This window comes from Orbicella faveolata, unplaced genomic scaffold, assembly GCF_042242905.1.
Source record: "Orbicella faveolata isolate gen_17 unplaced genomic scaffold, um_ofav_v1 contig_3, whole genome shotgun sequence".
Taxonomy (NCBI): domain Eukaryota; kingdom Metazoa; phylum Cnidaria; class Anthozoa; order Scleractinia; family Merulinidae; genus Orbicella; species Orbicella faveolata.
The window spans coordinates 22,166,510-22,307,077 of NW_028301558.1; the positions used below are offsets into that span (position 1 = coordinate 22,166,510).

The 140,568-nt window shown below is 39.4% G+C and overlaps 17 protein-coding genes and 1 long non-coding RNA gene across 21 annotated transcripts in view; 13 read left to right on the top strand and 5 right to left on the bottom strand.

Moving 5' to 3' along the window:
• Positions 1-1,168: 1,168 nt before the first annotated feature.
• On the top strand, positions 1,169-24,598 carry LOC110068316 (protein broad-minded-like). Its single transcript, XM_089297931.1, has 37 exons — positions 1,169-1,396; positions 2,228-2,374; positions 3,077-3,134; positions 3,426-3,563; positions 3,986-4,063; positions 4,998-5,123; positions 5,619-5,697; positions 6,694-6,797; positions 7,037-7,098; positions 7,553-7,700; positions 7,922-7,978; positions 8,364-8,457; positions 8,652-8,795; positions 8,970-9,059; positions 9,652-9,737; positions 10,124-10,171; positions 10,737-10,876; positions 11,471-11,663; positions 12,430-12,506; positions 12,765-12,903; positions 13,462-13,549; positions 14,691-14,809; positions 15,502-15,648; positions 16,341-16,429; positions 16,980-17,090; positions 17,289-17,400; positions 17,544-17,646; positions 18,043-18,094; positions 18,523-18,599; positions 19,212-19,295; positions 19,385-19,576; positions 20,118-20,272; positions 21,033-21,116; positions 21,715-21,771; positions 22,245-22,346; positions 22,953-23,039; positions 23,717-24,598. Exons 1-37 carry the CDS (start codon positions 1,242-1,244, stop codon positions 23,828-23,830), a joined length of 3,936 nt encoding a protein of 1,311 aa, XP_089154057.1. The 5' UTR covers positions 1,169-1,241; the 3' UTR covers positions 23,831-24,598.
• A 3,396-nt stretch (positions 24,599-27,994) lies between these two features.
• On the top strand, positions 27,995-31,977 carry LOC110068297 (protein phosphatase 1 regulatory subunit 3B-B-like). The gene has a single exon (XM_020775676.2). It carries the CDS (start codon positions 28,154-28,156, stop codon positions 28,991-28,993), a length of 840 nt encoding a protein of 279 aa, XP_020631335.2. The 5' UTR covers positions 27,995-28,153; the 3' UTR covers positions 28,994-31,977.
• Positions 31,978-32,737: 760 nt separating this feature from the next.
• LOC110068299 (glycogen-binding subunit 76A-like) lies at positions 32,738-34,566 on the top strand. The gene has a single exon (XM_020775678.2). It carries the CDS (start codon positions 33,326-33,328, stop codon positions 33,929-33,931), a length of 606 nt encoding a protein of 201 aa, XP_020631337.1. The 5' UTR covers positions 32,738-33,325; the 3' UTR covers positions 33,932-34,566.
• Positions 34,567-36,939: 2,373 nt separating this feature from the next.
• Positions 36,940-38,951, top strand: LOC110068298 (protein phosphatase 1 regulatory subunit 3C-like). The gene is made up of 2 exons (XM_089297428.1): positions 36,940-37,059; positions 37,335-38,951. The coding sequence occupies exon 2, from the start codon at positions 37,420-37,422 to the stop codon at positions 38,023-38,025; it is 606 nt and encodes a 201-aa protein (XP_089153554.1). The 5' UTR covers positions 36,940-37,059; positions 37,335-37,419; the 3' UTR covers positions 38,026-38,951.
• A 1,197-nt stretch (positions 38,952-40,148) lies between these two features.
• Positions 40,149-41,975, top strand: LOC149106884 (protein phosphatase 1 regulatory subunit 3C-like). Its single transcript, XM_089297427.1, has one exon. It carries the CDS (start codon positions 40,933-40,935, stop codon positions 41,788-41,790), a length of 858 nt encoding a protein of 285 aa, XP_089153553.1. The 5' UTR covers positions 40,149-40,932; the 3' UTR covers positions 41,791-41,975.
• A 2,950-nt stretch (positions 41,976-44,925) lies between these two features.
• On the top strand, positions 44,926-48,781 carry LOC110068315 (protein phosphatase 1 regulatory subunit 3B-like). Its single transcript, XM_089297430.1, has 2 exons — positions 44,926-48,308; positions 48,565-48,781. The coding sequence occupies exon 1, from the start codon at positions 47,258-47,260 to the stop codon at positions 47,843-47,845; it is 588 nt and encodes a 195-aa protein (XP_089153556.1). The 5' UTR covers positions 44,926-47,257; the 3' UTR covers positions 47,846-48,308; positions 48,565-48,781.
• A 1,988-nt stretch (positions 48,782-50,769) lies between these two features.
• Positions 50,770-52,154, top strand: LOC110068300 (protein phosphatase 1 regulatory subunit 3D-like). Its single transcript, XM_020775680.2, has one exon. The coding sequence runs from the start codon at positions 50,883-50,885 to the stop codon at positions 51,414-51,416; it is 534 nt and encodes a 177-aa protein (XP_020631339.1). The 5' UTR covers positions 50,770-50,882; the 3' UTR covers positions 51,417-52,154.
• An 11,748-nt stretch (positions 52,155-63,902) lies between these two features.
• LOC110068256 (putative G protein-coupled receptor No18) lies at positions 63,903-65,702 on the bottom strand. Its single transcript, XM_020775637.2, has one exon. It carries the CDS (start codon positions 65,498-65,500, stop codon positions 64,319-64,321), a length of 1,182 nt encoding a protein of 393 aa, XP_020631296.1. The 5' UTR covers positions 65,501-65,702; the 3' UTR covers positions 63,903-64,318.
• A 2,907-nt stretch (positions 65,703-68,609) lies between these two features.
• Positions 68,610-71,076, top strand: LOC149106885 (uncharacterized). The gene has a single exon (XM_089298590.1). The coding sequence runs from the start codon at positions 69,374-69,376 to the stop codon at positions 70,529-70,531; it is 1,158 nt and encodes a 385-aa protein (XP_089154716.1). The 5' UTR covers positions 68,610-69,373; the 3' UTR covers positions 70,532-71,076.
• Positions 71,077-74,444: 3,368 nt separating this feature from the next.
• Positions 74,445-80,327, top strand: LOC110068327 (uncharacterized protein KIAA1143 homolog). 2 transcript variants are annotated; one of them, XM_020775703.2, is made up of 3 exons: positions 74,445-74,735; positions 78,231-78,470; positions 79,069-80,327. In XM_020775703.2, the coding sequence occupies exons 1-2, from the start codon at positions 74,486-74,488 to the stop codon at positions 78,440-78,442; spliced, it is 462 nt and encodes a 153-aa protein (XP_020631362.1). In that variant the 5' UTR covers positions 74,445-74,485; the 3' UTR covers positions 78,443-78,470; positions 79,069-80,327. The 2 variants fall into 2 exon arrangements, with proteins under 2 accessions (XP_020631362.1, XP_089154350.1); XM_089298224.1 differs by lacking the exon at positions 79,069-80,327 and having other exon boundaries at positions 78,231-79,035.
• On the bottom strand, positions 79,518-82,494 carry LOC149106886 (uncharacterized). The gene has a single exon (XM_089298223.1). It carries the CDS (start codon positions 82,003-82,005, stop codon positions 81,010-81,012), a length of 996 nt encoding a protein of 331 aa, XP_089154349.1. The 5' UTR covers positions 82,006-82,494; the 3' UTR covers positions 79,518-81,009.
• A 2,453-nt stretch (positions 82,495-84,947) lies between these two features.
• LOC110068330 (galanin receptor type 1-like) lies at positions 84,948-87,698 on the bottom strand. The gene has a single exon (XM_020775704.2). It carries the CDS (start codon positions 87,279-87,281, stop codon positions 86,112-86,114), a length of 1,170 nt encoding a protein of 389 aa, XP_020631363.1. The 5' UTR covers positions 87,282-87,698; the 3' UTR covers positions 84,948-86,111.
• A 5,947-nt stretch (positions 87,699-93,645) lies between these two features.
• LOC110068264 (mitochondrial inner membrane m-AAA protease component AFG3L2-like) lies at positions 93,646-107,151 on the top strand. Its single transcript, XM_020775642.2, has 18 exons — positions 93,646-94,018; positions 94,213-94,312; positions 94,981-95,028; positions 96,105-96,358; positions 96,825-96,890; positions 97,056-97,183; positions 97,562-97,655; positions 98,699-98,769; positions 98,893-98,995; positions 100,150-100,444; positions 101,050-101,179; positions 101,947-102,044; positions 102,462-102,572; positions 102,878-102,993; positions 103,436-103,516; positions 103,860-103,979; positions 105,811-106,005; positions 106,636-107,151. The coding sequence occupies exons 1-18, from the start codon at positions 93,938-93,940 to the stop codon at positions 106,846-106,848; spliced, it is 2,304 nt and encodes a 767-aa protein (XP_020631301.2). The 5' UTR covers positions 93,646-93,937; the 3' UTR covers positions 106,849-107,151.
• Positions 107,152-107,547: 396 nt separating this feature from the next.
• LOC110068265 (ubiquitin carboxyl-terminal hydrolase 10-like) lies at positions 107,548-119,974 on the bottom strand. Of its 2 annotated transcripts, none has more exons than XM_089297456.1 (16): positions 119,817-119,974; positions 119,608-119,697; positions 119,395-119,449; positions 117,803-118,091; positions 116,703-117,526; positions 116,266-116,357; positions 115,398-115,501; positions 115,252-115,295; positions 115,048-115,157; positions 114,379-114,478; positions 113,871-114,007; positions 113,322-113,447; positions 112,072-112,158; positions 111,549-111,690; positions 111,188-111,253; positions 107,548-110,655 (listed from the first exon to the last, which is right to left on the bottom strand). In XM_089297456.1, the coding sequence occupies exons 1-16, from the start codon at positions 119,832-119,834 to the stop codon at positions 110,468-110,470; spliced, it is 2,472 nt and encodes an 823-aa protein (XP_089153582.1). In that variant the 5' UTR covers positions 119,835-119,974; the 3' UTR covers positions 107,548-110,467. The 2 variants fall into 2 exon arrangements, with proteins under 2 accessions (XP_089153582.1, XP_089153583.1); XM_089297457.1 differs by having other exon boundaries at positions 115,048-115,151; positions 115,249-115,295.
• Positions 119,975-122,709: 2,735 nt separating this feature from the next.
• LOC149106887 (microfibril-associated glycoprotein 4-like) lies at positions 122,710-126,800 on the top strand. 2 transcript variants are annotated; one of them, XM_089298632.1, is made up of 5 exons: positions 122,710-122,848; positions 123,936-124,192; positions 124,541-124,655; positions 124,772-125,152; positions 126,474-126,800. In XM_089298632.1, exons 2-5 carry the CDS (start codon positions 123,986-123,988, stop codon positions 126,752-126,754), a joined length of 984 nt encoding a protein of 327 aa, XP_089154758.1. In that variant the 5' UTR covers positions 122,710-122,848; positions 123,936-123,985; the 3' UTR covers positions 126,755-126,800. The 2 variants fall into 2 exon arrangements, with proteins under 2 accessions (XP_089154758.1, XP_089154757.1); XM_089298631.1 differs by having other exon boundaries at positions 122,711-122,915.
• Positions 126,801-128,654: 1,854 nt separating this feature from the next.
• Positions 128,655-129,331, bottom strand: LOC149106888 (zinc finger MYM-type protein 1-like). Its single transcript, XM_089298444.1, has one exon. The coding sequence runs from the start codon at positions 129,256-129,258 to the stop codon at positions 128,674-128,676; it is 585 nt and encodes a 194-aa protein (XP_089154570.1). The 5' UTR covers positions 129,259-129,331; the 3' UTR covers positions 128,655-128,673.
• Positions 129,332-132,702: 3,371 nt separating this feature from the next.
• LOC149106889 (microfibril-associated glycoprotein 4-like) overlaps positions 132,703-140,568 on the top strand; it is an 11,406-nt gene continuing 3,540 nt past the window's right edge. Inside the window, exons 1-2 of the mRNA XM_089298636.1 lie at positions 132,703-132,980; positions 133,220-133,334. Coding sequence (XP_089154762.1) covers positions 132,774-132,980; positions 133,220-133,334 — 322 coding nt within the window. The 5' untranslated portion in view covers positions 132,703-132,773. The remainder of the gene's footprint in view (positions 132,981-133,219; positions 133,335-140,568) is intronic.
• Positions 138,854-139,898, top strand: LOC149106890 (uncharacterized). Its single transcript, XR_016209983.1, has 2 exons — positions 138,854-139,528; positions 139,631-139,898. It is a non-coding gene; the product is annotated as an uncharacterized LOC149106890 (long non-coding RNA).

Here is a 140,568-nt window from a genome sequence, read left to right on the forward strand (position 1 = left end):
CGTGATTTATCAGTTTGTCACAGATCAATTATTTGCTTCAGGATTGCTAGCCTGCAGAAAGGGCGGATTAGTGGGTCAATGGACAAAACGCGATACACAAACACGGAGCGCGACCACGATCATAGCCTGCAGAGCAGGCGAGATTTTTTCGAGCGAGCGCTCACATCGTAAAAAGTTTAGCCGCCATCTTGAATTTTTCATGCAATGGAAGACTGGGGAGAGAAAGAAAGTTTTACCAAGGGGGTGAATGATAGACAAGAGGAAGGATAGGGGAGGGGTGGAGTCTTCTCATTTTCCCCCTCCCCCATCCCCCACCGTCTAACATGGCGGTCTAAAAAGGCGGTCGCAAGGTTGTAACGCTAACTCGCCCCAATAAGACGCCTGCACTGCAGGCTACCACGATCACGACGCCCAGGTCGAAGCTTGCCGCACATGGTCAAGAGCTCATTTTCCAATTCTAAATTCTTCTGTCATATGTTTTTTTTGCTCAATACCCCAAAAGGTACCGAAAACGGCCTCCGCTGCGGACCTGTCGAGGCTGAGATCTCTAAAAGATACAACCGCTAAAAAGTACGACAAGCAGCCCCGTCCTTTCTATATGAGACTCCTCCGGTGTGTATGCCCCGCCGGCTTATCGGCCTGCGCTGCTGGCTACACGGTTGCAGGTACAACTCCTATACTTCGAGTGTTAAAACTGCTCTCGCTCACTTTTAATCGCCGGACAAAAACCAGGCAAACAAACAAACTAACTAACAACATCATCAACAACAGTGACAACAGCAGCGAAAAGCGTCAAATAGGTTACAAACTATTTTTGCTAAAAACTCGGCTGCATATTGTCCGATCGACGGCTCACGTTCACGAGGGTCAGGACGATGGGAGACGAAAATGGGTACGACCTAAGCATTCTTACTCTCGTAAACACCATTTGTGCGCAATGCTTGTCTGTTCCTGTATATCTTCTCAGAGTACCGAGGCTAAATTTAGCATCAGGTCTGATTGTTTAGAGGAGTTAACTCCAGACAAAGATTACAAGGTTTGCAACGATTAATTTAAAACCAAAATCTAGCTTACTTTTGGGCAAGTGGGGAGATGATTGTGCTAAGAGATCACGTGATCCAAAACATTGTTCTGCCGCGTGCAAATTTCCGGGTTGACAGAGGAGGGTCTGGGTAAGAAGGTTTTCCTTATCAACCAAAATGGCGGCGAAGTAACAAGTTTCTAGCGACGGAGTTGTAAACATGGAAAGAAAGGATTCCGAAAATCGTGACAACTTCTTTGCTAGTTTAAATCAGCTTATGTTAAGTTTAGAGCCTGCCATAAAGGAAGCTGGGTCGGTGTCGGCGGCCGAAGATATTTTAACACACCTAGAGGCAACAGACGAAAATTTTCACAGGTTTGGAAACAGGGTGTTCTGTTGGTGTCATTGCATCGAGCTCAGCAGACTCTGTTCTGAAATCTGTTTGCGCTTGATTAACCGAAAAGAGGTCTATTATAGTATACTTTATGCGGAGATATGCTATAGATATTTAGCAAAGCTTGCTACATGTACAAGAAAACCTACTGTGTCTACTAGACCACTGTACATGTATATGCTATCCGTGCAGTAAGCTCAATATTATTATTGTAAGTTTTTTTATCGAAATAATATTCCCCCCTAGCTACAAGTAGTAACTTTTTACTGTTGATTTTTTTCTTTTTCCAAGTTAATATTTTTTTCAAGAACAGATTTTTACCTCTAGTCTTGCCTTCTCGTATTTACCACCCCAAACTGTTTCACCAAAACTGTGGGCCTGGCGTCTTGGTCCCCTCTGTAACTCCGCCACTGGGGATGACATGATACAGACTGATCAGTTCTCTTTTCGAGGTGGACAATGTTTTTTTTTTAAATCCTAATGTTGTACTTGAGGGGGAATTGATTTTATATTAGTTACAGGAGTAGCTGATTGATTAAAATTGGGTTTCTGTAATTCAACTTATACAAACACAGAACTTGCTGAGCCGTTGAAGTAATGATGGCATGGGCAAAGAGAATTTACATGCCACAGCATTTCTCATTCTCCGAAACTTCCACTCATGTTTCTATGACTCGATAAAAACACAGAACACGTTTTCTATTTCTTAAATAATTACAAGTGACAGTTCTTGTGTTATAAAATATTTGTACCCTTGACAAAGAAGAAGCTTTTACATGTAGCTTTTTGTTCTGACTCTATTTGTTCACTAGATATGACTTTGTGCGTCAGCTTAGGAGTCGTATTGACACCACTCTTACACCTTTAATTGACAAAAAGTTGGAGCGACTGACTGGAAGGGAAGGAGACAGGAACAACTCAATGTCTGTTATAACAGACGAGATTATAGCTTCACCTGAGTAAGTTTAAACATAGTTACAAATACATGTATACTGTGGTATAAAGATTTAACTTAGACAGAAGGTAAATGTACCCCTGGTAACTTGAGTTTCACGCACTAAGCGATCATCAGACTAGTTGTTTCACACAAACAGCTAGTGAGATGATGATCCCTTAGAGCGTGAAACTCAAGTTACATTTACCTTCTGTCTTTATATCTTTATATTTTGCTCTGCATATTTTTTGTATTGAGCACTCTTAGGATAGGTGAAATAATTCATTCATTGTTGATCCATGTATATTTTGGTATATTGTTTGTTTAGTTTTGTTTTGTATTTTTTCCTTTGTCTTAGATTCGTTGTTATGATATGAAAGGGTAACTGGCCTAGTAGAATTTAGAAGCAATGGAGTGGTGCTAGTCCATCTCAGGGTTGCTCGCAGTCCAGTAGTGTTTTAATTAATTCATTAGTAAGGACTAAGCCTTTATAACACCTGGCTGAAGAGAGGCACTGTGAAAATAAAAGTAAAGAACACAACATGCAAGAATACAACACACCAGAACCTGGCCCAAGCCAAGAATAGAATCTGGACCGTTCATCATTCAATCATTCCAAAAAAAAAAAAAAGAAAAAGAAAAAGAAAATGGAGTAATAGATTTACTGCATGTTCATATCTTCAAGTATACAGTAACCTGTTCTCATCATGCCAAACTTAACTTACAGATTTGTCACCCTTCAGCAGTCAATTTTGGCTGATACAAAGGATGCAGTAAATGCTCTGGTAAGATAATACCTGTACCATCAATCTAAAATAACCATGGACGTCAACATTTATACTGTAGGTGTACAGGGCAGTTAGGAAAGGCTACAATGACTTAAAAGTTTGTTTATAAAGTTGCACTGCCTTTATAAAGTGGTTCAATTCCTATTTTGTTTAGAAACATTTTTTTTTTTGGTACTGTCACTGTAAATGTTTTAGGGCACTTAAGTTAAGAATATAAGAATATAAATTTTACTCAAATTATAGGTACTTATAGAATGATAGTAATCTAAACAGATCATTAATTTTCAGATCCAGAGTTTTTCCCAGAACCCTCGCCTTCGTACATCTGACTATGAGCTCACAGAAAACAGGGGTCGACTGCATCCTTTCAGATTGTCACTGGATTCAAGTGATGAGGATTCTTCTATGTCTTCTTCTTTTGGACAGGTATCTTTCATATGTCCAGTACTCTATTATTAACCTAATGCCGTCCAAAAGTTGATTGTTAGAAGCCTCCAAGTATTATCAACTAATATTATCACAGGAATTTATTCCAAAGTAAATAAGGGAATTGAATTCACAGCCAAATGCATGCTCATGAATAGGGTGACCCCCACAAGCATACATAATGTAAAAAGTGATGAGACCACACAAATTAACTCTGATTGCCAACTGCAAGAAAGGTCAGAGTATTTATCAGATGCAAGATCCTGGGTTAGGACCTCCTTAACAAAAATATATTTTTCGTAGAGTACATTCATAACACTGTTCGTATTTCTTTGGGCCCAGATGTTATTTTTGATCACTTTCCTTGCTTGGTTCATATTATGTATAATCAATAATTGTAATTGGTTTTTATGTTGTTTTAGACTGGATATATGTTTAATATGTCACCTGAGAAATTCAGCGAGATCGCAGAAAATCTGGATCCAGTTAAACCACTGCATGTAGGTTGAATTCAATTTAATAATATCCTCTCTCTCTCTCTCTCTCTTTTTTTTTTTTGGATTGTTTGAAGTTAAGAAAAGAACCTCTTTAATTTTATTTAACATGGGACATGGAGCACTCTTATACATGTTAATGTCCCTTTGGTTATTGCTTTTTTCCCACGAACACTGTACCAGGCTGGAATTTTTGAAGGTCAGGAACTACTCTACTTGTAGCTGTTAAAAAGTACATTATTTAGAAAGTCATAAAAATATAATTATTGATATGTTGTTTAAATATTCAATAGATGACATTTTAACTGATCAATGCCATTACAAGTACACTACATACATATGATGTGTTCCTCTTCTTCCCTTTTTTTGATGTCAAGTTTTACTTTACGTGTATATACTGGGTGACTAACAGCACTTATAGTGTACATAGCTAAACATGATTCAGGACTATCACTACTCTTCTGGATTGGGTACATGTACCAAATGTTCTTTTCAGAATTTTTGTACATGTACACCAGGGTAGAGAGGTACTAGTGAATTTACTAGTGACCTAGTAGATTGGTTTACCCTATATGCAGCACATAGGTCAGACTGCTACTTAACCCAGACCCAGACTCTAACTCTAATACTCATTGACTACACATTAAGCCACTTGGTCTCTTTTTGGGGGACCCACACCATTTTCAAAGTTATTTATAACTGACCTAACAAAACAAGTTATAGACGAACAATACAAACAAAGTCCCTCACCCTAAGAACAAATGAGGTCTGCAGATTTGCCAAAAATGAAAACAAAACTGCAGGTCTGAATCAACTGCTATGTTTTACTAATTACCAGTGAATCAATAGCAGAAGGTGGTCTGCCCTTGTCCTAAATAGGCAGAACATGCCTTACTTCCATTTTTCATTTATTAACATTGATATCCTTTTGTTGCCACAGGTTCGGATAAATGCTCTCAACACCCTGTATCAGTTTCCTCTCTCTGATGAACTTACCAGCAAGAATTCAGATGGAATAAGGAAAGGACTGTTAGCTGCACTGGCTGATGAAGATGAACAGCTGGCAGTATGTTCAAATTTATGTTTTCCAGATAAAATACTTGGCATCTTCTTCTGAAGTTTTCTTTGATGAACACAAAAGTACATACATGTATTGTGTTGTTTCAGAAAATATCCATATCCCCCAGGGGAGGTTTATTTATCTGAGCTCCCACCCCAGTACAGTGTCCTTGTGCACAGGGGAGGTTTCCATGGAGACTTTCTAGAAAGTGCTCATTTCTTTATTATCACCACTTGACAAAGTTCTTGTTCGCGCAGCTGTACAGTTGTTTCATATCCTTTGATTTGGCCATGGCAAATCTCAGAATTGTGAGGTACATTGTATGTACTGTTTGAGCTACTTTTACTTTCAGTCTGGGGACAATTAACCCCACCAAAAAATCGTGGAAAAAACTGTTTTATGCAAATATTATTTCACGTGCTGGGTAGATGAAATCTGTACTTGAACACTGGAATATTAAGTAATTGTAACTTGTTGTAATCATTGTTTCTTTTACTGTAGGAAAAGAGTCTCAAGTTTCATGCTCGAATGTTCATGGCATCTTCTGCTCATGTGACAAAAGAGATCTACACATGCTTAGGTGAGCATTAAACTGGTCAGTAGACATTAGCAGCCATAACATAATCGTGGCTCTTACTTATGTAGAAAACACAGTTGGCCTAAAACAATAGAGAACAAAAGGACAAAATCTGATGAGTGTGAGTAATCCTGGTGTAAGATGGCCAAAACGGTCGACGTAGTTACGACAGATACGAGTGTACGATTTACAAGTTTATTGACAAAAATAGCGGAGACAATAACAAAATAAACGGGAACGACTAACACAAGGGTTATTGAGAATATAGCATTCGAACTAAAACAGTGCTTGACTTGAGAACTTGAGTATAGCTCAGAATAAACCAACTGAATCAACTGAATTTGCTGAACAAATGGTTGCCAATTTATAACAGATTTGAGGAAACTGTAGGAATAACTCTAAATAAAATAAGGCTAGGGAGTGTATTTGTTACCCACGAATACAGGATTTACCTAAGGGAACTAGGAGGTAACTTCTCCTACACAACAGGATTTAGCTAAGAGAAGTGTGTGGGAAAGAATCACCAACGCATACCAAAATAAGGTGTGTAAGGAAACCAAACTAATGTAGGAAAATAACCCAAATAGTAAGAAGAAGAATAACACAACACTAATTAAAAAGTTTGAAAATTAGAACTGAAAATGAACTAAAGTGACCTTGTCACACTGGCATCAGCACAGTCTCTGCAGCTGGTGCACAGAAAACCAATTTTTGAGCTTGCCACTCCAGCAAGCTCTAACTACAGGGTGGTAACTTACGTTTGAGTAATACTGTTTGATGTACTAGATAGCCCGTATTGAATTTAAATTTCAAAAAAAATTCCCAAGGAGACTTTTCTTGTCTATTGGTCAATTGACAGTCAAAGTGACAAATCCACTAGGCCCAGGCTACTGAACAGGACTTTCTTTGCACACAGAGTGCTCTGAAGCCTTGATTTCTATCTTAACAGGAGGCAATGACCTAATTATGTGCATATCTTTTTGTTGTTTCCTCTTTTAGCTGAGCACCTTGTCTCATGCTTCAGTGATGCTAACTGCCACCGTATAAACATTGAAAATGGCCTGGATGTATCTACCAGAAATAATCAAAGATTACTGAAGCGGGTTAGTGCTTTATGACTGTGAAATGGTTTTTCTTGTCAGACAGCAGCATGAAATAACAGTTATGAATAATTTTTCATGTAAATTCTAACACATGCAATATTTAGCATAAATTTTGTTCAATTTATAGTTGTCATATTGGGATAATACTAAATCATTATGCTCACATTTTTACCGTACCTTTTTTTTAAAATTTCTATTAGTGTTAATAATGAATGGTTCATTATTTTTCACTTCCACAGTTCAGGCTCCTGAATGAATTTCAACATGAAGTTTCCTACTTCTGGATCAGATATCCTGAATGGTATGTTAAACTCATGTTTAGTAATTATGAAAATTAGACTGATTGAAGCACACAATGTACATTGGGTATTACAATAAGGTTGGTATTATTAATAATAAATTACATGTATATACTATTAATTACATAATATCACGGGTGGCAAATTACTCCTTAACTTTTGGCACAGAATTTACATGTTAATTTATTATTTCACATGTGAAGTTATAAAATTGCCATGGCAAAATTAGGTGCAAAATTTCTTGGTACGATATTGCAAACGTATTTGTCCCCCGTGATATTGCATGGTAATCAAATGATATCTAAAATTAAGAAATAATTTCACTTGCATTACTACTAGAGTGAGTAGTAATTTTGCAAGCAGTATGGCTGTTCACTGGGATAGTAGATTACTCCTCCAGTGAGTGGTAATCTTGCTACATAGCTAGGGACTGGATGTAATTGTTTCTTCTTTTAGGTTTCTTGAGACTGTTCTGGCGAGTACTTTCAATCTGTTCTCCACCAAGTCTGATCCAGAGTTTGAATCATCTGAGCTGCAGTTCATGATGCCACTACACTTCCTTGCTCTGATTGACCCGAGAGCTACCTGGTTTAAAAAGTGGATGGTAAGTTCAAACAATTCCTGCTTGCTGCAGATAGAAGCTGAGGTACTGAGAACCCCACATGATGCCTCAAAATTTCGTATTTACATGGTCTGATAGTACAGTTTATGGAAAACAGCCAAGAGCATCCCACTTACCCCAACACAAACGATGTATCTTACATGACATAACTTAACTGTTGTTACTGTGTTATTAACCACTCATCATGATCATTTATTTTATAGCATGGTAATTACAGTAGAACTGTCGCAATTAAAGAACTCAAGAAGCATCCTTCTTTGGTAAGATTATTAAATTATCAAATATCTATATTTTAATATGTAGATCTCAGTTATTTATGAGAGAGTTGATCTGCTCTTTATCGCCAAGTTATTCAGACGAAAATTTAGGTTCTAACAAAAAACAACAACAATGGAAAATGAATTTAAATGATCAATATGTTTTCTATTTAATTACAATATAGCTGCATCGACTAAATGAGTGAGTAAGTGACAGATGGACGGACAGACGGACGGACTGACTGACTGACCGACTGGCAGAATTGGACAGAGAGATGGACAGATTGGTGGATTGACTGTCTGACCAACGGACTGGTCAACTAACTGAATGACCAACCAATGATTGATTGATTGTATTTTTTGTGTTTTTTTCCTAATGTACATTTAGTTGGCAGATGCCATCAGCCAATGTATTGACTTTTCCAGAACTTGTAAAACCCTACAGTCCTTGGAAATGTTGCAACTTAACGAAGAACAAAGAGGTAATCAGACAGTCAAAAGGAAAGAGTATCATAGTTTCTCATCATGATTCTTTCTTTGAAATAATTTTCTTGCACTTCCCTGGTTCTGGCCTCCTTTCTTTCAATATCCAGCGGTCGACGGAGAAGTTATGTGTTGACACTGACATGCAAAAACAGTTCTGATAATATGTGAATCATTGTTTGTTTGTTTGTAGATGATGATGGTAATGATGGGCTGTTTTATACTTCACAAGACCTGGAATATATCTACTTTGTTCACTCTTTGTGCCTGTTGGGGAGAGTACTTTTGTACAGCGGTGGCAGAGCACTGTTTCCTGTGTTATTACCAGAAAGAGAAGGTAGGTTTACTTGTAGAAGAATTAATGTACTATATAGTCTTGCCAAGTTCTTCTTTGCTGAACTCTGATTTTACCAGTTAGGATATATTTTTGTGGATGACTTGGACTGAATAGGTTAAGTGGAAACAGTTGCATGTTTGTGATAATAATTGAATTGATGGTTTTGCGTTTCAGAAATGGTGACAATTTCCAGCCTCCTTGTTTCATTGATTAGAATCATGTGTACAGCTCTGCCTGGTGCAAGTGCTAAGCTTGTCTTAGATGGTAAGATCATGAACCTGCAATCCCCAGACTGTCTCAATGTCAGGCTTACTGATAATAGTAACCTGCCGGCCACCTTGGTTCCTTTTAACACTCTTTGAATAATTTTGTGAGTTCCAACTGGAGAGTGACTTTTCTGGTTCAACTCACATGCTTCTACATTCCAGTAGTATGCTTTTTGTGATGTTAAATGTCATATCACTTGTGTTTCCTCCCATATGTTCTGTGACAGATGTAACTTGTAGTCTTGCATTTGCATGTTCGTGTTTGTAGATTTGACAGATTTGAAAGGACTTAATACATAGTGTGGTGTATATAAGTTAATTATTCTGTTGATTGTCCGCTTATTGACAATAAAAACTAGCCAATGAGCACATGAGAATTTCTGCAGTTATCGTAAAATGTATTGTGGCTATTCATTCCCCCTCTCCTTTTTATACTCGTGAACCCCCCCCCCCCTCTCACTTCAAGCCACCGTTTGAGTACATATAGATCCTGTCATTGTGTTAAACGGTTTTTAATTTAGAACGTTGGGTATTGAAAATTATGGCACAGCAGTGAGCATTTTATGTTGTCTCTTGTTGCACATCATCAGTTCAGTTTCATCCTGGATACTTGGTTTGTGATGTGCTAAAGAATATTGCTTCCTGCACCAACTCCAGCAAAGAATGTCTCTGTAAGGTAAGTACGACTACACTCATTATACCACGTGATCAAGATTGTCATGTTACTTTCTTAACTGTCCACTCCCCCTGTGGGGCTCTTCTGGGCCAATATAAACAAACGCTAAAAGAAATGTTTTAAATAAACATAACATTGAAAACCTCATCTGGCTGGCAGGAGGCAGACCAGTTGAATATTTTCAAACGTGGCTGAGGTTTTTTACTCGGGTCTGCCTTGAAACAACTCCAGCTGGTGGTAAAAAATGGGACGTAAAACCCGCTACTGGATTTGAAGTCCGCAGCTCTAATCACTCGGTCACGCTTCCTTCAACATTGGATTCGAGACCAAAGATGACAGTACACAGTCTGAGTTAAAAATTTGATTATGTTTGTTTCTCGTCCCAGGATGTGATAACCACCAGTCTTCTGTCTCCCGTCCAGTCTTGGCTTGATGTAAGTACACTGTGGTCAAAAAATAATGAACGATCTTTTGTTTTACCAATACCTTCTCACTAAATATATTTCCCATTATTTCTGTACTTGTTTGATTTATTTATTTATCTATCTCTTTCTTCCCTCACTCTCTTCCCTCCTTTCCTCCGCTAAAACGCTGTTAATACGCTTGACATGGGCGCAGGTTACCTCCCACCGGGCAAGTTGTCTTTCAACTAAGTAAATAAAGCAAACGAAGGCTTGCCCAGGGCAAGCAAAATTTTAGACCTGCTTGTCCGAAGGGCAAGTTAGAATTCAAGTTTTTTCGAACCCAGGTTAATCAGCCAAGTATAGCAAAGTGTACAAGTTCTTACGAGCATACCGCCAGGTAAAACGTTATGTGCAGCACATTTTCGTAGGAAAATGGCTGGCTTAGCCAAATTTTGACCAACCTGGGTAGAGTTCGAGAGGATAAGTTTGCTTAATTAAGGAGCCCAAAGAATAAGTGGATTAAGAGAACGACTGAGAGATACTTGCTCTATTGTGTTTTTGTGATAACTTTCTGACGTTGTATTTTTCATTTCAGGGTATGGACAGCTGTGACACACCGGGTGCTGAGAACACGCTTCTCTTGGTAGCTGATGTTTTAGCCACACTGGCTGTTACAGAAACAGGACAAAGACAGCTGTTATATGGAGAAACACAGGACAGATGGCAGAGAAGCAGGTATTGCAGTGCCTGTGCGATCCGTTGCCAGGATTCCTAGCTTTAAGCTTCGAAAATGGACTCTGGTTTGAACCTAAGAGCATCAGTAGATCGTCTGGTGTGATCATCTGGTTGAGAGTAATCTTGAAAAGATCTGTCAGAAGTGGCAACTTGCAGCCTTGTACAGCTGTTTCGACCTTCTTCGATCTCACTAACACAATGCTTAATGCTCACACCATTTCCTCAGTATTTCGTGGTATTACTATGTTACAGCAGGCTTACGTAGCATAACGTACCGTTGTTTAACGTAATGGAAATATCGTATGTTTTCGAATTAACATTTGGTCTCTGAACTGAAGAGTTGTAAATAAGGCCCCTGAGGCCCTTATTCGAGGTATTATAAACTTTTCATCTAATAAAACACCCGTTGTCAACAAATAACAGGGCTCAGATAATACAAAATTGCTTCAATGCAAGTTTGAGGACGTTTATGACACAAATGTGTTATAAACACCCTACCAAAAGTCCACGGAACCAAACCTTTAGTAATAATCCATGTTGACTAGTTTCTAAAGAGCACTGATGTTGTTATATTTTTGTTGCTCTGATATTCAGGTTTTCCCCAGCTCACACGATAGCGCAGTTCGCCAAGAAAGCTTTATCTGACAGACTTCCAGGCGGAACACCTTCCAAAGCGGTTATTTCTGGCTTCTTGTTCGTTTGCCGACAACTTTACAACACATGTGATGGACTCATGGTACTGAATCACTATGAACTGCATCAACATATCGCCAACGCCTGGATTAAGGTGAGTAGCTACACTGATCATCATCTCCTTGATATCCTTGATATCTTTAGCATTTCAAAATCTGAGTCGTGGTCGCACACATGCGTTAAAAACAATTCGAAGAGCCTAGATTAATTTTGATTCCCGCATTTTTTAACGCTAAAACACTTGGTGCTGTAAATGTTATTATTCATTTGTTGTAAGACATCCTGCCTTGTTATATTTGGTTGGTCTATAGTGCATTCTTCTGTTCTTGTACTCGATCTACTGAGTGTGTATCCCTTGTGAGCCTGTCCCCTCATAATCAACTAGCTGTGGAGTCACGTAGCTTACTGCGCATGCATTATGATGATACCTTTGCTTATATAAATACGCTGAAAAGTAGCTCTAATATGATTGGCCACCTCTCGACACTACACTAGTGTCTTGAAATCGTTTCACAGAAATGGTCGGAGAAGAAGAAATTGGTAACACTGTAAAGTTTCAATGCTCTTGTTGACTGATGAAAACGTGGATCATTTGTAAATCGCTGAATTGTAGAGTTCCTTTGCCTTGATTCAATAGATCATAAAATGTGACAAATTAGAACTCCGGCCATCAGTGACCACACAATCCTGTTGTATATTCATGACTATTTTCTGGAATTGATGGGCATTATCAAACAGCAGAAGCACGGCAACAGGGAATCTATTTGTCAATATGAATCAAGTGAAGAAATTTTCTAGTTCACTTGTGCACAGCTGTATGTTCATAATTACTTATTATATACTGCCTTTTGTTTCACCAGGTACTCGAAACAGCCTCTGCTGATACAGAACTAGCGTCCGATGAAACGCCACCAGAATTCATTCAGGACGAGGAACTGTAAGTATTTACACTGTGTTATCTGTTGTTGCTTTTGTTTTCAGTCTTGGCCTGACATGGAAAGTGTTCAAAATAGATAATTTAAAGTAGAGTAAGAGTATGGCGCTTGTCGCTGAATTTTGTAATCAGGGTAAGGCTTTGTCTTTAGACTTTCTTATCACTACTCTTACGTGAACGATCGCTACAGAAAAATAAAAAAAATGAAGCAAGGGACGTGATGGTGATGCATTGATATGTACGTTTTCTTGATCTTTTTAGGCTTGTCTGGGAGAGTTCATTGATCGATAACCTGTTAAATTTTGCTGGCACTCCAAAGGGACTGCTGCTTCTGCAGCAGACTGGAAAAATGAATGAATGCGTGGCTTATATGAATGAGAGATATATCAAGAAACTACAGGTGCAGAAAAAGTTTTTACTTTAACAACGTATAAGAAACGTTTCGTCGGAAAAGTGCGGACAGGAAATTACACTTTGACAAGTTTTCCCAATTTGGGGTATGTGAAAGGCCAGGGAAGTCGGGGTATCTTGACTCACACCACAACATGAACGGAACAAATGATATACTTGTTTTTTGGTTAACGTCTCCTCTGGTAATGCTTGGTGTTCTCCCATAATATTGTTCCTAACTTCATTCCAAGGGTTTAGAAAAGGGATGCAGTGTTCTAAAGAAGGTATGTCAAAGAGGTACCTTTTTCAATAAAAGGTATTCGAAAGGGTTACTTTTTCTGTCGAAATGGTGTACAAAAGGGTAAGGGGTTGAACCTCGTGGCGGAGCCTCCCCGTATAAAACATTCTAGGGTAGCTCCCCCCCCCCCACCCCCGGGGGTTGCTGGGGCAGTTTTCATGTCTCTATTCAATGTTTTTCCAAGTTAAACATCGTCTCTAGTTTCCGTCGTTTTTCACCGTTGTGTATAGAGTATCGATACTAGAAACTGAACGGAAGGTTTTGTTCTAGGTGAGCAAGTGCGAGAAGTTTGGTTATGGAGTGATGGTAACACAGATCGCAGCTACTGCTCCGGGTATGGTTGCACTGGAAAACAGAGGTAAAGAGTGTATTGTAATAGTATGTACTCGGCACAATGGAACGTACATCCTGAGCTCCACATCTGCGTGCAGTTACTTTAAAAGCTATACTCATTTAGGTCGGTAGGGAGGTAAACTTTGTTTTAACACGCTTGCTACATCAGCCATACCATGGGAGAAAGAAAACTGATTTCCACGAGGGGCGTGTGGTTTGGTGGGCCTTGTGGTAGTTAAGATACAAGTCACATTTTTCAACTTTTTACATATCCCAGAACTTCACTGGCAGATATTCACTATGGCTTTAAGCATGTGTGAAACGATGTCGCTTGAGGGAGTCCGCTGAGATTATGGTTCTTAGCAGACTTTCTAAAGCGTTTCGTGTCTTTTGAGAAAAATGACCAATCAGATTCACTGCGTGGATCATTGCAGAGCTGCGTCATGAGCATGGAATTTTTCGGGTTGAATCTTAGACTTGTCTTAAGCCGGGAAAGAATTAAGCTCTCCCAGCGGAAAGGAAAACAGATAATACACCAATCTTTTTAGAAACGTGACAAATTTATGTAGAGTGTTTTTGTCTTTCAATTTACCACTTCAAGACATAACTGCTGTAAAGAAAGTTAACGCGATTATGTCTCTCAGTTTCTATCGACCACCGTGAAGCTATTTCACTGTACACAAGTATAACGATGGTTTTAAAAGTGTTAGGGCTATTTATACGAGGAAAATAAGTCGCAGCTTACACAATCCGCGGCTTACATAACACACGAAGTTACCGTATAAACGGTACATTTTAACAAGTTCACGTCTTACACAAGCCGCGGATAACATTAGCCGCGGCTTGTGTAAGACGAGGGTTTTGAGCTCGGCTTATGTAAGACACGAAACCACTCGTATAAATGGAATCGCGGCTTGTTTGCGGTTTACGTAATACGGGAACTCACACTGCGCAAGCTCACGTTTTCCCCGCGCTCGCGCAATTTCGCGATTGCTATGACAACCAACACAAAAGTGAAGCATTAGTCACGAATAAGCTGTGAACCATTCATACTAGCATTTCGCGTTTTATATAAGCCGCGCTCGTATAAATGGTCCAGTTCGCATCTTATATAAGCCGCGGCTTATAAATATACCTATTGTGTCACTGTTCCGGCGTCTCATTAGGGTTTCTCAAGCAACTTGTGCATGACATTTGGACGGTGTTTGAAAGTGGGCAGGACAGGAAGCCTGCTCCTCCCAGAATCAAACACGTGGATAGCATTGACAGCAGAACCTACAACAAGGTTTGGCATTCATATGTACGATAGCCTTCTTCTTTGCCATGTTAGTCAAAACCCTACTTTTATCGAGTCGTACTGTAAATCCAGTGAACCGTAGGGGCAAGTCAAATAAACAACACTCAAAATTTAAGGCGTCTATCTAGCAAACCAGTCTTTGAACTTTGTTTTAACAATAATAATAATAATAATAATAATAATAATAATAATAATAATAATGATGATGATGATGATGATGATGATAATAATAAATAATAATAATAATAATAATAACTTTATTTACATGTCAATGAGATTTAGCATTGCTGCTAATTGGGGACACCTAAAAAGAGTTACAATTATCACGACTATGTACAAATTAAATTTTTAAACATTGTAAGTATTTACAAGATAAAAGCCTATCTCTCAAAATAAAAATACAAAAGAGAATAAAGCTACAAATAAAGTTAACTAAGAATGATAAAATTAAAGTAGTCAAGTTGAACACATATGACATTTGCATCCACTGCTTGCATCAATTAAAATGTTGCATGCGCACGCTCAGAAGAACTAACAGGACAGCAACCAAGCAGTTTAACCGGTTTTTATAGAACAAGATTTACTCGTTTATATGTTATTTGTGTCCCCCAGAGGTGAACTGGATAGTAAGTTCTCTGGTGGTCTAACATTGGTCGTGTTTTCCATCTTTCCTTTCCTAGGCACTCAACAATCTTTTAAGCGTGTTGTCAGCATTTCCTGCTGTATATGAAGTTCTTGCTGACGATTGTCGTCCATCCACATCGAGTTCTGAGGTGGAGGAGACCATCACAAGTCGAGACGCGTTCTGCGCACCTGTCAGTATTATGGTTAGTAAATATATCACATATTAACCAAGCGTAACGGCCGCAGTGGGAGAATACCCGGCTTATTGTGGGCCTTGATGGTACGAATCGAACGCGGCGTGGTTGTTACAGAGAGACCGAAAACTGCGAGGGTTGCAAGTAAACCTGGTTAATAAGAGATTTATTACACGAACTAACGTTTGAAAACGTGCTGTGGAGACTTTAGAAGGTCCAGAACTGAGAAGGTTATAAAGCGTTCCGATAGGTAGATATTAGTTATTGGTCTTCTCAGCTGTGTTAGTCGTGTAATAGGGAGGCAGGTATGGCGGCCTAATGATTAGTGTGTGAGACGCCGGATCGCTCCAGGTTCTGCCGTACTCTTTTTGTTGTGTGCTTGAGACGCGTTCCTCCCACAGTGCTTTTCTCCGGAGGGCTGATGAGAGGTAACCCTGTAGTGGACTAGCGTCCCATTCATGGAAGGGAGGGAAGGAGGGAGGGACTACTACTCCTAGTTGCTTGATTCTGTGCTCAATTCATTCTTCGCCGACGTAACGTCCGAGACTCCAGTTCGAACCGTGAAATTCAGGACTGCTGGTGACGTAGCTCTGCTTCGTTTAGCATCTCGGATTGATTGTTGCTCGGAATCTCAGGCGTCCGAAAGGCGAGGCTGCTGAGACTGTTGTTGTTGTGACTTATCTTTCTTTCTTCTCAAACAGGATTTAGTTGATCGTTTCATCATGATTGACTCGGAAGAGAAGTTCCATTCGCTATTTAACTTTGAACAGTCACATCACTTTGGTCTCAGGTACGCCAACGTAGAATAGACATTTTTGCATTTCGTGTCCACAGCAATAGGGCCTTTGCAGGATCCGGTCACATGGTATGGAATAAATTATGCTGGGACGCAAGTTACACAATGGGACTTTCAAAACAAAGGAAAGTCTGGCTGGGTTGGTACGAGTTGCTTTGTTTTGGAAGTCCCACTATGTAACTTGCGTCCCGGCATAATTAATTCCGTACCGTGTGACCGGATCGTGCAAAGGGCCTAAGATGGCTGCTCGATTGAGGCAAAAGTGTTGGTGATAGTGAGTTAAAGAGCAATTGAAAATATACTGCACAAGGAGAGAAGCTACGTAAGCTTGAATTGTGTTCATGTACTTGTTGAAATGGTAAACAAACGAAATGCACTTGAATTAAGAGGTCACACACTGAGTTAGGTCTTAAAAGGTAATGCCTTCACTCAAATCCAGGTGCTTGACCGCAGCTGTATGTTATGAAACGTTGCGGAGCAAACCATTGCACGGAACTTTCTTAATGTAAAGGGCTGTTATTGATGTCGCTTTTCTTCTCCTCAGAGTGCTAAGTGTCCTGTGTTCATGCCTTGACACATTCCTCTTTCTGGAATGTTGCTATCATTTTCAAGAGCTCCTGCTTCAATCTCAGCTGGACAACAGATTAGACAATGGGTAAGACTTTCAATTAATTTGTGTAAGTAATCGTATTTAGAGGGTTACATGGCACTTTGGTTCACAGTAAGATTGATTCAGGAAGACAATTCTCGTGTACAAGCACGCCACTTTATGTATCATTTCTTTCACAGAAAAAGCTGTAATAGTATAATAACCAGGTTCAAGTTGAATTTGTTTTTTTCTGTGTAATTTCAGAAAGGACTACATCATCGACATGTGTTCTGTGGACAGGAACCACATTTTGGTCAAAACGTATCTTGTTGGGGGCGCATCAGAAAGGATCATTCCTGGCATGACCTTAACTGAGGTAATCAAAAGTGCTCCTTAACTATGCTCCGATGGATAAAGTGATCAGGACTTCAAGTAAAGGGTTCGTTTAGAGAATAGTTTATTCATTGATGACTTGATTCAGTTATAGACTGACTGTTTGTCTGATGTCATTTGTGGTAGGATTTGAATAACCCTTACCCTTGGCCTTTGTTTTCGTCTTATCCGCCTCCTAAAGACTATCTTCCAGTTGAACAAATTTCCAAGATGACAGCATTTGAAGAAGGTCGGTAACTGTAATTTCTTCATGCATGCATCGTTTTCGATGTCTTCTGGAGGCCTAAGTGTACTATTTCAAAACCAACAGTTTTTTTAACATGATTTACGATCGTTGAGATATCCACTAAAACCTATAGACAGCCCATGCAATGTTAGCTTGGCTGTGCAGATGGCCAATCGGATTCCAGAGGAAGGAGTTGTAGAAGAGCAGGATAACTGGCAATTAGAGCGATTTTTTGATGATTGTCGTATAACCTAAACCAAGGGTATGACGCTTGGCCAAGCATTCATAGCATGTAATAAAGATAGGAAACATTTCGGGCGTGTTAATGCAAATCTACCGAAGACGACATTTGTTTGATTGGTGTACAGTACTGAAGAACTGTCACTTTGTCTTTTGCAGGTGATACTCTGTTGGAGTTTCTAGAGAGCAGTGAACCAATGTCAGCGGACAGGCAAGCCATCTTGCTACAGCATATATTTATGTTTGATAACCTGTGTCTCGAAATGGACCACTCAATGCTGCCCCCGACCCTACCCTCAACCCGTTCCCCACCACCACCCTCACATGTTCTGTAAGCGAATGTTGTCCGTTAAAACAGAACAGACTTTAGATCTAAGGACAATTGATTTCTAAAGATAAAAGTAATTGTATAAAAATAAATACTACCTGACACGTGAACTAGGTAGATAAGGTAAGTTTGTGTTGTTGTTTTTGTTGTTGTTTTCTTTTGTTTGTCTTTTTCGTCGCTAAATGTCTGAAAAAATAACGAGCGTTTTGGCATTGCTGCCTTCTTGATGGCTCAAATATCTTGATTGATTTTCCCAAAACACTCTAAAGAATAAGATAAGCCTTGCTTGATAAACCTTTTCTGTTACATAGCTTCACTTGGCTTCAGGAATGTCGAAAAATGTTCTGTCAATCGCTGACATCTGGAAAAACCAAAGCAAAAGGAAATGGTTTGTACATTCATAAACCCCTATTCAGGCAAACGAAATACAAGGAGGAAGCAGCGTGGCCGCGTGGTTTAGGGCGCTGGTGCTGTAATCCGGAGGTCCCGGGTTCAAGGCCTCCACCCTGCCACTTTAGCGGGATTTGTTTCTTGGTAGTCCCGAGTTAAAATCCTCGGTCATGCTTTGTAAATAGCCAACTGGTCTGCCTCCTGTCAGCAGGGATTTTTAATTATGTTATGTTTATTTGAAATATTTTTTCCTTTGTTTCAGTGGCATGCCTGTAAACTAGCTAAGCTTAGTGCTTGTATAGCTAAGTGTATGACCACTATAAATAAGATTTACATTACATTTTTACATTTACCAAAATGTGTTTCAACTAATTTTCGTTTTGCTATGTTAAGAAATTTCGGACTCTACAAGATCGAAAATATTGACAGATCTTAGTCCATAAGAGCTCGATGATTGTACTTGGTACGAGTTGTAGAACTGTTTTGCTAAATGTAATCAGACAGAACTGATCAATGACATTCATTTACTTTAACGAAGGGTAGACAAGTTCTTACTAATAAAAAAGAAATCAATTTTCATACTTAAACTTATCGTTTTGCTGTTTGACAGTGTTGAAGTTGTTACTTGAGAAGGTTTGCACAGCATTGACAAATATACCAGAAGAAGCCATATTCCCGCTGATAGACTTTTCAGGTAATTACGCTGAAATTGTTTGTTTCAATTTCAAGACTTCTCTGATTTGAGTTCCAGTAATGCCGTATTTATTCATCCTCATTTGACAGCGAGTGAAAGCAGTCTGAAGACTGTGGAGCTATCAGACATAGAGAACCTGGGCACGAAAGTAGCGGTGCGATACGGTGTTCAGTTGAAGTTGCTCCAGTCCACCACGGACGGAGTGGAAGATTTGACCTACCTCTTGAAATACTCCAAGTTCTTTCTACAGGGACAACAGCGGACCACAGACGTCACGTTACGTATCCTTATAAAATCTATAGCGCCATTTCCGTCAGTATCAGCGAGAGTTTAGGTCACATTTAACACTCTTCTTACCTCGGAAAGGGTTAAATTGGAACTTAGGAGATGAAATTTAGCTATACAGACCGATTTTTGAAAGATGCTCTTTAATAGCGCGCTGAAATCCGGATCTAGCCTGCGTAGCAGACGTTCCCTTTGCATTTACAGGCGGGGAGTTCGAGCAAGCGAGCGAGCAAGGAAGCGCGGTAGGGATGAGCAAAAATTGAGAGAAATTGGGGGGGGGGGGGGCGGGGGTGGGCAAAAAAGGAGGAGAAGGCAGGTTGGAAGGAAATGAATAGTATTTTGCCCCACTCCCTCCCCCAGCTCCTTTTGGCACTCGCTCGCTGTTTGGTTCTCTTCGCGTGCGTTTGGAAATGAAGATGGAGATTAGCCACAGGTTCTAATGATACTTTGACTCTATCATTCCCTAGGACTGGAATAAACTAAACCTTTTTTACCTCACGTCACCTTTCCTTGACCCAGTCCCTCTCCTGATACCAGGTACTCTTAGTGGTGACTATGTCGGCCATGATTGGTTTGTATCGACAGTTTTTCTCATGATGTATGGAGACCCTGATCTGGCCTGGGAATTCCTCTTCAAGTGCTCCAGTCTTGTCAGTTCTGGTTATCTGTGGGTTCGTAGACTACACGCTTCGGTAAGGGAGCATTTTAGAACTGCCATGTAACTCCCTAGCATGGGTGAGCGAGTATACAGTGAACTCGACGGAGACCTTAAAGCGGGTTGTAGAGTAGCTCGCATTGGAGTCATAAACGAAGCCTTCACTTTACAGGCTGCTGATTAATGCAAGAAGTCAGATCTGTCCCAAACGCGTGCGTTACCAAGGGAGGTGAAAAACTAATGCAATCAGTTATCACAAGCTCTTCCACAGATATTGTAGTAAAATAAGCTCTAGCCACAGTCGGTGCCCAAATGGCAACTTGTAAATGGTGGCAAGTGCGAAAAAAGTCGTGTGTATAACCACAATTGGTGTGGATTTGCATCTGAAATCATCTTTGTCTTGGTTAAGCTTGCCTCACAAATAACGGGTTGTTGTCTTAGAGCTCAAAGTTCTTCTGAGCTTATTTTCTGATCCATATTCAAATAAGTGTGGTCTTCGGGCTGGTAAATGCTGTTATCTCCGTTGTCATGGCCCTAGCTCTAGAATGTAAATGGCACATTCCCCTGACTGTCCCCAAAGCTCATCAAGTGAGGCTTCGCTTTTCTAATCAGTGACGGCTACATGCATAACGCAATGTGTTCTTGTGAGACCTCTTGTTATCTGGCTACTCTAAAGAGGACTTCTGTAATTTCCTGATAAGTGTACAATCTGATCAGCCATGCATGACTTCAATTCTGTGCATCACCAGGCTAAAACAGAACCAGAGTGAAATGAATTTCTTTATTGTTTTTCTCAGGTTCATTTACCGGTGTCCCTCACAGTCAGCGGTATTCCTCCACTCTATTCATGCACGTGCCATAATGTGGAGCTGATACTGATGGTTTGTGCCTCAGTTAAACGTGCTTTGTACCATAGTTATTGTTGGATTATTCTAAAAGTCCTAGCGTAAAATGAACCCAGTCAACTTCTGTACCCAGTTTGTACCACTTATCTAGATGAAGTTTATTGTTCAATGTACGGACAAAATCTATCCTGTGACAGAGATACGAGACAAATCTGTCCTGAAGGTTGGTTATATGACCGTTTGTGATACACTGGACCCCATACGACGGGCGATTCATTCCCTATTTCTTTTCCATAACGTAACAAAGGCTGTTGTTCCTTCCCCCCCCCCCCCCTGGATTGAATGTTACGACAACTTAGGTTACCCTACTCGCCTCCCACTCCCTTTCCGCATTTTTGCCAAGTTGTCCTGAAAAAAAATATTGGTGCATGAATTTATTCTCAATGGAGAGAGTCTATTCGAGAAAACTTTTTTTTTTCTCGAAACATGGCGCTTGATCTCGTCCTTACAAAAGATAACTGTTAAACAGAGCCCAAAGAACACATTTTCTTGTCGTTAATTGAACGTTTATTATTATTATTATTATTATTATTATTATTATTTTTATTTTTTTCATTTTTTTTTTTTCGTTTAGGCTGAAGTGCCTCTAGTGTATTCTGCCTTTAGGATGTCTGGCTACACTCCGTCGCAGGTCAGTATAACCTTGTAAACAGCTCACATCAGAGACGACTGAGTATGCAAGCGTGCAACTGCAGATCACATTTTTGGAGAGCAGCTAATGACTGAAATTGTTTTCGAAGAATCTTTGAAAAAATGTAATGCACATGTGAAGACACATGTAAAAGAAGAAACATTGCTGAAGTGGCATATAGCGAGTAAACGCCAGTGGGCTATTTGTGATTTGCTAAATTCGCGCACGCATCGAAATCAGAGGAGCGCCATGAATTTGGAGCGAGTCGAAAGTGACGAAGGCTTTTCTATCGGCACTGAGAGGGGAGGAATGTAACACATGTCAACGATCGAACGACCTATTCATGTCGATCGTGATTTTATTTATTGTTTATTTATTTATTTATTTATTTATTTATTTTATTTATTTATTTATTTATTTATTTATTTGCATGCCATCTTCACAGATTTTTTTCTCTTGATTTGCTCCGTTAGATCTGCCAGCACTGGTTACGACAGTGTTTCTGGAACTATCTGGACTGGGAAGAGATCTGTTTGTACATTTGTACCTGTCTTACAATGGGTATTGACTATCAGGTATGTTTATCAGGTGTGGTGCAATGTTGGTGAGTTTCATATCTTTATCGTAGTAGTTTCAGAGCCGTGAGAGTAGTTTGTTCATGCTACAGACTATATAATACGTGCGTCGTTTCCTTTAAAGGAAAACGCCAGTTTTTAACACGGAGAATCGTTCCACTGTTATTTTTTCGTGCATGCACCATTTGTATTTATAAAGAAGTCAAAATCTTCTATGATACTGTATTACACCAAAACGGCGTGAGGTTTTGAGAGCACTTGAAAATTGTAGAAGGAATTGGAGCATGAATCATTCTTCCCACATTTACCCTTGTTCTCTCACATGCAATGCGCAATACTTGATAATGACTTTAGCTACTTCTCTATCACTTTACTATACTGGCCTTCATGGATCTACACAGTATGGGTCAGTACCCTTCGTACTCTGCTACAGACTAGCGAGATCCTATCCATGGCAACAAGTATTACGGCAAATTAGTGAATGACTAAGGGTACTGGAATGAGCCTCAATTGCCTGGACCTACCGGCACACCCATGAGTTAGCACTTCAGTACCTAATCTTATGTGGCAGTATGATTTTGTCGTACCGTTCCAATCTGTTTGCAGGTGTACTTCTGTATAGCAGTTCTAAGACATTTACAACAGGACATTTTAAGAAAGACGCAACAACAGCAGCTGTTGATCTTCCTAAAGGTGAGTTCTATCTGTTTTGTTTTTCAGCGACTTTCTTCAAAGGTGGCATTTGGTGCAGTTGTCTGGAAGCAGCTGCCTCTAAGGGATTGGGTACGCCGTACCTCACAGAAAGTGTGACTGACAATCATGCGTGCAGCTAATATACTCGTCATCCACCTCCAAATTTAACACATCTACTACTAGCGCATGTGGTGCGGTGGGCCAGCGGCGAGTGGGTTGAACTCCGGGAGAGCAGTCTGGATTCGAACACTGGCCGGGATCATTGCGTTAAAGACAGATGTTTAAATGAGTACCGGCAAATTTAATGGTGGGGGTAGCCTTGCGCTGGACTAGCTCACCAGAATCCCATCCAGGGGGAGTAGAAATACTCCTAGTCACTTAATGCTACAGAAACCTACGATAAGCGTTGGTCTGATGGGCCACTTAGCTTGAACGCAGATTTCACCTATCACTCCTGTTGAAACCCTGAAATTTTCCTGGAGTCTTTGCGATGACTTTAATTGCAAGTGCAGCCGCAAGGAACAATTCTTCACTTGACAAAAGTGTCACTATTTCTTTTCGACACATTTTAACAGCCTGATCTGGTCTTTTTACAGAGAGATTTTAACTGCAAACTTTTGTACCAGAACTAATTGTTAATCTTAACCAAACATTCGTTTTTTTGGTCTTTCCTGTAGGAAAATCCAATCCCCAACTTCAAAGTTGCTGAACAGCTGGATTTCATGCAGGAATTAGAAGTTCGATATCGTCAGACAATCCTGTCTGACCTGCAGAACATCACCAAACCTTAACTTCTGTAATAGAACGAAGGACGCGATTTTCTGATTCTCGCGCGTATCCACGCACACATTTACGCGCACATCCACGCACAAACATCGACAGGCGCACCCATCACATACAACTCGCGAGAGGGTAACTCTGCGCATTGCCTAGGGGCATGTTTATGTGTGGAAAATATGGCCTCTTCCAGCGTGACCTGCAATGGAGGGTGACCCTTCGAACAGGAACTACTTTTCTCCATAAAAAAGGACCTGAGGCCCCTAACAATGACGTGAATATTTATAACGTGTTTAAACAAAATATAACTAAAAAGTGAAGAAATTGGGGGAAATTTACGAAAAGAACTCAGAAATAACCACAATCCAGCTATCGCCAGTGATTATAGAAGGAAACTAGCTTTGACGTTGGTGTTGGTGTTGTTTCAATCTGGGGTGGGTCGACATCCCGATCTAAAAAAACTCTAAACAGCAGTATAATGGTAATGGGTAGGAGATGTACTGTCCAAGGTAGACGATTTTATAACCCTGCAAGGGTATTTATTGTGTTCATAATGCACATTTGTATATAAATATCAATCTTACTGTACACATATCTGTTGATAGCGAGTCTAAGGTTCGATTACGTACTGTTTATAAATGTTGCCATTTAAAATTGTAGTATAAAAATGCCTCCAGGCTTTTAGCCATAGAGCAATTATACAAATTTGAAAACGAAATAAATCGAGTCATATTGCTGCGTAGTGGATATAAAGTTAATAAATGCTGTAACTGCAATTATAACACCGGTTGTTTATCGTGTGGCCTAATACTTGGCGCGCTGGGCTCCGAATCCGCGAGCAGTCGAGTTCAAGCCCTGGCCGAGGTCATTGCCATGTGTTCTTGAACAAGACACTTTACTCTCACAGTACCGTTCTCTCTTCACCCCTGTTCGAGGTGTATAAATATCTAATGCTGGAGTTAACCCTGTGGTGCCTGGCATCTCGAGGATATGCACCTGTCAGCTCGCGAGGCTCTAATTCATCATACAGGTGTAATTGACACCGGTCCTAGCGTCTTTATCGCCATTTATCTGTTCTGATTGAATGCGGAATCACCTAAATTTTCATGATACGTCTCACCGCGCCGCGTCGACAAGAGTAGGAATGCCGCGTCCAGCTCTTACGACCTAAACCTTCGTTTCCTTTTGTCACTACTACATGAATTAAATTTTCATCGTTTCCGACTCCAGCCCGTTCACCCTGCTCTCGATCATAGTTATCTCGAGCTTACTGCTACTTTTCAGCCCTTGCCCCCCTCCCCCCACCCCCCTCCCCACAAAAAAAGATATATCGTTTGTTTAGCCATACGATAAAGGTTATGGCACTCGTTGTACAGGTTAGGGTTCAACCAATCAGAGAAACGAGCGAATTCGGACTTTGACTGTCCTTGTTTACTTCGTGAAACACTTGAAACACTAAGGAAAGCCCTTAGACTTTGATCTGCCCGTGATCAACACGTGCTTTGGCCCAAAAGATATAAACACGCTACCAAAAATATCAATTCTCTCAAGAAATGTATGATAACATGGCATGTTTTCTAAACAACCCTAAATGACATTTCTAAAGAGTTATGTGTGTACAGATGCCAGGGTTTTCGTGTCTGGAGAGTATATGCAGCCCCTCCTTGATGACTAAGGTTGAAAACGTTGGTAGCTTGATGCATTCTTGATAATTATAAACGGTTACAAAACAACACAATTTGCCTGCACTAACAAAGTGAAAAAAGAAGAGTCGATTTGAGCTTTCCAGGTTATTGTTCTTTGTTTGAAGTTTGATGTTTGGTTCGACTTTATTTATTCACTGACAGTATTGAGATCTTTAAAGGGCAGAGTCTACACAAATGGTAACATCAAAAAATGGCAAAAACAAAAACAAAAAAAAACAGGTGTATGAATGTTCGCTGGTTGGGTTTATAAGTATCGCAGTTTACCTCAAAGACTGAGCAATATCTTTATTTGGGCTAAAATGAAAATAAGTTGTTCTTCATTCCGCAGTAACTTGAGTTAGCTGAGTGACAAGGGCTGATGAAGGCTTGGTTGCGCTTTGCTGTAAGGAATTCCAACAACTTCAGGAACTTTTTTCGTCTCTGGCTATGCTCCATAAGGTCCATAAGTTAGTTATTCTGATCACGTACTGGCTTCGGTAATTTTCATTAACCCTCTTGAACTGAGCACCTTTTGGTACGCAGATCATTAATCCCTGTTAATCATAGCACACCCCGTTGTGGGGTATAAAGTCATTAAACTACGCTAGTTTGGCCTTCATTTTGCTTTCGAAACGCTCCATTTCTGAGGTCAAATTCTAAATGTGACTGTGATTTTCGGATTTACCCACGTTTTAACGCCAGTCCATTGCACCATTCTCGCTAAAGCTATTTGATATGATATGTAGTGTTCTTAAAAATGAAACACTGATATTTGATTACACATCCTCGAGTTCTGAGCGCATATTTAATCTAGCTTTCGATTGTTGAATTACAGGATGTAGAATTACCGTGCAAGTGTGCGGTTTGGTTGCGTAAAATAATTTTTCTTTATTTATTTACATTCGTCCCGTGTTTAGTCTGTCAGTAACAATTAAGTGATTACCTAGCTTTCTTTGTATGTCCTTTATTGAACATTCTCCACCATTCGTTTTAATTTGTCTGCTGTTCTTGTTTTATCTAAGACGCAGTCTAACTAGCAGTCTGAAAGGTTATTTTAGGAGATTAATAATCTGATAAATCATTGTAATTTCTGGCATTATATTTGTCGGTTTCGAATCAAAGCAAAAGCACAATTTTTAATTATGGCCCCATTAAGTTTATTTTTTAAGTTCTTCCTCCAGTAAGACTCGAGTGTGCTTTCCCCAATTTTTACGCCAAACTGTGTCAGAAATGATTTCTAAATGTTTACGCTAGACATTACACAACACCGATATCAGGAAGCCTTTATCCGAAGTTGCGGTTAATAAATAGGGCACTTGAAGTGAATCAGGCGTTACAAACATTCAGTTGTTACGGACGATCAAATATCAACTCGTGCCCATGTTCGATATACAAAATTCTAATTACATTTCTCTTCTCTTCTCGATAGAACAGCCTGTTTTACGGGTTTATATGCTATGTTGTGAGCTACTGACTTGAGTTCTTTATACGTATACGCCTAAAAATATTTCAGACTCAATGTTTCAGTATTTGAGATCCGTCAAGAGCGTTTCCGCCTTAAACTGGCTCCCAATGCCCGGACCCTCCTCTCACATACTCAACTTTTAGCAACTTGGTTTCGTGATTGGGAACGTATCAGCTGTTCTAAATGTTGTGTTTTGAATAAAATAGCCCACAGCGCTGAGGTTTTATTTTTTGTTTGTTTGTTTTCCTTCATAGTATCAATTCTCTTATGGGAATTACCAAACAAAAGAATCTCAGACCCAAACTTCTACATTTGTTTTGCTTTGTTTTGTTTTGTTTTTTTCCTTCATAGTATGAAGTCTCTTATGGGAATTACCAAACAAAAGAATCTCAGACCCAAACTTCTATATTTGTTTTGCTTTGTTTTGTTTTGTTTTTTTCCTTCATAGTATGAATTCTCTTATGGGAATCACCGAACGAATCTCAGAAAAGAATCTCAGAAAATTTGCAAGTTTGGAGTAAGTCTAACACAGAGGAATGCGTGACCTATCTAGGGTCACGCATTGGTGAGACTAAAGAAGAAATTGTTTTAGGATTTTTAAAGCTCGTGACTTCCTTTTTTTATCACTTCTGTTTGATTATACTGTTGTGAAAAAATAATTATTGTATTCCTTTAATGAAACCCAGGAGGGTAGCCCGTATCAGGGGAACCGAGGCACTTGCCTGGGTTTCTTTATTTCAGCTCTATACATTGAATAATCAAATGAATATAAAAAAAGGTGTTTGTTTCCTGATTTTGCTTTGGTAATAATTTTTGTCTGACTACAGCCCTGAAACCGAAATACACCCAAGGAGAATAATTTGTTGTTCGACTGTTAGACAACGGGGTGGAAAGCAAAAGAGGAAATTTGCCCGGTATTTGATGTGACATGAAAATTTATGCTTGCTCTCGGTCATGTGATACGCTCTCAGAAGTAGAAATGTCTGCCCTTTTATCCCTGGAACCCTTTTCCTTATTCTTTTTGTTGTTCCTGAAGATGTGCAATCGAGCAACAAATGCAAAACAGTCGCTTTTTAGGAAGTTTCTGTCTTTGAAGTACAATGGGTCAGACATTAAATTATTGAGGGACCAATCAGATCGAGTCAATTTACTGTTCAATGCGTGCGTGATCATTCGCACGTAAACACATGCATGCACTGCGTTCAGCGCTCGTTTTATTTCCACCGCGGGCGCGATGCGGAGTTGAACAAAATCATCTAGCAACGGGAGCGGTGGAAATGAGCAACGGAATTGATTGTGATACCAGCGAAAGTCGCTGTGTCAACATGGTCGATTGGCCCCATCTGAGAAGAGTGAATTCGGTGTTTCCTCCGTTTTCAGAAGACGATGAATTGGATGGCAATGATGGTGAAGACGGCTGCCATTCTATTCTTCGCAAGCATCACTCGCTTCCTGCACCGAGGAAAAAATCCGTGCAGTTTGCGGATGGCTGCGGGAAGCCGCTTGTTTCTGTTTACAGTGATGATGAATATAACATACACGTGGCATTACAAATGACCAAAAGGGAGCTCCAGCGAGCGAAGAAGACATTACATGTATGTTTCGCACAACCGGTGGCTTCGGAAGACTTCAGAGACAAACTAGAGATTCAGACTGTGTGTCTGGAAAACGCTGTGGCTTCGCAAAACTCTATCTGGGGAACGATAAAGGTTAAAAACATTTGCTTTCATAAAAGCGTCTGTGTGAGGTACACATTAGATGCCTGGATTTCATCCACTGATTTGCAAGCGGTTTATGTGCCTGAATCAAACGATGGTGCAACGGACAGATTTTCGTTTGCGCTAACACTTCCAGAATATTTTCTCGCTTCCGGAGGAGTACTGGAGTTTGCAGTTCGCTTTCGGGGTGAAGGTATGGAGTTTTGGGACAATAACAGCAGTCAGAACTATCGCATCGAGTGTCGAGAGGCTCCTGCTTCGAACGGTGGTTTCAATCGAATGGCAAACCTTTTTAACTGTACGCGGTAAACAGATCGAAGCGAACATCGGTATTCTGTTCCAGGACAAAAGTGGAAAGGACAATGGCACATCCATTGTGGGTCTGAAAGTAACACATGCATGGCCTTTTGTAGTAGGTTTTATTTCTCCACTTCGCCATCAACAGGAAAAAGATATAGAAAAAACCAAAGCCTTAACACCAGAAAGAACAGTGTAAATTTTTGGGGTCCAATCTTGAAACTGAAAGATGTTGTGATAATGTGTTCTTATGCAAACCCATCAAGCGAGATAAACATGTCACAAGTCTCATATTGCGTGAGTTAGAGCTCGTCCCTGTGCTCTCTGTTGTGGGTTTATTGTAAGATCATAATATCTGTTTTAAAACATGACATCTGCAAGTGGATCGCATATTTTTTAACCTTTTAAGCTTTTAAATTTCATCTATCAAATGGCTGTGGAATCAGCATTCCAAGGAACATTACCACTTGTTCGACTTGCCATGTTTTATAACTGGCTATAAGAAACATACAAATAATAAGGGTTAAGAGTTCTAAAAAGGTTAATAGCAACATTCATTTTGAGGATTAGCCACCACAGGACTGTAACATTTAGGGTTTATTCAAAAAATATGTTTTTATTCCGCATTTTTCAGCACTTCTGTGCATCATTGAGTGTTACAGATGTAGATAGAAAGAAAATGCATCTTAATCTATATTATGTATGATGATCCTTGAGCAAAGTTTTAATCAGCAAACTTGTCTACCCACATGGCTAAATTTCTCAACTTTGCTGATAAAGCAACAAAAAATTGCTGATGAGTCATTGAAAGTTTACAGAGATGTTATGGCAAGTTTGATGACAAATACACATGTACTGTACATGTGAAGCATAAACCAAGTAATGCCACAGATACTGAGTGGTCTGCGTGTCAGTATGAGGGCATTACAGCAGGGTGACACATGGTCAACAGCCCTTATTTACTTTGTTACTGCACCTATTGCACCGTTTTAACACGTACATACCACATTTTGACACACCATAATGATGTTGTGAGTGACAGGTTCAACCAAAATGCATCTCCTCCTCTCTCCTAGTGCTGGCAAGTGTATAACATGAGCTTTTCTGAACAGTAACTTGTAGTTAACAAGTATTAGTAGTACCTACTTACTGATTATTGTTTAAGGGCTCCTTAGATCAGATTTGCCTTGGATGAGGAAAGTTGTTTTAGGGTTTAGCATTGTGCTTACTGTAAATACAGCGCTACATAGTAGGTATTACAGTCAAATTAAGAGTAAGTTTTTGCCTTAGCTTGGTTTGGATTCTTTGCTTGACATTTCAAAAAATCGCTTAAAAAATATATGGCTGATGAACTCACTCAACCATAATGTAATTACCATAAACCCTGGTGGATAAGCCGTACTTGTAGACAAGCTGCACCCTGAGTTTGGGAACGCAAATTTTGGAAAAAAGGATTTTTAAAGATATCAAAATAAATCAGAAGTGGAGTCTTAAGAAAGATGTGTTACATGTATAAGCTTACATATTTCGTTGATTCATGATTCAATTTACACAATGATCAATGCGTACTCTGGTATAGTGTTATGAAGTTCTTTTTAGTTTGCCATACAGACTTAGTTTCAATGGAAAGCATTAATTTATGCAAATTTATGTCACGCTGTCCAGATGTTCTCCCAGACATTGGCCGCATCCTTAATTTGTTGAGAAAATATTGAGTAAATAGGTGCAGCTTATCTGCCGGCATTTATGGTACATTGAAAAAGAACTGTTGGCTAGACAAGAGCATAGTCGTTTGACTAGATTTCAAACCATGTCTCTATTTTAATCATCATGCACCAGATTTACATTGCTCTTGCATGAATTTTTTCTTTATCATTAAACAGACTGTTCTACACTGTCAATGATGGTTTAGAAACGGAGAAACTTGTCTTAGACCATCATTGTTTTGATGGTTGAATGAGAAGCATTGATACTTTGAACTTCTAAAAGTTAAAGCGAACAATCTGAACCTATTTGGATTAAACACCTTATTGGTATTATTTAATTGAAGCACTTCAGCTCTTTCTACTAATTGTTGCTTTCCATGTTTCATGGTTAAAGTCAAAACCAGTCAAGCATAATTCCTCTCAATAACATCTAATGTAATGAATATGTTAACAAATTTGGTTTCAATCTGCATTGCAATATTGTTGATTACACTGTATGAATGGAGTCATTGAATATTGATTTAAATGATACCTAAGAACTTACTCCAAATTTGCACTGCTAAGCTCTTCTAAAAAGTATATGCAGTATTGTTGTTTTGACTTTCACACTATTTTTATTACAAAAATAGATGTGAGGCATGTTTTTCAACTGAGTTCAAGGGGGTCAAAATGATAAATAGAGAACAGAAACTTGGCAAAAAACTGTTCTTGACCTTTTAAAATCCCTAAACATTCTCACATGGCTGTTGAAAACAGACATTATCCTAATCAACATTTAAATTTTAAGTTTAATTGCACAATGAAAAATTCACCTTGGAATGGAATTAGAATAGTGTTAAATAAAGAATGAAAATCAAAATATGTTTCTATTAAATTATTTTTTATGTGGTTACAATTTTGGAGTTACTCTTGGCTGGTTTTGACCGTAAATCATGTTTGATGTTGGACAATAACATTTTATCATTGGTGGATTATCCACCTTCTTAGTGGTTTTTAGGGCTGAGAGACATGGATTTTAGCTAGAAGTTTAACTGAGCCCAGCTGGTTATGGAGGGGCACTTATGGGAGATGTGTATTTAATTGAGGAAATATATGGTTGTACAGTTATCAGTATAATGCAAAGGAAATCAACAATAGTCAAAATTTTGCATGATTTTATAATGGCAACTGGAAATGCAAAATATGAAAAGATATACAGTAACATGGCATCACAGTGATTTTATTTGGTGTTTTTCAGTGACAAAAACATAAAAATTAAAAGTTAAAAATTAAAAGAAAATAACATTGTTATTTGTTCCAGTTTCTTGAGTGTATAATCCTGGATGACTGGCTTGAAAACACTGAGTATAACTTGCAAATCATTTGGTTTTAATTACTTGATCCCCTGATTCCCATGCGACAATGTTTTTCCGCTTTTTGTTTTTGACTTGTCCTTCATATGTATCCCTAGCTTTCTGATTAGCTCTGTTAATCCAAGCACTCAATAATTATTATTTGCTGGTGGTGCAGGTTGCAATGCATTGTTTCTCCTGAAAGTTGATTGGTTTCTTTTTCTTTTGTGATTCCTGCCTTGAAATATTTTCTTAATAGGGATAGTAAAGACTTCACCTTTCCTTCTGTGTGAAATAGAAATTATGAGCTCTGCTGAACTGAAATAGTGTAGCATCACATCAAGCAAGCATAATTTAGTAAACCCCACTCTTAATTACTACAGGCACATTGTTGCACTTAAATACATATCCTGTGAACACACACATAATTTGAAAGCAGACAAATCTGGCGGTATGCTCAGTCCACTCTGTATGAAGTCCTTGAAGTATATTTTAAGCATATTTATTATAATAATCTGAAAATTAACATACAGTGTACCATCCTCAAGGGACAGAGGTTCTCTACAGACAAATGCTGAAGGTTATGTAAGTAGCTTTCACTTTTGTGCTGTAAATAAACTATTATCACCTTTATTAACCAATGAGTCTATTTTTTCCTCCTGATTTAGATGCCACAGTAAACATGCCATCTAGTAGTCATCTAGAGGGAAGGAAAGGACCGGAAGTGGAACGCATGCGGACACTTCTGCTAAGGTGAATCTTCCATCAACAAAAATTGACATTTTCTTCTCAGATAATTGTTCTCGATCCCGTAAAAGGAAATGATCCGACATTTCATAGACGTCTGAGAGAAACAGATTTGATAACGTGATAACAAAAAGTTAAATCAATATTCCGTTGACTTCTACACTCAAGATATATTTAGAACTTCCAGTTTTTCTTTGCTCGGTCAAATGAGAGTACAACTTATCTTCTCTGCACAGTGAATGTGAATTCTGGACAGTATCGCTTTGTGGTTTTGTGGTTTCTTGGGTTGTTGACGTAAGTGATGGATAGTCTTGACGGGATCCCTCATAAACATGCAAATGACGTCACGCTTTCTGAAAGAGATTCGATTCAGTCATACATGCACTAAGTCACGGACACTGCGGAGGGAGAATGTAAATATGCTAACGTACAGGAGCGGCAGTCAAAAGCCGCCATGACATAATGTAACGATCAACGGGTTGTTCACGCTTAAACTAGTCCTGGATTCCAATAATAACGTTTGCTTTCCTTGTTTGGGGGGAAATGTATCAGTGAAGGTAATGAAAGAACAACAGGAGAATACGGCGAACTCGCCGCTACACTCGCCAACGAGTTTGGATTCGAAACGGCGAGTTCACTTTGCAGACTTTGACGGCCAGGATTTGGTGTCAGTGAAAATGATCACGCCGGCAAACAGCGAGGAGGACCTATCGCTTGATAAAAAGTTGGATATTTTAAGCCATATTTCAACGCCGATTCACCTAAAACGAATGAGTTGTTGCTTCACCCAACCTGCGTCCGAAGAAAAGTTTATTGATCGCGTGATTGAGCGAAAGGTGTGTCTGGAGAACGTTGTTTTCTGTGGCTTTGCGATGGTTGGGACTGTAAAAGTAAAAAACATTGCCTTCGCTAAAGAAGTAACAGCGAGATATACGGTGGACGGATGGCACAGCTATCGTGATGTGTGGGCAGACTATGTGCCGAAGTCATCGGATGGTCAAACCGACAGATTTCAGTTCAGAATTTCGATTCCTCAAGACTTGGATGTTGGGGGAAAGCTTGAGTTCGCCATTCGATATTGTACGGCAGGAAAAGAATACTGGGACAACAATTTTAAGCGAAATTATTGTGCGGAATGTTTTCTTCACACCATCGTCGATAAATAATTTGCCTGACCTTGCTGTGCATATATTAACTGAGTAGTCCACGTCGAGTTCTCCTTGTTGTCATTTTGAGCAACAAACCGTTCAGAGCTATAGGAAGGATTTTGTGTTTGCAAGCAAAGTAGCTAGAGTCTACAACTCCAAATATTATTTGTGCAAAGAGTTGTCAGGTACATATCTACCATAATTTCAGGTCAACATAATTCACCTCTGAAATTAGTCTGTTACCAAGAATACACTTGTTGTATTTCCGTATTCGTTGTCTCAAGACGTTTCTGAAGAGAGACGGAAATTGGCCGTTTCTCTCCGCAAAGTATATAAAGGACGATATTTCCTTAAAATAACTACATTATTTTACGGTATTCACGAACTTTTGAGTTAGTGTTTAATTTATGCTAAAAGCGAACACAAAATCATATTCCCTTAAAGATATCAATCAGTTATTTATATGAAATGTAAATTTATATGTTAGAGAATATTTTTCGAAATTCGTGGTATTAAACATTTAGTTGAAACAAAGAAGATAAGACATATTTTAACAGTGCAATTCAAAGAACTCGGAAATCGCCTTTGTTGTACAGATTAGAAATTTAGAATTGAAAATTAAATAAATATGGACATCACAATCAGTGTCAAAAGCTGTCAAATCTTGAAGAATACACGTGTTCAAATCGTGGCACTCAAAAACAGTAATGTTTTAAAGACTTTGTACTTAAAGTGTGGCCTTTTCTAACACGATTTCCTCTGCCAATAACCTCAGAGATGTTAGTAAACTGCCGCCTACGGACCTGTGTACATGTGCTGGCTTTTTACGGAAGCCCTTTAAGCATTTTTATTATCCCAGGCTCGTTTGTTTTGAAAGTTAGACGATGGTCGCGTGACTTCTTTGCCCCACTGTCTTTTGCGTGACAAATCGTGATCGTAATTATTTTAGCAAATATCGTAAAGGAGCTGTCGAGTTACGCAGTTTTATTATGTGACAATTGATGGAAACTATTAAAAATTCCGCAGTGTCTTTGCCAGCTACAGTGGTTAATAGGGTGAGGAATAATAGGGTAAAGCACAGAAAATAACCGCGCGTAAATGCACAAGGATGCTCCACTCAAGAAGATCAGAAAGGAATTTGGCTAAGCTGTGATTTGCACGAAATTGGATAATAACTGATGCTTCCTTCAGGCGAGAAGACATCTCTTTCTACTAAGGGGAGGGGGGACTGTCCTCGCTTGTAATTTCAATTATAATAACATGATAAAGAAACTCAATGTATAAAACTGCTTCGCAGTGCTAGTAAGTTGCATATAGTATGATTAGTCACCTAATGGTGTCCAAACAGCCAACCACTTGGATGCGTTATCCTAAATTTCATGATTCCATAAAACCATTAAAAACGAATTAAAACCAAAAACAGTGGTAAAAAGTCTTAACAGTTTAGAAGCAACTCCATGAAAGTTTTAAAAATTTTGTTAATTTAACTAAGAAAATTAAGTAAGAAGCCTCCAAATTTGGATGGACAGACAGTCGCCATGGAAACATCGAGTAAATGCTTGAATTTTGAGAGTTCTGGAAGTATATATCTTATACTTAGTTTCATACCTGTGCAACTTATAATTCTGCTGCCACGTAAGTTGCTAGAGAAATTTTCCAGGGAAACCCTGAAATAAAACGTGTTTTTGTTACCTAGGACTAGAGTTAAGATGTCGATTGTATCAACTACTAACGACCTTTTCGTGCATGATTTACTGCATAAGTGATGTTGTACTGTTTACCTTCCAATTTTACGGCTTCAGTCGGAATCATATTTTATTGAATTTCAGGACATCAGATTGTCGCGAAACATTCTGTTTTGTGGTTAAAACAACGTCATTTCAACCAATTATTTAAGGGGGAAGTCACCAGTCAGAGGTGGGATTCACCATCCTCGCGATCGCCGCCCGTACCGCGCCCCTCACGTGAGAAGTCTCCCTTCATGTAATATAATGTATTTAGTCTGCGAACAGGCACGATTTCCGGCGCAGGTAAGATATACGTATAATATTCAAGTACATTTACATTTGAAATGACAGTGAAATTACATGTATGTAAATTCATTAGTTGGTATTGATGTTCTTATGTCAAGACTGAAAGTGATGGGTCAACACAACTGAGCTTTACTTTGCTACAGATGCCTTCTTCACGTTCGACGTTTTAGCGGTGCAAACCACCAAAATTTTACGAGCAAGGGTTTTTAGAATATATATGGAACTTCAGTTTGGTAACTGATGACTTCTGAGAAAAGAATAATACCGAACAGCACGTATTGTTCACCAAACAGGCAACTTGATTAGTTTTTCAGTGTAGACAGTGGTGGTCCAATACAGTTTTAAGGCGGGAAGTTTCGCGCGGGAAAAAAATGTCAATAAAAAATAAACTTGAAAAACAAGGCCTGAAGGCTGTCAGTTTTCTCATCGGCACTCTTTTGATATTACCTTTGATGTTTCCATTTAGAGAGACATCTTCTTCCGGTCAACGACGAAAATAACAGCTAATGCTCACGATGATGTTGCGTCCCAAATCAAACCTTACAACATTCAGATCATTGATTCAATTCCGCTAGATGTCCAACAGTGTCACGCCTGAGTATATTGCAAAGAGTGGTGAACTTGAACTTTAAGCTAGAAAAGGCTTCTAAAAATATTTTGTTCGAGATATTTCACGGTCAGCGCGCGACGCTTGCTCACGCACGATTCAAGGTGTGACGTCACATATTGTCGCTGTTTGAAACTGAATTAAAATTTGCATATATGGACATTGCTTTTTTTCATATAATTTAACTTTTTCTCCACGAAAGTTAACGAATTGTTAGATGCGACTGCTTCGACTATAGCGGGTGTTCACATGAAAGGAAATTAGGTGGAAGCATCGAAGTTCCATTACATTCCTTTCCCGCAGTTGTTTCCATCTCCATGACTTATGACACGTTTTTTTTTTACTGACGTCACTGTTGACCTCCAAACCATGGTTATAAAACCCGATTCATTTCTCGCACGTGCCGCAAAGTGTGCCAATGCCTGTCCGGAGAACATTTGCTTTCCATGATCTGGGGAATGTTGTCTCAATTGTTTTAATAGTGAAAGGAAAGCTTTGGGATAACCGTAAGTAACAATTTTTCAATTTTCTTTTAAAAATCTCGTATTATTGTATTATGATTTTACTGAGCTCTGCTGAAAACTACTTCGGCGAGCTCCCTGGATAAACATTGCTCTGATTGTCAATTCTTATTTCGCTCTGGCTAGTTAAAATTATATAGAAGCCATGAAAAACAGCTGGTTCCCACTTAAAAAAAAAACATCAATTTCTTTTTATGGAGTGTGCTAGCAAGAATGTAAGTCGTTTATTGTGGAAAATTTCGTTCCACCTTCAATCTTAGGTTCCGAAGCTGACGTCATCTGTCCGAATTCGCCCGAACAACAGCATCACCATTAGAGAACTAATCATCCGAGAGTTGCACAGCAATGAAGGCGGACGGACAAGGCTGTGGGCTAACCAGTCCAACCTCCGCGACGAAAAAAGTTTGCTTTGCGGACCTGGTTGGACTCAAGCTTGAATTCGTTAAAATCATTACTCCATGTAGCAGCGATGATAACCTATGCTCCGCGATCGGTGCGAGGAAAAGTCACTGTGATGTCAACGAAAATTTGCCAAGGAGACGGGTAAAATGTCTGTTCCCGTGCTTCGTTCGACCTGCAGAACAAACAGACAATTTTATGAAGCGAGTTTACAACCAGAATGTCTGCTTGGAGAACATTGCGTGCGAAAACTTTGTTGTCACTGGGCTTATTCGAGTGACAAATTTATCTTTCATTAAAGAGGTTACGGTGAGATTCACATTCAACGGCTGGGCAACGTATCGGGACATTTGGGCTGATTATATGTCCTCTTGTACGGATGGAAAAACAGACAAGTTTAGCTTTCGTGTCACTGTACCTCATGACTTTGAAGTAAATCGACACATGGAGTTTGCAATTTGTTATCGCGCTTCCGACCAAGAGTTTTGGGACAATAATGACAGAAAAAATTATCATATTCAGTGTTCAGAAGTCTTTCCTGAACAATTATAGAAACATCGTTACAGAAACAGAACAAACTGAACTGAGGAAAGATGGTAATCTTTGTGCGAGCGAATTTGACCAAACCTCGATGAGTACAATTATTGAAATGATTGTGAAATTTAAAATTTCATTAGTAACTGTTTCCTTTGCCTTGCATTTGCACGAAACCGTAAAAAGGAATGCCAATATCAAGAGAAAATGGAGCAGCCCAGATATAACGAATTTGTCATGATGCCAAACGTCTGTGGGTTGATGTTTTCGCTTTGCGGAGTTACGTGACAAGTCAGTCTATGCGTTTTAAAATAACTGAAGAGAACGCGGACAATTTGGTGGCTTTTTTACATTTTTTTCCCCTGAGCTTCGTTATCTTGGACAGGGTTCCACTATGATTAGTAGAACATGCTTCGTTGAACACAAGGCAATTGAAAACAACATCTAGGAGAAAAATTTGGTGCAACTATCCTCAACAACGACCCTCCGTGTGGAATTGTAAACGTCGAACAACTTGGCTATTATGTAACATCTGTTGCCTCGCTAAAACATTTCCTTAATGTTTTTGTTTAGCAGAAAAAAACTGCTGGCTGAAAAAAATTATCCCGGGGTTTGATCTTCTCAGTTTTTTAAACGAGTATTAAAACCAAACCATAGGTCTTACAGTATGTCGATGACAAGAAGTAGAAACTAAAAACGTTGGTCAGGCAAGACAATGTACTCAAGGATTATAATCACAGATCCGACTCAGAAAACAACTTATGGAAATGCATGTAAATTGTAATCAATGAATTATGTCATTTCGTTTTCTTAAATTTAATAAGTTGGAGCCAAATACTGTGATACTTGGCCTTGCAGACCGAACAGGAAAAACTGCGTAGGCTTGGATAAATAGCCAGTTAATATCTTTTTAGAGTTAAAATAAAAATCCAACTCATTAGCCACTTTTGATTACACTTTATTACACTCCATGAGTCATAAATGTAGAAAACAGGAATATTTGTTATACCGTGAAATTGAGCGCACAACAGCAAAGATCCGGCGGCCAATATAATTAATACAACGTAAAAATTTCTCGCGGTACAAGTGGAATTAGTAGAGAGCTTAAGCATTGATGACGGAGACCCCAGGGACAACGCCTGGTAAAAAAATGAATTTATATTTTACCTTCGAATTTCGCAATTGTCTAGATCTGTTCAGCGTGCCTTAAAGTGGTCTCAGAACTAGCTCAAGCTAAATATGTAACGCCAGCATTCAATTCCAAATGAAACTACAAAAAGTTCGCCACCATCCTTTGCGTTCTCCAAAATACGCAGCACTTAGTCATTTCACGTTGTTGTTTTCCAGAGGAAAGGTACAAAGGTTGCTAACGCACGTGCACAGCCATTGCTCTACACATTAAACCTATTGTTTGGTGCCGTTGCCGTTGTGGTTTGCTTTCTCTATTATATCGATCGTTCCACGTGGTTTCGTCACGAAAAACCATGAAGCGACCAAGCCTTTGATAGCCGAGTCAAAACCGTGTGAGATAGTATCCCTTCCGAAGTGCAATCGACGTCCAATTTTTTCCCAAGAAAGCAATCAATTCGAAATATGAAAAAAATGTCCTCAGACTCATGAAAACGGTGTCGGAATACGTGCGGCAATTGAAACAAAATGAATACACAATAAATACAGTACTAGCAATGTCAACTGACGACTTGTCAGTAAAGGTACAAGAAAAACAAACATGAACCTTCAAATGTAACGAGGGAAAACTAGCAACTTCCCAGAATAACGGCAGCAATGGAGAGACAAGTGATCGCATGCAGAACTACATCAGAAAACAAAGTATTATCAAGAAGACGATGACGTCTCATCGTACACTCTAAAGAACATTTTATTACTGGCTGTAGGCTGATACCACATGCGAAACTATGGTAGGGTCAATTTAACAAAGAAATTCGAAAGCTTTATTAAAGTCAGCTGAGAATGAACGTACTGCTATATCTTTACTTCTGTGCTCTACTGAAGAGATTTTCAGTATCTACATTGATCTGACTCAGTCTCTTCAAATAGCGATCTTACATGTTGTCTCTGGATTATTAGCAGACCCGAGAAGACTGATATAGGAGAATAGGAATACATTGTTGCTATGAACCATCATATTCACACAACTTATATTAAGAAGCATTGAAAGAAATTGCAGCAATCGCAAAAAGGAACTGACATCTTGAATTTATATTGAGCGAGGCTAAATCAAAACGAACATCTCTGAACTCTCAGCTCTTATCAAAGTATCTGGATCAAGTTTAAGTAAGAAATCTTCAGCCAGTTTTTATATTGACACTCACATGTTCTCAAAGATGAGAGTCGATTACACCAACAAAACAACCCGAAAAGATTATCTTTTTTTTTTCAGTCCAAAAATTTCCTACAGTGTTACCGTAATCCTCTGATTTTTATAGTCTGTTTCCCAATAAATTCGCACAAAATCGATCAATCAGTTGCAACTCCTGTCAGTTAATTTTATACAAGGATGTTTCCGTGCATATAAACATTTATACTTTTGATGAGGCGATATGAATTCAGAGACCTTCCAGCAAGGTTTCAAATCCCTTGTTTAACGTTTTTGGAAACCGTTGAAACCGATTGCTGGCATTGTCTGTCGAACAGGGTTTAAATTTTTCTTTGCTTGTTCACCTGCTCCACAGCCCTAGGTGCATACGGAGAACCTTAGAACTGAATAGAGCGGCCTGTATTAAATTGACAATTACTGTCTGTAAGTCACTGAATCTGCTCAATTGTACGAGGAAGCTGAAGACATAGTAACTCAAAGGTAACTCGGAACGCGCTCATATTAATCGACGAAGGGTCCAGATATATTAATCAGGTCAATAGCTGAGTTGTAGCCGTTTATGTGGTGTTGCATTCGTAATCCCTGAAATGTTTGCCTCTCTCGGTTGCAAAGATAGCTGTTCTGTAGCACACTTTTTTTATGTGTATATGTGTGTAGCCTTCGCTCAAGTTCGTCGTTCCGGCAATGACGTCACCAATTTCAATCCGAAGCGACAACAACGTGATACCGGCTTTTACACCACCAGACAAAGAACGAGGCGAACAAGCGTAGGTGTCGAATTTCTAGCTAAGATCTTGACTGACGGACAGACCGACTCACAATGTCAGTGGAAGGATCGTATCAAGCGAAAGCGGATGAATGAAATAAGCAGCACCTCTATGTCCAAGATCAAGAAGAGAGTTTCCTTTGCAGATGCGGCTGGCTTCACGCTCGAATCCGTGAAAACTATTCCCACACGCAGTGGCGAATATAATGCTACCATTTGTACTAGTAGCGTGTGGAACGTCAACAACAACAACAGCAGAAGTTTGCCCAGTCCACGACCGAGAGGAAAGAATTTGTCTCCGTGTTTTACCGAGCCGTGCAAAACAAGCTCTTTCTTCGAGCGTGTTTACAGTCAGAATGTTTGTCTCGAAAGCATTGTATGCGATGACTTTGTTGTTGCTGGAACTATTCGAGTGACAAACATAGGCTTTGCTAAAGAACTGACAGTGAGATTCACACTGGATAACTGGAAGTCCTATCGAGATATTTGGGCGGATTATTTCTCGTCAAGCATGGATGGAAAAACGGATAAGTTCTGGTTTCGTATTGCAGTTCCAGTGGATTCGCCGGTTGATCTAGAAATTAAATTTGCGATTCGTTATTGCATTGGCGGCCGAGAGTTTTGGGACAATAACTTGGATAGAAATTATAAAATACAATTCATTGAAACATGTCAATAATTTCAAGCGAAATGTAAAATATATAGTCATACCGATGCGGCTAAGTGACCTTTTTACGGGCACGATGATAGTGAGACAAATACCGTCTATAGTTTCTTTTTGAAGCAAGGTGTTCTGTGAATATTTTCTTTGTGTTTTACGTTGTTAATGAAATCGTGCATGACAGCACGTCACATCGCTAGCTAGTAACCAGCCTCTTCATTACTGTTTTTCTCGTACGATGTAACTATAGAATTGCGATTTTCACCGACACGTTGTCGGGAGATTAGTCACGGTATTCATAGTCAAATCAAATTGAGAACGAAATTTATTTCCTTTCCTGTTTCTAGTGTCCGAAATACGTATTTGACAGATTAAGAAAACAATTTCACGCAATATTAATGACAAGTATGACATCGATACGATTTTCGCCATTATGTTTACCAGATACGAGGCCCCATTAGGGGGGGGGGGGGGGGGGGAATCTGAATATCCCGTATCCCAATAATTTTTGTCCCAAATATCCCGTATCCCATTAATTCCTGTAGTTTGTATTCTGTCAAAAAAGAAAACTTTGACGTTCGATATCCCACTCTCTCTTTTCTAAATATGCCGTATTCCTATAATTTTTCCCCGAAATATCCCGTATCCCTATAATTTTTTTTCGCAAATATCCCGTATCCCTAAAACCCCTAATGGGACCTCAGATATCTTCCTTTACAAACTACCAAGAAGCTCGGCTTCCGTCGGGCCAGTTTTTCGTGTCCATTATAAACGTTTTCCTGGGAAGTTAATCTTTCAAAAACATCGTCTGAACAACATAAAATAAAGTAATTCAACCAACTTCGAGAGTTATGCAATGCTGTAATAATTCAATATGGTCATGTTTAAAAGAGATATTACGACCGCTACTGCAACTTCCCCAATTGCCATTCAACTGCCTCTGACCAAATACACTGCCTCATTACTATTAACCACGCAACTACCTGTACACTTTCCAGTACTGAGAAGTAATTAACTACACAGTGGTCACTTCAACTTTAACTGTACTATTACCATTGTACCACAACTCTACTACTTGTAATAAGTGGTATAGTGGTCAGCGCTACTGCGTTGTAAAGGTCACGTCAGGGCGTTAGTTGCAGTGGACTTTGTGCCACTGCATGTGGTAGCTGAATATAATGGCAGTGTTAAGGTGACAGTGGAATTATTGCTGCCCGTCGTACATGTATTTGATTTTGGCAGTTATGTAATAATGTGGTATTGGAATTATTGTCGGCTGAGGTAGCTGTAAGGGCAATGTCGGTTAAGAAGTTGATAGTAGGGAAAGAGGAGATATAGCTGTAGTGACACTGACTGGGTTGGTGGAGGTGGAGTAAGTTATGTAGTTAGTTGTATTGGCACCAACTCCATCACTGCCATTACGAATGGAACTACCACTAATCCACTCAGTATCACCAGCGGTGAAGCTCAGCTGGTGATAGTGGAATTGGTGTTATTTCCATTTGTAGCCGTTGACAGTGATGGAGTTGGTGCACGGCAGTAGAATAAGTGGTTGCAGATTTAGTGGCCATGATGCAGCTGGTAAAGGAGCCAGTGATAGTTTTAGTTGCGGAGATGCAGTAGAACTAGTGATACTTGTAGTTGCTCGGGAAGTGGTGCAGAGAGTGGTTGTTGTGAAGTTTAGTTGTAGTTGTAAGGGAAGTAGTACAGTTAGTGGACTTGCCCATAGCTGTAGTTGTCGTGAAATTGTGTAGTTAGTGGTAATGGAATTGGTGATACAGTTTTTGTTTTAGGGGAGATGATGCGGTTGATAGTTGTAGTTGTTGTAGAAGTGGTGGAGTTAGTGGTAGTTAGTGGTAGTGGAATTGCTGGTAGTGGAATTACTCTTTCCAAGTTTAAAACACATATTTTAAAGCATTTTATGGATCAAGACCGTATCAATCATGTATGTACCGTAAATTAGGTTCAATTTTTTGCTTGTCTGTTTGTTGTTGCTGCTCTTCTTTTTAAATGCTTGTTTTTACATAATCTCCACAATGGTTGTAATTTTTAATGTAAACGTGTACTATATATATCTTCATGATTTTTTTTTTTTTTTAAAGTACAATTTTATGAATAGCTGTATTTTATATGTAAATGCTGATCGCCAGTTAATACCAGTGATCCTGTGATTACTGATTGGCCTTTCAGGTTAAATAAAGTCTTTTATTTATTTTATTTGTAGTTGTTGTGGAAGTGGTGCAGTTAGTGGTGGTGGAATTGTGATAGTTGTAGTTGTTGTAGAAGTGGGGAAGTTAGTGGTAGTGGAACTGCTGATAGTTGCAGTCGTGGAAGTGGTGCAGTTAGTGGTGGTGGAATTAACTGGTGGTAGCTGTAGTTGTGGAGATCATGGTGCAGTCATATTAGTTGTAATGGAATTGTGATAGTTGTAGTTGTTGTGGAAGTGGTGCAGTTAGTGGTGGTGGAATTGTGATAGTTGTAGTTGTTGTAGAAGTGGTGAAGTTAGTGTTAGTGGAACTGCTGATAGTTGCAGTTGTTGTGGAAGTGGTGCAGTTAGTGGTGGTGGAATTAACTGGTGATAGCTGTAGTTGTAGAGAAAATCGTGCAGTTATTAGTTGTAATGGAATTGTGATAGTTGTAGTTGTTGTGGACGTGATTTAGTTTAAGTTAGTAGTAATGGAAATGCTGGTGGTTGTAGTTGCTGTAGAAGTGTCACAGTTAGTGGTCGTTTCCGGTTTGGTTCTAGACTGAGAAAAAAGAACTTGTCTCCGTGATTTACCGAATCGTGCAAGTTCTTTCTTCGAGCGTGTTTAAAGTCAAAATGTTTGTCTCGAAAGCATTGTATGAGATGACTTTGTTGTTTTTGGAAGCATTCGAGTGACAAACATAGCCTGGGGTCTCGCTTAAGATGTGATGAGATTCATGCTAGATAACTGGGAGTCCTATTGAGATATTTGGGCGGAATGTTTCTCGTGAAGCATACATGAATGGAAAAACCGATAAGTTCTGGTTTTATATTGGATTTTGCGGTCGATTTAAAAATTAAACTTGCGATTCGTTCTTGCATTGGGGATACTGAATAACTTCAGTTGAATTGAAATTAAAAAATCGATACAGTTATAACATGTCAATAGTGACTTAAGACACCCTAAGAAGGCTTTCCCGGCTTCAGACGAAATGAGTGTCACTGAGTGTCTTTTTTATGGACACGATGATTGTCAGACAAATACCGTCAAGTAATTTCTTTTTGAAGCACGACGCTCTGTGAATATTTTCTTTGTGATTTACGTTGTCAATGAAATAGTGCATGACAGAACGTCATATCGCTAGCTACTAACCAGCCTCTTCACTATTGTTTTCTTCGAACGTTGCGATACTACTACTACTGTTGCTGCTGCTGCGACTTCCCCAATTGCCATTCAACTACCAATGACCAAACAGCTGCCACTGTTTCATTACTGTTATTAACTACACAACTACCTGTGCGTTTTCCAGTAGAAGTAGCTGCGCAATGGTCACTTCAACTTTAATTCATGATTTGCTACTATACTACTTGTAGTAAGAGGTAGTGGATTTAGTGATAGCGCTACTGAGTTGTAAAGGCATTTAGGGCGCTAGTTCCCGTGGAATTAGTGCCTATGCTAATTGAACATAATGGCAGTCAGATGACAATTGAATTGCCATAATGGTGATAGTGGTACATCGACTTGTTCTGGCAGTTATGGAGTAAATGTGGTATAGAGTTGAGGTTGATTGTAGGAGAGGAAGTGATAGTTGTAGTGACAATGTTTGGTTTGGTGGAGTTGGAGTAAGTTATATAGTTAGTTGTATTGGCTGTGGTGGCTCCGTAGTGGAATTAGTGGCAGAAATGGAACAAATGGTTTTTGGTAGTGAAACAAGTGACAGCCCTAGATTTAGTAATTATGAAAATTAATTCAGGATTTTGAGTCCCAACAATATAGAAAGAAGGGCTGAAATGGAATCATGCAAGTTAAGAGTCAGATATTTCGGATCGTGCTGACTTATATATAGCCCGAATGTAGCCAACGGATATTCGAAGATTTGATTGATTTTAGATTGCGGCAACTTTAAGTCTCCGTTCCCTATAACTATTCCACTACCACTACCTCAGTTTAAAACGTCTTTGCAACTATGATCAAATTCAAAACTTGAGCAACTCCTATTACTTCTACAAATAACACAATGACTTTCTAGTTCCACCCCTTTTCCACAGCTGAAACTGTATCAGCTCATTTTACTACTTTCCCATGCAAAAAATTCCTCCAATGCCACTTTCATTAACATCATATATAAACTTCTCTAGCATTTACAACTGCTAGCACTATTTCTGTGTACTAAGTTACCAGTATGTAACTCCACTCTACCAAGGTTTAACAACGGCTGCGGAGACCCGTACGCGTAGAAGGAGAGGACGCGAGAGACGAGTCGGCGTGGGGAGCGAGTCGGGGCCTGGCCCGCTTCGGCTTACCTGTTTGCTTGTACCGCAACGTACGAGAGCCTACACATAGGCCATATCTTGTGTTTTTGTTATTTTTGTTTACTTCCTCTCACTGAAAAAGCATTAAACGGAGTGGAGGGGGTGGGGTGTGGAGGAGAAGGAGGGTATTACATATTCAGGTGCTGAAGTAAGCTGGTAAAAACAGGCAAGGCCGATGACATGGTAACCAAAGCCAATTTCCGTTGTCTGTAGTAGATGCCGTGAAATGGAAATGAGAAGGCTTGAACGTTGGAACCATTCAATTGAACAGTTGCCAATGAAAATGAGATATCGTGAGTCATGTGGCAGTACTTAAAAGTGTGATATGAGTACTTCCTGTTATGCACTTAAAACGTATCAAATGCGCATGTTCGCACACCACGAAATTGAACATATTTCTGACTTTTAAAACGAAATCACAAACATCCTTTCAGAACATTAACCTAATATATATGATAATAACAACTAAACTGATTATTTCTGCGCCTGTTTAAATGCGACTTCAACATCGTTCGTAATAGTGTGCTTCTTTCCTATATTGCAGGATACACTAGATCTATTTCAAAGTGATCTGTTGCGATTAGTGATAAGTGATGAGTGTGATTTGTCAACACAAAGAATTGTTTTGCGACCTTTGCTTCATGAACTGATAACCTCTTGGTTGTTAGTTTTCAGCATTTTAAAATATCTTTGCTGCGTGGCAAGCGAGTCGTGCACCTGAGAGTAACAGACATATTTTAGCTCCTTTCGGGCTTACTAACATGAGTTAGTCGCGACGTTCGTAATTTTTGTACAACTCTCGTTGTGTGTTAGCTATATGGGAGTTATGAGTTCAAAAGGCATTGTATCTCAGTACCAGCCCCAACGTGTTACGCCACGGCGCTGAGTCGGTGGCTCTGTGGGTGAACCCTTCAAAAAGATGTATTGTAAACGCAAAGCTTCACTTTATCCAAAAGTCACTTGACGGATCGTATCAAGCGAAAGCGGATGAATGAAATAAGCAGCACCTGTATGTCTAAGATCAAGAAGAGAGTTTCCTTTGCAGATGCGGCTGGCTTCACGCTCGAATTTGTAAAAATAATTCCACCACACAGTGGAGAAGATTATGTTAACATTTACACCAGTAACTTGTGGAACGTCAACAACAACTACAGCCGAAGTTTGCCAAGTCCACAACCATTAGGGAAGTACTTGTCTCCAAGTTTTACCGAGCCTTATAAAACAAGCTCTTTCTTCGAACGTGTTTACAGTCAGAATGTTTGCCTCGAAAGCATTGTATGCCATTACTCTGTTGTTACTGGAAGTATTCGAGTAACTAACATAGGTTTCGCTAAAGAAGTGATAGTGAGATTCACGCCAGATAACTGGAAGTCCTATCGAGATATTTGGGCGGATTATCTCTCCTCAAGCATGGATGGAAAAACGGATAAGTTCTGGTTTCGTGTTACAGTTCCAATGGATTCTGCCGTCGATCTAGAAATTAAATTTGCGATTCGTTATTGCATTGGCGGTCAAGCGTTTTGGGACAATAACTTGAATAGCAATTATAAAATACAGTGCATTGAATCCAGTTAAGTCAACAATAACTTCGGAGGTGCCGTGGACCACTTCCCCTGCAACTTCGACTATCCTCGATTCATTTCCAATGCAACTGCGAAGTTCACCAATAAAGCCGCTAACTACACTGCTAAAACTTTAACTAACACTATTTATACTATAGAGCTTCAGCTATCACTAATTCTAATACCTGACGAACTGCACCATTTCCCCTACAACTACAACAATCACTAATTCCACTTCATGCACCACTGACTACATATACTACACCACGCTCGACTAAGCTCAATTTGCAACCGGGTGGTCTTTTTGCTGCCTGAAACTGAGAATATCTTTGCTGTCATAGTATAATATGTATGATGTATATTATTTTAGTAGTGATTTAATTTCATCGCGATTTGGGAATCCCTCTAAATTAATGATGTTTACTATTCTTAGGAAATCGTGTGAAGTGACATTAAAACTGACGGGAAAAAGGAGGGTAGGAAATGTTCAATAAATATTCAGCTAATGAAATTTTTAAGGTTGACGAAATGGTGCTGAAGGTTTTTCCAATCGCTATAGAAAGTCAGTTACAAGCTTAACCTCTTTGTTTGATTTTCTCGTGTGTCAAGTAGAAGTGTATCAAAGAGGATGCGCAAGAGAGCTTGAAATTTAGAGGAATGAAATTCAAGAAGAAATTTTGAGCATGAAAATCATGTAGAAGTATAAAAGAATGGTATGACTTTCTTTTATAGACCCAAAAGCTTGAACGGAGATCGCACAAACACCATGTAGAAAAGATTAACCATCACCCGGAGCTTCCATATGTAATGAACTCCTGCCATACTATACAATGACAGTCACTGTTGAACAGCTTGATTATTTCTCAGTGAGCTTGTCTAAATGCCATTTAAACATTGAAATGTAATTAATAAACACTGTCTCTTGTGGAGACATTTTGTGATATCATAAGTGACCAGGTGCCGTTTGTCGGCACAAAGACTTGTTTTGCGACCTTTCTTCCCCCCGGGGGGGGGGGGGGGGGGGACTCCCATATAAAAAGGACTGGGTTGCTCGTCATACCTTTTAGGGGTTAAAAGCGCGGTTTTGGTGCCTGTTAAGGTGCTCAGCCCAAAAGGACCACTGCAGGAGCTTTTGTGCTATCTTTTAAGGTATTGAGCCGAATAATATATGACAGGAGATAAAGTGTTATTTTAGATCTGGTACTTGTTAGGGGTGAAAAACATCTCAAGCCACGCCCACGAAACAGGATCTTGGTACCTCGTAGGGTTTTGTTTTCCAAATTTCCGACAAGTACCCCCGTCCCTTTTATATGGCATTCCTCCGTCCCCGGGCCTTTCCTTTACGAACTGATTGTTAATATAACTTGGTTGTTAATATTATGCATAAATATCTTTGCTTCGTAGTAGGTGAAAAGTGTACCTGAGAACAACAAACATATTTCAGCCTTTCCGGGCTCACTAGCATGAGCGTGATCATTGTAACGTTCGTAATATTGTCCAGCTATCTTTCTGTCGCGTTATTAGTTATAACTTCAAAAGGCATTAGATTAGTACCAGCCCCAACCTGTTATGCCATTGCAGTGAGGGGCTCTGCAGGTGACCCTTCAAAAAAGCAAAGATTTTTTTCATCCAGAGCGTAGTCATGTTTACGTAAAATAGCACCAGAGATCGCTTTTTATGTTGTTAAACGTTGCCTACACTTTTGTTATTTTAGTTAGGGGAAACCCGTTTATTTCTCCCAGCTACAGTATGGAGCAAGTTGATTTGTTTTCCAAGGAGCAGAGGTCAAAGAATACTTCTTATGCCTTCACGTTTACCCTCCGATGAATGTAGAATTTAAGAATGTAGAATGTAGAATTTAAGTTTAACAAAATTTCAGTGTTCATTTCAGCATAATTTCAGACTGATTCGCCTGTTACTTGTATTGTCCAGCTGCCAAAATTCAACGCCAGTAAACTTCGGCTAACTTGAACTTTGGCCGCATCTGTTTCTTCGGTTGCGCGGACCGGATCAGGAATCAACTGTTGAGACAGGCCTGATGAGGTTTTTTTCGACGATACATTCACCGTCACGTAGTTTACTTACAACAGACCTTTAATGGCAAGGAAACAAGGATTATTGACCAAAAGTGAGGTCAAGATGAATAAATATTGGCCTCATTCCTTTTAAGCCGAGGCACAAGCTTGATCCATTAGATTTATTTTGCTACACAAATTGCAAGAACACATTTTCGTGCGGATCCCCGAGCAGGCAAGACTGCTCCATCTTGTTACCATCTTATCCTGTCGAATAGCCAATCACAGTGCAGGATTTTGAAAATCTTGTCCTCGTGCGGAGCCCCCAAAACTCTGTTCCACCTCCATCAACCACTCAGCACCCGCGTTACTCGTAAACTTCCAAATAGTTTTATCAGGGGCTTGGAGGTGAGGTGAGGGATTCAGGACTCAGCCCCATTCCTCGCCCTCGTTGCTTTGTCTTAGTCTAGCAATTAATTCTAGTAATAACCGATTTTCGCAGCAGGAATCGACCGACATCATTTGCTTGACACGATTCGACAAAAATCCATCACCGCACCCTGGCAGGTGCACTTGCCTTTCGTTTGATCATTTACATAATTACATACAGTCTGCTTTTATTTTGATTCAATGCCCAGCTACATTTACTGATGTACGTATACCCGCAAGAGTGGAGTCATTATGGTCGAATCACTTACATGCCTTGCTCCACTTGTTCCACTGGTTTCGATCGTTCGTTCATAATCACGCGACCCTGGCAAACTTACTAGCGCGCCCCTACTCGACGATTTATGTCATGACTCGCGAAAAACGTCATCACTACACTTAAACTTAATTTGCTGATCTATTTTTAACGTTGTTTATGTAAATTACTGTTATCTCTGTGCACGTGCAGGAGACTGTCTGCTCACGTGAACAGTTGTGCATGCTTGCACGTTCGATTGAATGTTGTTTACCGAACCGATCGCTGAACGTTTGAGCTGGATAACATTCCCGCTAGAAGCCCTAAGTGTGAAACATTTCACGGGCTTCTAAATGGGAAAAAAGAAAAGAGTCACCTTTGCCGATTTATTGGGCTTTTCGCTGGTCAATGTGGTAGAAATCTCTCCGAGGAATAGCCTGACAGACATTTGCTTTTCACAAGACCATAAAGCTCCGGCAAAGCCGATCGCAGCTCACCGGCGATACCTAACATGCCTGTTTGAGCAACCAGTCGACAAAGACGATTTTCTTGAAAGAGTCACACGACAGTACATTTGTCTGGAAAGCGTAGTTTGTGATAAAGCTATCATCGGCTTTGTGCGAGTGTTGAACATCGCTTACAAAAAAGAGGTTGTGGTACGATACACCGGGGATGGTTGGGAAACGTTTCGCGAGGAGTCCGCCGAACATCTTTCGATTTCAAGTGATGGGACAATGGATACGTTCTTTTTTCGCATACCATTGCTATCTCTCTTGAAAGAAACGAGCAATGTGGAGTTCGCCATTCGTTACAACGTGAGGGGAAACGTTTACTGGGACAATAACTTCTACAAAAACTATTCGGTACGCCTTGTAAGTGAAGGCTAACTGTTTGGTTCCTGAGTCAGCTGGTTTGTGGGGAGGTAATGATCGCAGGTGATATTTTTTGCTCCCGAGGGTCAGTTGTCTTTACAACGAAAATAAACGGAACGACGAGACCTGTTTCAGAGCTACTATACAGCCTTTTGGAGGAGAAGCACATAAGAAGACTTCACTCAGCCCTTCTTAAACAGTTTTCGATATCAATAGCCATCCAAGATTAAGAAAGCGTATATTCCACAACACTTTATTCCGCTGCAGTGGATATATGATGGCGGCGTTGAATGAAAATAACTAAATAAATATTAAAATCGAAATAATGAATATTCGAGCTTACAACAGCTAATGACCGCTGCCATCTCACAAGACATTGTTTTAAAGTCTTAATTTAACAATCTTCTCGGTGAATAGTGTAACATCAGGATGACAAAGGACGCAGCTACAAAGATCGAAATCTTTACGAATAACCGAGTTTCTCTCCCTAAGATCTAACACGAAATCTTCCGTTCATCTTTACAAAAATTCAGAAAGACAATCAATGAATATGTCCACGACAACAATGTAAATATTTTTTACCGAACATCGCGTGACCTACTAACCTCGCGTGACTGCGTTGTGGGTGCTCCACGTTGCAAATTGTAACGTAAATGAATATAGGTGACAAACGCAACGCCTTGTTAATCGTATTGTGCAATGTTATAATCTAAACCAAAGGTAAAATTAAAACAAAAGTTAAAACAAAAACAAGATGCAAAACAGAAATTTAAATAACAGAAAGCAAAACAAAACCAGAAATGATTGTTGACGCTTCTGTGTTGCGGTACGTTCCTCATCACATGTTAATCTCTGATGTCTGGCAAGTGTTTTTGCTTTGAAACTAGAAACTGGTGTATCGCTCTGTATCAGATGCAGACTACGAGATGCCTCTCTTTTGAATAGTAGTCCGTCGAGTGTGACCGACAAGAACACGCGACGCGCGAGAGGAAAAATTGCCGCACGAATATGAGAAACCGCTTTCTCGCTCGCTCGCGTGAGGCCGTATTCCTCTCACGCTTTCCGTCGCGTCACGCGTGACAGCTGCCAATTGCGGAGGTATATATTCTTATGAGCGTAGTCTTACTTGTTTCTATGTCACGTTCTCGTTCCTTAGTTTCATGTCTTTTTACATCATGTGACTCTGAAATGTGCACGACAAAACTAATCAATGAGGAATCTACGAGGACAGGCCCCATCCATCCCTGTTAAATGCTCTGAAAGAGCCTAAATGGGGAACATGTTCCGAAAAACCTCCTTGCTACCTTTACTAAAGCAATAAAGCGCGTACGCTCTCTCTAGGAGCCCCTTTTATTGAGCTAAACCCACTTACTCAGTGATGTTCTTTCAGTGTTCAATGCCCAAACGTTCTTATGCTTTCAGTGTCAGTGACAAAACACAAATCGTTATTGGCCCCCGCTACCCAATATTGAACTACAGCCCTGATAGCCAGTGAGGGAAACCTCGAATGCGTTGTACTAAGCTGCCAAGCCTCTCATCAAGAGACTGCGATCTGTCTCATCACATCTTGGTGAAGCATACGTAGCCCGCGAGTAGGTTCTAGTGTCTGGGTTTCGCACTCAAGCGCTCCGTATTTGCTTTAGCGCGCGAGCGAGTTTAAGGGCGACGCGAGTGGAGGGGGGGTGGCGGGGGGGGGGGGGGACGGGCTTAGAAACTAGACTCGACTCGACTAAATACTCAACTCAACTCAACTCAACTGGACTCGTTTCGTCTTACATGTATGTCTCTCGTGGGTTCGCCGCTCCCGCCACTGGCTCAAACACGAGAGCCGGTTCCCAGGCTATAGCATACGTTACGCATACACTTGGCCGGAACACGAAATAACGAATTATCCCGCTCAGGGGGATATACCTCCTATCTGCATTTTGCACACCTTCATCTTTCACGTCGTCTGAACTGCGCTCACATCAAGGATTTCGTGAATATTAAAGGTGAGCTAAAGGTAGCATGTGAGGTTGTGCATGTGACACTCTTGACTGGCTTTACTATCCCCTCCGAAACGATAAAAAAGGGGGCGGCAAACTTTATCTTTTTTGAAAATAACATCGCTGGAATGTTCCCTGACTTCATGAGTTTCCTTTGTGTTTCTTAGCTGTGAGTCAAGTAAGAATTAGCGAGTGGTTAGGGCGCCGGAATTCCGGAGGTCGCAGGTTTAAGTCTCGCTCTGACCACTAAGCTGAAGCTGTTTCTCGGTAGACCAACTGCTCGGCCACGCTTGTAAATAGCCAACTGGTATGCCTCCTGCCAGATGGAATTTTTAACCATGATATGTTCATTTGTATTATTTGTTTCATCATTTGGTTTCATTGGCCCTGAAAAGCCCCGTTGGGGGAATGGTCAATTAAAGATATTTTTATTTCTTTATTTAATTCGCGTTTTGGAGCCTCTAATCATCATCATCATCATCATCATTCTTCTAACACCTCACGGTGGTGTGTGAGGCCGCGCTCCAACTCTTTCCACCTTGCACGGTCTTTCGCCATATTTTCAATCTGTGTCCACGAGGTAAAGCCTTGTCTGCGCCATTCACTCTCAACCGTTCAACGCCAGGTTGTCTTGGGTCTACCTCTCCTTCTTCTACCTTCAGGGCTCCATGTTAGACACCTTAGCATTGTTGATATCCTCAAGCCTTAGAACATGGCCTAACCATCTCCAGCGCTTATCTGTAATCATGTCAGAAACAGGCATCATCCCAGCTTTTAAGAATAGATCTTTGTTAGTAATCTTTTCTGGCTAGAAGATTCGAAAAATTTTCCTCGAGCACCTTCTCTGGATTCTGTCCAATCGGCAGGCATCATGTTCAGTCATCTTCCATATTTCTGCGCCATATCGTAGAACAGCTAGGACATTACTCTTGGAGATTTTAAGTTTGGTCTTGTAGCGGTAAGCTGATGAATTCTGAAGTGTAGGAAGTGTAGAAAACAAGATACCCAAGATGGCGGATGCACAGAACACGTTTTATTGATACGAGCATGCGCCCGTAAGAACCGCTGACCACTACAAATTCCATGATGGTTTGAGTTTTACAAAGGCACCTCTGGCAAGGGATAGTCTCCTGCTGATATCCGTCTCTCCTCCGCTGGTTTCCCCATCTCAGAACCAAGGCAGACAAATTTGTCCACATCCTCCAAGGGTGCTCCGTTCATAAAGATTTGATGCTGGGAGTTGCTATTGAGCCTCACGATATTGGTTTTCTTAGTGTTGAATTCTAATCCAGTGAAACATGCAATGGCTTGTAACCTGCTTGATTTCTCCTGCATATAGCCTCTAGTCAAGGGTGAGCTTAATACGACTATCAACGGCCGGACCCAGAGAATCTAGCAGGCAATTGGCGCAGCGATCGTGTCAGAAGAACTAATAAGCTTAGCCATCGTTTTGACTATGACGTCTTCTTCCATTTGGACCCTGATCTCAAAATTTGAAGATTAAGCGCAGAACCCTCTGTTCACCATAAAAGCAAAGAGTATTTGGTAAGACGTTATTCTCGGCCTTGGTCCTGGCAACCAGTCGAAGTTGTCTTCTAATTTTTACAATCCGATATATGCCCTTTGACGATAAACCCTATTCATCGAATTCGTTCATCTTAAAATTGGCCAGGCAAGTATCCTCGGCGTCATTATCATTCTTTAGAATAAACTTTCATTCGTTTCAGCTAGTTAAGATTTTCTCTAAGTTATGTAGTTCCATTTGCTCTTACCGCATGATGCTCTTTTACGAAACTATAGTAGCCGTATAGAGTACCTCACCTCCGTGCACGCCCCCAGTGAGGTGCTGAATAACAAAATAAGGGAATTTAACCAATGACGACCGCGACCCCAAGGACAACGCCTAGTAAAAAATAAACATATGATTTTACCTTCGCATTTCGCAAATGTCTAGATCTGTTCAGAGCGTCTATTGATCTTAGATTTTACTCAAGCTAAATATGTAATGCTAGTCTTCAATGCCAAAGAAACATACAAAAACTTAGCCGTCGTCGTTCGCGTTCCTCAGACTACGCAGAAAGTAGTCATTTCGCGTTGTTGTTTTGCAAAGGACGGCAAAGAAATTAAATGTACCAAGACGTATGACGCACGTGTACAGCTATTGTCCTACTCATTAAACCTTTTGTTTGGTGGCGTTCTCGTTGCCTTTGCCGTCTGATATTGCTTTTGGTACATTTTTACTTTCGCAGAATAAAGAGACAGCATGCAATGCTGTTCGCACAATGCATTTCTCCGTTTAACTCAGGAAAGACCCAAAAACCAGTCTCCACTGTTCGCGAAGTGGAACACAGATGGCCCACGTACCTACAAGTACTTTTCGGCCTTGCCTGTGAACCTTGAGACAGAGACACATATACATGCAGGAAAGCAATAGCACAGGTTTTGTATTTTTGTATTTTTTATTTTTTTTCATATGTAACATACAGGGCAGTGAATTGCAAGTGCGAAAAACAAACTTTCGTTGCTTATCACAATGGGCAATTCCGTCTATGAAATCCGCCTGCAGGGAATCATGGTAGTTGTATTCGTCAACTTGGACAGGATATTGTTTTGATGAATACAACTACCATGATAATCACATCCATCCCTATCTCTCTCTCAAAATTGAAAACACAATTCAAGCAATTTTTTTTTTTAATTTGAATGCGTAACATCAAACGACAAAATGCAACCCCTGCTTGAATACAGACACAGTCCTCTGGCGGTTAGAGCCGGAAGTCCTGCGATAAGTACTGACCCGGTCAGAATTGGACCACCCTATTCAGTCGACACTCTGGACTCGTGATTCCAGTAGACTGATGCAAGGCACTCATGATACCTAAAGTGCAGTGACAAAAAAGGGACGGGCTTTCAACAACGGGTACGGAATACTTAGTCCTGAACCGACTGCAACTTCACCTCGGGACGAAGAAGTAAACAAGCACCAAGTGAAGCGCGCGAAACTCTCCACCCGGATTGGAATCACGTGCATGCCGTTCCGATTTGAAATTGAAAATTTTATTCCCTAATTTTTATTTTGTTGGGATTTTTTTCTCAGACACGAGTTGTTGAATTGTAGACTTGCTCAGTCAAAGGTCAACTGTTATGGTGTACAAGTTTCCAGCACTTTCCAAGACTTAGATTTTGATGGGTCGATAAAACCACTTTTTACTATACAGTTGATGCTACAATCATGGTATCAAAAAAATGCTCAGTAATTGGTGAACACGTTGTGATTTTCGAAAATTTTCAAAACTTTAAGATATGAACCCCATGAACAGATTTTTGAAAAGTTCGCTAAAAGCTGCGTCTTATCTGCTAATCAAAATTTGATAATATAAAAAAATTTCACCTTGCCGCTTTTGAATCATAAGCCCTTAAAGCTAAAATTATGGGTGTTTTTAGCAGGTCATACTCATTTTGGATTTTGCATGCGGAAAATTGCGAGACAATTATAAACCATGCTTGAATACAGACTGTGCGTGCTGTTTCAGCAGAAGCCCCATTGCGCTCTTGGAGGTTTCCCTGGTCGCAGGCCGTTGATGGCCTTGCTCAGCTCTTCCAGGGTTGAGTCGCTCGTCCACGTCCCCTGAGTTTCAATAGCACTGCACTGCTGTGTCAGAGATGTTACACTTGAGTATAGGTCAGAGCTAGGGCAGTGTTCCACTCACCTGTCGATATAATGCCATCATTCGTAAGGGACTTCAGCTGCGCTTTTTTCTTCTGCCCTGCATGTACCGACAACGTTATAAATGTCATGTTAAACACATCATGAGACCCTGCTTGTGTCAACTATGGTTTGCATGGCTTGGCACCAACGCAGCCAGAAATATATTATTACGTTAAAAGAGCTATTTTCAAATCCTACAGGAAAATTGGTAGTCAATCAATAAATTTACTGCTGTAATGAGAGACATGAGAGTTACTAATGAAAGAAGCTACATCATAAGACATCTCCCCCGTGACAGGACTAATGAAGCCCGAGCTAATAAATGTTGCGGTCCTTGACTCGGGTAGATTTTGAAAAAATAAACTGGTCTGCTTATACCTGCTTACATACACACTTGCTTTATTCGTCCCTACTGGGCTTTTTAGAATATTCGTGGCGGATCCATGCAGTTTGCGTAAAAATATTTTCGCGTCCTGTTTACGAAGGAGAATTCTTGGTGGCTCAACCTTTTTTCAGGATCAAGATCAGAATTTATGGTTAAGGTGCCCTCGTCTCGCAAGACAGCGATATTGTACAGGCTTTCAATAAGTATTTAAATTTATCCGTCCACCAAAGTTATTACATAGTTTTTTCTCAACAGTGTTGTTTCTAATTTCTACTTTGAGATAAGCCGCCGTTCTGTCGAAATACTCGGGATATTTCCTTTTTTGCACTTGCAAATGACTATCTTTCAGTATGATCACTGACAGAGTCAGGTCCTTTTTAAATAGTTTATTTCTCGCGAACAAAAATCAAATGCACAACGAAAAGACCTGCCACTGCATATTAATAAACTGCCGTAAACATGACTTATAAGAGTTTTACCACAAGATCAGTTCCTTCGCAAGTAAGAGTTTTTCGTACAAACGAAATCATCACCCCACTGCGAATGACACCCACTGCTTCATGAAAATACTCAAAAATCAGAATACAGTTAATGATCTGCCCATCAAACTTCCATGTCGCTAAGACATGCGCATTGTTGTGACACAGCCACTTACAAAAATTCATTTTACACCTACGTAATCCATCTTAACATCAACTGAAAAAACACGGATGGAGTGTTGATGTTACTGTACAAATGATAAATATTTAAAATTCAATGGAAAAATGGTAAAAGTATAATTTTGTCTCCCTGAATGTGTTTTGGACATCAGCAATGGACTAAATAAGTGATAACTGGCCTTGGCGAAAACAGGTCAATTCCAATGATGTAACAGCATTTAAGAAAAGTAGTATTTCTCTTGGAAAGCAATCATGTTTGTTGTTATTGTCGGTGAAATTTAAAGTCCCAAACAAATGTGTGCTACCATTAACTTCTAAATGGAGTAAAACAATTATTTAAAAAGTGAAGTACCTTTTGCATTCGGCGTAATTTAGCACACGTGCATGATTTTACGTTAATTACAATTAACAGCACCTTTATTGTAATTAACGTACTGTAGGTAAGTTTATTGTAAGAATTGTATTGTAAGTAATTCATTGTAATTATATATTGTAAGTGAGCTTTTTTCAAATGAAAAAAAAAAAGGAAAATTACCAAAAAAAAAGATTTTACTTTTGCACCAGACAACGAAAATGAGGCGATCTAAAAAAAAAAAAACAGACATTTGTCGCTGGCTTGTCATATCTAACAAGTAACAAGCTCACCTCGGGAAAGAAAGTTGACATCAACAAAAGTGTTCAGAATATTTTTCTTTCATAATTAGATAAACCAAGGCAATCGTACCATACATGATTATAAAAAAAATTGTGATTATTTAAGCCTCTAAATTATAGCATTACCGTCCAATAATGACTGTCTCTTTCAGCTGAGCAGAGAAGAAAGGGGACCTTAAAAAGCACAAACGGCTTCTCGTCAACTGTTGACTTAGCTGGCTGCATGGTTCACAATTATTTTAAAAGAAAACAATGAAATAAACGCCAGCGAGAAACAAAAAAAACAAACAAACAAAAAAAAACGATTCGTGTCATTAACATCAACTTTTGCCAACATTAGCTGAGTTTCTGGTATATTACAGAATATTGTTGATTTTTAGAGTATGCGAGAAAATGTTTAGTTGAAAAGAACGATGAAATAAAGCGGAAAAATATGATCCTGATTACGAACTTGAGTCGTGCATGGGTGCAGGTGAATTATCTGTTTTCGATGGAAGCCCATTAGAGGTTTCGTTTCAATCAGCCAATCACTGCATTATCTCTGCTTTCTCTTCATTCTAAAATTAACAATTATCCATGCAAATGTTGTCTAAACTAAAGGGACGAGCGACTTCAGATGGTACATATAACCTAATGGACGTGTAAAATCAACAGCTGAGTACATCGTTTGATTATGAATAAAAATCAAAGATAAATGTGATTCTTTGACTCTTCTAAGAGATAACAATCTATAAAGAAACTTCAGTTTGGAAATTTTGGCTGTTCCGATGACATAAAATCACACCCACATTACATCCAGGTTATCATTCATCACAACCTACTTTACTAAATCCCGGTGTCTTTAAAGACCTTCAAATGTGCACTTAAGGGCAATCCTGGTTCAAGGTTTTTCGGCCTATTAAATTACCAATTACCAAAATAATTTTTATTCTACTACATATTTTTATCACTAGCTCGGATAAGGTGTTTTCTTAAAACCGTAAATAATTTTTCACCTGGTTTTCCAAGCCTTGGTTTCTTTTTTTTTTAAATAGAAATGCAAGATTTCAATGTAATGTATAGAGTTTCAACCTACTTCGATGGCTGGTGATGCATTGTTTAAGAAGTGCACACTAAGAATACCAAACTCAATGACACAATGCAGTTTTAAAAGTCTGTAAATTACCAACGTCAAGTTTGTTAGCATCTCATGTACTTTCGTGCTTTATTCGACTCGTTGTCTCGAATTTGTTTTCAAACGCACGAAAACTGTCATAATTATAAAATGTTTGAGTTTATTAATAAGTAAATTCATGAATATTTTCTCGACGCACATAAAAAGTATTAAGTGAATCTGATTTCGTTGATTTCTATTTCCTAAACTATAAAAATTTGTGGTAGATACACAGAACTGAATATTACTGCATACTAAAGACCAAGCTGAAATCATTCAAATAGTTAGTAGTTGTTTTGGCTATCTTTTGTTCCATTATTAGTCAATAACTATCATTTTTCTTCGTGACGGTGGGGTGTTGTGATAACAGTTTTATAAGAGAGCCATTTTTCCCGCAAAAAGGCAAAAAAAAAAAAAAAAGAACTAAAACTTCGAGAGAAGACAGAAATCGAAAAAAGTAAAGATGTTCGGTCTTTCATTTTTGTAAAAAATGCAAAATTAATTCGAGTAGCTGTATTTTGTTTCAGGTAAAGCAAGCGGAACATTGTTTGAAATGCTGTCGGAGTGTTCCTTTCAACTTTCTGTTTGCGGGTTTTCAGGCGTAAATTGCAATTTACCATGACAAAACTTCAAGCCATGTGTCAAAAATATATTGTATGTGCAAATCTTTAAAGTCTCTTGAAAATCATCAGCGAATGTTTCATCATCCTTTCTATTATTTTTTCTTCCGCTTAGGTTATCACCTACTCGTCAGCAACCAAAACTATATTTCTTCCATATAAAAAATAAACTTGCCATTTAGCAATGCGATATCGTGTACATGTCCTACAATGCCTTAACACTGAGGAGAGTAGAGTTTCCCTATTGAGGAATATAACACTGCCACATTAACCCGTGATATCGGCATACATGTCGAGGGCATGTCCAGTTGAATAAACATCCTTAAATGCAAAAAGTTTCTTGTTGAATTTTACGCCATGTCATACAGCAAATGCGAATAGTGATGAGTCGTTTAATCGACCAGGGCAGTCCATTAGGCCGCCCTCCTTTAAATTAAGCTGTCAAAAATGCTTGGCGATAATTGTTGAAAAACAAATTTTGGGGCCGATAAACGGAATAAACCACTATATTTAGTCCGATTTCCCAGCAAGACCGAAAGGCGAAACTGTAAAATACCCAAGAAATAAATAAAAGATGGATTTTAATAATGGAAATGTCACATGTCACGTCATTTTTACCCATATTTCGGTTGCCGCAAAGTTTGCTTAGAAATCGGACTATTTGGTATAATACTCAATAAAACGGGAACAACGAGATCAGTTTCTTTTTGAAAGAACCGCGTTTCATTTTAGCGAGCTTGAAATTCGCAAAAGGTTCCGCTAACGAAAAAGACGAATTTGTACATTGCAAACATTCAATCTATAACGGGCGATAAAGGCATGTTACCTGCCGCTGCCTAATTTATAAGAAAATGATTAAATGAACTTTTACGTGAAACATTCGATTTACATTCTCCGCTTTATTAACAAACTGCAACTGAACCAACGAAAAGGTAAGGAAATTGATTCAGTTCGCTTCCAGCAAAACTTTGCGGTATCTTTAGGGTGATCCAAGAGAGGCAGGAAACCAATACAGAGAACAATTTCTTTTCGCTGCTGAATTTGAAACTGAAATTAAACTATCATAGGCCCTTGTCAGCATACATGGTTTATATTTAAATGCGTGCAAATAGATAGATCTTCCTACGCGAGCAAAGGGGGCGGATAAATCAAAACAGTTGAACGCCGACAAAACTTTACTAAATCTCTAATCACTGTTTCATGGCCACATACAGTGCCTGGGGATTCATAATCATAAATTGCTGGATGAAAATAATATAGGTACCTTTGCATACGACTGTTTCGTCTTTTGAAATTATATTTGCTTAAACTGTTTGCATAAGATGTAAAATGAGAGGGCAGTGTCACTCGCAAGGCCAGCTGTCCTGTGCAATAATTGAGGCTCTACTATAGGACTTAAGCAAGCATGCTTTTGACGTAAATCACAAAATTAAACTTGTTTGCTTCTTCAACTACGTCTTCCCTTAGATTACAGCTTTGAGTACTTTGACCCAAGGAAGAACAGTTTTTATATTATACCACAACAGCTTGCAAATTCAGCCCGTAAAGTGGGCTCGCGCGCAAACAACCACTTCTTTTGACTCTTTTAAACTCGGGAAAATGTTTACGCTTTAAGTTTGAAGATGTCTTGTGTGACGATGTTTTTGACGAGATAACATTTATTTTAAAAAATTCAAAACAGCAACTTCCTGTACAGGAGTCGAATACATTTGTTGGATTTGCATTTTCGCGTTAAAAGAACACGACCTGACATCTGTTTTATATTTCACATTTATTACTTGTGTTTTGTTATCGCCGTGAATTTTGATAATTCCAGCGGAAAAGAAAACCTCTCTTTCTTTATCTCATCGTTAATGAAAGCACAATGGTTATCTTTTGCTTTAGACTAGCCCGACGAAACTGAAAAAAAAGCGGTTTACTGCCATTTCCTGTGGACAGAAACATAGCTTCTATTGAATCAGCTTTCTACATTGAAACTGACATTATGCTGCTATTTTGGATTCCGTTTCCCAGGTCCACGAGGAGAAGAAATGGAAAGAATAGTCGTCATGCCATAAATAACAGACGAAAACTGAATACAGCGCTTTGTCAGGCAAATAAATATCTCTTCTACGTTGGAAGTTGTCCAATTCCGCCGATTGTCTTTCACAATCTTCGAATTGCGAAAAGCTAGCGTGGTTGTTGACAATAAAAAGGGAAAGCACAACTTTTCCTGTCGAAACAATTCTGCCCTTTTGCAAGGATAATCAGTTGGAACAAACTAGAACTGAATAATTTTTTTTTTTCTCAGAAGGTTTCAATTTAAATTTCTTGTATAATCAAGTTAAATATGCCGAAGTCAGTTTAAAGTGCCGGGGCAATATACTAGTTTCGCACGTTTTCGCGAGGTGGATAACAATAACAATAAATGATTGGATCACGTTGCTAAGATGCCGTTATCGTTCACCCAGGCTACCAGCCTAATATCATTCGACAAAACCTCTTTCCTCAATATCTCGAGGAAATGCGTAATTACGGTTTTACAAGCAAGGGTTTTCGCTGGTTTCTATGTTACAATATGCTCTCATATTCATCGATTTGCAAATGCTAATGAAAAAGTAACCCATTGATTATTCAACAAGCTTAACAAAGATCAAAGAAAATTTACTGTTCAAAGTTTTCTCAGTACACAGGGTTGTTCTCAAAGGGGCAATGGCCATCGGCAAGTAAAAAGGAATCGTTAAATTGAATTTATTTTTTCGCCAATAATTGTATCGGCGTCAGAAAACCTCAAAATTCGCTAATCATATCAACATTACGTCTGGCAAGGCCGCGCTCATTTGACAGTCGAATAAATTGAAGCAATGGCACCACTTGTAATGTACATGTCTTTTTTCTGGCTTAAAAAATATTTTGCCGATACTTAGCGTCAGATGGCACGTAAAAATAGTAGTTCTGAAAATCGTGAACTGTTTTCTCACGGTTGTCTCCTTCGCGAGAGCGCGCCAAAACCGCCTTCACTCGCTCGATAACAGGTGGTTGAGAATAAGGAGAAAATTTTCATCCACGCTTGCTGTATCGATGTTCTTTTCTTCGACGCTGGTGGATTTATCCTTCTCATTCATTATTTATGAATATAGGCTCGAGACAACTTATCCATTAGTTTATTTTTGTTATCCAGTCATCTTCAGGCAAAAAGCACGCGCATCGCCAGAAAGACAAACTTGCTAAACGAACTTTGCATAAAGTTATTTTTTTCCTCAGAATTTGCTATCGTTCCGCCGCTAAACAAACGCTTCGTTTAGCTCTAGCGATTTCTTATATTTCAGTTTATACAGATGTATAAATCAATCAGAATGCACATCTATCCTTAATGTTTTTATTTCAATAAATGGTTTATTTCCTAAGGAATATCAAAATTAACATGTATCGCAGAGTTAAAGAAATGTTCAACGCCAACGCTACAAATTTGCTTGAGAGCTTTTTCGGTTAATGACACTTTTGATGTGTCGCCAAAAGAGATCTAGCCGCATTCATTAAAGCAGTTCAGTAGACAAAACGACAAGGTAAAATTGAAATCTTGTTTAATTTTTGACCGTGGAAGCGCCTGAACAAAAACAGTGATCTGGAGGCAATTTATTTAGAGAGTTAGTGTTACTCGCTATAGTGCTTATTTAAGCGACTCTTTTCGCCGCGCGAAATTCAGTCGAGTAGCTCCTACTAGCTTAGATCCGCTGATATGAATCTTTTCTCTATCGAGAATAACTGTCTAATTATACTGAATCCCCTTCTTCGGATGCCGAGTTCGCTTCTTGGATCACTATTTGTGGAGTTGTACCGTTGTAGTATTTGCTCTGGAAAAATGTCACGACAGAAACGTCTTCGTCTCCCGAGGACGATCTGTGAGTGTAGCTGTCCCGTCCGCAGATTGTGCAGACGCGGATAAAAATGTCCTTGAAAGCGGAACGGAAGTCACTGTTAAAGCTCGAGTAGATGATGGGATTGACAGCCGAGTTCAACAGTGGTAAAACATAAACGAATACGATCGCGACAAATTGTGTTGCGGTGGGATGAATTTTATGCAAGCAGAGATCGCAAAACTGAACGACGAACATTATGATGAAGAACGGAAGCCAACACACGATGAAAGTCCCTATAACAATCGCCAGGGTCTTGGTGGCTTTCAGCTCGCGCACGATCGATTTTCGTCGTTTACGTTCGACCCGTCCGATGCTGATGACGCTGGGCCGTGGATCGGGGCTAAAGTCGGCATCAGATGTTTCAGCAGGCTCCATCGAACTCGCTGATTTCAACTGCTGCAGCTTCTTCGCCTGAGTGAAGGCGACTTTGAAGACCATAGAATAGTTGATGACGAGAATGATTAAAGGCAGGAAAAAGCCTGCGGTTATAGCAAACGTGTAATAGTAACGGTCAGTTTTCTTGCATTCTCCACTAGCGCTTGTGGACGCGTCCGCAGACCAGTTCATGAAGGAGAGAGATGCTAACAGTCCGGAATATCCCCAGACGAACGCAATGGCAGCTATTGCTCTAGCCTTCGTCATGATGCTTCTATAGCTCAAAGGGAAGGTCAGAGCGAGGAACCGGTCGATCGAGATAAGACTGAGGTTTGTTATTGAAGCGCAAGAACACAGCAGGTCCACGAAGACCCAAAATTCGCAGATCGTTTCCCCGAGATCCCAGCACAGCGACTTGAGAGTGTGGTGAATGCGAAACGACATTGAAAGCGCGGCGATAAGGAGATCTGATACTGCCAACGAGATGATGAAGTAGTTGGTAATTGTTCGAAGTCGTCTGTAACGAAGAATCGCGCCGATCACAAGGCAATTTCCGCAGACATCGAGAATCAGAATAAAAATGACGAAACTGGCTTGCGAGATCATGTTAGCCAGGCCGAATGTGGTGTTAGCGCCACCTCCACAACTGGAGCCGTTCATGTCGCCACTGGTTTGTTGTGGACTAATATGCTCTGCACGCTTGTACCTCCGTAGTTATCCTGGTGCGCTTTGTAACAACAATAAGAGACAATGCGTAAAAACACGCGTACGAAATGATTGTTGTCGCCAAGTGACGAAAAAAGCGCGTTGGCAGCGCTCTTAAAGACATGTCGAGGGGTGTGACATCTGCCTTGTGATTTGTCTGTTTTCTGAATGTCTATTAATTAGTCCGTATTTTGAATCTTGTATTCAAATCTTTATTTGGCAAGAAGTCCCTCCCTTCCCAATGAAAAAAGCGAGACCTTCGTTAATGAAAAAAAAAGTGTGTTAAAATGCTTTTGAAGTAGTTCAAATAATATGATTCGCCGCAGCTCAAATTTCGGATAACGAGCCGTCGAATGCTTAAGGTGCCATGTATTTTTGCATTTTTCCCCTAAACTAATGATCTTGTCGCTTGAGATAAAGCCTGACCAAAGTGTGTTGTGTTTATTACCTATCGCAATTTTAAATTAGCGAAGACAATGACAGATATTTGTTTGCGATCTGTTAGTGTGCGGAAGACTTTCAGCGAATAGAGGAACGATTTGTTTTCGTCTAAATCTTTCGCCCCGCTGTCTCTGAGGATGAGATAGGAGGAGGAAGAGGAAATGCGTTACAATTTCCAACATTCAGCGCAGCTTGAAACTGAAATATCGAATTCGCGGAAAACAAAACCACGGAGTTGATAATTGTAAAAACTACTGAAAAATATCAAGACGCGCGTGCTTACATCCTTGTACTGTTAGTTGGTTTTCAAGCTCGCAATCTAAAATTATAACGTGTTTTCTAACTGAGGAAGTTGTCGGCTTGTTGTAATATGTACTGTTTATTTTAATACGAATATGGCGTTTCATTACTAACTATATGTTATTCAAATATCGAGCGGAGAAAAGGGGTCAATATTTAGATTCATCGTCGGATCGTTATTTGCTCGGCACGCCGACCCACAACACAAGCTAACAACACGGGGAAAGCTAGAAAAACTTCCTTGAACCTTTCTTCACTTATTTACATAGTGCCGCGATCTGATTTAATTAATGCTGGACGGCAAAAATTCAGTATACATGGCGGACATTCCGCGATATTGGCTTTCGATCGCAAATAAATATAATCTTGCATATACTTCCTCTATTTCGCAAATAATTTACAATTATTTTTCTGGTCCTCGTAACTACGCTAAAGTTGCGTATTTCAACGAACGAAAATTAACTCAGTCGTTCTTACCTCAGCTAAAAGCTTGCCGTCGATTTCCTAATTTGTTTGTTGTTTTTGTCCCTTTTAAAAGGCGGGTATTTCTGTTTACTTTAGCTGGTATACTGGCATAAACTGGATTAAATATGAGTTGTAAAATTAAAAATGTGGGGATTATTCAATTTTACTCCAATCTGAACGGGGACAGTGTTTAAGAGACTTCTTGAAAGCAAGGACCACGAGACAGTTTTAAATAAGAGGACGATCGCACTGGGTTTTCATATGGGAATTAGGCAAAAAATAGGTCAAGAAAAAGATCAAAATTAAGATTTTTACTCCCATTGGTTATAATTCAGTTAACGACCTTCGCTTCATAAAAAGAGAATTAGGATCAAAATACCTTGATCATATTCGTGTAAATTTAAAAACCACCACGATCATTATTTTCAAAACGCCAGAAACGTGGAAAACAACCTCGCTACTTGCAGCGTCAAGTGAGGACCCCGAGAAATCAGTCGACGGCATGATCACTTCAGTCGACCCAAAACACTTTTTTTCGTTTTTCTCAAGCACGTAATTGCTCCTCGAAATACAACTGAAAAACCACCTGTTTTGCTCGTGTTTTGGGAAATGATTGAAGAACAAATCGACCACTTTGTTTCCAAGTGGGAGGCACGCGCAAATATTCTGCCACACTTTAATTGTGCTGAGAACAACTGGATAATTTTTCACAACCAGTCGGGTGTTTATGCCATCCCCTACAAAATTTCGCGATCAGTCGCCACGTCGCGTGTATGTGTTTATTTCTTCAAGAGCACTGCGACTAGATATCCAGACGGAACAAGAGCTGGCGCCTTTGTTATTAGACACCTGCCAATTTGGGGATGCGGCTTTTTCGGCGGTGAACAGCAAACAACTTCAAATAAAACTCAGAGAAAACATAATTAAGCTCTCTTTGGTGTTCTTAAGGAGCGAAAATTTAACCTTCTTATAATACCTTCCCTTCTAGTCAAAATGTGTGTTTGGATAAATTGTAACATATATGCTTGGTTTCGATTGCATGAGATACGCAGTAGGGATTTGCCGAGAAAATTCACAACCGAATCCTAGAATTGGCCTTAATTATTTCTAGGTTTGCGTGCCGCGCAATATAATCTATACATATTCACGCTGCCTCGCATAGCGGGAAACATGTTATGGTTACGAATTTTACTTCAAACTTCAATGATTTGAAAATTTGTAACAAATAGTGTATCCACACAACTTATGTCAGTGGGAAATAAGTAAATGCTGCGAGTAAAGCAACGATTTTTTGGAAGCAATGTAAGGTTTTCACTAACGGTATAACTCGAAAGCTAAAAAATACATTAGTTAGGAGCACTGGCTGAAAACTTAAAAAAGCGCCACTGAATAAACTGGTTTATTCATCTATAGATTGCAAGGAAGGGCTCCGTGAAACCAGAGACGTAAAGATACTTGTTCTGAAATAAGCCTAGTAAAAAACAAATTTAACCATTTGATTTTAACGGAATAAAAAATACAACGAAGAATGGGCTTACACAATATGTATGCAGTCAGTATAGAAAATGAAACACACAAAATTAACCATACTACAATAAACATACTAAAATAAATGTAAAATTTGACGCGTCTTTAATTTCTTTTGAATCTTTTGCAGAAAATAACCTGTCTCGTTTGTTAAGAGGAAGGTATATGGGAATCAAGTGTTGTCGATTCCAACAACACTGTAGTTCAGTTTTAATTTCTTTAATATTGTGATTTAGAACTCGTCAAAAGAGAGAAGTTAGGATAAGCTGTAGCTATTAGGTCACGGGTTTTTCGTTAAGTTGCGGTAAAACTATTTGCGCGTTTACACGCTCACTCATCAGCTATTTGCAGTTGTATGTACAAGAAATTACCACAAAAAAGTCTTTTCCCTTAGAACTTGGTGCATCAATATACCATAGTTGTGACTAGGGCACATCTTTAGTATTTATGTCAAACAAATCGAGTAAGCACAACGCCATTTATTCAAAACCAACCATAGCAGGTGGTCAGTTGCCTAATAAGACAAGATATACGCATGTGTTTGAGTGTCGCCAAAACAATGCACCGTACAAGACAGAAATAGAGCGGTAAAGTTGTGGATATGACCAACTAACAACTAGAATTCAGTTATACTGTAGTATACTAATGTAAATACTGCAATCTGGTTGGCTGAAAAAAGAAAAAAAGAAAAAGAATCTGATTGGCTGAGCCACGCTATCAGTACGGTGGCCCATAGGGGCAAAACACAACTCAATTTCTCTTCTGAAAAGCAACAATCTTTTAGAGAACACAACAATCTTTTAGAGAACACAACAATCTTTTAGAGAACACAACAATCTTTTCAAGAACACCACAATCTTTTTCAGAACACAACGAAATTTCCTGATACACAACAATCTTTTTTGAAACACAATAAAATTTTCTGATACACAAACGCAAACTAAAACACAACAAAATTAATTGAAACACAACAAAATTTCAAAGTACTGGTAACTAACCCTGATGCTGAAAGCGACCGGAACCTGAGACTTGCTCTGGTCAACGTCACTGAAAGGTGCCATTTTTGTGCCGTTCATGTGGTGGATTTGATCTGAAATGGCTTCTTCAGGTTCAATAAGCTATAATCCAGAGGAGGAAAGCATAATTTCATATTACTTTTCAAGATATACGTATGAAGTCATCACTGATTTTTTAGCTAAGTTTCATGGCATTACGATGTGTGTACGAACATTGAAAAATAGGTTGAAGCAATTGAACTTAAGGAGAAGATTGCCATCTTTTGATATGGATGTTGTACGGGAACAAATCATGAATGAGCTTAGTGGCCCAGGCTGCCAAGGTGGATATAGAAGTATGTGGCATACCCTACGACTAAAAAATATTCAAGTTCCTAGACATGTTGTAGCTGACCTTACGAGGGAAATGGATCTAGAAGGATGTGAGCAGAGAAGGGCAAAAAGCCTTAAAAGAAGAAGTTACTTCTCATCTGGTCCAAACTACACATGGCACGTCGACGGATACGACAAATTAAAACCTTATGGATTTCCAATACATGGGTGTATCGATGACTGGAGCCGAAAAATAGTGTGGCTAGCAGTCACAAAGTCAAACAACCATCCAGAAATTATTGCCAATTTCTATTTGAACTGTGTGGCAGAGCTAGGAGGCTGTCCAGTGAAACTGAGGACTGACTGTGGAACAGAAAATGGCTTGATGGCAGCGAAGCAATGTACATTTCAAGAAGATGCAGAAGAGCACAAGTATGGGTCATCTCCGTCGAACCAAAGGATTGAGGGCTGGTGGGCGTTTTACAGAAGAAACAGGTCTGGTTGGTGGATTAACTTCTTTAAAAGCCTTATGGAACAGGAAATCATTAACCCTGGAGATGAGATTCAAATGGCATGCCTCTGGTTCTGTTTTGCTCAGTTACTTCAAGATGACCTAGACAAAGTTAAACACTGGAACACACATTTAATAAGGGGCTCTAGGCATGACACTATCAGTGGGAGACCGGATGAACTATTCTTTCTCCCAGAACTTCATGGAGGAGTAGATGGTCTACTTCACCCGATATTGGATGACGAGATCCAATCTATGAGGGAGAACCTGACCTATGAAGAGGAGGAGAGCATCTACCAAGGGTACTTTGAATATGTACTGGAAAACACCGAGTTGCAGCTGCCCAACAGTATTGAAGAGGGACTCTCTCTGTATAAAGACCTCCTTGAAATTGCTAACATAGATGATGTTTAATGAAGAAGAAAGAGCTGTGCAATATCAGTAGGGGCAGGTTCATACATAAGTGTTCACTTTGATACAGATCCATTACACCCATGACTGATTTATACCTTGTATTTTCCATTTCAGTACTGTGCAAGTAAAACTTAAAAGGTAGCCATCAGACTCAACGTTAAAATATTTTCATATAATTATTCATCATCAGTGGTTACAAGTACATATCAAAAAGCAGTTGTCTTTTGACAGCAAGTGAAAGTACTCATAGGAACAAAAACGTGATCAGTAAATTTCAACTGGACAATGTCATCAAGATTTAAGTTAATAAACAACTCGGTAATTTGCTTTCTTTCTTTGATTACTAAAGCAATGATATCCACCAATAACGTAAGAACCAAAACAATACCAACACAGGAGCATTCATTACTTATGACCAGGGTTAGAAGGATTGGCAAAACTCTTACCAGCAGTAATAATTTCTTGGGCACACCAAAAAATACAAACAAACAAATAGACTAACCCCCAACAGGGTTTCTCCCCCTCTAACCACCCCCCCCCCCCCAAAAAAAAAGGAAAAGAAAACACCCCATAATTTTGCAGACTGCCTGGTCATAACAAATGAAACACCCCTTACTGTGGAATGAATTGCAACAATATCATTGTGTGATGATTTATGAAAATGTCAACAATCTTAATCCTTTGAGCCCCAGAATCCACATACAAACAATCCTTGCTGATCTCCTGACACTTTCTTCTAAATGGCTCTTTTGTTCTTGTCATTTCTGAAAGTACGGTCGTAAGAACTTCGTTTCTTCAAGGCTTCGTCAAGTATTGCCTCGGCTGAGGCATGTTTCATGACTTTTAGGGGAAGGGACTTGCCTCTCACGGGCTTGAAAACGCCGCACGATAGAGAACCAATCCCGATGGTTATAGTTACAAATTCGTCCATCTTCGCTTTCTTGGACTTGGAATTGAAGGTGGTTTGCGTCTCTTTCGACTTTTGGGATAAAAATTTCTTGAAAGAGGACACTTGAATAGCTGCAGACGAAGATGAACTTACACCGCACTTTGGGCAAAACTTGTGATCTGCTCTTCTCCAACCACCACAACTGTGACAAAACATGGCGGGCAACAGGATAGAGGACAAGTGCAAAGGGTCCTTGTGACCAGAGCTAGTCCCAGGTTCCGGTCGTTTTCAGCATCAGGGTTAGTTACCAGTACTTTGAAATTTTGTTGTGTTTCAATTAATTTTGTTGTGTTTTAGTTTGCGTTTGTGTATCAGAAAATTTTACTGTGTTTCGAAAAAGATTGTTGTGTATCAGGAAATTTCGTTGTGTTCTGAAAAAAATTGTGGTGTTCTCGAAAAGATTGTTGTGTTCTCTAAAAGATTGTTGTGTTCTCCAAAAGATTGTTGTGTTCTCCAAAAGATTGTTGTGTTTCAGAAGAGAAATTGAGTTGTGTTTTGCCCCTATGGGCCACCGTACTATCAGTCTTATATTTAGTGTGCAGTGGCAAGCGGTCACTTACAACACCAAAAATGATATACAAAGTGGCGACGTTTTCTTGTTTCCCGAAGTATCAGGGCAGAGACATTAATAAATAATTCAATTTCCGAGAAGATAAACATTAAGGAAATTCATCGTTACGTAAGATTAAAATCTCACATTCTTTTCAATTGACATATCAATCCGCTTGTGATATCGCGAAATACGTACTACGTACGTATCTACCAAATAAGTAACTGGAAATCACTATCTGATGGAATTTCATTTAGAATTAATGAACTATAATCTCGATTTCTATTAAGTGATAGTTGATTCAGCCTTCGGCGTCATCAACAATCACCTCATAGGAATCTCAAGCTTACCAAACGTAATTGTGAAAGAGAATTTCAAAGGAAAAGTAAATGACTATAGATAAATAATTGGAACTCATTATGATTACCTGAAGGAATTTCAGTAAGAATCGCATAGCTCAGGGAATTTTCGCCCCCTGATTGGTTAAATTTCACTTGTATAATCCAGCAAATATTTTCTTCGCATGCGATTGGTCTACGTGGCCGAATACATACCCCAACTAATAAAACTTCCCCAGTCTCGCGTTGTGAAATGTTAAACTAAGGACATCACCGACACTATATACGCACGGCCGTGGGTAAATAACATGACGTGTCCCGTTTCCCCGGGGGGGGGGGGTGCTCCTTTATTTGGGCTATATAGGTATGTGCGACCCCAAAGGTTATGGTTTTTCAATAGGGTATCGATTTTGGTCATCTAATGGTCTCAAATAGGTTATGGTTTTTTTCACTCTACTCTTGAATTGGGTATGTTTTTTCAGAAGAAGCTACTTTTTCATCATATCAACAAGACCATCATCAAAAGCCCTTGATAAATTATGTTTAGGGCAACTGTGCCAGTCGCAACGGTCATAAATAAGGTGTTGAATTTTTGGTCAGGCCATAAATAGGGTGGGGTAAAAGCGCAGATTTTGGACATAAATAGGGTAAGGGTTTTGGGAAGCGGGAAGCACACCCCCACCCAATTTTTCAGGGAATAGCCCCCTTTGGGCCCTTGACTTTAACTGCAAAGCTAAGATGTTAACCAAAACGTGACTATTTTGACTTTGTCTCTATACATTTTCATTAATTCGATGAAGAGAATATTTCATTGACAATTTAAGGGACCAGGTGAAGCGTTCTCGCTCAGCTGTCGCTCACCTGGTTGTAGCATGTTTTTAACCAGCCCTTTCCCATTGTTTTCCTTCACCGTGCATTGCGAGAACTTTGTAGTCAATCACAAATAAAACATGTTTTAGCGCCCAAGTTGTTGTCGCTATGTGATATAAAGTTGATTCATACCTTAAGCTGTGCTTAAATCGAGCACGCTAAGCATGAACCAGTTTTTTAATAACGTCTATTTGACTTTGAAAATATGCTGAGATATTTGTCCGCGGGCATTAACTGTTCCGGGAAGCGAACAGTTTTCCGTGAGCGAAGCCAGGGCGAAGCTAAAGGAAATGGCTCGCTAGCTTGCGAACGAAGGCCTGAGACGTATTTCCCGCTATTGTCGGAGGCTAAACTGTTGGCTTCTCGGAGCATCTGAGCATATTGTTTAAGTCAAATGGTGGCTATTGTATCTGTGTTTGAACGTATATAGAAAATGAGTACACCAAAGTATCGATAAGTTTTGCACGTTTCGCCTGTCAAAGAAAGCTCTGTCGAAAACAAAACGATGGCTGAAAGCCGACAATATGAAGAAGAAAAAACCGGCAGCAAAAAACCGACTCATTATCGTTGCTGCTCAATTATATTTCAGTTGAAAATTAGACTTAGCACTACAGCAAACTTGTTACCTTACAACTGGGCCTTGTTCTTTAATACTTCTTTGGGTAACTGGTCGTTTCGCCAACGTGTCAGTTTGCCAATGTTAGGGCTGTAGTCGTAATGATGACAGCCGCGTAACAAGTAAAGTCTGGCTTCATTTGACTAATTGAACGAAGCGTATAATTTTCACTAACGCCACTATTTCGCATCTTCCCGTAAGCCTTTGGTTGTTTATCACATTTTTCCAAAACGAAGACAACTTTAAAGGTGATTATGCGAAGAATTTCTCGGAAGAAAACTCGTCTCGCTTTCCTGACATGCTTCATTCTTCACAAGGTAAACAACGCGCCAACGCGAGCCAAATTTTCCCGCCTTCCTTAGACCACGGGTTCGTTCAGAACAAACTGAAACGTACTCATTATGAAGAATCCATTCGCTCTTGTTGGATAAAACGAGGATACGAGGTTATTATTCGGCAATTAATTACAACAGACTCTGCGTTACGAGCCTCGCTTGCTGTTAAAAAAATATATATTTCACCTCGCATCCAACATGAACTACAGAACAAAATGACGGCATTTTGCCGCAGTCTTTGTTGGCAGCGGAAACATTTCCAACGTTAAAGGCCTGGTAACAAGATTATTTTCAATATGGCGGGCAGAAATGTGTCTTACTTGAAGCCAAAAACGCCTTCTTTTATTGCAAAATTCAAGGAAAAGGTTGGGTATCAAGAATCAGCCACAGTTGAAACAAAATTTGAAGAGGGTGAATCGTCTAAACTAGATGATAGAGAGCATGAAGACGAGAAACCCACGGTAGTATTGGGATGTAATGTTAGTGAAGCCGAGGCTGATGCTTTCATAACACGGTTAAAGGCAGAGGAAGACGCAAACGAAGAAGGTAATTTGTTGAAGACTTCTATGTACTTCATCCTTAAAGTTTTGAGACCTTAGTTATCCAGAGTAATTGTCAAGACGTTCTGTGGGATAATTGTACGTTACAGACCCTTAAGTTTAATGATATATTTGGAAGCGCCAGTATCATCTTAGTGAAAGAAGTCAGGCCGGGCCCCCGGTGTAGAGGGTGGGGGGGGGGGGTGAGTGGTGGAGGCGAACTCTCAGATGAAAAGGTCAGGGGTGCCCATCGGAAAATTTGAGTTAAACCCCTACAGGAGACCATTCTGGGCATGGCTCGAGCTTTATTTGACCTGTAAAAGGTGCCGCTTAAAATGGAAAAGGCATGATTTCCAGCCGCTGTCCAGGAAAAGAGCCCCTACCAGTAGACCAGACTCGAGATACTGGCAGAAATTGAGCCAAAAAACAAAAATAAGAACATTCTCATTATCATTGTTTCTTTGAGTGCACCCCAAAAAGATACTTTGACAGCTGAAAATAGTGGCGTTTCGTCATGAACACCCTTAACCAGAATCCTTGATTTATACCCCTAAGTGAGACGACAAGCATCCCCCAACTTTTCATATGGGAGTTCTCCCCACTGGGGGGTGGGAGGGGGGCTGGCTAGACAACTTGGCCGTGCCATCTTCAGAATAACCGTCAAACCTTTTATTAGCAGTGGACCTTTTAAAACCCACTTTCAGTGTTACGTGCATAGGTGACATCTTTCGACATGTCATCTTTCTATGTAACTTGGCCAATGTCAAAAATGTAAGCACAACTGACTTCTTTATGGTGAAATTTGAATTTTACTGATGAAAGATGGATTTATTTGACATCAAAGTAAGGTTAGCAGTATCAAGAAGTCATTCCAGGAGAAATAAATCAACGGTTTTGAATGTTTACACCTTGCAAATATTAAAAGCGGTATTGGCCCAGTTCTACCAGAAGTCAGTATTGAGAGCAGATCAACCACATTAAAATCGTTTGAATTATCTGATAAACCGGGAAACATGCAAAGTCGGCAATATTCTTCAGCCATTTGAGTTCAGTAAGTATTGTTTATTTGTCATTTCTTCTGCTAATAATTGCAAAAATTCCTAGTTTCATAGTTAAATGGTCTTTCAGCCATTTTCATAGCATGTCAAAAGATAGTCGAATGATGTCGCCTATACACATAGCACTGAAAGTGGGTGTAATATCCAGCAATCAGTTGGCCTTGATCCTGGAAATTTACTTATAAGTGGTTGACTCAGATAAAACAAACAAACAAACAAACAGGACCTGGCCCATTGTCAACTTTTGGCTGACAGAAAACCATTCTCAGTATTTTTCTTGGCATGCCATATAACCTGGCCTACCATAAAATCCCATGTTAAAGCCCCCCCCCCCCCAGTTATAAGCTCCCCCCCCCGATATAAGCCCTTCTATTTGCTAACAAAGATATTCCAGATATAAGCCCGTCTAATGTGTAAGTGCGTTCCTTTTGCCCTTCATCATCATCATCATCATCATCTTTATTTAAAAACATGGTAAATACATCAGGCATTAACAATTTAATAGATAAGCTACAACTTATTATGAAAGACTATGTATACAGATTAATCTTCTATAATTTAAAATATTGCTAGCTATTAAAGAAAAGTAAACTAAATTAAAGCCTGTTTTTCATGAATGCTGTGTCGGAATTAATTAACAATCATTGGAAATTAGTCAGAGATGTTGCTTACCTAGCAGTTGAGGGTAGACTGTTTCAGAGGACTGCACCACTATAGCCAAAGCTATTTTTGTCATGGCTAGTACATGGCAAGGGAATAGCAAGCTTATTATCAGAATTGCGCAAATGGTAAGAAGAAATCACATCACTCCACTGAATGAATTTCGAGGACAAATAATTGGGTGCGAGGCCACTTAAGGACTTATAGACCATCTCAACCTTTAGTTTTTGATGTTGAGTTTCTAAATTGTCCCAGCCTAATTCTTTAAATAGTTAGTTGACGTCAGCATCATAACAGTTACCCCAAACAACAGTACAATAGTCGAAGTGCGATTGAACTAACCCGTGATAGATGTTATGTAGAGTTGCAGGAGGAACACAGTGACTTATTCATTTAATAGATCCAATACCAGAAGAGATTTTTTTAGATATAGCATTGATATGATTACTCCATGTTAAATTTTCGTCAATTAATACACCAAGAGACTTGGTAAAATTGACTCTGTTTAATTGTGTACCATTAATTTCCAAGTCTGGGAGAATGGATAGACTGTTCAATTTATGTCTTGATCCAATTAACATAAATTCAGTTTCTGTCATGTTAAGAGTCAATTTATTGGCAATGAACCAATGGTTTATATTTGACAAGTCCTGTTTTAAAGAAGCCTCAATGGAGCAGATGTCGTTGTCAGCATATGTTAGTTTGACGTTTCTTTACAAACATCAAAATTTTTAATCGAAAGTTATAGGCTAATAGGCTAATAGGGTAATAATGCGGTAATAGCGCTAAATGTAATGGTATGTTAGCTTTAATTTGTTTCTCAGATATGTTTTATCTCGTCGTTCTGAAACTTTTTATTCTACTTATATGCCCCCCCCCCCTCCCCTTCCCAGATGTAAGCCCCCCTGTTTATAAGCCCACCCAAAACCAAATGAAGTTATATAAGCCCAGGGCTTTAACATGGGATTTTACAGTATATGCCCGGCCTATATCAATAATGTAAGCACAACAGATTTCTTTACAGTCCAACATGAATTTAACATCAAACTGAGGTTCCAGAAGTAACAAGAAGTCATTCTGTGAGAGATAAATCAAAGTGCTTTCAATGTTTACACCTTGCAAATCAAGTCGTAGTGGCCCAGTTCAGCTGGAAGTCACTTTTTAGGGCTGATCAACTACACTTTATTTGAATTATCCTGTTAATCAGGAAACACGTAAGGTCCACAATCTTCTTCAGCGAATTGAGTTCAGAAGTTATCATTTATTTGTCATTTCTTCCACTAATAATTGGACAACTTGCCAGTTTCATAGTTTAAAAGGGTCCTCCAGCCAGTTACAACAATCTATGTCAAAAGATGACATGTCAAAGATGATCGCTATTCTCTATTATGCTTATAACACTGAATTGCAGGTGTAATTTTGCTATCTGATTGTTGCATATCAACTCAAGAGCACAATTCATAGTAAGGGCATTCAAACCATGAACACTTGACATTTTTTGTATATTTTTTTTGGTGACCATAGAATTGAGGCTTTTGATATAATGTATAAGACTAGCATTTTTACAGTATAAAAATACAAAATACTCTTGTTAACAAGAAGAACCCTTATTCAATAATTAATAGAAAATGTACTAAAATTGTGTTCACACTTTCAGTGACCTCACTGTACCTTAACTGTACCTTAGACTGGGGTTTCTCTCTGAGTATAAAGGTTGAATACTGTTAGTTGAATCTGAAAGTAAAGGGGGGGAAAATCATGTTGTTTTTCTTTGTGTTTAACAGAGGAGAAGAGAAAAGATGCAGGGAGAAAAGACAGCACTGAAGACGCAGGCAAAATTGTTTTTAAGAAGCCATCTAAGAGGAAATCAGATGACAGTGAAAAGGACTTAAATTCTAACGCAGATGATAGAAAGAAATCCAAACCTACAAGTACTATGAAAAGTGTCAAGAATAAGAGCCTGCTATCATTTGATGAAGAAGAGGATGAAGACTAACAAAACTAAAACGCTGTATAGTAAAAAGGTGAAAATTGCTGATGTAGTAACATTTGACAGTAGCTGCACAAAAAGACAGAGACGATATAAGACTTGCCCAGGGCAAGCAAAATTTGAGTGCTACTTGTCCAAAGGGCAAGCTGGATTTCATGTCTTTTTCAAGCCTTTCAATCAAAAATTATTAGTTAATTATTTTTCCGCCCAATCAGCATTTAACAAGTGCATATGGACTGAACAGAATGCTCTCGTGGTAGGTCTAGTTTCTTAATTTGTGTTGGACATTGCCATGACAGAAAGATGTCATTGTCTCACACACAATACTACATCCCGGTTTACGTGATGTTGTTGCAGGATATTTTTCTTATCAAAGTCCTGTTAGCTAACTTCAATCATAAGTTTGACTGTATTATTCATACACAGTAAACAAAGAGTAACAAAACAGTAACAAAGAGCTTTCGAAATGTAACTGCCGACATCACTCATACAATAGCTTGTGCAACTTTTTCGAGCCATTTGGTTCCACCTTACTATATCAAGTAAAAGATCTTTGCATCTTTACAGGTGTAAAAAATGACACATTTCCTCTAAAACAAGAGAGTTTGTCTTTTGTCTTTTGTCCTAAACAGGGTCTTCAAGTATAGGCCATGGTTCTTACTTTGGTGAGATTACACAAGTTTGCCAAAAAATTGGTCGATATCAAGTCAGTAACATGAAGGCCGATATCAAGTCAGTGACTTGACATGGCAGGAAATACGGAAAGTAAAGGAGACTTGGTTAGTTGGTAATACTAGACTGCACTATAGTATACTGTACAAGGCAGGGAAAAGAGAGAGAGCCTGGCATCGAGTTTGGTTTCATCCCTAATGAGGACAAACCAAGTGCTTTTACTCGCCTTGATGTTAGCTACAAAAGAGAGTGTAACAGCTTCTTGCGAGACTAAAAACTAAGTTTCTGGTAGGATGAAAATTTGGAAAACAATTTAGAGGTTTAATTACTTTAAAACATTTAAAATCAATTGTAGCAAATCACGTGATGTGTTTCTGTCAAACCATCCTCAAGCAAACACTCAGCTACATTGCAATCAAGGGTGCTTTCTTTATATAAGTAAATTGTTTAGTGAAAAAGTATTTTAACATAAAAGATTTCATGTTCACAAAGTTAAAAGCCCTGAGCTCGCTATTTTCGATTTTATTCGCCCTCAGGACAGGTTACTTTCGAAAGTTAAAAGCCCTGAGCTTGCGAGTTTTTATTTTGGTCGCCCTTAGGGGCCGTTACTTTCGAAAGACAGTAAAAACCTGGTAAAGAAAGGCACAAATCTCGGTTACAAAATCAAAACACTTAATATTACAAACCGTACATAGAACTGATAGGATCTCAAAGAAAGGAACCAAATCATTGTTGTTCTGTCTTCAACGAAAAAAAAATGAAAGCATTTTAAAAATGAAAGCTCGGCCCAGTCTGTTCACAGACACTCTATTTTGCTTTGAGTTCGTCGAGGTCGTAAGTAAAAGTATTAACCGCAGGAATCTGCATTAAAAGCCCGAACGCAAGGAGGTGCCCCTGGGGAAAGAAAACAATAGAGGGTCTGTGGACTTCTTTTGAGAAACTGAATTCCTCGTTTCTCCAGAAACGGAAAATTCCCATTGGCATTATGGAAATTAACATGCCATCAGCTTATCAAAGATCCATCACGCTCTCGAAGAAAAATAACTCGTAGCAATAGAAATAAACGCTGTGGACAGACTAAGCTTGGCTTTAATCGGGGCTTTTTTAAAAGATTATTTCTACCTTTCCTTCTGGTAAGGTTATTATTTCTTTATAATATTAAGCTGAAAACCTGGTTTACATCATTTTGAAATGAATAAAGTCCCCTTTCATTGTCCGATTTTATTGCAAAAAAAGTCACGCCCTTATGCTTCCACGACGGCACTGGAATCTCATGTAAAAGGAATTTTACAAGTTTGTTGATTAACGTTAGCTTCCGCAAAGAGCTCATGTACAACCGATAAAAGATTGCCACTGAGAAAAACTGCTATTGGCACTGCGTTCACAATGGCGACTAAGATATGCCTCTTCCACTGTCTTCGCCAAACGGCCATGACAGACATATTCTGATAGCGAGTCTCTATCGCAAGAGACGCGCTGTTGAAAAACCACTCAATTAAAAGCGGGACTGAAGTATGAATAGCAAAAGAATGCACCAAGTTTACGAATGAACTGTTCTCGAGATAAGTCCATTGATACAGGTATAAAACACCGTTAACAGATATTATAGCCGCGGACTCGGACAACATGCTCAGAATAGCGATATCAGCCATTAGTCTCTCACGGCGAGGAGTACGAAAACTTCCCCAAGGAGCTGACTTCCTATGCCAAAGCAGATGACAAATGTGATCTATCACAACCATGGTACTACGTTCTATGACCTCTGCAGCGCCGTGAATTATTCCAAGAACAACGATTGAATGCAAACTTCCAAGATCCGCTTGTAAAACTCGAAAAACAACCGCTGACCCATAATATAGCGGTGCCAATAAGACATAGGAATAACCAGGATGAGTAATGTTTCATAACCGCTGAGCGCAAATTCGCGACGCTAGTTTAAGCAAAACTCCTGTTAGAGGCGCAAACAGAGCGATAATAAGTTTACCTTCTTTGCTTCGTTTGATATACGCTGGATAAATAAAATGAGTGAAAATAAGGGTTAGAATGAATGTTAGATAACCTGACGCTGACAATTGGAGGAACAAAAATATTTTCCGTTTTACTAACCGTGTACAGAATTGTTTTGTTAAAATATAGACTTGAAAACCGAAGCTGGCAAGAAAGAGAACGTTTGTTGGAATCTTTTGCAATACGGAAAGTTTGGAGTAAGATATCCCCAGGGCCTGAACCGTTACACGATATCCTGCGTCTAAACAGTAGAAAAGGCAGTAAGAAAGAAACAGCTTCATCTTCAGCCCTTTCAACTGATACATGCGAAAAAGGAGCAGCGCAGTCGCAAAGAACCAGTTGTAGAGAACAATGTAAGCTATTACAGTCGAGAGAGTTCTCATCCACTGCACTCGCTCTGGGATTAATGTCCGGTTTGGCGGAGAAAATTCGCAAAGGTTGACAGTTTTATAACATAGGTAGGAGACCAGCATGTATATTGTGCCTGTAATGATAGCAGACAGCAGTGAAATCAAACCTCCAAAGTACATTGATTTGCAAACTGTGCAGCAAACGGAAGGTCGAAGTCGCTTCCAAGCTGTTCCTCGATCAACTTCCTCACGGTCTGCCGTTGCTTCGTTCTCCACTACTGAACACGCATTTGTAACCCGCACATCAAGACTGCTTGCCGCTAAATAACATGTGTTAGTGATTTCTCTGTCGCTGTATTCCTTGTAAATAAACTCATCAACAGGGTGATGATACCACTCTAGACCCGTGCTCTCTAAAGGGCTGTATCCAAAAGATTCAGCCGTATATTCGGGCTCTTCTGGATTATAATGGTCTGTCACACTTCGCGTAAAACTGAACATAACATGTCCAAGAACCTCGAGAAAAGTACGGCTAGCCATTTCACTTGCTCTTCAAATGAATCCAACAACTGTATTCAGCAGTGATTTAAAGAACGTCAGTAGAGACTGCTGGCAACTGAAATCTCGTCACAGATGGGAAAAATGAAAACACCTCCTTGTTTCGGAGAATTTATTCGTAACCGGACCACCTCGAGCGTATAGGAACCATTAGAAACCAAAATATCTCGTTAAGTAATCGACTTACTGACTGCTAGGGATATATTGTCTTACCTATTTAGAAACTATGTTATCACAATGTTCTTCAGAAATAGATAAGACTGATTTCAGTAAAACTCGACTCGCAAAATAATTCACATCAAGGGCATTTTGAATCTTCACTTCTCTTTCGAGTTTAATTGGGTTTGGTTCCTATTGTTTTGTCGACGTCAAAACCGAAAGGTTTAACTGAAGTTTCTAGCCATTGAAAGCTTTCTGAAAAGTCATCGCACAACAAAGTTATTAGCTGTCAACCAGTCACTGTATTAGCCAATCAGAAATCGAAACAAAAAATCTCGTCATGTTTGAAATGGGAAACAATGTGGATGGTATCCTGTGGATACACTTTGTATTTGTTCAGCTCTGTAAATTTGTGGTTTCTAAGGGCCGATTTACACGGTACGACTTTGACGCATGCGACAAGCTTACGACAGGCCTACGACATGACTTAGGACCATTTACATGCGCACGACATTATCAATTACAAAATTAAATATGCAAAAGTTTGCACCGGGATATACGGAGCGAAAGTTCTAACAAACGGTGAACAAATATTTGAGCTGTCCTGCGCTTTGAAAAAACTCTCTAACGAGATGTTTTTCGCTTTAATCCGTTCAGTACTTTTCGAGAAAAGACTTCATGTGAATCAGTCGACAACAACTTCGTCCGCCATTTTGACGAAAGAAAACTTCTCCTTCGTCCCCTACTCAGTAGAAATTTGTCGCAACACGTGATTTTCTATCGATTTCGGCTACGATTGTCGCAGCGTTTTAAAACATGTTTTAAAATCCTACCACAATTTTTTTGACGTACACAACAGTCGTAAGCGAGTTGTAGGTTTGATTTTTTCGAGACAATTCATGTCGTAGGTCTGTCGTAAACTTGTCGCATGCGACAAAGTCGTACCATGTGAATCGGCCCCGTAACAGAACCATAATCACGGCACTACAAGTCCTGGTTGATCATTTATGATCAAGTTTTTTGTTTTCACCCTTGTTTTAGCGATATTCTTGCAAGATTTTACACAGCACACTCAATAAATGTTTACTCTATTCTGAATGGTGGAGAGCAGTACAATTAACGGTGCTTATTTTAAGGTGGCTCAAAACAGTTTCCAGTGCATAGATTCAGATGGGTCGTTATACCCACTCTTTGTCACTTTAGGAGCTTATAATTCAAAAACGGCACGGTGAAATTTTATTATATCATCAAATTTTGATAAGCATGATAAGACACAACTTTTAGCAAAGTTTGACAAATTTCTGTACATAGGGTTCAGAGCCACCTTAAACTTTCAAAACTTTAAGGTGGCTCTGCACTTTATGACCAGATTTTTTTCAAAATTTGCTAAAAGCTGCGTCTTGTCATACTTATCAAAAGTTGATAATATAAAAAAATTTCACCGCGCCGTTTTTGAGTTATAGCCCCTCAAGCTTTAATTAAGGGTGTTTTCAGCGGGTCACACTGTTGCTATAGTAACCTATTGTATCACAAAAATGATAACAACGTGTTTACCAATGATTGGGCAGTTTTTTGATACCATAATTGTAACATCAAGTGATAAAGAGTGGTTATTATTATATGGAGAAGAGTGTTTTACTGGGAACTAAACCACTCGTAGATTCCATACGCCACTTCATCCGGGACCCGAGTGGCGTATTTTCCGTATGTCACCTTTTTGAGTGTCGTATCGTTCAATGACGTCACGATTCCCGCCTTTTGCTTTTGCTGAAAAATAAAAAGTTTTTTAACTTATGGCTGAGCTAAATTAATGGAAGAAATTTTGTAAGGACTGTCACTTTCCAATGCGCTCACTGGTGGTCGCAATAGGCCATTTTACAGTTTGCGCTTTGTTAGCTGGGGCCCGTTTATCGAAAGCCCCGGAACCTTTTCGGGCCCGAAAAGCCATTTTTAGTTAATCGGTATTTAAAGACAGGCAGGTGTATACAACTGAAAGTTCTTGTATGAAGAGAACCTCTGTTCGTATGAAGAACATGTGAATAAAACAGCGCTGAAGTCATAAAGTTTGAGATTTTGCTACGGCTTTTCGGGTGCGAAAACTTTTCGGGACCTTCGAGAAACGGACCCCTGGCCTATGAAAACAAGCGAGGCTGGAGGTGACCTTGCTTTGATACAGACCTCTCTGCTTTTCTCATTTAAATGTCAATTAATTAGCTTAAGAACAACTTGATTTACACAAGAAAAATAGTGAGGTCTGTATCAAAACAAAGTCACCTGCAGCCTCGCTGCCATTCAAAAGCCAGGTCACTAAGCAGAGAACTGTAAAAGAGTCTATTATTACTGATAACAATTTACAATGCAATGTAGAGTTTCTGGACTGATAATGTAATGGGAAAAAGAATGAAAATGCTTTTTCTTTGTATTGTTTTGCCTTTCGTTTTGTTTTTTCTTTTTTCAGGGTACGAATCTAAAAACTTTACAAAAAACTTTTGAGTGAAGTATCGTTTTGGTACGTTTTGTTTCACGGCTTGAGGTTTGAAAACTTAACGAAGACGACTTCAGTTCGCAGTTTTGTTTTCTCATCTCGATCCAGAAAGTTCAACCTCTTTTATCTGAGATGTTAGTCAACTACTTGGCCATAACATAATTCCCCAATTCGCCCCAAGCAAGTTCAATAAATTATTTAATGTAATATAATAGATCTTTGAAAACTCCGCTGCATGATAAATTAATGCGTCTTTGTGATCAACCATCTCAGTGAAAAGTTTGAAGAATTTAGTTTCGTTTAATTTTGTTCTCCATTTCTAAAAATGACAATCTTTAATTATTTCCACATATATCATATCTAAAATCTTATCCATTATTAATTAAACTATCGTTTAATTAGTTTCCAAGATCCTCTCAGTCATTTCTATGTTTTCAGAAAGTCGTAAATGCCCCTCGGTAGTGCCAGCTTCAGACGATGTGTCTAACCCGTAGAATGCCCGACAAATTGTTTTTCACGGGTGGGGGAATCGCTCTTGCAACTCACTCCCCGTTTTCTTTGCTTAATTGCCATTACTGGCTACAAGTCTGACAGATTAGCTAGGTAATTTTCAGGGAGAATGCACAAGTCGTTAAGCAGAGTTTTAAAGAAGATCAGATCGAGTAAGGTAAAGTAAAAAAAAAGGAGAGTAGTTCATGCTTCTGTGTATAGATATAGCATTATTTTTAAACACAGTAAAATTCCTTTACCTAATTACAATCATACATTGATTTCTAACTAACTACCAACCAAAATTACAGTTATAAAAGGAAGCCGGAAAACTAAATAATAAAAAGTTGCTTTTAGAGGACGCTTTGTATAAAATTTACTCAAACGTCTATTAAAAACGACGATGACGTCACGAGAAAAATAGTCAACAGAGTTCCCTTGAGATGTACAATATCCTACAGGACTTGCATATGATTTATTTCAAAGAAAGCAAGCACTTAAACTAGCTTTAAAGTTATGGCGAACCTTCGAAGCTTAAGTGCGTATTGTTTTCTATTATGTTTATACATGAGTGTGATTAAGTGGCATTACTTATTTATAAGGGTTTTTCTACTTATGTCAAATCAGATGTTAGTTTTGTCAAGTAATTTGTTTTTGTATACAAATTCATTTTTCAAAAAATCGCCTCCAGCCCATAGGAAATGAATTTATCAATTTCCGAGTTTCTGTTTTGGTTAGCACTATTTTTTTCCATGATGGGATAAAAAATGTCTTTTGCCAAAACTCTGATCGTCTCGAAAAGTTACATTTTAAAAATTAGACAGTTACTGTATTGATTCAGAAGGAGTCTTAAAGAACGCGCCTAAAAAATAAATCGATTTTTTTAAAATGAAGATCAAGAATCCATGCAAATCTTTCCGTGCGCGATTGTAGTTTTCCGTTAACCGATAGATGCCTAGCTCAATCGGGAACAAACGCCTTGACTAGATGAGTAATGCCGCCGGGACTGATTTCCTGTAGTATTCCTGCACATTATTCGCATCAGTTGACGGCGGAAGTCGAGCCTAATCATCGAGTATATCACTGGATTTGCAGATGAATTTATAATAGTGCAAACTACGACGGCGAAAAACAAGTTGTTGTAAAATTTTTGGCTGGCAATAGCTGGCCAAGATACAACACACAAGCGAAGAACAGCAAGGGGAAGCATGAACAAAGTAAACACCACAACAACTGGAGTTAAAATTCTCTTAGCGCGTATGTTTTGCACGAGACGAATAGCGTGCTTTCTACTTGTGATGGCGCTGCAGTCATTGAGATTCGCTGCTTCGTTTTCTTTTTCATCGCTTTTCATGGTCTTAATAAATTTACTGCTTTCATTAAGCTTTAGTGATATAGCTAGGAATGTCCAAGATATAACAACAAGTGGAAGTATGTACGACAGCAAAGTGAGACAAGCGACGTAAACTCGCGCTAACACAAGGTCCTTATCCCAAGCAGGCCACACTGGGCCACAGAATGTTCCTCCGCCGGGCACCTTTTGGTAATCAACAATAAAATACAGTGGAAAAGCAAACATCACAAACGACACCATCCATGTACAAGTAGCAACGATCCCAGCTCTCTTTAAGGAAGCCCGCTTCTTCGCATCGTGTAATTTTGGATTTCTGGCCGCTATTTTCCGATATCGCTCTATAGCAGTAATTGCTATAAACCACACGGAAGCACCGTGGAATATCTCGGTAAAAGGTTGAAGATAAAGGCAAACAAACTTGCCAAAAGGCCAGCCAAAGGGAGCTCTCTCCCGTGCAGCCCCCATTGGAAATGTAAACAGCAAATAGCCCAGATCCGCTATCGCCAAGTTTATCAAAAAGAAGTCAGTAATACGAGTTTTCTTTCCCCTGAGTTTTGTTAAGATTACAATCACTAGAAGGTTGCCGATTACTCCGAACAGAGCACACGTGGTATAAATTGATAGTTTTGCCGCTTCAACGGGTACAGAGTCCTCTGCCAAGTTAGCGCTGCTCGTTGTCTCAGAAACGAGTAAAGTTGAAGAAATCTCCAAGGAGTCATTGCTTGGACGGCAAGTTGAGAGATTTTTGATTTCGTTTTTACAGAGAGCCATCGTGAAAATGACTTCTATTTTATAGTGGCTTGTATATTGTGGTGAAGCGAAGACAAAAGAGTTCACGAAGCCAACTTTCCGGGAAAATCCGACGTAATCCCGCAACCAGCCTCCTGCAGCTTAATGGCGAGGTATTACCTTCAATGCTTTTGACAGATGTTCCAGTTTCAAACTACGTTTTTCAAGATGCTCTGCATTTTCACTACATCTGCTGCGAAATGATTCGAAACTTAATTTGAAATCTTTTGTTTAAGTCCACCATCAAGGCGCCATGACGTCACGTGCAAACTCAAAATTTGAATAACTCAGTACTTTCTGGCATTGTCATTAATTTGAAGAATTGAGAGTTTTGTTGCGCAGTTACCACGGCATGTTATGAGCCAGTAGATCGATGTCGCTGTCTCCATCGATGTCATTTTGCGCGAATTATATACTGCTCAGCCTTTGAACTGAATTTACATGATGTTTATACCATGCTGGGTCCAGGTGTATTAGGACGTTTGTCGGCGTGTCGCAAGAACTTGATTAATCGATGCAGCTAGTTCTTTTGAAATTCTAAGCCTTTACCTGTCTAGGAGCGAATGAATGATGACTGACATGTAGTTACCTCAGTGAAATTGTCAACCGTGAAAGGCATGTCGAAAACAAGTCCTATCTAGCTAAGTCTCAAACGCAGAAATGTTCTGATAGTTTATTTGAACTTCTCGGCTGGTTGTTTTCTTGCTTCGGATGCGCTTCTCAAAGGAATATTAAGCATCTTCTGATTATAACTGGAACGGCCCCCTATAGAAGGCTTGTTTTGTATTTCATGTTATCATGCACAGCAGTATGCTCAGAGAATTGACTAATGTCATTTAACCACCGCTGCGCATGAAGTGAGAAAAAAAGAACAAAAAATAAACAAAAACTGTCCCAATATCAGATGTTTCAGTTTAAAAGAGTTTTACCATGTGGTATAGTTGGATGAGATTAAACAATTTTCAGACGCTAAATCTATTTCAAATACAAGGCCAAACTGATTAGTTCCCCTTCTCAAGCGAATCAGAAAACCTTTTTTGAGGTAGTAGATACCGTTGCGGGTATCTACTACCTTAAGAAGGAAAAAATTAATTAGAATTTTGCGGTATTAAATTTTATATTGTATACTAATGCAAGAGACAATGATCTCATAATAATGATCGTTTTTCTACCCGTAGCAGTTAAAAAAAAAAGAACCGAGACACTAAGTAAAGTTTAATGAAGAATTACAAAGCTAGAGGAACCATTGTGATAAATTTGGTATTTAAATTTTTGCCAGCTGTTTTCTTTTTGTTTGGAAAAGAAAACTTTTTTGTTAAGCATGTGTCCATGGCGAACGATGGCTTGAGAAAGTTATCTATTCAAAGCCAGTGAGAAAACTTTCACGATTTATAGCCATGTGAAGCAGGCACATTGACCTCCTTAGATTTGTAGACCGCAAGCAACGTCTCTAGAACTGGAGGTGTTAGGAGAACTTGCACGTATGGCTTAGAAAGTTGTCCGAATCATGGACACTAAAATTTTAATAGGCAGAGTTATTTCACTGATTAACGATCGAGTAAACATGCCGCCTAGTGATGACAATCGCAAATCGACTCGTCATATCAGTATCGAAAACGTATACACTTTCCATAGTGGTGACATTTGAAAATGGAGCCTTATCCTAATTAGCGTGAACAACGAGGCTTTCAATCTCGTTCCTAGAGCCTTCGTTACCCTTATCCAGCGGAACGGGAAAACTAACTTCGTTTTCCCGTTCCGCTGGACAAGGGTAACGAGGCTCTGGGAACGAGATTGCGAGGCGAGGGTTGCTGGCGTCATTTGCGCATGAGTAAATGACCGGTTGTGGTAATTTCACCTAGCATATCAACGTTTTCGAGCGTTTTAGTGTGGACGGGAAAAGCACTGCGAAAACAGTAGTGTGAACGGGGAACGGTTTCGGCGAAAACGGACCAGTGAGGAAGCGGACTCGGGGAAGCACTTTTAGAAATTAAGTTTTCAAAAGCTTCGCGTGCCAGCTGGCTCTTGCCACGCAAAGAGCCTGCTCACAGACTATCAAAAACTCACCCTTCGGGGTTTCCATAGCGAAATTCCACACAAATGAAGTAAAAATATTCCAGTTGAACTGCGCTTTGAAAATTCTTTCAAAAGCTAAGTCGTTCGATGGGATATGCAAGGAGATGTTCGAGAGAAGAACTTTTAAACGTCTTAAGTGGAATGGTAAGGGGGCCTAAAATATGGCGATGTTCATGAAAAATTCAATTTCTTGGAAATACAAGACTTTTTAGTCTTGTATTTCCAAGAAATCCTCAAGGGTCTTAAAAGACCCTTGAGGACTTGTCAAAAACGTTTTGAAACGATCTTGCCGAATTTTCTTCTAGATGAGTGTGAAATTTAAGGAAAGTACACAGAGGTATAAGTTTTTTCACGTGGCAACAGCCATAGCAACGACTGTTTACCATAAGAACGTGACCAAAAATGTAGATTAGTTTCAACAGATATGAACGAAACTATTTAGAAAAACTTTTAAAGCATGCACAACTCGATAGGTATAATTAGTTCTGAAAATCTTTGCCTCGAATTGCCATCACAGGCTCATTAATTTCCCTTATGAAAAGGAATGTTTCCCACAACTGCGGTAACGTTTTACAAAATAGACCAACCATTGCACCCCTCCCCCGAGATCCAATCTGCACCCTCCCTCGCTATTTGCGGCTTGTTAAATGCTTAATACTTCGTGTAAGAAACTTAAAGTGCATTTTTCTAAAATGTTTTTTTTTGTACCGACTGACTACTGACTACATTTCTACTTTACAAGGTTTTTGAGGCGTGGGTACACATGAATTTAAGTGAAATTTTAGGAAGTTTAAAGAGGGATTAGAAGGATAAAAAGGGGTTTGGAACACCGCCATTGTCCACTGGGTGAGTATAAAATAAGGTTATTTCCAAATAAAGCCTGTAAAGTGCACTGAAAATAAGAGTTAACTGTCAAAACTTAGGTTCATTGCACCGTGCAGAACAAAACAGAAATTTACACGATATGCTTATTTTATTTGACAGTCAAATCTTGTTTTGTAAAAGAGCAGAAAGTGTTGGCGTCAATACTGTAAAACACTACCTCAAAAGTCTGTGGCTGGTTTCCATAGCAACCATTTTGAGTAAAACTCTCAAAATTTAATTTCTCTTCTTGAGTGCAATAGCACATAATTGATCTCTCTTCACCATATTTAAACAAACGTTTTGGTCCCTTAAGCGTTAAGTTTCAAGAGGGTCTCAATGGGATGGCTTCCTTTGACGGTTGACGGTTAAAAATAGCCAAGTGTCCCATCAGGCCAGAGCCTATCCCGGTTTTGTAGCATGAAGGTCTTTTGACGGTTGACGGTTAATTTTTCGGAATGACGTTTATAACATTTATTCAACTTGAAGCAGCTCATTACCGACCCTACCAGGATTACTCAAAATTCTAGAACTCTTATTGATTTATTTTTTACTTCAAAGCCTGAACTTTATGTATCTGGAGTATTACCGATCGGTTTTTCCGATCACTCGGCCATTTTTGGAATTAGGAAACTTCACAGAATTCCGCTTCCACCGCCAAGGATTGTTGAGGCCAGGAATTATAAACATTACGACCTCGCTTTGTTTTGCGAGGATCTAAACAGCATCCCATGGGATATCTTAGAACTTGACCAAATTCCTAATGATGCGTGGCAGTCATTCAAAGACCTATTTCTCACAGCGGCCGATGAACACGCGCCCGTTGTCACGCGCCGTGTCCGCGGAAGATCCGTGCCATGGCTAACGCCAGAAATAAAAAACCTCATGCACCAGCGTGATCATCAACACAAAAAAGCGATGTCAACAAACAAAGAGCTTCACTGGAGCAACTACAAAAGATTACGTAATGCTGTGAACACAAAAATGCTTAAAGAAAAATGTTGTTATTACTCCAGCCAGCTCTCAAATGATCAAAGCTCGAAAGAAATGTGGCGAGCACTAAACAAGATCTTACCTAAACAAAAGAAATCTGCGTCCGGAGGATCAGAAACAATGTCGGCAACGAACTTTAACAAGTTCTTTTCATCAATTGCAAAGAATCTATGCAGCGTCTTCAAAGACCATACCTTGCCAAGAATTTTAGCCCCCAGAGTTAACAATGACTTTACTCTGCAAGAAGTTAGCGCCAGTTTCGTGCGCCATGAGCTGTCAAAGCTAAAATCATCCAAAGCTACCGGGCTTGACAAAATCCCCGCAAAACTCCTCAAAGACGCATCCTCTGTAATAGCCAAGCCAATCACTTATCTCATAAACCTCATAATTTCGTCTGGCGAAATCCCATCTCAGTGGAAGGAGGCTAAAGTAACTCCCATTTTTAAGGCAGGAAAAAAGGATGACGAGAACAACTATCGTCCGATTTCAGTTCTCCCCCTCGTTTCCATGGTCATGGAACGTGCGGTCCAAGTTCAACTGTTAGCGTTTTTTGAGGTTAACAAAGTTCTATCGGTATATCAATCCGGCTTCCGTAAGAAGCATTCTACCGAAACCGCGGTTGTCCACTTGGTTGATCATATATTAGAACACATGGACAAACAACAGTTGACTGACGCTGCCTTTATTGACTTAAAAAAGGCTTTTGATCTTGTTGACCACAAATGTCTCCTTCACAAGCTAGAGCACTATGGAGTTAGAGGGCACAGTCTCGGCTGGTTCAGAAACTATCTCACCACCCGCTCGCAGCGAGTTCAATATGGAAAGGAGTTATCATCCAACCTTCCTCTCGACTTCGGTGTTCCTCAGGGTTCCTTGTTGGGGCCTCTATTATTTGTGATACACATAAACGATTTGCCTCAATGTTTACTGCACTCGTCGATTAGCATGTATGCGGATGACACTGTTATTTATTATTCTGGATCTGAGGTTAGCAACATCAGGGAAAATTTACAAGAAGACCTCAACCGTGTTGAGCAGTGGTTGGTGAACAGGAAGCTAATACTAAACCAGAGCAAAACCAAAGGGTTACTCTTTGGAACAAGACAACTGCTGCAAACCACCTCAGACTTTGTCCTGCAGATTCAAAGCAAGGACATAGAGAGAGTGACGAAGTTCACTTACCTTGGGACTATGCTCGATGAACAGCTTCACTGGAAAGAGCATATAGACACTACTTGTAAAAAAGTTAATAAGCGTCTAGGACTTCTAGCACGCATACGATCTTGCCTCACTCTTAAAGCAGCGAAGTGTGTCTACAATGCCCTTATTGAGCCAATCTTAAGTTATACTGACACTGCTTGGGGTGAACTGTCTGTTGGCTCCAGCAAAAGTCTGCAGCGGTTGCAAAACCGTGCTGCCCGTATCATTCTCAAGCGTGGCTCTTCTAGAGATACTTTTAATGTTTTAGGGTGGACTGACTTAGAAACGAACCGTAAAATCCACAAATGTGTTTTAGTTTTTAAATGTTTACATAACTTAGTTCCTCAGTATTTAAGTAACTATTTCATTAGGAACTACAATGTACATGGTTACAACACTCGAAGGAAGGCTGACCTCCATCTACCCAAACCCAAACTTAGCCTTGGCAAACGTACTTTTAGATTTTCTGGCACAGCCCTTTTTAATTCACTACCTTGTAAAATCCAACAAGCTGTATCACTCTCCTCTTTTAAAAATCTTGTCAAAGCCCATTTTATTTATAGCACCTAATTTATGATATCTATTTTTTTCCCTACCAGTTCATGCTTGTAACTCGTTTCAATTTTTTAAACTCTTTTTATATAACTATTTCAACTACTAGACGTTAGTTTTTTTTTTAACTTTATTTTTATAACTATTTTATACTATTAGACGTTTTATATTTTTAGAAATTGTATTTAACAGGGCCCCTCTGGATACCAGCCACTGTGCTGAATGGGCCACCCTGCATAAATAAAGTTTTACCTACCTACCTAACACCAAATTAAAGCGCAAATTTGGCTGTAATTTTTCATAAAGGTATAAATTTTGCCCATATTTGAATTATCCAATTAATTAGTCCTACAATTTGTCCATAAAAATCGGGTCTTTGGACATCAAATTAGCTCAAAGGTGAGCCTGCTCGCAGGCTAATCGCTCAGCAGATCTTCTCACCGAAGAACCCCCCTTCAGCCTCTGATGAGAAGAATGTGACAAAGCAGCGGGAGGTATCAGAAACGCCATTGAAAAGTCTGAGACATGCTACCAAGTTCTATATGTTTTCACCTCAGAGGAGTCTGGATTCTATCGTAAGCGTGATGTCGCCCTTTCTGTCGTTACCGTATTTTACAAGACATATCATCTTTGAACTCTTCACGCTACACAGACTCGACCTTTGCGACTCTCACTTTTATATGTAAAATTTCTTTCTTTTTAAAAATATTTCCTTCCTAATCAGGACCTCTGAGGGAGCCAATCAGAATGCGCAGAAACTTCGCCAAAAAAAAATATATATTCCGCTCAAGTGCGACCGCGCCTGCTGTATTTATGTTCGCCATCTTGAATGAGTTGCATAAGCCGTGAATGTCAGCACAACGGTTTAGTTGATGCACAGTCTTTGTCGGGTATACTACTAGTACTCTTTATGTTATGAAATTCAGCAGCCCTCATAGAATCAGTTGGTAACAGCAATGGCTTACAGGCTCTGTGCAAGAGGAGTAAATTCTTTGTTGACTAGGGCAACTTTTAGACTTCTGCAGCCCAGGGTCCAGGTAATTGAGCTTATGTTTTTGCGATATCTACGCTCTCATGTTTGGAGTTTTTGTGTTTCAGATAATACGCCCTAACCGTAAACATACCCTAGCCCTGGTGTTGATGTATACCATGCGATAAGTTTGCGTTTTTGACTCAATAAGAGCTGCCTAACCAAGTGTTTTTGTACGTTTTTTATTCTCCTCACACGCAGTTCGTGAAGTACTCCGATGGTGTGCGAGAATTATTGCTGAGTCAGAATGCAAGAAACACTTGGCTGCTGGGAAGAATTCTCCATTTTGATCCTCCAAAGGGTAAAATAAAACTCCTCTTTTCTGGAGATCATGATACTTATATGGCTTTTAAATGATGCTGTGTATGAGGAGTTGTTTTTCAGCGTATGTGACGTAATCGTTAATCAAAACGATGAGCTTACAAGCTTTTGAATGTCCCCCATGCGAATTTGGTAAAAACACGGAGTTAAGTATCATAGAAATGATGCAAGTAGAGACCTTAATTGGTATTTTCTTTAAGAATACGCTGTGCACAGTACACGCATTTACATTTTTTCTTTGTTATATTCACCTGTATACTGTATTGTTTGTAAAAGATCAGAATTTATGTTCCCCTCCATTTAACAATTAGATTATGAGCTCGAGATTTCTATGCGTGATAGTTGACTCAGGTTGCGCCCTCATCAACCATCATGCATAGAAATCGAGAGAGAATATTCTAATTGTGTTAGTATAAATCTACTAGTTGTTCAAAACTTTTTCAAAACCTTCCTCACAGATACTTCGAAAATGCCAAGAAGCAGCCATCATTTTGTTAACAAGGGGCACACTGCTACTCACTATCTATCACAGTATAGATTGTGAGTAACGTAGCCAATCAGAGAATGGCATTCGTGGTAGAACGCTAGTAGATTTATACTAATATGACATGTACACTGTGTATCACTGACAAATTTTCTTTCTTAAAGGCTTTGAAAAATTCTATCCCAATGCATCAAAAAAGAAATCAGATAAAGGTAATTGACTACATACATTAAATGTTATGCTTCTATAGATTAGAGCGCTTGAATGCTGTACATTAGAGGTCTGACTACAAAGCTTGAATAACATTTATACCATGCCATAGAAAATACAGCCAATCAGAATACAGGAAAGCTGTTGTATATTGGGTCATGTTACACCCAACCTTTCCATCGTGTGCTGCACATATGTCACATTGATTGTGTTGGCCTGTAATATGTCTAGTGCATGGTATTAAATAGTTATGCAACACTCTTTCACGGGACTAGGGTGTATACTAAGAAAATACAAGTTACTCGTGGGATACAGTATTCCATGATGTGCCACTCAAAAGTGCTGCATATCTAGTATATAATAATAATAATAATAATAATAATAATAATAATAATAATAATAATAATAATAATGATAATAATATATTTATATATGTACTAATGGATGTTGCTATGCAGCCAATCTTTCTAAATCCCTTAGTCATTGTTTATTGTACATACATGAACCCCACTCTGATCTCTATCCCTATAATTTACAACTCCATTTAATTAAACATTCTCAGATACATTTGTACACTGACCTACTTGTTGTCTTTATGGACTGTAGATCATGAGCATAATAATGATTTTTTTTTTTTAATTCGATTGATTTTGTTTGTTTCTTTATTAAAAGAGTAGCAGATTGTTCTCATAATAGTAATTATGATTGACAGCAGCAAAAAACACAGTTGTTACATAGGTTTTAACTGCAGAGTTTGCATGTTATTATAACTGAGGCACAGTAATGATATGCAGTTGGATGCCGCTAATTCAAACTTGTTTATTTCAAATTCCCCATTATTTCCAACTCAAAACCGTTTCCCTTGGATTTGCCTTTCAGTCATTTATTAGGGGCTATTTCCAACCCCTGCTATTTCGAACTATTGTTCGCTTCCCCTGAGAGCTCGAAATAGTGGGGTTCAAATGTAATAATAGTATATTTAGTCCAGAATTATAAGGGATGTTAGGCATTTTGTCATACATGTACATGTAAGTACATGTGTACAAACTGGTCATTGGTCTTTTCTTTGATTTGACAGCATCAGATTCCAGTAAGAATGAGAACTCGGAAGGCAAAAGAGAATCATCAGGGGGTGGTGATGGTGGGGGAGGAGGTAGTAGTGGCAAACCACCTGGCGATGATTGGTGGAAGAACCTGTTTGACAACCCACAGCAGATTGTCATAGCTGCTGCATTAGCAGGCGCAGCAGCATTGTTTCTCATGTTCTCAGGAATGGAGATGAGAGAGATAAATTGGCAAGAATTTAGAACAAAGTATCTTGAGAGAGGAGAGGTGAAGCTGTAAATTGTGTTTCTAAGTTGTTTAAAGAGGAGAAGTTCTAGGATGGAAGAACAGAATGTGAAATACTAAGTCTAAACGGAACATGATTCAGAAGGGAAGTGCCACTTAAGATCCTTGCCTTTCTCATGCAAGTTCAAACCATCTTCAATCTCGTTCACTTCCATTGCTTAGTTCTGCATATTGTAGATCACCTTTAGATGTTTTAAGTTATAGCTGATGAGCTTCTAGTCGAGAAGTGTCAGGGATGCTTTGAAGGGGTGGGTGAGGGAAAGGAGGAGTCAACATTTTGTTGAAAAATAGGCCGGTCCTTCCCTTTTCTGGTGTGTTCTGTACACTGTATTTTAGAGCTTCCTGCAAATTTCTTGAAAACTGATCAGTTCTTCTAAAGTAAGTTTGGTGCTACAATGTAAGAGTGAATATTTCGCACAATCTTGTGTCGCTGATTTCTTACCCTCAGGTGGAAAAACTTGTTGTTTCAAACCAGACTCTAGTCAAAGTGTTTCTGAAGAATGATCCAAACAAGGTATATATACAGTATCATTAAGATCTGATAGTAATAAATAATAATAATATTTATACTGCTTTTAATGTTAAAATAAATAGACCTTTTAAATTGGAGGTGAAGAGTTGATTGGAAGTGTATGTCATTTGTGTTCACAACTCACTGTCTTTTCTCCTTAATATACAGAGCAATCTTTGCTTCACTATTGGAAGTGTTGAAAGTTTTGAACGGAGCTTGGAGGCTGTTCAGCAGGAGATGAATATTGATCCGGCATTCTGGATTCCTGTTACTTATGTTAAGGAGTCAGATTGGCTGTAAGTTTTAAGTGAAAATATTATATTAAAATATTCAAGTGCATTTTAAAATAGTCATACATCAACCTTAACTGCTGAAGAGTTAACAATGCACTTTACAATGTATTTCATGCTGGCTTTGATGAATACATCCAATGAGAAGGTGGTAAAGTCATGACATGTCTGAATGTCGTGGACATGCAACTTTGAAAGGAATTTTTGAGTCTGGAACTCAATAAGTGTTCTCAGATGAGGATATTAGTATACAAGTATGCTCCATTTTTTTAAAAAGTGTTCACAGCACTGTTATTACTTAAAATTATGGCACTCTATAAAACCAGAGATGATCAATGTACATAATTTGTAGTCTTGATTACCATTATTATTAATGGTTCACAGGAAGGAAGTGATCAAGTTAACTCCAACATTGTTAATCATTGGCTGTATAGTGTACTTCAGCAGAAGGCTTTCCAGTGGAGCTAGAGGACAAGGCGTAAGCTGATTTTGTTTCCAACATATTTGTTCACAAGTGCACATCTCCGTTATGTTCACAATTCTGAAGATAAGCAGACAGTAACAAATGATTAGTCTAAAAGGTATCTGAATCCCTAGGATTTATTTGTAACCCCTCCCCCTCCCCCCCTCCCCCCAAAAAATATATAGAGGATATTACACGGTGACGAGAAGATATGAATTTTATGTTCGAGTGGCAAGAACAATATCTCACGAGTGAGCGAAGCGAACGAGTGAGATATTGTTCTTGCCACGAGAACATAAAATTCATATCTTCTCACCACCGTGCAATGTTCTTTTTATTATATGGAGACTAAATATTGAAACCAATTCAACAAAAGCAAAAGGCGGGAATCGTGACATCATTGAACGATACGACACTCACAAAGGTGACATACGGAAAATACACCACTCGGGTCCCGGATGAAGTGGCGTATGGAATCTACGAGTGGCTTAGTTCCCAGTAAAACACTCTTCTCCATATAATAAATAATATTATCATACAAAGTGATATCCCCGTACAGCCATACCCAGTGGAGGGGAGAGAGGAATTGCTGGCCCTCGCCCACTCTTTGTTGGTTTTGAAGATACATTGTAGCTGATGCTGTGCAGTCAAGCTCATGATTTTTGGTCCAGGGTTTCAGAAATTGCGCAGGAAAAAAAACACCTGTAAATGCCACTGAAAAACTGTGTGTGCTCGTACACTGTTTCTAGAATATTCTATCTCCTGAAATTGAAAGCTCAGTAGTCATTAAGCAGAATTATTTTGCAATGCCAAGATTTCACCCTGTTTATACATGTAGATGACAAGAGACCCATTAGAACTATGTCCCCAGCTCTATGATCATTGCTTTTTATCAGGTGGAAATTTTTGGTTAATAATTTATTATTTGTCTTCATTTCAAGCACTGAGCACTTTATGCAGATTTTTCTGACAAATTTGATTTGTGAATTATTTTGCGATGCTTTGATTTACACAATATTTCAGGTGGTAATGTGTCTCTGATTAATGTCATTTTCTAGGGTATATTTGGGGTTGGACAATCAACAGCAAAATTTTACAACAAGGAAACAAGCGTGAAAGTCAGATTCAAGTAGGTATTAAAAACTGTTGTCAAGAGTAGTTATTCAGATCAATAATTGATCTGTTCACCACTGACAAATCACAATAGTTTGCTCAACTTTGTACGATAATTGTTAATGTTTGATTAATTTAGGGATGTTGCAGGATGTGAGGAAGCCAAACTGGAAATAATGGAATTTGTGAATTTCCTAAAAAATCCTCAACAATATCATGAGCTTGGGGCCAGAATACCAAAGGTAAATACATGTACATGTACATAGTCATATGAGAAAGATACAACTAACTAACTGTAAAATAATGATCCTTGGTTAACCTGTCATTTAGATAGTTTATAGCATGAGCAGGGCTAAAAAAAAAGTGCCATGCAGTCGTCTGGGACAACTAGATTGTCCTGCGAGATAAGAAAATTTTCATTGCCAACTAAATAAGAAAAAAGTAAAACTAAGACTTGCCTAAGGTAAGCAAAATTTGACAGCTGCTTGTCTGAAGGTCAAGCTGGAATGCAAGTTTTCCTATTAGCTCTACTGTGCAAATAGATGAGGCAGCCTTTCCTTGTGCACTCAATACTCAATCTTCTTCACCCCCCCCCCCCCCCCTCCCCCCACCCTGTGATAGAGAGATGCTTGATATTCCATTCTGTTAACAAATCTCAACATAGATATGTATAGCGCTGGGTTGTCAAAAATAGCCACCTGCTGGTGAAAATCGCCATCCGCTTCATGGTGTTGGCCAGCTACTCTGCTAAAGCATTTCTCAGATTCTTTACAAAAGCGTGGCATCAGCCACCTACATGTACTCCAGCAATAGAGCCATCTACTTTCAAACTTGATCACAACCCTGATAGTGGAAGGTGAATTGATCAACGTGACACGGGTGTACGTGTAGGACAAAGAAAAAAGTTAAGGAGTTCTCATACATGTAGCTCCATAGATAGAGCACCTGCCCGTTGTTTGGGAGATCATCACTTCAATTCCTGTCAGGAACTCAGATTTTTTTTCTTTTTCATACGCTCGTGTCATTTTGATCAATTCACTTTTCACATTTCATTACTGAACTTAAAATGCACCATCTTTATGCACTTAACACTACTCGCCATGACTTTGACAGTGCTGCTCCTAGCAGTATGCAGGATGCCTGTCACATATGAACTCAGTTAAATGACCCTGCTCTCCAAGAGTTCTCGTAGCTCCGTGGATAGAGCGCCCGCCCAGTGTTTGGGAAATGGGTTTGATTCCTGTCAGGGTCTTAGATTTTTTCTTTGTCCTACGCTCGTGTCATGTTGATCAATTCGCCTTTCACATTGATTTTCATTACCAAGCTTAAAATTCACCATCTTTGTTCACTTATCACAACCCTGATAGTGAGTCTGATAGCCTTATTGATCTTGCAGGGAGCTATCTTGTCAGGTCCACCCGGCACCGGTAAAACCCTGCTTGCCAAGGCGGTGGCTGGAGAGGCACAGGTTCCTTTTCTTAGCATCTCAGGATCAGAGTTCCTGGAAATGTTTGTAGGTGTTGGTCCAGCGAGGGTCAGAGATCTGTTTGCACAGGCAAGAAAGAATGCACCTTGTATTATATTTATTGATGAAATTGATGCTGTTGGCCGTGCCCGTGGAAGAGGTGGTCATATTGGTGGTCACGATGAGAGGGAAAACACCCTTAATCAACTCCTTGTAGAAATGGATGGTGAGTTGAGTAGTGTCGCTCTTTGTTCTTTGAACAGAATAATGTATTTTGATTATTGAATTTCACCTGAAGCTTACTTTGTACATGTATGTGTGTGACAATCCTTCAACTTTGATGCTTTGGTTATAATCGTAGAGCAAATGTGGTTGAAATCAAGTTGTGATAAGGCAGATCACCACTTGATTTCAACCACATTTGCTCTACCCTTGAAACCAAAGCATCGAAGTTAAAGGATCGTCTTTTGTATAGGCTTGAGGTGAAATTCAATAATTGAAAATGGACACATGGAATACCCCTGGTGTCAAACTTGAATTACAATGTATTTATGTACTTATGCTGTTCTACTGTAACAAGCCAAAAGTACTAAATAGCTTCAGGAACCTCAATCTCAACTTGAGACTGCATTTAAGTGTATGATTCCTTATGGAAATTTCAAAGTGCCAATGTTGTTTTGGTTTCATGTCATAGGGGCCATCAGTTAGTGTCCTCTATGGGAGTGAACTAATGTAATTATGTACTTGTGTATTTTTTACTGCTGTTGCAAGCAGTGTTAGAGATTGCTCCACCATTACATGTAGTCTGACTGCAGATCATTTTATTTTAAGGGTTCAGTTCATCCACAAATGTAGTGGTATTGTCAGGCACAAACAGGCCTGATGTGCTTGATCCTGCACTACTGAGACCAGGCCGGTTTGATAGACAGATTCATCTCCCTCCTCCAGATATCAAGGGAAGGTAAGAGAAGCAACATAAGTGCACTCTGGAATGTGGTCATGTGTTTTGAATCTTAGCCAAGTTCCTTACCTTTACAAGTGCAATGTTTATATAATTAAGGCACTTCACTCTTGACAGTTCCTTTTTGCCAACTAGGAGCACGTAGGGGATTGATAATGCCTATTTATGCCAATTAATGATTGTTGGGCAGACTATGGTTGACTATGGTACTCCCTTCCAGTAGGTACTCCAAATGTCTCCTTGTTGTAGGCCCCTGAGTCAAAGACCCAGTTTAGGCCAGGATGCATTGTGTGGTGTGGCATTTGAAAACAATAGGAACCTTGGTATCATGTAAACCAAAACAATAACAGATGCAGAAAAAGCAATACTAGGTTGTAAAAGCACTGGACAGATAAGCCATTCCATTCTTTCAATCCCTAGCATTGGACCACACTCCACTGAGTCTTCAAAATTGACTAAGCCCAAGGCTTTTGTCACCAATGCATGATTATCATGCCATTACCTCATTTCCCCTGTGGTGTAACTATTTGTTTGTGTTTGGAGTGAACATGTACGCAAACTGACACTGGTTTTCATTAGGAAAATAATATAGAACTGTTAAGTCTTAATCTTTGGGTCCTTAAAAAAAGGTTTCCTTGTGGCTGAGGACTACTACAAGTGGAAACATGTGATTGTTACATGCAAGATGCATGTAGAAATCTAGTGAACTCTGCTGGTTTCATTATGATTTCATTGGCTCAAACAGAATACACTCTTGTCTATTGTAGATATTCCATTTTTAAAGTGCACTTAAAACCTTTGAAGACTGATCTGGACCTTGCCCAGGTAGCAAGAAAAATGGCAGCTCTTACCCCAGGATTTACAGGTTTGCTTGCTCTACTGTTTCACCCTCTCCACTTCAGACTAGTTAGTGCTACAGCTACCTAATGCGATCAGGCGGGGGATTTTGTTTGTGTGGAAGGAGAAGAAAAGGGAGAAGGGTCTGAATATAGGGAGGGAGGTGAGATGGTTTTGAGGTGTTGGTACATGTAATTTATTTTGTCAGGTAGCTGGCAATTCTCTTAATTCTCATCTTTTCTATACTTGACAATTGTTTAACATTGCCAGGAGAAAGTATGGGTTGATCATTCTTGGAAATTAGGGCTCTGATAAGATGCTGTCTGACTTGTTCATGGTTTGACCGATGAAAACTGTCTTTTTTTAATGTTATTTTTGTTTAGTAAAGAAAATGTTGCCAGCATAGATTATGGATGTGCATTAATTATTGTTATTATCATTTCAGGAGCTGACATCGCCAACGTATGTAATGAAGCTGCCCTCATTGCTGCCAGGTACCTTATGCCTAAGGTGGAATTAACACATTTTGAACAAGCAATTGAGCGTGTTATCGGAGGTGAGAATAAAGTCATATAGATCTGGCCTGGGTTGTTAGAAAGGTGGATAACGGTATCTACTGGATAAATCCCTATCCAGTGGATAGTGTAGTTTGTTTTGATTTAACACTTAGCAAACGGATAGCGATTTATCCGGTGGATAGCATTATCCTGCCTTCGAACTACTGAGGCCAGGAGTATGTATGTCTGTGTACTGTAACGTTTGCCATTCACTTCGCACACAAATTTCCAAATTATCTGAAATTCAATCTTGAGAGCCTTTTTGGCATGTCACACATTCTTTGTAATTGTGTCTTGCTGTTAGGTTTGGAGAAAAAGACCCAAGTATTGCAGCCTGAAGAGAAGAAAGTTGTAGCATATCACGAAGCTGGTCATGCAGTTGCAGGATGGTTCCTTGAACATGCTGATCCTCTTCTAAAGGTTTGTTCTACATTTTAAGGATTCCTATTGAGTAACAAATTGCATACAGCTCTTAAGATTTCTCACTCCTTTCACCGTTAAGTTAAGATTTTTCTGGCGCACTTTTTATGCCTTAAGTTACGATTAGTTAGTTACGGTACCCAAATTCATCCAAAAATTATCCATACCTGGTGAGTATTATCATGGGATATCAGGACAGTAAGCACAGTTTCTTATTGGCTAATAGTGAAATTGAGTGTGGCATGTAGTGTGTGTGTTAAATGGAAAGAGCAAGACGAGTTTGATTATTTTCAAATGACTCTCTTAAATTTTAGCCCACTAGTCGAATTATTGGTACTAGCCATTTATATTTTTATTTCCCATTTGTCTAGCGTGATGAAGTTCTGTTTTTTTCTCTTGTTTGTAACAAGGCATTGATATACTATTTTGATTTAATTTACAGGTGTCAATCATTCCAAGAGGAAAAGGCCTTGGCTATGCTCAGTACCTCCCCAAAGAACAGTTCTTATATTCCACCGAACAGGTAAGTCTACAGTTCTTCTTTTCCTTTCTTCCTTTCTTTTCTTTTCACATTTTAGGGCCTCTTCATATGAGCCCGGTTGAGCGGGATCTCTTGACGGAGATATTGGCAACTGGGATGAAAATTTTCTCCAGCTTGCTTACCAAGGGGAAACTTTTTTGACAAAAGAGCTTCACTTTTGCAACAGAGTGGGCAAAATGGCATAATTTTGCTTTCCTGCTATTTCCTCTCCAGAAGTTCGCGAATTACCTTACAATTACCTCATATATGGCTGATATTAACTAGTTTTTTCTTTTTTTGATTGATTGATTGATTGATAAATTGATTGCCTGTGTCGTTGTTTCAGCTGTTGGATCGCATGTGTATGACTTTAGGAGGCCGGGTCTCTGAACAGATCTTCTTTGATCGCATCACTACTGGTGCCCAGGACGATCTCAGTAAAGTCACCAAGAACGCTTATGCTCAGGTAAATAACTCATCACGTGATTCCTTAATTGAGCTTGTTGTAGTTTGAGGGAAATGACTTCCGCAAAGGTTGTACAAGTGCCTTTTCTAACAGAAGGTTGAGAGTGGCGTTTCAACCATGTCTTGCACTTTAAGGACGGTGCCTAATAAATACAAAGGTTTTTGCGCCAGGTTAGGACCACGCGGAAAAAGTAGATCTTTGCAAGGGCTATTGGAATCCAGCAAGAAAAATAGGGGAAGCCACGCATTTTTTCGAGATAATTAGCCTTGAATCTCAAAAAAAAAATGCTGACATCAGCATTTTTCTGGAAAAAGAAGGAAAGCGTATTTCTTCACAGATTTCCTTAGAATTCATCTTTACGTACAGAAAAGGAAACACATTTAAAAAGATCTTTAAACTAAATGGCAAATGGTAACGTAAAAACCATTTTTGGTATGTTTTTAATAACAAAATCGTTGCAACAGCAGTTTTAGTGTCTCTGACAGCCTTCCTCTGGTTCAGCTAAAATACAGTCTAAATACCTTTTGCTCACAACCAGAAACTAATCACGTGTTAAATAGGCTTGCCACTTCCATTTCGTAACATAAAATGTGGGGGTAACCACGCGTTTTTTTTTAAGTTATTCATCTCTTTTGAAAACTTTTACGGTGCCCGTTACATTTTTTCCTGTCACCTCCCCAGTAAGTAAGACATTTGCGTATCTCGCACTTTTCTTGCGCGCGCACTACGCCATCTGCAGGTACATGTTTACAGTTGGATTTCAGTATAATTTTCAACAGATAACAGCTAGTTTTTCAGCTTGAGGACGTTAAGAGTTAGTGGCTAGCGATATGCTACTATTCTAGTGTCCCTGGTTTAAGTACCGGTTCATTAAACTTGATTTGGTCACAGTGAGAATTTTGCTTTCATTTATTAGTCGTGTACTTGGTAGCGTAGTTGATTGCGTCAATGTCAACCCCGGCGCGTGCGTGGCGCTTAAACCATGGCTTGCGTAATGCGCAGTACGTGTGCGCACTAACAAAAGTAGGCACCGTCCTCAAGTCAATTTTACTACAGGAACTTACATGTAAGGTGTCTTACTTGATGAACTACAACAGCCCAACTTTTAACTCAATCCATTGTTCAAAAACTGATCCAATATAATTTTCCTTTCTCTAATTACTGTTTTCTTAAGTCTTTCACCATTGTATGTGTTACTTGAACAATTAAAACCTTAATAAATAGCCAAAATTAACGACCGAATGCCTAGGAGAGACTGGGCACTAGTAGATTTAATGACGTTTTTCTCAAAATCTTCCCCGTGCTGTATGAACCCACCTCAAAATTTCGGGAATCAAATATTGTCTCTGTTTAAACATTCATGCAAATTAAAATAGAAATCTGTAAAGAAGATTTTTCGCAAACAAAGAAAACGCGAAATTTTGCCCACTTCAAAAACAACTCAAAATCTGTCACAGATATTTTTTTTTTTAGACTTTTTTTTTTAATTTTGGCTCTGAACGCGACTTACTCTTAAAAATCACCTGCGAAAATTTCATCATAGGTTGTACGGTAGGTTTTCGAGAAATCTGGGAGCAACGACAGGTTTTTACAATCTTCGCGGGAATTGAATTGCACATCTCGTTATTTAAGCGCGCGCTCATGTGACGCCACGTATCAATCAAAAGTGTTTTGGGCACCCTTTGAAGTGAAGTGAAAGACTTTATTTAATGAGGGTGACCCGTGACAGTAACTTAAGTTACTGATAAGTTTTCAGCAGTAGCACTCGTTCGCAATTTAACAGAGTAATCAAATCCTCGTACGTACTTATGGTTATTTGTTTTTCTTTCAGGTTGTAACATTTGGGATGAATGAAAAGGTCGGTAACGTGTCGTTTGACCTGCCCCGCGAGGGTGAACCCACTTTTGATAAACCTTACAGTGAAGCAACAGCACAACTAATAGACGAACAAGCCAGAGAAGTTATTAACAATGCATACAAGAGAACGTTTGATCTCCTCACTAAACACAAGGAAGACGTGGAAAAGGTAGGGAAATTCGTCTGGGTATTTCCCTTGTCTGCTTACGGGAATGAAGTGTTCGCTAGTCTTTGGGAAATACGCATGGTTCAAGTTAATTAAACAAAGGACACAGGGCGAAGAGTACGAGTGGACTTAAATTTCTTTGCCATTCGCCGCTCATTCCAGAACCGTTCCTTTAGCTCTTTCTCGTAACGGAATGTTCAACGCTAGGTGTTTAGAATCCTTTCAGGTATTAAATGCGGAGAGTGGTGACAGTCGGGACTTGTTTTGGAAAATTCAGTTACATCAGTTAGGCAGACACTGCTCAAGTTATAGCGACATGTTCTATTCAATTAGATTATTATGAGCTCGAGATTTCGATCACGCGAAGGCATCGAGAGCGAATAGTGTTTAATATGAATCTACTAGTCGTTCAAATCTTATCTAGTAAATTATCTAAATACTCAGCCTCACTATCTACAACAGAATAGTCAGCGAGTAGCGCAACCAATGAGAGAACGGCATTCGTGATGGAACGCTGGTAGGTCCAGGGAGGAGCAGCATTTGCCCGCCATGCTATTCAAGCAGAAGTATAGCTGAAACCTGTTATTTGGTATCTTTTTTGTTGTGTATTAACGTTGTATTTTACCTTGTCAGATTGCCTTACGCCTCCTGGAAAAAGAAGTACTTGGCCGTGAAGATATGATTGAGCTCTTAGGCCCCAGGCCTTTCAAGGAGAAGTCCACGTACGAGGAGTTCGTGGAGGGAACTGGTGGCGACGTAGAGGATACGAGTCTCCCAAAAGGATTACAGGGACTGCAAGAGAATGGGGACGAAGAAGAAACCCCCTCAACCACCATACCCACATAGTAGTAGAGAGGAGCAGGAGAATAGCCACTAGGGGAGGGGTGAGGTAGTGATGGAGTTTCTCGAGATTATGTCTTGTTCCTGAGAGGGGAAGTGAAGATCACATCTTGAGGCATCTGTTATCAGTCTTACCATGAGTTCGCATTGGCCTCGTGTTTGCATCGTGTTTGTTGAAAGAAAAAACAACTTGTACATCAGTTATAATTAGCTATGGCATTTGGAAATAACAAACACTTTTCAATCGTTTCAAATGCCAGACTTTGTAAATTGTTGAAAAATAAACTAGCAAAAGAGTTCTTTACGTGCTACGCGGCGTATATTCATATTTCATGGGAAATAAGAAAATATTGCTTTCTCTTGGAATCAAATAAGTGGCACCGATATTAATAAGTTCCATAGCCTCTTCTAAGCATTTAGTTTATCGAGGGCGAAGCACGAAAAAACGGAGAGGCTAAATAAAAGAGAGGTTTGGTGCCAAAAACGAACTCATTCTCTCGCCTTGTCGCGCTGCGCTTCTCCCCTCATTTTTCGTAAGCCGTTTTCCGCGCTGTGCCCCAACTAACTGAACGCCTGGAAGAGGCTACAAGTTCTGCTGAAAGTCAATCCAAACGTTCCCTAGAGAGGGGGATCGTTTCACCGCGCTTCGGCCGGGCATAGGCCATCTCAAGTAATTATGACACAGGAAAGTAACATGTCATTGACTATCGTCTCTTTCAAGCATCCTTTATTAAGTCGTAAATCGTTTACAAAAGTGTTCTTGTACATGACATGTAAACTGGGTACGCACCGTAACCAATTGGCAAACGCGCGGTTTATCGTTTTAAACCAATCAGGAGTAACCGAGACCAATCGTGACTTGGGGTGTTTCCATTATGCCAGACCGACCAGTGAGCTACCCAAAGAAAATGGAACGACATTTTGCGATCAAACCGGGCCAACCAAGGGGAACGGCAAATTTCGGTCTAACCGGTCTGACCGGTCAAAATGGACCACCTCCAGAGGTGGTCACGAATATTTCGGTCACACCGAACAGAAACACCTTTCCATTTGACTTCCGACCGAAATTTCCGGAATTTTTGGCATAATGGAGAGCACCCTTAATTTCCGCGAGTTTTTCCTCGCGTTGCGTGTTTTCGCGCGCCTTGCCTCAAAGTATGATTAGGGCATTGCCTTGCTTACGTTTTTAGTCACAAACCGTTGTATGAGTTAATTTTCTGAATGCACGGGATAAAATGGTGACGTTAATATTTATGGTAAAATGAACTCCCGCAAAGCGACCCCCAGTTGCACTGTTCGGAGATGGGACAAGTTTAGTCTGAAAATTCTACTTGCTGTTTTTCATGTACTCTTTACTTTTTACATGAATTGATCGGGTACTTCATTTCTAACGACCTATCTGCTTGAGCTTGTTCTAAGAAGGTAAAGAAATTTTACATCACTGCTGGTGTTCGGCGGACATGGTCGCTCGTGGAAGTTACAGTTTTACCTTTGACGAACGAGATCTTGTATTTATAGACCAAAAATGGTTCACCTTGGTGACCAAGTGCATGAATGTAGGTTCACCATCCCGGCGTTTTTGTTTAATCTTTCCGAACCGATCGTTTTACGAAAAGACTTCTTCGACAGCCAAACCTGTTGTAATAAACTTCATTATCCGTTGCTTATCCGTGCACAACCAAGCTTGGTATCAGATTCGTTAATCTTTGCCGGTACAAACGCTAGGTCTGACTTCTGGCATCCGTTTTTGTTATAACGAAAAACAGTGTCCAGACTATTGCCTGGTTTAATCATTTCTCCAAGCGTCCTCAAAATCACTGAACTTATTTCTCGAGCATGTGAGCGTGTCTGTGCCATTTTCGCAAGTGCCGTCATAGGTACAACCACTGTAATCTGGGTGAAAGCTTCTCGATATCGTACCTTGCTTTCAAAGCTACTGCACGTAAAAATTTCATCGAGTTTTGCTGAAGCCCGTCACTAGGGACGCGTTCATTAACACCCATTGTATCAAGTCTCTAGTGACCAATCTCTAGTGACCAACCATCATCATCAGTGGACTTCATATTCCACTTTTGCCCTCGTGCTTGGAATTCCTACCACCTAACAGACAGGCTTCACACGAACTATAAATGCACCGTTTAGTAACTTCCATTCAAGTACACCCGAAGACAAATTTGGCGCAAAAAAAGAAAGTCGAGAGTCCAAAATTTGGTGATTAAAATTTCAAGCTGAAAATTACGTACCTTATTTACTCGAAAAAGCGGCGCACTGAATATTGAACTTGGCGACGTTATGTGGCACTAGTTCAAAAATCGTTAGCAACCTTTTCTGCATAGAACAGTTATCAAAAACAATGCCATTCTTTTGTATCTTGGTGTCAAGTACTTGCAAAGAAGCGTGATCCAATTCGAATAAGGGCAGAAACTTGGGGCTCGAGACGCTTATTACTATTCTTGCTATGTGCGGCGGTTATTCGACCGCGGCGCTTAATCGCCGCGTGGCTTCTTCGAGTAGATGCAATACACACAGTATTTCTCTGAGCTGGTTGTTTGATGATTTTCCATTGGTTTCAGTAATTAAATGCTCTAACCAATAAGAAAAAAGACACTGCTTTCTCAACCAATTGGGGATTGCCAATATAGACAGGTCCCATTGGTCCGTAATTTTTCCGCCCTTTTTTTTTCTGAACCTCTCAGTTTTTTCCAATCGACTATCTACTACCTACTACCCGTAACTGCAATTCTAAACCCTTACAATATCTACAAAGCTACATATAGACAGTCAAGCGTTGGCTTGTTCAGGACCGAATATCCAAACTTGACTTCGTGTGGAGAAAAAAAATATAATATTCAGTCGTTCCAATCTATCGACAAAATATTTCCGAGTTATTTCTTACAACGGACCTTGAGCCTTTGGCCATCCCTCCACAATTAGTTGGGCTCAATCATTAAACTTGCATTTACATGTACTCTTAGACTGAATTTAGAATCTTCTCAAGTTTTCATCACTGAACTAGCCCATACCATGCGTGAAATTCAGCCGTCTCTTTTCGGAATGTTTGCTACTGACGGGTGCAATGCGGCCCGCTAGCTTATGCTATATTTACAAGCCAATTTGTTATTGGCTTGCTGTAAGCTTTCAGTTCTCCACGTAAGTCTGTGTGTTCGTTTCCTGTCAAGGAAACATGGTCAGCCTCAAACACAGATACTATTAAAGATCAAGAAATCTACAAAATATTCACTGAGAGAAATATCATGTTATCTAAATTATGTTAGTAGAAAATACTCCTTATCCGTCGTAAACAAGCGTGTAGAAGAATACCCCCAATTGCATTACTTTTTTTTTCTTTTTGACTTTTGTTTCAACCCCAATTGTGTCATAACTACCTACCAAAATATCCTAATTCTACTTCAGTCTCAGCCATCACCTTGCACCGTCCCCTTCGTAGCCATTATATAGCTCGTCACACAACTAGTCACGCAACCGGGGAGGACTTCTGCGTGACGATCCATATAACGGTTACAACGAGAATATTTGTACTCTGTACACTACTATTGCTACTTCCGTACCCCTGACGGTATTACCGCAAATACCCCTCCCTCGTGCGCGTGATGGGTTTTTTCACTCAAGGCATAAGGTCTATCCTTCGATAGAACAGCATGTAAGGATCTTTTCCCTGTGTGGGTTTTAAAACGTAGTTGAAGGGAACGACTTTGAGTCGTGTATCGTCCGCTCTGATCCATCCGTGCGTTGCATGACAAACATCGCTGGTGTAATGGCCGCCACAGGCATTCTTTCCATGGTGATACACCACTAAAGGGGAAGAACAAAAAAGGAATATCATAACAAAACAACTCTCAAAGGAAAACATGAAATAACTTGGGAAGAAAAAAAATGATTTGAGTTCGAGATAGCCGGTATCGAGATAACCGAGCTTAACGGAGATCCTTGTAGCAACTGTGAGTGTTTTCTTTTTTTAATTTTTTCGTGAACAAAGTATCAACCAATATGAAACTCCACAAGGGTCTCAATCGACACACCCCATAGTTACACTAGTGTTTTCTGTGAGTTATATCTTTCCTCAGCCCCGCCCTCTTGCATTTTGACTCGTTCATATCTCCTGCGGTTAACACTTTGCTTGCGACCTCGACGAACTCAAGACAAAATAAAAGAAGGTCTCTGGACAGACTTCTGTATAGTATACTTGATCCCACGGGTCATTGTAACAAGTTTCCCTTTTTGACACGCGAGGAAAATGTTTAACACTGCTCACATTTTGACAACAATTTTACTTGGTTAAAAGAATCTCACTAGGTCTCGCATTAGATTGTAAAAGCAAACTTACCGGCGAAGAGTTTGTAGGTTTTCTGCGCAGCAGAATACTTGTTTCTTACATTTGAGGATAACAGTTCTGTCAGGAAAACAAGGCAATTAATTTCCTGAAATAATTTCGTGGTGACTTTCATTTTGTTCCGAACTTCAAATTGAACAATGAAAAGTTTTACTAAGAAATGTACCAGTCTGCAATTAACATTCCACAAATAATTCCAGTGATAAAGCTTTTCAGATTTGCGCAGTAAAATACTTCAATTCGATGATTAAAAAATCGTGACACTGTCTGCGGTTGTTACGTTTTCAACAAACAGTCACAGTACACTGTAGTAAGATAAATGATCTATGCCTTGTGAGTTCAGCTGTCGAGTTACCTTTGCCAATAGTGAGCTCTAAGGGGTAATCGATGACTTTGGTAAGCTTTTGGCTTCCAGCCTTAGAGTAAATAAATCTCTTCAAGTGCAGAATAAGGACCTTTGGAAGGCCTTCAAGGGTCACGCGACGTGACACGTCAACCTGTAAACAATAGCACAATAACAGTCACATAACAGTTAGCTTGAACTTAGGATGAAACCATAACAACAAAAATACAGTACTTGGTCCAATTGTGTCTACCTTGTTAGCGTTCTTAAATTATTTAAATTTTGATACAAAAACTTGACATTAACCAGTCCATATTGGTGACGTCCGTTCCTTGGCTTGTCACGCAATCAACGTTACTTGAAGAAAACTTGCAGCACGAGCCGAAGAGGGCAAAGAAGGCAAAGTGACCAAGCCTCCAATCCGCGGCTTTTACAAGGGTTTCATGAGTACCATGGGAGTGCAACCGAAATCATGAGGGTTTTACAACAATAATAATTGCAGATTACATTATCTAGAATTTTCGACAATACTCGCCTGTAATTTGGTCTTTGTACAAGTGTATCCTTGTAATTCTTCCTTTAAAACCAAATTCTTTAACGCTTCCTCCACTGACGTGACAGTCTAGTGAATAAAATGCAGGTTAGAGGATTCTTGCCCGCTGGACAAGTACGTGAAACTTATTGGGAAAATGTTTGAGGAGGTTCAAATTACAGAAGTACTGTAAGAGATAAAATTTTGGGAAGCTCGTACAGTGGAACCTCGATGTAACGAAGGGCGTAAAGGGACTGGCAAAATATGTTCGCTATAACGAGGTTTTATTATATCGAGGTTCTTTTCCGCATATTTTACTATTTCTAGGACGAAGAATGTCGTTCGTTATACCGAGGACTTCGTTATATACAGGTTCGATAAATCGAGGTTCTGAAATTGTTTTTCTGATCGAAAAGAGTAGGGGACGTAGTTCCCGGTGTGGTGGTCTATCTCTCATCTGATGGTTAAATGCTCGGAGATATTAGCTGCATAAGCTACTCTGAAATCAGAGGGTAAATAAAGTAATGTATGTGATGTACGTACGTTGCACCCTGCACGTTGGAAAAACCAAATTATATGTGCTCTTGTGAGCATGCAGTCATTTTTTTTGGTCACCAGGTTGCTGAGTGATACCATCTAGTTTTCGTTATTTTCAATGGTTTCTAGTGATCTTCTTTCCTTTTTTTTCCCTGTGCATGCTTGTCCAAGCTAAACGTTGCTTGGCACTTAAAGAGGTGCTTTCAGGTTCAACGAGACATACGCACATTATAATACTTTCGGAAATCCTTAGATGTTCAAAAAACAGTTTTCTATAATTCTTTGCACGGACTGTACTCAAAGACCTACCACGTGTTTCTGTTGGAAAAGCCAAGGCCGCTATAAGGGTCTATTTGCTCGGTCGTTTCACGATTCAAAGAGTCAATTGCTGAGTTTAGTATCCAGTCAAATTATAATAATAAAAAAATGGCACAAAGACCATTGAGTACTCCAGTAAAATTTATCTCGTTAGCATTTCTAGCATACACGCATTGTCCACACACTGTCCACGAATACAACACGCAGACTACACGCATTTTACGCACGTGTAGGTGCTGCAATCCCTTTGACCGGTACTGTAGTTATTGATCAATCACATTTTCTTTGAATTACAGCTGAAAATCAGGTTCTTGTTTAGTTTCAATAAACACTGTACTAGAATGAATTTGCTTTTAGTTAGATATTTCTTAGTTTGCGGAGTTACATTAGCTACACACCTGCACATCCAGTTGAAGTTCAAAGAATGGTTCCACATTAGCAGAATCTTTCAAACCAGTCTGATGGACAGAGGAGCGTAGAAATCCACCAAATATGTCTGAAATGAGTGACTGTGGGTATGATGCCTGCAATCAACATGACAGGCTTTAATTAATTGGCCATCCCAAATTAGTAGTCTGCTACGGTCAGCTGCGTCAAGGTGCAGTGGATCAACAGTTAGTGTGGTGAGCTCCACATTGAGTCTGGGTTCAACCCTAGCTGGGAATACTGTGCTGTGTTCTTGGGCAAGACACTTTCCTTTCAAAGTGCCTTTCTCCACGCAAGTGTATAGAGATGGGTACCTGCGAATTTAATGCTGTGAGATCACCCTGCAATGCAGGACTAGTGTCCCATCCAAAGGGAAAAAGAAATACTCCCAGTCGCTTCATGCTACAGAAACCAGGATAAGCTCCTTTTGTATGAGCTCGTGGCCTCACACAGACAGCACCTTTCTTTACGTTCAGCTACAAGATTCTCCAAAAGGTGATTAAATCGACTCAACACCTTACCATTCTGGTTACCATTGATTTGTTCCTGGGTCCAACTTGTTCCCAGTCTCCATCATCTTCCTGCCCTTCAGGAGTGAGTTCGTCATCAACTGTAAAGTCATCAGTCATGAGTGCCAAGTCAGCATCCTTCTCTTGAGCTGGACAAAACAATGACAATTATTACTTAGCATTCTGGGCAAGTAAGGTGTGTAATGGCAGCAGATAGCTTTGAAACTACTGCCTTGCCTTGTAAACCCACATCTGCTTACAACTAGTTTAAAAGTACATATATACCATACTTCAAAGAAGAACATTCTACATTCTGGTGCCTCTGTGCTTATATTTACATGGAAGAATCCACCTTAATGAGTTAGGTTAGATGATGGTGGCTTAATGGTTAGTAAGTTGGACTCAAGATCAGGCGGTTCAGGTCATGGGCACTGGCTGGGGTCACTGTGTTGTGCCCTTAGCTGTTGTTCATGCGACTAAAACCAGAGTAGAGCGCTGAGAGATATGAGCCAGTTTTTACCTTTGACTGGCCCAGAAATCATCTGGGAGAGCTGTAGCATCTCTTCATGCATTCCATTCAGAATACAGCTCAGAAACTCCTGTGCATCTTCTTGGCGACCCTGAAAAGAAGAAGTCACAAAAACAACAAAAACCAATAAAACCTTTTTACAATTCAATAAGCCTAATCACGCGTTTTGATGCCATCTAGACTTTCTAACATATTCTACCCCACGTTGCAGCCTAATATATTCTACCCTGAAATCCATGAGGTCAACTTGTAGCAAGTCTAGATGCCATCTTGCTGGGTAGGCAAAGCGTTCAGAAATTACAGTGTTTGTATGGGAATCTGATGGCAAATATATATATTTTTTAAATACTGAATTTTGCACAACTTATGAACTGTCCTATTGTTTGATCCATTCAACATGTACGCCCCGAGGCCCTACTACAATTTCCTGTTTAAGCAATGAGATAGTGAATTTAGTCTGCCTCTACATTATGCTAATAAAATCTCATACAGCAGCTACATTCCTAAAATTCTTAATCTGGGCCTGTGCTTTTGTGTTGCGAAAATTTGTGATAAAAAGAGAATAAAAGAATTATTGATCCTATGCTAGGCTGCACAAGAACGCACCACTGTGATGTAAAAATTGTTTCAAAAATTGTTTCAAAAATTGTTATGACTTACCTTAGTTGAAAGTGAACTCTGAATGATTAACAGCATCTTGTAAACATTTGAAGGTTCAAATGGTTCTCCAGTGGTGAAATCAATCTTGGAAGGTACAGGGGAATTACTTGCTAAAAATCAAGATAATTGCAACTATTAAATTTACAAGACCAGATCTTCAGAGTTCAAAAAGTCCCAATGCCCTTGGAGATACAGTTTGCCTACCTGGTTTAACTTGGAGCTCTTTAAATTCATTCATAAAGACTACACTACAAAAGAAAAAATTATACATAAGTGGCATGCTTTAGCTGAGGAACATCATCAAACTTGATCTGAGCAGAAATACTTATAAGCCCATGTATTAAACTTACAGACTGTCCAGAATAGGTGTTGATGTTGGACCTCTTTCCTTAATGTAAGGTAGCTGTCTTAACAAGTTGAAGAATGGTGGACAACCCACCAATGCTTGCAAGGTCTGTATAAAGTCAAGGTCTTGTAAACAGTAATGTAAAAAGCAAGTTGCTGATTCCCTGATTAATTGACATATTTGTTTGAGGTACTGTGATTGACTCCAGCTCATGGCATGCTAATACAATAACTAATTCTCAAGCACAAGTTGAATATAATAATATAAATCCAAATGTATTAATTTGAAAACATAATTGCATTAATAAATAAGAGTAACAAGTGACCTTCACATGCTATGAGCACTACCAATAATTCAATTTAAAACAAAAATTTACAGCAGGCCTGTTAAACTACATGTGGGAAAGATCATTTATTAATTCAATTATGCCACGGTTTTTAAAAATTGATGGAATTGTAACTACACCACAGGACTTTCATTAAGAGAAGTAACCGTACAGCTGAGTACGTTTGATGGTCCCATGATGTTACAGGTGAGAACAACTTGCCTATTGTTGGTACGGTGGAACCCCACCTTAGGGTCACCCCGTTAACTAATACAACCACTCTATGGCTACAGCCACTTTATTCTGCCCTGAACAAAAGCTCAGTCAGTCATTTTGTTACTAAAAAAAAACCTTTAATTCAGCCACCCCATTAGTATGGCCAGATTTTTGTGGCCTGTTGGTGACTGGATTAACAGGGTTCCACTGTCTAATGATCAAGGCAAGAGGTGATTCAAAACTTAATGACAGCCTTCACCAGCTGGTCAACTTGAACCTCCCTAAAGAACGTTTCCTACCGAGAGAAGTTGAATCTTAAGCTAAAGGATACAGCATTAATGTAACACCAGTTTCCTCTGTTGATCAGCCCTCTTGGAATGTAAGGTTTCTGGTTGTAGTTTAATTCTTGTTTTTGAATGATTTCTGCAAGAGTAACAAGGACAATTTCTATAATCCCCATGCATTGTCCCACAATAAAATGCCATGTACAAACTGTCCAGCTATATCCCTTGAGTTAGGTAAATTATTAAACCATGACTGGACCTCATTTGAGGTCCACAAAGGCTTTGAACTACACTGTGACAAATGCGATCTTACATGATCAGAGCTGTAATCAAACTGAGTTTTTCATCATGTAGGCTATGTGACAGTGAAATTTGCGAACTTAATTTGATGGAGATTAGTGGATACAAATTTCCTTTTGGTAATTATGATATAAAACAGCCACATAAATCAAAAGCTTTTACATGTACAAAATGTTGACAGTACCTGCAAATTTCTTGGCATACTTATCCTCCTCCACCCCTACTGTTGTTTGAACAGGATCTTCTGCCTTCTTCCCAGCTGATGTTGAATTAGTTTCTGTCCTTATAACAGGACTTGCTACCTTAATAACAATACCAGGTGATGCCTTGGCAGAGTTTTTAAACAGATCAGCCCATGATGAAGGTTTTGGAAGTTCTTTTTTGTTGCTTCCTTCATGAGCTGTATTGCTTGTTTGTTTGCATTCTTCCACATTTAGTGGACCTTCATTTTCAAGCTCTAGTGATCTATCAGACTTGTCTGAACTTAAGGGTTGTTCTGCAGTGTTCACAGTAACTGTAATTTTGACATCTGTGTCACTCTGAACAGGACTGTTTAATGCCCCATCTGTGGATGAAGAACTTTTTCTATCACCAACAGTTTGTCTATCACAGGGGCTTGTGCTTTTTCTTTGTGAGGTTGTTTTCTTGTCTGCTGAATGATTGTTGCTGTCTTTTTGCTCCTTTGGTGAGGAACAAACAACATTCATGTGTACCTTACCAGCATCGTTATCAACTTTGCTTACAATGACTTTGTCTGTAGTGTGTAATGATGGAGTAGTTTTGCCTTTAATGACAGAGCCAGCTGAATTTACAGAAGTCCTTTCCTTCTCACTACATTCACTGGAAGAGCTTGAAACAGAGCCTGATCGCTTTCTTTGTTTCCTCCGCTTTCGACGTTTGCGTGATCTTTCATTCTCTGGTTTATCTCCCAGTCTTTCTACATGGCTGTTCACTGTTGATGACAGCGGTGGAAAACTGTCCACATCAGGGGATGTGGTTGTTGGGGGACTACAGCATGGAAGAAACATTTTGTAGTTAATATTCACCTAGTTGATTCTTATAGACAATTTTTTTTAGACAAATTCTTATAGACAATTCTACAGTGGAATTTTCAACATCATATGACAATTGAAAGTCTATACAGTTGAACCTCTACCAACCAACACCTTTCGTTATGTATTGAGCCCTGAGGGTTTTTGCAAGGCTTTCCTGTTTGATGATCCCTAATAAAAAGTATGGTGCCTTGAAGATCAGTATTGTTTAGACTGGAGTCCTCTATCTCACCTTTCAGATTTGATTTTCTTTTTTTCTCTTTCAGGTTCTTGAATACTCTTTCCACCAAATACAATATGTTCAGTTGTACTGCGTCTGGGAGACTCTGTTGATTCTCTGTCTTGCTTTGGTGTTTTATTGAGTAATTCATGAACTGAAACAACAGCAACTGCTTTGCCTGGTGCATTTTCCTGTTCACTTTCTTGTCCAACCTCTACACCAGAATCTTCAAGACCTACTCCAACATTCTTAGCTACTGCAGAACTGTCACTTGATGAGATCTGCACCCTTGAGTCATCAGCTGTCAACCAGAAAAACAAGGCTCTCTTAAGGTCCGCATACACAAGGAGACTAGTCCCTGCAGCTTGTCCCTACAACTAGTCCCCTGAAGAGTTTATACAAAGGGACTGGTCCCAGGGACTTGTCCCATGAACAGTCCGCACAAAACATTTTGAAGAACAAGTCATAGGGACTTGTCCCAAAAATTGAAACCAGTTTGAATTCGTGGGACCAGTCGCAGGGACCAAATTTTAGTCCCTGGGACTACATTCTGTGGCAAAAATGGCTACATGTAGTTCACACGATGGGACTTGTCCCCGCAACTTGTTGCAAGGACTAGTTGCAGAGATTAGTCCCCTCATGTGTGCCAACCTTTATTTTTAGAACTTCTTACCACCCCTGATTTTCACCATAAAATGCGAAGACCTGCTGCATTGCTTTGTTGTTAGTTCTTTTAAAGAAAAAAAAAACTAAAATTATAGATAAAAATTGTTTCGGAAGATTTTCATACAACAGTTGGATTTTGGCAAAATCTACACTACAAGGTTTTTTTCTGCCAGACTACTGGGAATCACATTTTTAAATGGAAGATAATAATAACCTTGAAAGGAAAAATGAAATTAAGTGCCACAATTTTTTAGATGTTTATGAATTGTGAAGGACTTGACAAATGTTGTCGTTTCAGTTTCAAAAACGGTTAAACCCTAAAAAACTCCACAAGAAATTTACAAATAACTGTATTTAGAACTAAGATGATAAAATATAAATGCAAACGTTTTAGTGCAGCTTCATCCCTCAAATTTGGTCAGTGACAAAATTCTTTTGGCTGATATATCTTATTTTACAAAAATAATTAAATCATATCTTTCATTAACTTTGCAAGTTAACACCACTGGCTCATAATCAGCTAACTTAAGACAAACCCAAAATATTGCACTGTTTGTACAGAAGAAAAAGTTCAATATCTATAAAATTTTTTACAAATTAACGGAGAATATTTCGTGTTTATTCCTTGTGAGCCCCACCCACAATACTTAGAAAAGCCGATCCTAACTTGTCATGTTATCCGTGCTAACTTATAATTTCAAAACTCTTTCCGGATTAACAGCCATGATCCAGAATATTGTTCATATTATGCAGCCAAACAATCATCAAACTACGTCTTCGCTAATCCCATAAACGGTCACGATTCACGCAGTGTTAAATCTCAGTAACACAACACATACAATTCTTATAAACTACATGTAAGTGTGGACAAATGCGCCGAAGATTAGTTATTAACCCGTAACTACAGTGTGAGTACTTGGCAAATCTAAGACATGTACCTCTGTAATTATTGCCCGGTTCTTCGTGATCTGAAGACTCAAAGTCGAAGAGAAACTGCAGAAAAGCAATGAAAAAAAATTTAAAATACTGTACAATGTAAGCTTAAGCTTATCTTAATTGAGTTGAGTTGCATCCAAACGTAAGGTTACGATCAGATTCAAAACAAATTGAGACTTAATAAAAATAAAGAAATCTACCAAGCTTATAAATACCTCGACCGGCGGCAAATGTCCAATCTGAGCAACTGAATTGCTGAAGTACTTTTCCCATTCTTCTGCAGTAAAATCGCCGAAGGTTATACCCTGAATATGGCGAGGATCGAACAAGAAATTACACGACACGTCGGTTTATAAATTCGGTTTCGTTTGTTCTACAAATTGACGGTAAGTAATGTGACATTGATTTTTTTCCTTTTCCTCACCTCTTCTGAATTAGGCATTTCTTGAGCCACAATGGCGCTTGATTAGCCTCAGCTCAGGAAATCCATGGGCAAAATTTCCTTTCAAACCCTCTCGCGGATCAACTTAGACCTCCATCTTACTCAAGCCAAACACGCATGAGCAAAGGAGAATGTGACGTCACTTTGAGTCCCGAGGCGTCCCGTTGCGTCCCGTTGATACTAAAAATGTCCCGAAAATAGTCAAGAAACAGTCAACTAAAGCACAGGTCACGCAAGAGTAATATAAGAGTGTATGGAGAACTTTGGCAGAAATATGAGAGTTTTTTATCATAACACCGTAGGATAGATGAATCACACTAATTTTTGCTCCGATCTTGTTTAAATTAAACTCTTCAGGATGAGAGAAAAATGACATCATTGAATGTTCAAGAGTCTTTACTCGGTAAATTACCCGATACATTGAACGACTTTATGTCATCTACTAATCCCCATACAAACTCTTATATTACGCTTGGGTGACCTGTGATAGAATGCTGTGAAAATCTTGTTCTGTTTGGCAATGTTTGTATTTTAGAAAGAAAAGGAACAGCCCCGATGCAATGCATACACATTAGAAACCAAATAAAGAAGATCCTGCTTGATTGAACGTTGGATCTCTCAGTCAAACTTGAAAAGTAAAACGATGAGAAGTCAGAGACTGCTGCAAGGCTGACAAAACGTGGTATATTTAAAAGAAATATTTCGGCCAGCCTTCTTTAGGTTTAGAGGCTGGTTTTTTTTTTTTTTTTGTTTGTTTTTTTGTTTTTTTCATTGTTTTATGTTGTGTTACGTTCTAGGGCAGATTTTTTACGCTTCAAAACTATTTTTGCCAATAAAAAGTAAAGTCTGCATACGAACCAAGCGGCTCATCAGACCGGAGCTTATCCCGGTTTCTGTAGCACGAAGTGACAAGGAGTATTTCTACTCCACCCTGGATGGGATGCTAATCCATCGCAGGGTTACACCCAGTATTGTAGGTCGCCGGTACCCATTTATACACCTGGGTAGAGAGCTAGAGGCACTGTGAGAGTAAAGTGTCTGGCCTAAAAACACAGCACAATATCCCCGCTCAGGACTCGACCGAGGACCGCTCGATCCGGAGTCGAGCGCACTAACCATGAGGCCACCGCGACTCTGTGTGCAAATAGTGAATTCCAAATATTATAAAATGTAGATCTTACACTAGATCAGACCACCCAAACGGAATAATTGCCCTCTCATCTGTTGCAAAAAATAACCGAAACGCAACTAGACCAGTACAGATAAGTGCATTAAGTGTAATCATATATTTTTGAGTAGAGGAGAGGTGGGCAATTACCAAACTGAACAAACTTCCTGCACAATGAAGAAAAGAAAACGTAAGAAAAACTTCCAAAAAAGTTTAAAGAGAGCCACGCGAAAGGAATTATTTTATGGTCCAGAAATTGAAAACAGTTTCCTCGCCAGATATGATGCTGGGAAAAAACCTCTTGCTCAGAAAAATTGCCAGGAGATTAATTTTTTTCAGTTTAATATTAATCCTAACGGACATTCCGCCCGACTGTCTATTCTACCCACACTAATGACGAATATTTATCAATAAAGAGCACAGCTGAAGAATTCCGATGAAGAATATATTGGGTCCTGGAATCAAGATAAAGAGAAACGCAACTGGAAGATAGGGAAACTGGAAACTTTCCAAACTTACAGCAGAGTAAAGGGGGAAGGCAAAGGTGCACAACTGAAAGGACTTGGGAGAATTTACAACTAGGTTTAGCCTTCGGGACAGGTGCTCGTCATATTTATTTTGAGGCATTTAAGTTAGACAAATGCGTCTATCAAATATCGGAAACTCACGAATGAACTGAACAGGTGAAAGTTGTTTAATATATCTTCTATTTTCCCTCCTTTTTAGCTAGATCACCAGGATAGACACTGTGTTAGACCATGAGCTATAATAATCGACTGAATCTTCGCTAATGCAAGTGATTGCAATTTGGAAATCGGCATTTCTGCTTGCCTATTTCCGTTCAAGAGCAGTTGAAGGCTTTGCAAATGACAATTAATTGCTTTGACACAATATCCGCTCATCCGCTCACGCGGGTGGATAATTGGGTTAAGTTTTGCTAATTATGTCCATTCAGTTTATTCTATCAGCAAACAGGGATAATAAGTATTTCTTAGAAGATATAACTTCTTTTCTACTAAACTGAAGGACGTTAAATCTCGGCCGGGGTTAAGAAGTTGTTATATTATATCGCCAGCTTGGAAAGAAATTCAAGATATGGAAGATCACATTTTCGGCGAAGCTCAGTTTGATCTAATTCTGAACAAATGCTAAAACTCGTGCCGGGGTGTTTGAGTTGTTGGACAGGTGTACAAATAGACTTCAAAAAAAAAAAACTTTGAAGTTTTAAAAGCAGCGTAGATGTCTTTAAGAATAGAGGCGCCTATTTTGACTATTTTGCGTTAATCAAGCCAAACTTCTTTGGTCCATTATGTCTTATCATCGTTTTGCCACTGACTGATAGGAGGAGATGCATGGGGCCGGGAGCTCAGAATCTCAATTGTCGGTTGAATTTTCGACGATTTCTCGACTCTAAGGTAAAAATTTCAACCCATTTCTCAACTACCAATAAAGTTTTGCAAGCATCAGTCCTCAGCTGTCAGTGGCAAAACGCGTCAGTCATTTCTCAGCTCACAGTTAAAATTTTATTCAGCTATCAGCTATATCTGTGCTAGGTAATTGGAGAGGAGAAGTAAAGGAGAAGTAAATTCTTATCATAGATGCTCTCGTCTTGTATGATAAATTAATTAAAACAAACCCACGACTCAACAATGTTGGACTGATATAAAAAATTTATGACTATGTCATTAAGTTCAAGTTCATGACAAATGACAACCTGTTTAGGTTTGCCTTCCTGTCAAAAGTGAGTGATATTTACTTGCTTAAACTCACGAGCAATCACTTTTCGTACGACTCGCCACAAACATCCAAAAGGATGGCTTCTTTTCAGATTTCCGAGTGTAAAATCGTAACTATTGTGTGTATCCTGACTATTTCGCTTGGAGTCATATACCCACTATGTTTTGGTTGCTCTGGTAAGTACATTTCTTAATGTGTAACGTGTAGAATCACAAGAATATTCTCCAAAGAAGGTGCGGTAACCCGAATGCTAGTGTGGTTGTCTCAGGTCCGGATCGAACAATTTGGGGTTTTAGCTCTGGCCTGTGTTGCTTTTCCTGGGAAGCCACTCTACTCTCTTAACTGCCTCAGCCGCAGCGATTGGTGAATTACCAAAGGAACCTGATAAAATGCTAGGTTAATGCACTTCATCGTAAGGCACTATCAACACTCATACCATGAACCACATCCTCCAAACACATGGACCCTCTGCGGTGCACTGTACTGTTCCGCTTTTCCACCAGCGTGAAATTAACTCTACACCTACCCTATTTTTTCTTAATTTTAGTAGGTTTTCCACATCTCTTGATTTTGCATGCAAATTGTTAGATCTACTCTAGTTGAATTCTCTGCATTATCGCCTGCTCTGACATGTCAGATAAAGTCGGACCCCATAATTTGAACTCGGTTATTTCGAATATCCCGTTATTTCGAACTTAAAACCATTTACCTTGGAGTTGCTCTTCAGTCATTTACCATCGGCTATTCCGAACTATTTTCCGTTTCCCCTGAGAGTTCGATTAGAAATAGCGAGATTCAACTGATATCAACCGTGCGTATTGACTTGTTATTTACCTCGGAGACTGTAACTCCGAAAAGTTTCCCTGACACACATTTTTGCTGCGTTTCGAATAACTTTTATGTTGGTGATTCAAACAAAAGTTTGTTTCAATATTTAGTGTATGTACTTTGAATTCGGTATTGCTGCTAATGGAATGATCTGCCACCAGTAAAAGAGATATACACTATATTTTTCACCACCTGCTCTCTAAAACGTCCGTAATCATTTTCGGCTTTGTTTTTGCCTCCTCTTTTAGCAGCGCTTAATGACGCGCTATATATAAACTTTTAAACTCCGCTTCCAGGCCTATAAAAAAAATCGGCTTTTGTATAAGCATAAAGTTAATAAATTTTATGCTTTGTTTTGTTTTTCAAAGACGACGATGGTCGCAACATCATATTCAAGGAACCAGTGGCAAACAGAGCAATGAAGAATCACGTGATCAGGAGTGAGGAAGTCCCTCATGAAGGGACTTGTCGAGTGTTGTGTTATATGGAGCCCAACTGTGTCTCCATCAATTTGGGACCTTTAAAGGGAGGAACACACAAATGCGAGTTGAACAACGTTACGGATGAAAACCAGTTTTTCACCTTTCTTAAAAATGAACCAAGTTACACCTATCTGGCCATTGAGGTAACAGTCTTAATAAACGTTTTAAGAGTAGGTACCTTTGTGATTCAATTTACCGCCCTTCTTCCAATAACAGCTCCCTTTCTGATAAGCATCTCGTTACATGTGTTTTGGTCAATAAGCCCCCTATTGCAATTAGTGTTTCTATCATCAAACTCGCTGTTAAGTAAGCTCGTTGTCTTCGCCTTAATATTAATCGTTTCAATACTATGTACCAATAGTGTAAAGATATTTATAACTACCTAGATGTTAATTATTCTTATTTCTGGAAAATTTCAGCAGTAGCAAATACGATTTTGCAATAGAATGGGACTTAATTTTCTTTTTTCTCTATAATTTTCTTCTGAGCAGAATCCCTGTAGCAGCAGCCCGTGTTTGAACTATAGCATATGTCAAGCTGGATTCACCAGTAAAGGTTTTCGTTGTATTTGTCCCACTAAATGCACTGAAACAGCCTGCAATCAAGGTATCGGTGTAGAGACTGTATACTCTGACATTTTCTGAAAATATATACTTCTAAAACGTTATAAACAAATTCTCCCAAGCTCAAGTTCTGGGCCTGATTTTGCGTTTCTCCTGCAGTGCACAAAAACTGTGCCGAGATCTACAAATCTGGTGAAACAACAGACGGTGTGTACACCATCAAACCTGATAATCTGCCTGCCTTTGATGTGTTTTGTGACCAAACAACAGACGGTGGGGGGTGGACAGTGTTCCAGAAGAGACTGAACGGTTCTGTTGATTTTTTCCTTAACTGGAACGATTACAAAGTTGGTTTTGGTGACCTGAATGATGAATTTTGGCTTGGACTGGACAAAATTCACCGCCTGACATCAGATAATAACAGCATGCTGCGCGTGGACTTGGAAGACTTTGAAGGGAATACCACTTATGCCGAGTATAACAAGTTTGGTGTTATGAGTGAGAATGACAAGTACAAGCTGAAACTCGGCAATTACTCAGGTGATTTAATCTAAGGAAAAAAAGATCAGTTCTCTTGGCCTTTAAACTTATAATTTTGTCCTTTTTTCGTGTACACAGCTGTAGATACGAAATCCTGTAGGTAAAAGCAACAGCGAGGACTTCTGAAAGATTGAAAAATAAATTTGATACTCGGTTCATACTCAGATGATTTAATCTAAGAAAAAAAGATCAGTTCTCTCGGCCTATCAGACTTATAATTTTGTCCTTTATCCAGTGGGTAAAAGCAACAGCGAGGACTTCTGAAAGATTGAAAAATAAATTTGTCAACTCTCACCGAGAGTTGCGAAGGTTAATCGGCTTCAACTCTCAAACAGCCTAAAATTTAACAATCAGTGGTCAAAATGTTGTACATAACATGTTGTAAATGGAAGCTAAGAGTTAGCGATGAGTCACTTACAAGGGTGAAAGGGGGATTTAATCACCATAAGGGCTGAAAAAACAATCCGGGACAGGATGGGATGGGATATGACCCAGCTATCTACAAATAAACTGTCCATACTTATCACCGATTAAACCCAGAGTAAGCAATTTGCCTTTCGAATGGTATTCCAGTATTCAATACGGACCACTGAAGTGAAACCATGGAAACACGACAATCTACTGTATAACACGCAAATATTGTACTTGTTAACTTTTCCTTATAAGGAATTCGAAAGTGACGTCAGGGAATATCAAAAGGATTAACTTTCAACGGTCCAACGTTCTACAATGTAATCGTATCGTCCCGGGAGGGGTACTCCCATATATGGGCTATATAGCTATGCATATATGCCGCGGGATAGGGTATGGTTTTTAACGTTGTCGATCCTTAAATAGCGTGTTATTTTTGCCCCTGTTGGCATTGTATTCCCGGTGTGATTCTTTACTGTAGGGTAGCCCAGCTAAACAAATCTGTTAAGACTTAACTATTTGGAAATTTCCAGTGAAACGAAATTTAGTTGAACCGTTCACGCTATTCTTGGTTTTTGTTTTTCCCCGTGATAGGGTGGCGTTTGCTTCATCCTTAAATAGGGTCAAAGTTGAAGACCCCTGGGACACATCCGAAATTTACCGACGTACCCCCCTCCTCCCCACCCCAGGCGTATCGTAAACCAACCAAAAGGTGGCCCTATTAGGCGTTTCTGGGATATGGGATATTAGTAAAAATAAATCGGGATATGAGATATTTAGGGGAAACATTAATAATGGGATATGGGGCATTTAGAACAGGCTAATTTTCGAAAAATATTGAACAATTAAACGGAATATAGAATACCTCGGTCTCGCATGACAGTTATTCATTTTTTAATTTGATATTCAGGTAATGCTAGCGACTCTCTTTCTCATCATGGCGATCAACCATTTTCCACTAAAGATCAAGATAATGATCAGCATAAGAACGGGCAAGAAGAGGTACACTGTGCGAGCAGGTTTCACGGGGCCTGGTGGTACAGTTCCCCGTGTCACCGATCCAACCTGAATGGCAAGTACCATCAGACAAATCCCTCGCCCTTTGGTGTTGGTGTGAACTGGAAGAATTGGAAGGGACATCAATACTCCCTGAAGAAGACCGAGATGAAAACAAGACCAGAGGATTTCTAAGCTTTGTAAAGACATGCAACAATCTTACGCAGAATAGACATGGAAATAGCAGTAGAAATAGACACAGACACAGATATAGACGTAGACACAGACACAGACACAGACATAGACACACACACAGAGAGACACAGACACACACAGACAGACATAGACATAAACATAGATATATACAGATCATGAAAATTGCAATTCAACGACGAGTACGCGCATGCTCAGGCAAACATGGAGTTTAATCTAGGGAGAAACTGTTTCGCTTAATGCCGTAAAAGGCAAACGAAAGAGGAAAGTCTATAATAAACAACATGTAAAAAACCTTTATTGTTAAGATCTCTCTATGCAATAATCAAAACTTACTATAGTTTTATGATATTATCATGTGTTAAGCTGCCCGTCTCGATTAGCCTACGCTTTATACGCGGGTAGCGTAAATTGTCGTGGTAAATTGTAATTTGTATTGCAAATAAATAAAACTGTAAAAAAAAATGTTGCAAAGTGAAAATATCTTAGAGGCAGGGATATCATACGACTGATTAACAAGATCGGACGACCGCGAAGCGGGAGTCCCATTGTTAATCATGACAGTGTCGTAGCAGGGTAAAATCTATTGGGGGCACCCGACCGAGTGCCGAAGGCGCGAGCTTGTAGGGGGTCTGGGGGCATGCCCCCCACCCCCCGGGAGATTTTGAAATCTGGGCTCTCTAAAATAGCCTTTCCAGCCTTCTGAGAGCAGTTTACAACAATGTTTAACTGACTAAAGTCATTGATCGGACATGTTACATGAACGTTGTACTCTCCTAATTGAACAGGTTTATTATACAAATTGACAGTGTTGTGTAATAAATAAATTACTTACCTATTACATAGACCCCACGAACCATTTCATTTCATTCGGATGTTTGGGCTGCATGCGAAACCAAAGACAGCTTTCGTAGCAAATCATTTGGGGTAAATGTCCCGAACAACTGCTTTCTGTTCTCCTGTTTGCCAACCAACTGGTTGGCTGCAGCTACAAGGTCAATCGTGTCACTCCTGTCCCTGTGGATGTGAAGCATCATGAGATCGTTCAACCTTGCGTCTCCAGTTGTTGAACGGAGATATGTCTTTACGCGCTTTAAAGCGGAAAATGACCGTTCACTTGCGGTATTCGTTGCTGGCATTACCAACAATAACTTGCCCAGTGTGCAAATCTCAGACAGAAGCAATTTTTGGGAATCATCAATTGACTGAAAAAATGATATTAGGTCATCAATGTTGAATCTTGACGTGTCAAACCCCATTGAGGCAGCGACTTGTGGGAGGAGTAACAGCTGGCCTTCAATGCAAGATGGTAGGCATCTAAATCTTCACCATAAACTTTCAAAACTTCGGCCAGTTCAGCATCATACACTTCTTTGGCAGTAGCCTTCAAAAGGAGCTCCTGGAGGTTTACGTACACTTTAAAGTCCTTCTGGTCAAATCTTGATGTGACGGCGGTAGTTGCAAAATCAATGGCTTCAAAATAAACTCGTTCTTAGTGTTCCTTGGCGGTTTGAGGAAAATGATGAATTTGGTGGTTTCCAAGCTCGAACCTTTCCGGTGTTTTCATCCTTCTCGGAGGCACTGGGTCTTCAATAGACTTGATTTCCTTGTCTTTTTTCTTTAAGATGCGAGCGCAAAAGAGATCAAATGACTCATCGCTTCGATCTGTTAACAAGGTTTTAACCACATCCCGAGCCAGTATATTTTCTTAAGCTTCTGAAATTGAAGAACTCCGCAAAGCACGGCTCAAGTAGTCGGTTTGTCGCAAAATTTTCTCGCCTAAGCAACAACCAAAGAAAAAACTAAACTGCGTCATTACACTTTTCACACCAGTATTTTCGATTTCATTTCTGTGTCTTTCAATACCTCAAGTGACCAATCCCAAAGTTCCATGATCGAGTTCACCATGGTCGTTTAGCGCCGATGCTAATGCTTCGCCACGAAACAGTCCATCGCGTCGGGCAAAGAGCATGAACTCCGCGAGATTCATTTGTGGTTTCCTCCCTAATTTTATCTAATTGTGTGTTTCTTTGCGGGGACTTTTTCACCACCTTTCCAGTTTCTCTGACTGTATCAAGTGCATCACTCATATATTTCACTGATTTTATGGCATCAGCAACAGTCAAGTTCCAGGCATGGCCATAAAAGTGTGTATACAAACACTTTGCATTGACAGATTTAATCTTTGTTGCCACTCCAGTTTTCTCACCGGCCATTGTTGCAGCACCATCATAGCACTGACCACGAGCATTCTGAATATTGAGATTCATTTGCTGCAGTGCGTCCCTTAGTGTTTCTACGATCTGATCAGCAGTGGTTCTCGGCAATGGCAACATCCCCGTGAAGTCTTCATGAATAACGAACAAGTCGTCAACCCAACGAATGCACACAACTAGTTGCTCCTTGAGAGACACATCAGCTGTCTCATCGGCCATTATTGTAAAGATCTTAGCATTCTGAATATTCTCTGATATTTCCCGCAGCATACCTAGAGCAAGAAGATAGTTTCATTTGCATTTTCACCACTGATGAAGAGCCAGCAGCCTCGAAACGTATGGATTTTTACGTTTTTAATATATATTTTCGCACAATAATGGATATTATTAAGAGGGTTGTCAATGGGGGCTACAAATCCCATTTCCCAGTCCAAATTTTGCCCAAATCCCATCTTTCCAGACTACCTTTTTTCATTGTTTTTTGTTTGTGATTCGCACTTCCCCTTTTCTTCTTCATGCACCTCTACTAAGTTTCTTACCTAGAGCAAGAACATCGAGCATCTCGTTCTGTATAATCGGGGATGCGTATTTTTCAGTTCTGCGATCTAACCACTCAATTATTCTTGGGTTTTCTTCAGATCGCAGTTTCAGCAGTTGATAGAAGTTTGAGTTATATTCATTTGCACTGTGCACGTGGGTGTCCCAATTTCCTCGAAGTGGCTAAGCCTGTCGATTTAAATAACGGACGTTTGAAAGGATCGGGAGTAGAATTCTTCTCTTTATTGTTTTTTCCTTTGCATGCTTGTCAGAAAACAACTCTCCGACATCGCCGACTGTTGTTGCTGAGGCTGTAACATATCTGGCTACTGCTTCCCTGTGAGATTCAGATGACTTGTGTTTTTGAAACCCTTTCTTTTTATCCATTGCATTTTTCCAGTTCCCATAGCCAATCCGCGTAAATTTCGGATCAGCCTTTGCCGAGGAAAGCATATTATTTCGGATGGCTTTCATACAAATCAAACAAAACACAATATCAGTTTTCTTGTCGTAATGTAACCATGGCCGCTGTTCAGCTCTTGGGTTGATTGGGGCTTTGTAACACTGATACCAGACCTGGTGCCAGTAAATCAGGTTCTTGGCTTGTGGGGATTATGCTTGAATTCAAAGTTCTTGAAGTTCCTGCTGCCTGTGGGCCAGATGTTCCAGCTTGGGATTTTTCTTCTAAACGAGCCTGTTCTTCACGGTTTTCATTCTTTGATGGCTTCGATGGCTCACGATCAGGTCCCACCCATTTGAGGATTGTGTTTTGCTTAAAAGACTCTTGATTTTTCCCTGTCGAAGCCATAAAATTTCATGCTTTATCGAACCGAATGTTGAATGGTTCTGGAAACAAGCAGGAAGAACGTGGCCGCTGACCGAAGGTGCCTACCAAGATTATTGGCTCAGTTTACAGCGGTCAAACACAAAAATCCAACACCACTTTCGGGTTTCGCTGCTTTAAACTTTGTAAGAGTTTGAAAAAAAAATTTGCCTGACATTTGTTGTAAAACGTTATAAAGAAAAATTAGGGTTAACCAGAGTGTTAATTACGCTAAAAGAATCCAACAGTATCCCAACATTACTACTTTTCTGCTTTCGAATATTTTTATTACGTGCTAGTCAAAGTTTTTTTGGGGGGGGAGGGGGGGGGGGCTCGCCGTGCTACGGCGCTGCATGAATATGATTACAGACTGAATTGGACGACCCGATGTCCTGTTACCAATTAATTATAACCATTACAATCTCACACTATTTGAAAAATAGCTTTTAATAGTCATTTTTAAATATCATAATTAAGAATAGGGGAATAGCTCGCAAAATGGCTGTTAAGTTTCTTTCAAAACAATCACTGTAAACTAAACCTTCACAAAGTTACAAAGTCAGTCTCTTGAATTGGTTACTATAGTGACTGTAATCAATGTTGTTATTGATGGATTTAGTGGAGAGGACTTAGAATGATTGACTCATGTAACTGTCCGATGACAGCCAACCGTCCGATTACACTGTCCGATTACAACGAGGTGGAAACTATTCTATCCTGCGTGGTTGCTTTTAACACGAGCGGAAATAATTATGCCGAGTGGCTCATAATTATGTTGGGAGGCTCATAATTATACTGAGAACACACAGCAATTATTACGTACGGAACACCGCCATATGTCCTGGGTTGCCATAGCGTAATTATCCATGAAAGTGAAAATTTGTGTAGGTAGTCGTATGAATGCGTGTGCAATTAAGGGATTTACACTACGAGCGATATTTGAAAATTCCTTCAAAATTGCACGAACCTTTAGGCGAGTGCAATTGGAAAGAATTTTCAAACACTAACAAGTAGTTTAGATCCTTAATTGCTCGGCGAGCCTTTATGCGATTACGCATTTATTATATGAGTGGGAAAATCACGAAAGCGCGCGCGTATTTGCACTGCAGTGCAAATTAAAAATTAACGATAGATTTGCCTACTCTCAGCCAATCAAAATGAAGTAATTGTCTCAGTTATATAAATAAAACAATATATCAGGCAATCCATTAAACCAATATAAACTTTACCAAAAGGTCTGGACCGCAGGAAAGTCACAACCAATTTCAGATATAAACGACAATAAATTTTACAAACATGTTTTGGCAGAAACCTCTGCCTTCATCAGTGCAAATGTTACAGAAGATGCAAATTGAATAGAATAGTGAACTCTTCCCTTAATCAGCAACTTTACACTTTAATTTAAGCCATCTCTGTAATCCGCACGCATTTTAAATTTTGTATACGCACTCGTTAGTATGTACCAGTTATTTCTATACAATTTACCTGTATTGTTATATTTACACTGAAAAAGGGATGGAGAGGTTTCTTCCGAAAAATGATTAAATCAAAATTAAATTATCGTTTCATATCTGAGATATAAACATGCATTCTATTAAATTCGCCAAAACCGTCAGGAGCTCCTGCTCTGTTTAAACTTCTTCTCCTCAAAAGTGAAAAAAAAAAAAAAGACCGTGGAGGCTGAAACTCAGGAGCGTTCACTTCGCACACTTCTCTCCACAAACAGAAGAATGGTTTCTTTGGAGATTCAGTTCAGCATAACATTGCTATTATCTTTTGCCTTTGTATCTCGTTTGGGAACATATTCCCATTATGTCTTGGTTGCTTTGGTAAGTGTTTCAGTTTCTTGTAGTTTTCTCAGTCTGTTAGTTTGCGCTAACCAAGACTTTTTCATATCTCTGCTAAATTCATTTTGTCTCCAAAACATTAAATCTGCTTTAGTTAAAAGTTTAAGTTCTACAATCTCTTCATTTCCACATCTCAGGAATACACGCATGCAAACCGACTTATTTTACTCATTGTCTGGTCGCACAGGATCTTCGTGAAAGCTTTTTCACCCAGAAAAATAACATTTCTCAAGGATAAAAATATATTTTCCCTTTTCGCAAACTTACACAACCTAGAAAAACTTTTCGATTTTCTTTCAAGATCCTATCTTCATTATGGAAAACGTTGGATAATTTGTATCACAGAAAGATTCAATGTCTGTGAAAGATATATTCTGGAAAAAACACAGATCATGAAGCATTGTAACCTTCCCTTCTCCCTTCTGATAACAGCACGGCGATAGAAACGATCTGCCCGTGTGAGCAGAAGGTAAATATTTTTATCAGAGGAAGCCATTTAGGTTTTTTTTGTTTGTTTGTTTCTCACAGACAACGAATGCCGCAACATCATATTCAAGGAACCAGTTGCAAACAGAGCAATGAAGAATCACGTGATCAGGAGTGAGGCGGTCTCTAATGAGGGGTCCTGTCGACTGTGCTGTTATATGGAGCCCAATTGTGTGTCCATCAATTTGGGACCTTTAAAGAGGGGAACACACAAATGCGAGTTGAACAATGCTACGGATGAAAACCAGTTTATCACCTTTCTTGACAATCACCCAAGTTACACATATCTGGCCATTGAGGTAATGTAAAACAGTCTTAACTAGTTATACAGAATTATGCTGAATATTTTCGGCGACACATGCATTTGTTAAATAAATCACAAGACTAGAAAGCTAAGAGTAAACATACATAAGAAATTGTAAATCATTTAAATTTTTTTTCCCTCCTGATCTAGCTAGAAATATTTCAGTACAATATATACAATCCATAATGTCTAGTCATTTATTTGCTTCCATCGTTTCTTTCTCTCTCTGAACAGAATCCCTGTAGTAGCAGCCCATGTCTGAACAATGGCGCATGTCAAGCTGGATTCACCAGTAAAGGTTTTCGTTGTCTTTGTCGCCCTAGATTCACTGGAACAACTTGCGACGAAAGTAATGTATACTGATAATTTATGCGTATCAATTTCTGAAAGTTCAAGATATTCAATCGCCGGAGACCCAGGAACAGTTGATGGAGACCAAGAAAAGTCGACACGGCGAGGGAAAAAATGGCCGCGAAAAGTAGAAGAGAAAGCGAGGAGCCCTGGGGAGAGAGTCACACCGGGCCTAACAGCTCTATGAATGCTTTCTCCTGACAAGGCAGAAAAAATTCGTTGGATTATTCTTCTTAATCGGCGAGCATCAGAGCAAAGTTCCTCTCGTCTGTGAATTCAAAGCCCACTCAAAAGCAAGTACGTATTGCAATGTTTGAGTGACTTTTTTCTTCGCCGTTTCGACTTTCCACTCCCCATAAATAGCTCCTGCTGGGTCTCCGCGATTAGAAAAATTTGTTTCAGGTACAAAATCGCTCCATCTCAAAATTTCAATCATTTTTTTCTCTTGCAGCTTCGGCAGCTTACAAAAACTGTGGAGAAATTTACAAATCTGGCGGAAGAAAAGACGGTGTGTACACTATCAAACCTGACAACCTGCCTGCCTTTGATGTGTTTTGTGACCAAACAACAGCCGGTGGGGGTTGGACAGTGTTCCAGAAGAGACTGGACGGGTCTGTTGATTTTTTCCTTGACTGGAGAGATTACAAAGCTGGTTTAGGTGATCTGAATGGCGAATTTTGGCTCGGACTGGACAAAATCCACCGCCTGATATCAGATGGTAACAGCATGCTGCGTGTAGACTTGGAAGACTTTGAAGGGAATACTACTTATGCTGAGTATAACAAGTTTGGTGTTATGAGTGAGACTACAAACTGATCCTTGACTATTACTCAGGTGCTCTAAGTTTGTTGAAACAACAGCTTTATAAATTTTTAGCTACTCTTGTAGATACAAAATCACGTTGGACAAAACAACACGGACAAATGAAAGTTTGAAAAGCGAATTTGTCAACCCCTTGGAGACAAATGAAAGCCTTCAGCTTTTCTAAAAGGGTCTCGCTCTCGTTCCACCATTAAAAACATGTAAAATAAATGAAATTATTCTCTGCCATTCTGAGTGGTTCAATTATAGTTAATCACAAGGGGTTCGCAATCATGCTGTGAGCTTCATTATTATCTGTGAGCCTCATTATTATGCTATGAGGCTCATAATTCTGCTGGGAGGCTCATAATTATGTTGGGAGACTCATGAATATGATTGGAGGCTTATAATGTTGCTGAGAGGCGCTGAGAACGCGCAGCAAACTACTGAGTTCAGACAACTGCTGTATATGCTGACAGAGCAAATTTTATTCCTACAAGATTCTTGCGTTTCAATTCTTTACAATAAATATCAGACTTATCTTTTATTATGGTTGCACGTCACAGCCTGACGTTTTGGGAGGCTCATAATTCGACAACTACCACATGAATTAAAATTAAGTAAGTTAAATTCGTCGAGAAGATTACCTGTCGCAGTATGTGTCTGTTGGAGTTTGATTATCTCTATTTTATGACTTTCGCAATTAGGACTGCTGCTAGTTAGTAAGCAGGCTCACCTTTGGGTCGCGCGTGCAAGCGGTGAAGAGCACAGCGTTCCGGCGAGAAGGAGTCTTCGCCTCTTCGCCTGCTTCGCCGCTTCGCCGCTCGATTTCGCGCTCGCGGCTACGCCGCACGTGCTTGTGCTTCAACGTGGGCCTGCTCGAAGGTTAACAATTTGCAAAAGCCGAGCTCGAAAAGAGACAAATTCCATGACTATAAAAACCCGAATGTAAAGGGCGTCATGTAGAGGGGCGTAACATTTTGAGAAAGAAGAGTTATATCCTCAAGAGTTGAGAAAGAAGAGAAAGAGAAAGAAGAGTTGTATCCTCATTGAAAAAAGTTTATTGTACAATTCTGCTTTAATGATGTTTGGTCTGGAGATAAGGCCAAATAATTTTTTTCTATTTTTTTTTCCCAAACAAACCAAATACTGGATAGGTGACAGGACCGAGAAAAGATTTGAACAGACTTACAAAGATTGTGCTGGAATTCTCGTGTATTCAATAATAATTTCTTCAGATCTTGTACGGGGGATGACAATAAGCACTTAATGACTGGCCCAAAGGGAAACAAAACTCAATGTTTTCCGCGGAGCCAGTCACTAAGTGTTTTGTTATACATCCCAACTCCAAAATAGAAAAACAACTGCGAAAAATTGTCTGCTTGACGCCGGCTGACACACAAATTTGCCGCGGTTTCAAGGAGTACGACCTGATCACGTGCGAGTCGAAAGTTCAAGTTGCTGTTTCCCTAGGGAGTTAGTGAGTTTTGACCAACGGCACGTGACACGTTCTCCTCCAATCGGAAAACGTATTTGAGTTGGGAGGTATAACAATTATACTTAGCCTCCATAGTCTCTAGAGGTCATAGTGTTGATCTACCACAATCATGCTAGATCAACACTATGGCCTCTAGAGACTCTAGTGTTGATCTAGCATGATAGTGGCAAAGATGGCAAGCGTTGTCCCCGCGATTTGAACTGAAAAACATTTTAAACATTACAATTGCTGGTTTTCAGTGTCACGCAATTCAAACTAGATCAAAATCAAAATCAAAACCGGTCAATGAAAATGAAACAAGGTAAATATGCAAAGACTCTCGCCAAAATTCTCGTCGCAGCAATTTTTCTTATGCGAGATATGCGGATAAATTTTCTACCCAAATTTATAGAGATTTGTATGGAGACGCCATGCTGGTGCCCATCCGTATGGGCACCAACATGGCGGTCGGAAACCAACAGAAACATCTGTCACTGAGTTTTGCTACAAAAGCATGAATTTATCCCTCGAGAAACTCTAAAACATTAAAATAATAGTTCTTCTAAGACATTAACTGTTCAGATAGCCAAGTTCCCCGATGTAAGTCACTTTTTTAACCATCATGACAGATCTTCAGGCCGTCATGTAAATGCTGCGTCACGCAAAAGCTTAGAAATTCAAGCGTAGTGTATCACAAAACCAAGAACCCATTCGGAGCGAAAATTTGTACGAATGTTAGTTTTCAGCTGCTCTTATACATCATTTAAGTAAAATCTCAGGAAGATCAATGGTTTTGTAGTTCGAAATTTAGTGACTGCGTTTCCTGTTCAAAATCCCTTTATTCCAGGTTATATCTAGTCTGTGCAGCAGGCATCCCCCTTCCTGTTTATGTCAAAACGTTGTTACTTCCCAGGACGGTTTTACACGAAATAGTTTTCAAGAGAAACCGTAGAAATCATAAGATAATAGGTGACAAAAATGTTTTGACAATGTATGGTTATATTTATTGCGATTGGACAGGCGCTAGTCATGATATCAATTTAGCCTCTAGCCGGAAACTAAACACCTTGTAAGTTTTGAAAAAGTCATCGCGGAATCACGGTGGAATTCAGGGAATATTGAGCAACAACGGTCATATAGTTTGTCTTTATTTTTTTACCACGAAGAAACCAAATCAATTTGGGCAACTCTTGGTATTCCGATCGGGAAAGGAGTAAAACCTGAGTCACCATAACCAAGAGATTATAACTTATTTATGAAAGTGAAACATTGCCAATGTTAGGCATTGACAATATTAGGCAGCCATTAAACACTCCCTATCAAATTCGATAAAATTAAAACTTCTCCTCTAGTTTAACTTATCCTCGTCAAAAGTGAGAAGCACATTCGTTCCTCGCGGAACGAATAGAAAGCCAATTTTTTTTTCTTATCCACTAGCTTTTCGAGACCTCGCATAAACTAACCTGACGGTTTCGTGAATCTTCGTAAGGAATTTACATGCCTTTAGTAGAACTGCCAGAATTTTCTCTTTTCGGAGATGACTGTGGCCGACCACTACTCTTTCGCAATAATGGCAACAGTTAAAAGTACCTTTGGCTGCTGTGATGGCCGTCTCAGAGGACGCCGAGGTTAGTGGTTGCACCATCCACTGATGCCATCCAATTTTGAGATCTTTAGACATTTTACGAAGAGAGTACGTGTGATTTGTTTTTCACTCGTATCCCGCTATCATTTTCAAAACTATCACCCATCTTACCCGTCAAAATGAACAAATCCCGCATCCCGCATCCCGCCATTAAGATTTCTGTCATCCCGCATCCCGCCGCCAAACCTTTGTTAGACCCTCCTCTTTATATTTCTCATAATGTTCAATATCTTTCTCTGAACGTAATTAAACAGGCATGGAACAATAAAGCCTACAGGTTATTGCTTACACAAGAGTGTTGCATAACTATACTATGACTTTCCAGGAGCGAAGCCACGTGTAGATTAGGGCTTAACAGGAGCTTGAAACACTCGAACGCACATTGTAATCCAAAGAAACCAGGTCACAGTAAAATCAATCGTTAGCGTTTCTTGGAAGGAGCGATGAATCAATAATATAGGAATCAGAATAACAAAATATAGATATACTTGTGATGTGAAGTCGTAGTAACGGTTGTGGTTGTGATTATGTGGTTCGAACTAAAAGCTAAACGATACAAAAGGCTTATGTAAGCTAATACTAGCTAAGATACAAAACATAAATCAAGGATACCGATGGAACTTAAATCTTAAACTATAACGACGCGATTACGACTAAAGATGTGCAGACTTACTTTGATCTTGCTCCTGCGAGGGTAGAAATTGTAGAAACAATAGCTTAGAACGATAGCGATGACAGAGATAGCGTAAAATAATAGCGAGAATGTAGATGGCGTAACTAAACTAATAAGGATGTGGTGTGTCTAATTACATGATTCCAAAGGTTATATTACGAAACTTGCATTGATCACAGCAATCACAGCACGAATAGCAAAAACTTAAAAAATGTACATATTCGTTGATAAGTAATAGTTATCTAAACAAAACAAAGAAGAAAACGAGTTACGAAAGTAACAACTACAAGCACCACGAAAAATCCCTAGCTCACACAATCCCAGAATAGTTTTTCTTTACTCAGGTTTGAATCTTCAATATTCAAACTTAAATTTTTTCGCTTTACACTCAAGTTCCTTGCTAACGGAACTTGGGAAAGTCTCACTTTAGAGCCCAGTGTCTTGACGCCCAATTTGTTGGATCATAAAAGATTTATACCGCTCTCAAAATTTCCCGAAATTAAGAGTTGTCCTTTCAAAACTAAAATTAACTGAAAGAGATTCAACCCATCTTTTATGGGTGACTATAAGAGAACGGCCATTTCAAAGCAAATGATTTAAACTTCCTCGATAGTTTTCATCACATAATTTTAAGTCTTTGCCAAGAAAAGCATCTGCTAGGGCATTGCCAAGGTGGTTAGAATTTTAGTATCACACAAATGCCCAGTCATTTATCTTTATGGCAGATATAAAGGTTACCATGGCAACGAGGCACCCGTTAGCTTTGAGAACTTATAATTCAAAAACGACTCGGTGAAACACATTGTTTATTATCGAATTGTAATAAGCATTTTAAGATAAACCTCCTTTGCAAAGTTGAAAAAAATCCTTTCGTGAATTCAGATTCACCTTTTCAAAATTGTCGCAAATTTAACATGAGCCCCTTGACAGAATATTTTAAACTTTGCAAAAAGTATTATCTTTACATGCTTGTCGCATTTCAATAACAAAACTATTATGTGACAAAGATGACCAAAATGTGTTCACCAATGATTGGGAATTACTGTGATACCACTATCAACATCGCTTGATAAATATAACTAGCCACCTTAAATATTCTTTTTGTGGTTTAACTTTTACATATTTTCTACAACGAGAACACCGCGTGTTGCAAATAAACCATAACAACTAGTGAATGTCGAAAACATTGTCTGAAATTATTTCAGACAATGAAAACATCAATTTATTTTCAGACAATAAAACCATCAATTTATTTTCCCCAAAATTAAAACTGAAAACAGCGTGGCTACGAGATCACTGCGGGGTGTAGCGGGAACACAAAAGGAACAACTAGAAACAGAATTGGAAACATTATTGACATCCCGCGGCTCGTTTCACAAAAAAAGAAAGCTTTTCACTATTAACTCAAATTCAAATAAAGGAACATAAAGTAGTTCTTACAACCATTGCCCGGAAGTCTTTAGTTTTCCAATAAAATATAAAGCTAAAGTTTAACATAATAGTTTACTGCAGCTGGTGTGCAAGCTCCTTATGCTCATTAACAGGCTGAACTTTTCAAGACTCCATTACAGTATCTCGCTCAACCGCTCTCTTTCGGTAAGTTTATGTTAGCTGTTAATTCTGCTATTTACCAAAATTAACTCATCTGTCTTTATAATTCTCGTGTTGTATGATAGCATTTCCCATTTTATTACGCAGGAGTCGACAATTTCTCTCTCGCAGTGCCGTAAACTTGGAAACTCGAGGAAGAAGAAAACGTGAGCCAGAAAGGTTATAGTGCAACAAAGAACTTAAAAAAACGCCGACTTTCAAGTACCCAAGACAAGCCAGATAAAGCTAATGATTTTTTGGTGGAGCCTATTAATTGAACGATGCCCTGAGTTTCGTGAATGTCTTTGCTAAAATTAGTAGTTTTATATTTCTTTAAATCTCCCACCAGTTACAAATTAAAAGTCCTGGAAAATGCTGTGGACTGTTCGCTGTTTTTTTCTCTTCGCCGGCTTCTTTATGGATCGCGTATCTGCTGGCAAGCAATGCAGAGAGGAACGGAGTATAAATGGGATGGCTCTACAAGGGTTCATCGTGAAAAAGTTCTTCGTAAGAGCTCTTCACGAGTGCGATATCAGCTGTGAAACAGAAATCACCTGTCAGAGCTATAACTACGTCTTAGGAGAAAAGTCGTGCGAACTGAATAACCGCACCAAGGAGTCAAGACCCAAACATTTCCGCTCAGACCCGGCACGGTTTTACAAACGGCGCTTGACCAACCGGGGTATGTGCGAAAAAATTAAGGAAGCTTAAACACAGACGTTCTTGAGAGGTGGACATCAACCAGAACTCCAATGCTATCGCCAAAGGAAGAATATAAAACTTCCAGCTTCCGTCGTTGTTTTAAAATTGTCTGTGCTTACGATTTCTATTAATGCCTAAAATTTCCCCGAAGTAATGAAACGTTGTTTTCCCGAAAATTTAATGCTCGTAAATGCTCCTGAAGGGCTTTTTCCTTCGAGAAGAATCTCTAACTAGTGCCAAATTTTAATTGGCCCTATTTGCGACATTTTCGCAAATTTCATCCCTGGAAGTTTTCTGGGTTATGGTTTCCTGAAAGTAGTTGCTTATTTTATTTCGATATCGAC

What these genes read in the sequence shown, in the direction of transcription:
- LOC110068298 (XM_089297428.1), top strand. Translation starts at nt 37,420, where the DNA reads ATGAAGGCGGACGGACAAGGCTGTGGGCTAACCAGTCCAACCTCCGCG.
- LOC149106884 (XM_089297427.1), top strand. Translation starts at nt 40,933, where the DNA reads ATGTTTGCCTCTCTCGGTTGCAAAGATAGCTGTTCTGTAGCACACTTT.
- LOC149106888 (XM_089298444.1), bottom strand. Translation starts at nt 129,258, where the DNA reads ATGCTGCGGGAAATATCAGAGAATATTCAGAATGCTAAGATCTTTACA.
- LOC110068297 (XM_020775676.2), top strand. Translation starts at nt 28,154, where the DNA reads ATGCATGCACTGCGTTCAGCGCTCGTTTTATTTCCACCGCGGGCGCGA.
- LOC110068327 (XM_020775703.2), top strand. Translation starts at nt 74,486, where the DNA reads ATGGCGGGCAGAAATGTGTCTTACTTGAAGCCAAAAACGCCTTCTTTT. An exon ending in GGAAGACGCAAACGAAGAAG is followed by an intron (nt 74,736 to 78,230) that starts GTAATTTGTTGA and finishes TGTGTTTAACAG; the next exon opens with AGGAGAAGAGAAAAGATGCA.
- LOC149106887 (XM_089298631.1), top strand. Translation starts at nt 122,816, where the DNA reads ATGGCTTCTTTTCAGATTTCCGAGTGTAAAATCGTAACTATTGTGTGT. An exon ending in ACTATGTTTTGGTTGCTCTG is followed by an intron (nt 122,916 to 123,935) that starts GTAAGTACATTT and finishes TGTTTTTCAAAG; the next exon opens with ACGACGATGGTCGCAACATC. An exon ending in GAAACTCGGCAATTACTCAG is followed by an intron (nt 125,153 to 126,473) that starts GTGATTTAATCT and finishes TTTGATATTCAG; the next exon opens with GTAATGCTAGCGACTCTCTT.
- LOC110068299 (XM_020775678.2), top strand. Translation starts at nt 33,326, where the DNA reads ATGAAAGAACAACAGGAGAATACGGCGAACTCGCCGCTACACTCGCCA.
- LOC110068300 (XM_020775680.2), top strand. Translation starts at nt 50,883, where the DNA reads ATGGGAAAAAAGAAAAGAGTCACCTTTGCCGATTTATTGGGCTTTTCG.
- LOC110068316 (XM_089297931.1), top strand. Translation starts at nt 1,242, where the DNA reads ATGGAAAGAAAGGATTCCGAAAATCGTGACAACTTCTTTGCTAGTTTA. An exon ending in ATGAAGATGAACAGCTGGCA is followed by an intron (nt 5,124 to 5,618) that starts GTATGTTCAAAT and finishes CTTTTACTGTAG; the next exon opens with GAAAAGAGTCTCAAGTTTCA. An exon ending in CAATGGGTATTGACTATCAG is followed by an intron (nt 22,347 to 22,952) that starts GTATGTTTATCA and finishes ATCTGTTTGCAG; the next exon opens with GTGTACTTCTGTATAGCAGT.
- LOC110068315 (XM_089297430.1), top strand. Translation starts at nt 47,258, where the DNA reads ATGAATGAAATAAGCAGCACCTGTATGTCTAAGATCAAGAAGAGAGTT.
- LOC110068256 (XM_020775637.2), bottom strand. Translation starts at nt 65,500, where the DNA reads ATGAACGGCTCCAGTTGTGGAGGTGGCGCTAACACCACATTCGGCCTG.
- LOC149106886 (XM_089298223.1), bottom strand. Translation starts at nt 82,005, where the DNA reads ATGGCTAGCCGTACTTTTCTCGAGGTTCTTGGACATGTTATGTTCAGT.
- LOC110068264 (XM_020775642.2), top strand. Translation starts at nt 93,938, where the DNA reads ATGGCTTACAGGCTCTGTGCAAGAGGAGTAAATTCTTTGTTGACTAGG. An exon ending in TGAAGAATGATCCAAACAAG is followed by an intron (nt 96,891 to 97,055) that starts GTATATATACAG and finishes CTTAATATACAG; the next exon opens with AGCAATCTTTGCTTCACTAT. An exon ending in TCTTACCCCAGGATTTACAG is followed by an intron (nt 102,045 to 102,461) that starts GTTTGCTTGCTC and finishes TTATCATTTCAG; the next exon opens with GAGCTGACATCGCCAACGTA.
- LOC110068330 (XM_020775704.2), bottom strand. Translation starts at nt 87,281, where the DNA reads ATGGCTCTCTGTAAAAACGAAATCAAAAATCTCTCAACTTGCCGTCCA.
- LOC110068265 (XM_089297456.1), bottom strand. An exon ending in ACACCTATTCTGGACAGTCT is followed by an intron (nt 115,296 to 115,397) that starts GTAAGTTTAATA and finishes TTTCTTTTGTAG; the next exon opens with TGTAGTCTTTATGAATGAAT. An exon ending in AGAGCTCCAAGTTAAACCAG is followed by an intron (nt 115,158 to 115,251) that starts GTAGGCAAACTG and finishes CTTGATTTTTAG; the next exon opens with CAAGTAATTCCCCTGTACCT.
- LOC149106885 (XM_089298590.1), top strand. Translation starts at nt 69,374, where the DNA reads ATGGCTTCTTCAGGTTCAATAAGCTATAATCCAGAGGAGGAAAGCATA.